General features: G+C 50.0%; 3 protein-coding genes and 1 non-coding gene across 13 annotated transcripts; 1 reads left to right on the top strand and 3 right to left on the bottom strand.

The window, feature by feature from the left end:
• Positions 1-5077: 5077 nt before the first annotated feature.
• Positions 5078-5187, top strand: LOC117200223 (U6 spliceosomal RNA). The gene has a single exon (XR_004481704.1). It is a non-coding gene; the product is annotated as a U6 spliceosomal RNA (small nuclear RNA).
• A 17545-nt stretch (positions 5188-22732) lies between these two features.
• Positions 22733-70209, bottom strand: MYOM3 (myomesin 3). Its single transcript, XM_004266745.3, has 37 exons — positions 70091-70209; positions 67565-67743; positions 67201-67281; positions 66319-66478; positions 65452-65609; positions 61729-61824; positions 60014-60102; positions 58345-58389; positions 57702-57842; positions 56103-56264; positions 55336-55477; positions 54163-54362; positions 53435-53488; positions 52920-53047; positions 49961-50144; positions 47052-47226; positions 44759-44880; positions 44175-44362; positions 43814-43940; positions 42495-42673; positions 39307-39421; positions 38237-38393; positions 37426-37535; positions 35807-35851; positions 34974-35110; positions 33488-33632; positions 33290-33349; positions 32831-32898; positions 31662-31772; positions 29826-29913; positions 29280-29318; positions 28924-29032; positions 27620-27783; positions 27358-27394; positions 27157-27179; positions 25463-25518; positions 22733-24221 (listed from the first exon to the last, which is right to left on the bottom strand). Exons 2-37 carry the CDS (start codon positions 67723-67725, stop codon positions 23961-23963), a joined length of 4317 nt encoding a protein of 1438 aa, XP_004266793.1. The 5' UTR covers positions 67726-67743; positions 70091-70209; the 3' UTR covers positions 22733-23960.
• Positions 70210-76370: 6161 nt separating this feature from the next.
• On the bottom strand, positions 76371-95700 carry IL22RA1 (interleukin 22 receptor subunit alpha 1). Of its 5 annotated transcripts, none has more exons than XM_033422583.2 (8): positions 95563-95700; positions 91332-91464; positions 90263-90441; positions 88386-88561; positions 83297-83435; positions 79295-79416; positions 79082-79201; positions 76371-78354 (listed from the first exon to the last, which is right to left on the bottom strand). In XM_033422583.2, the coding sequence occupies exons 1-8, from the start codon at positions 95603-95605 to the stop codon at positions 77401-77403; spliced, it is 1866 nt and encodes a 621-aa protein (XP_033278474.1). In that variant the 5' UTR covers positions 95606-95700; the 3' UTR covers positions 76371-77400. The 5 variants fall into 5 exon arrangements, with proteins under 5 accessions (XP_033278474.1, XP_049571037.1, XP_049571032.1 ...); XM_049715080.1 differs by having other exon boundaries at positions 91332-94247; positions 95563-95678; XM_049715075.1 differs by having other exon boundaries at positions 91332-94259; positions 95563-95665.
• A 7060-nt stretch (positions 95701-102760) lies between these two features.
• IFNLR1 (interferon lambda receptor 1) lies at positions 102761-126063 on the bottom strand. Of its 6 annotated transcripts, none has more exons than XM_004266692.4 (7): positions 125932-126063; positions 122154-122277; positions 113945-114129; positions 109453-109595; positions 107574-107733; positions 107138-107271; positions 102761-106139 (listed from the first exon to the last, which is right to left on the bottom strand). In XM_004266692.4, the coding sequence occupies exons 1-7, from the start codon at positions 126038-126040 to the stop codon at positions 105393-105395; spliced, it is 1602 nt and encodes a 533-aa protein (XP_004266740.2). In that variant the 5' UTR covers positions 126041-126063; the 3' UTR covers positions 102761-105392. The 6 variants fall into 6 exon arrangements, with proteins under 6 accessions (XP_004266740.2, XP_049571045.1, XP_033278470.1 ...); XM_049715088.1 differs by lacking the exon at positions 122154-122277 and adding an exon at positions 123346-123519 and having other exon boundaries at positions 125932-125948; XM_033422579.2 differs by lacking the exon at positions 125932-126063 and adding an exon at positions 123346-123791.
• Positions 126064-140752: the final 14689 nt, after the last annotated feature.

Raw genomic sequence — 140752 nt, 5'->3', positions numbered from 1 at the left:
TCATGCTTTATTTTTTTGTGCTTTAAAACTGTTCTCACGGTGACAATTCCTTCCAGATGCCCCTGTAACTTTCCATTCCTCATTTTCTCACCACTTTCAAAGTAAATGTTATTTCTACATTGGTTACTTTTGTAATTTTGCCTCTTATTAGTGCTTTCAAGATTCTCATGGGTGTTATGCTTATTGGTTATTATGGGGTTGACAACGTGTGAACAATTACTTGGGCACAAGGATGTCAACACAGTTGAGTCATGGACTGTATTGTTCACCATGGCAGGTCTCAAATGACCTTTCACTATAGTCGGTGCCATCTGTTGGTGGAGGGAAGTGTTGACATTCTTTTTTCTGGAGTTTTTCTTTTTGTGCATCTATAGACATTGAAATTTAAGTGGAAAAGCTTCTTTATACAGATTCTTCTGTGGCTTTAAAAGTAATTCATTATAGGGGGGTGGAGGAGGGATGGATTGGGAGTTTGGGATTAGCAGATGCAAACTATTATATATAGAACAGATAAACAACAAGGTCCTACTGTATAGCATATGGAACTATATTCAATATCCTGTGATACCATAATGGAAAAGAATATGAAAACGAATGTATATATATATGTATAACTGAGTCACTTTGCTGTACAGCAGAAATTAACAACATTGTAAATCAATTCTACTTCAATAAAATAAAATTTCAAAATAATTCATTATATACAATAGTTGTGTTTCCTTGTCAGTGCACCTAGATCTGCTTCATTCTCTTTGCTCTGTGTAGTATTCCACAGTATAGGTACACTATAACTTATTACAAAATTCCCCTGTGGATGGACATTTAGCTTGTTCCTAGATTTTTTTTTTTTACTACAGATAATCTTGTAAAATACATTTCTTTAGGTTTAAATGTACTTTTCTTTGATTTTCATTGAAGCTGAGCATCATTTTATGTGTTTATTGGCCATGTCAATAAGTAGACTTCTACTCCATGATTTTTAAGTTCTACACAATATTACACGATATGGCTTTATCACTACTTACCATAGCCCTTGATGTTGGGCATTGTGTTGTTTCTTTACTAATCAAAATTTTTTTATATCTCCTGAACTGTCCTTCAGTAGGGGTAGGGGTGGGGGACTTGTGTAGCTGACCAGCTGTCTGAAAAATGTCTTGCAATTAATGAACTGGCTTATGTCATCCACTCGGTTAGGTGGTTTCAGATATTTGTATTTTATTGTGGAGACAGAGAAGCATAATTTTTGAACTGTTTGTTCAAACACTGAGCGCCAGCCAAATTCCACACTCTCCTCTACTATTCTAAAGAATACTGATCAAATTATATCAGAACTATTTGTTTCCTTTTTTGATTAATGTATATATTTGGTTAAGTGCCTTTTTGATTAGGACTTGCTTTAATTTGTCCATAGGAAGATTTAAGGCACCACTATTTGTCATATAAGAGGAAACACAGGACAAACTTTTTAGTATGTTAAAGGGTTTTTTAAGGGTACTTGTCTAGTTTGTGGAGCTGACTAGAATAACCTTCAAAGATTTTACAGAAGCTTGAATTTTGTTTATAATTGGCTTGTTCTGATGTGTTTCTCTTGATTGATGAAGCTGCGTCATATTTGATAGATTTGAGCACATACTTCTCTTTGAGCAGTCAGCTGACGATTATAGACTATTTGATTTCTTACCATACTTCCCTAAGGAAAGACGCTTGCCTCCCTCTCTTCCTCTCTTTTTCTTTTATCTATTGAGGGATAACACACAGATTACAAAGTTCATAGCCAGGCTAATCCTAAATGCTTGATGGATTTTCACATAGGTACATATCCACATGACCACCACCCAGATCAAGGTGGAGAATGCTTTCAGCAACCCAGCTAGCTTCCTCAAAACTTCCCAGTCCATACCACCCCGCTACTGGAGGTAACCACAGTTCTGACTTCTATTATCATCAGTTTTGCCTGTTCTTGCACATACGGTATGTGCTCTCGTGTGTGGCTCCTTTTGCACAATATTTTTGTTTTTGAGATTCATCGAAGTTATTGAGTGTGTTATGGAACCAAACTTGAGTCTGCTTGCCCGCGTGTAGTAAAGCTGACCTACTGATACCGGTTGTGGTGAAGGAATATGTACCATTTATTGCAGGGCGCCAAGCAAGGAGTCCAGGCAGCTAATGCTCAAAAGGCCCAAACTCCTTGATGGCTTTCAGGGAAAGGTTTTTAAAGACAGGGTAAGGGAGGGGGATTATGGAGTGCATGACTAGCTTGTGGACATACTTCTGATTGGTTGGTAGTGAGGTAACTGGGAGTCAACACCATCAGCCTTCTGGTTCCAACTGGTCTGGGGTCTCACGGTGACAATTCCTTCCAGATGCACCTGTATGCTTGCAGACAGCATACAGTTAACTTCTTCCATCTGGTGGGGGTTTCAGTATCTGCAAAACAGCTCAACGGATATAGCTCAGAATATTATCTATAGCACTTGAGGAGGAACTAAACGTCCCTGACACTGTTTAACGGCTAAACTATTATTATTTTGTCTTGCTTGACTGTTTCCCTTTGCTTCTGCATTTTCTCACTTCTCTGATTAAATTTATTCTTTGGAATTTGGGGAAGGCCTAGGAGGCTAAAGTTTTTCTACAAACAAGAGGAAGGTGCAGGACATAGGGAGGTCTGTCCCAGGAAGGCCCCATAGGGTCCTGCATGGACAAGTGTACAGAGGGCTGTTTTGTTGTCATTGCTGTTGAGTAGCAGCCCATTATATGCCTCTGCCGCAGTTTATTTACCCATTCATCTGTTGACTAATTTGAATTTTTCCCAGTCATTGGCTATTACAAGTCAAGCTACTAGGAACATTCTGTACATGTCTTTTTGTGCAACCATTTCTCTTGGGTATATACTTAGGATTGGTATTGCTGAATGAGAAGGTAGCCATATATTTAGCTTTAGAAAATTCTGCTAAACAGATTTCCAAAGAGGTTGCACCACCTTATATTCCTACCAGCAAGAGATGAGCATTCCAGTTGCTCCAAGTCCTTGTGAACATTAGTCAGTCTTTTTAATTCAGCCATTCTGATGGGAGTGTTGTGATGTCTCCTCATGGTTTTAATCTGTATTTCAAGGCTACTTGGTTCTGTGGGTCACTCTACCCAGGTTTTTACTTTTTATCTGAAAAGCCCTTATATTTTACATAGTGGAATATGCAAATGTTTAAAATGGTTTCTGAAAGCTCAAAGGTGCAGCATTACTCTTATTATTATTAAATTTTTTTTGGCTGCACCACACGGCTCATGGGAGCTTAGTTCCCTGACCAGGGATTGAACCCAGGCCCTTGGCAGTGAGAGCACAGAATCCTAACCACTGGACCACTAGAGAATTCCCCCTAAAATGGTTTCTTAGATGATTGGACAACTTTCACAAATGTGCTTATTCCCAGCCTTGGCATCAATAGTCTCATAGGCTGAAGAATGCCTCTGTGTGTGTGTGTGTGTGTGTGTGTGTGTGTGTGTGTGTGTGTGTAACTGGTAAGTCTCTGTTTCAGAGAAGAAGCTTTCTCTAGAATGTTCTTGGAATATGGAGTCATGCCAGGTGATTCCACCTCAGATCAGGTATCTTTTCAGTTTTAGGAAAGGGCTTTGTTCCTGAGATTCAGTTTAAAGCATCTGTTTACATAGGATTGGGAAAGGAAATGTGAGAAATAGGAGGAGTTCTGTCTCAAATATAAATCTGGGTAAGAAAGGCCTGAAGGAGTGAATTTTGCTGCCTTGTACAATTACTGGCAGTGCAGTGACTGACTGGAAGACATCTTGGATAGGACCATTGTTAGATTAGTGGTGCATCTCATCACTCTAAGTTATAACTCAAAAATCACCTTCTCAATGAGGCCCACCCTGATTGACCTATTTAAAATGTAACACTCTCCTGATCCTCTTTACCTTGCTCTTTTCTTCCCCCCAAAGCCCTTATCATTTTCTAACCTAAGTTATCTTTTCATTATTGTGCCAGTTACAAGCTATTTTAGCTCCAACTCACCTTCCTGTATTCTTTGCAATGCTGGTGCTGGGACTCTGCAAACTACATTTCTGCTTTGCCAGCTGGTCCCCGTTAGACTCTGCATAGACAATGCCTGAGGGAGATTGCAGGATGGAGGAGGAGGAAGGGACTTGCTCCTCCCAGTTTGCTTCCTGTTCCGGTGAACATCTCTCCAGCTACAGATCTTCACCCCAGCAGTGGCAGTTCCTTCCTGCAGCAGCAGCTGAATCCACTTTGCAGTGTTTTTAACACCTGCAGAAGCAGCTTCACTGTACCCCCTTCAGAGGTACTGGCACCAGCCGAGCAGCACCCTTCTCTGTTCCCCCACTCCTCCCTCCATCCCCACTATAATGGGAGCTTCGTAAGGGCAGGGATTTTGTCTGTTTTCCTCACAGAGCCATTCCAAGCAATTAATACTGCATGTGGGCACTTTGTAAGTGCTCAATAATATTTGTAGGCTGAATGAGTGGGTGGGTGCATGGGTGGATAGTTGCTGGTTTATGACTTCATGTGAATAACTTGTTTGATTGAGTTTTCTATTTAAGTTTTTGTTTAATTCTGAGCCAAGATTATCTGTAAAGTGAGGTTTAAATAAATTAGAATGTCATGTTCTTTTTTGAGATAGATGCAGTCCTCAGAACTTGGGTATTTTGACTTAAGGTTCATCTAGTGAAGTTTTGGGGACAGCCTTGGATTGGGAGATAGAAAAGCAGGTTAAAGCTACTAATGACAGAGACAGCAGAATATTACTTTGGTCAGTGGTCAGCTCAGGAAATCAATGTATTTAACAAAACATGTTTTGAGACAAACTCATTCTAGACCAACCAATAGCCTTGCATTCTGCTTTTTTAGAAACTAGAATTTTACAGTCAGGTCACAATCACCGGTAAAAGCCCCTGAGTTATAGAGACAGGAGTAGAGAAGAATCTCTCCAGCAAGAAGCAAAAGGACCAAGTAAGGTCATAGTGACAACTTGCCCAAACGGAATTAATGCAGTGGTTTTCCATTTGATCAAAGAACAAGTGAGTGATTAAGATCCAAAGGTGTCTTGAAGTGATCACTTCAGCAGCACATAGAGTACTAAAACCGGAATGAAACAGAGAAGATTAGCATGGCCCCTGCACAAGGATGAGATGAAAATTCGTGAAGTGTTCCATATTTTTCAGCTCCCTCACTCAAACACAGCAGAAGACAGCCCTCTAAGACTCAGGAAGTGGGTTCTCACCAGACACCTCATCTGCAGGCATCTTGACCTTGGACTTCCCAGCCTCCAGATCTTTGGGAAATGAATGTTTGTTCTTTAAGCCCAGAACAAAACAAAACAAAAAACCCCCCACAAAAGTACCTTGGAGACACCAGTGACTCAGAAAGTCACTGTTCATTAAAATAACTTTTTTTTTTTTAACTAGAATTTTAGTTCATCAAGCACCATTTAGATAGTGCTAAATTTTTAGTTTGACCTCGGAAAATTCTTTTAAAGATTTTATTGTCCATTTTTACAGAGCTGTAAACATTGTCACAAGCCTCCAGGACAGTTTAGACTGAAAATATATTACTTACCTGCAGCACGGGTCATGGAGTTGCTTCTTTAAGTTTTGGCTTCTTGTGAAGAAAATGGGATCATTGAGTAATTTTGGTCACTTTGTTAATGTGTGTGTCTGAAGCTTTAACTCATAGTGATATTGCATAGAGAGGGGTTTGGTGCACTCATTTTATCAATACTACTAGTGCTGTTATATCTACTAAACGCTTTAAGAAAAGAGTCTGGTTCACTGGGTGTTTGCATGGGGTAGATATCTTCTTAGAGACTGACTTGTGAACCTACACTGAGAAACCCCAATGCTTCCCAGCAGTTTATGAGCTCAGTGGAACAGGGTAAGGTCTTTTCTAGCATGAATCTAAAGAAGTTTTCCTTTGTTGGTCTTGAAAGTGGATCCACCAACCCAGGTGCAAATTGATGGCAGAAACAGGGAAGTGCACGTAGAATTGTTTGTTTTGCGGTGCTGTGAATGATAAGATTTCACAAAACCCATAAGAGCTTGGCGAAACTTACAGCTTTATGAGTGCTTTTGAAGATCTTTTTCGGGCTTGTTTTCTTTCTTTCTCTTTTTTCAATAATAGGGGTAAATCAGGATTATTTTTTATGCATCTTCTCCTGACAAGACAGTAGGAGCTCAGATCAGTTTACCTGTTGGAATTTCTGCAATGTTTATTAGCCAAAGGGGAGCGATTCAGGCTGCTTAATGTTTGTAGTGGCATGTATTTTAGCTAAATTTGTCTTTTATTGATAGAAAAAAAGTTTCAATGCTTCTGAACTCTGGGGATCACTGAGACAATATAAACTGTCTTGAATTGGGAAGAATTTGGAGGTTTTTAAAAACAATCTTTCAAGTGAAATGAGCACCTCTGTTGTTTGACATGGAGAGGGTTGGTCTCCAGCGGGGATTAATATCACAAAGGAGTTTTTTAGCAACAGTGGCAGAAACAATATTTGTGCATAGGAAGGCCATAATTCTTCCAGGAAAAAACCCCACAAAACACTTTATTTAATTATGAAAGAGGACTGATAGAAATCAGCCTTGGGAAACTGAATGAACATCATTTGGAGGTGCAGGAGGGCTTACCTCCTCATTCCCCATCTTTATGGGCTGGCCTCATGGTGGAATAAGTTGGACTAAGTGAACTTCCTTGAATGGGTCATCCAGGAATCTACCTTATGCAGAAACAATATTACCTCTTTGTATATAAAACAAAAGTTAAAAAACTTAAAAAAAAAAAAAACAACTGGTGGGTTTGGCAGACAGGGTAATAAAAAGCCCCAGTCCAGTCTGATGTAAAACCTTCAGACTTTCATCCAATTTAAAGTTTCCCTTTTTCCCAGGCTCAGAAGCCTGCAGAGTGGGGAGGACACATGGTTGCATCTTCTCTTTTTCTCCTTTCCCTCCATCCCCACTCCCTGGGCCCTGTTTTGGGTCCCTCTAGGGCTGGGGCGGGGGAGGGAAAGATTGTTTTTGGTGGCTTCACTACTAATCTGACGTTGGTGCCAGTTTACTACTGAAGTAGTGGAAATCTAAGGATGACTGTCCTGTGAGGTGATTTTGTGGATTTTTTTTGCGATCCTCTCTCTGGGGACCCCCCTGCAGTTCCACAGAGTGGGGGATGCCTCCTCTGGTTGGCCACCCCATCTCAGTTCTGTGTTTGATGCTCTGAAATCTAGCCTTTTATAGGTGATGTCATCTGACCTCTGGCAGATGACATCTGACTCTCTGGGGTGGATTTCTTTGTGGGTGTCTCATTCCTGGCAGTTCCCCTGGGGTCTGCCCATGGAAAGCACGCACCTTTACCTTGCTGTCAGTCAGACTTCTCCCTGGAGATAGATATTTTACTAGTTTCTTTTCTATCCTTCTAAGGATAGTCTGGGTTATTTGTTTGTGGTGTCAGTTAACAATTTATTGTGTCTCAGCATTAAAGCCACTATTCATTGCCCTGCTTTTGATAGTTAAGATGGACTCCTGTAAGTATTTCCCCTTTGCCAGCTGGCACGATAATCAGCCTTGTCTGTAGAGCATGCTTGGGGGAAACTGCAGGAGGAAGGGGGCTTCTCTTCAGGATTTCCGTGTTCTTTTCGTGCTTCTGTGATGCGTAGTGGCTGGCAATGTTCAGTGACCAGTGGTATGTGGGACAAACAGTCGTGCTCATGCTACTGAGTTTTAGAGTCACCCCTGTGGGCAGCTTCCCAGTGAGTTTCAGGGGCACCACGTGGGCATCTTCTAAGTGAGTTCTGTTGGCACCCACTGGGTGGCTTCCCAGCTATTCTTCTGCATTAAGTAGTTCCCTAGTGAGTTTTGTTCTCACCCAAGTGGGCAGTTTTCTGCTTGTCAGCCCTGGCCTATGGCATCTCAGCAAACCTCTTCTCCATCTAGTAGAGCAACATCTTCTCTCATGAGGTCTGAATCTCTTCCAGATTTGTTCTTTCCGTGGGCGCTCTGCCTCAGTCCTATAGGTAAGGCCTGTTCCCTATATCAGCTATTGCTTCATTCTTGGGCATTCTCTTTACACCTTAGTCATTAATTACTCTAAAAGTCCTCTATTATTAGATAACAATACTTTACATTATGCTTTCCCAGTTCAAATTATTGTGTGTTTTCTGTCACCTGACTGGACCTTGACTAATACATTTGTCTTTTTCTTATTGATTTTTGGTAATTCTTTGTATCTGAATCTTAATACTATGTTACGTATTTGTTACATATCTTTCCCCAGACTCTTACTTATATGAAAAGTACACATATGGGGACTTCCTTGGTGGTCCAGGGGGTAACACTCCGGGCTCCCAATGCGGGGTGGGTGTGGGTGTGGGTGTGGGTGGGGCTGGGTTGGATCCCTGGTTGGGGAACTAGATGCTGCATGCATTCAACAACTAAAAGTCCGCATGCCACAACTAAAAGATCCCGCCTGCCGTGACTAAAACCCGGCGCAGCCTAAATAAATAAATTTTAAAAAGTACACATATGTATAATTTAACTAATTATAAAGAGCACACTTATGTATTCTCCCTCCCAAGGTCAAGAAGTAGCACATTGTAAACACCCTGCAAGTCCCAGCCCACCCACCCCCCAACCGCCAATCACAATTCCATCTTCATTTCCCCTCCTCCCACTCCAGATAACTACTATCCTGGCTTTTTTTTTTTTTTTTTTTTTTTTTTTGCGGTACGCGGGCCTCTCACTGTTGTGGCCTCTCCCGTTGCGGAGCACAGGCTCCGGACGCGCAGGCTTAGCGGCCATGGCTCACGGGCCCAGCCACTCCGCGGCATGCGTGATCTTCCCGGACCGGGGCATGAACCCGCGCCCCCTGCATCGGCAGGCGGACTCAACCATTGCGCCACCAGGGAAGCCCTATCCTGGCTTTTCTAATAATACTATCCTTGCTTTACTTTAGACTTTTAGTACATCTCTATGTGTCTGGATGTTAGCATAACTGACACAGTCTTGGGCCCATTTGGTTCCTCCTGTCCTTCCACTGACCCTACCTTGGGCTGTACTATGTAGCAAATCTCTTCTCTGTCGAGGGCTTTGTAGTTAATAGATAATGTTTAATGATTGTTAGGTCCAGGTGGCCTCTATGCTCTTAGTTCCCAAACAATGATGAAGACCTTGGCTGACTTACTCCCAGTGCTCAGCAGACTAGTGACTCATTCATAAATCCTGACCCAGGAGAGCACTCTGCGTTTCCAAGCACGTACCCCCGTTCGCTAGGTTAACTATAAAACTGTCCCAGTGGCCCCTCTGTGCTGTAGAGCGCAGCCGTCAATGCTTCCGATCGTCATCTGCCTGATCCCGCTCTGTGAGCAAGTCAGCCCATAATACACTGACCCACTGAGTGTATGCAGGGCCTGCTTCGTTCTTCAGTCTCAAGATACTCTCAGTTCAGTGGGCACTTTTCATTCTCTTTGTCCTCCAACAGTATGCATCCTCAAACAATGTAATTATGTTTATTTTTAGTTCTATATGAATACAGTCTTAGTGGATGTGTTCTTTTTTTGGCTGCCCCCGCGAGGTTTACAGAATCTTAGTTTCCCAACCAGGGATTGGACCCGCGCCCTCGGCAGTGAAAGTGCCAAGTCCTAACCACTGGACCTCCAGGGAATTCCCTGGATGTGTTCTTTTTTTTTTTGCGGTACACGGGCCTCCCACTGCCGTGGCCTCTCCCGCCGGGAGCACAGCCTCCGGATGCACAGCCCCAGAGGCCATGGCTCACGGGCCCAGCCGCTCCACGGCACTTGGGATCCTCCCGGACCAGGGCACGAACCCGCGTCCCCCGCCTCGGCAGGCGGACTCCCAACCACTGTGCCACCAGGGAAGCCCCGGATGTGTTCTTTTCTAACTTATGTTTGTGAGATTCATCCATGTCATTGTGTATAGTCCTAACTTATTGCTGTATAGCACTTCATTGTGTGAACGTATAACATCTAGTGTATCCATCTTACTGGTGATGGACAACAGAGTTGTTCAAAGTTTTTAGCTATAATGAGCCATGTAGATATGAATATTTTTGAACAAGTCTGCTACACTGGGCTCCTTCAACTGCTGGAGAGCCCCTCCCTGGCTGTGGTCTCTGCCTGCAGCATCCTTCCCCTGGGACATTCTCTACATGGCTGGCCCCTTCTCACATTTCAAGTCGCAGTTCAAATGTCAGCTTCTCAAAGAGACTTGCCTTGATAATGCCCCCTAAAATAGCTCCATCTTCACCCTTAATCTCTATCACCTCACCCCATTTACATGCTGCTATCTGAAATTGTTAGTTTTTTAATTGATTTTTTTATTATGGTAAAAATATGCATAATGTAAAATTTACCATTTTAACCACTTTTAAGTGTAGGATGCAGTGCCATTGTACATTCACAGTGTTGTGTAACCGTCACCACTATCTATTTCCAGAACTTTTCGTCATCCCACACAGAAACTCTACACCCATTAAATAATAACTCCCCCTTCCCTCCTCCTCTCAGCCCTGGGTAACCTCTATCCCACCTTTTCTTTTCTGGCCGCACCATTCGGCATGCAGGATCTTAGTTTCCCTACCAGGGATTGAACCCATGGGCTCTGCAGTGGGAGCGCAGAGTCTTAACTACTGGGCCGCCAGGGAAGTCCATCTATCTCACTTTTTCTTTCTATGAATTTGCCTATTTCTAAGTTCCTCATATAAGTGGAATCATATAACATTTGTCCTTTTGTGTCTGGCTTTCAGGATGCATTTAGGTTGCAGCATGTGTCAGAATTTCATTCTTTTTAAAGGATAAATAACATTCCATTGTACGTAGGTACTACGTTTTGCTTATCCATTAATTGGTTGATGGACACTTCAGAGTTGTTTCTACCATTTGGCTATTGTGAATAGTGCTGCTGTGAAGTGTACAAGTTTCTGTTTGGGTCCTTGTTTTCTCTTGTTTTGGGTATATATCTAGGAGTGGAATTGATATTGGTTTTTTGTTCATTTGTTTATTATCTCCCTTTCATTAGACTACAGACCCCAATGCCTAGAAGTGTCTGATTCACAGTAGGAGCTCAAAACACATTTTTTTGAAATGAACGAACTTCCCAGGTAAACTGAACAGGGCATTATAATAGTAACCTGCGTCATGGTTAAGAGGATTAAATGCCACATGTCCTAGCCCGGGGTGCTAGCATTTGGTCACAGTTCAGTTTACATTAGCTCTAAATGAAGACTTCACTCAGCCCAAGTTCCTGAAGTTGATGACGGCTTCTATTTAACTCTCTGTTGCCAAAAAGATTTTTTTTTTTTTTTTGACATTCTCCAATTTGCCCAGTGCCATGAGGGCACCAAATACCAAGATGCTCAAGGCCCTGCACCTGTTCTCAGGCAATTCACAATCTAACTAAATTCAGAACATAGTCTTAAAAGCAGAAACTAGAGGAACTGCTCAGGAAGTGAATTCACTTGCGTTTTAATGTTAATCAAATTAGTTTCATAATTAACAGTGTGACTTGGGAGGCCTATTCAACATGGGTGAAAACAGACTCAGAACAAAAAGTTGTCCACTGTTTGTATTCTGCAACCTCTGATGATCCCAGTAGGATCCCAAGCCCTGGGCTGGAAGGTGACACCCACCCTTCAGCTTTACACTTTGCCGACGCATATAGGGTGACAAGAAGTTGCTTAAACTTTTGCCAAACTACGCTCTTATTTCACGCTCCTTGGAATTGTAATATGTGACTCTTTGGGGAAATCCTGGGTGGCAGGGGGAGGGGGAATGGAGAGATGAAGGAAAAGGAAGCAGGGACTGTTAATAATAGACTTTAAATAAGTTTCAAACCAACAAGTTATGATTAAGTGCCTACTGTGTGCTTGCTACAGTGCAGTGAGACTGGGGCTGGGGGACAGAGAGGTGATAATTTACTGCTGTTCTATCCTCAAGGAGTTTATGACCAAGATGGGGCAGATAGAACTCCTGGCTGAGAAATTCCCACAAGACAAAGATGTTAGTAAGTGCTGAGAGCTGAGAGATTTGCTGGTACAAACTTAGACTGTCAGGGTGGAAGGGCTCATTGAAATAATCTGATCTAGTCCCTCATTTTAGAGAGGAGAAACTGAGGCTCAGAGAGGGTGAGGGGTTTGCTTAAGACCACACAGCTAGACGATGTCAAAGCTAGGACCTGAACTCAGGTTTCCTGACTTCTCCACCAGTGTTTTTTCTGTTGATCCACAGATGTCTCTGTTAATTGAACAGTCTAGCTTGGCTCTGTCCAATAGATAAAATTCTGTAACGTGAACCATATATAGAATTAAAATATTTCTAATAGTCACACTGAAAAAAACAAAAAGAAACAGGTGAAATTAATTCTAACAACATTGCATTCAACTCCGTATATCTGGAATATTATGACTTCACCATGTAGTCAATATAAAAATTATTAATGAGCTATTTCATATTTTTCTCATTGTACTAAGTCTTAGAAATTGGTGTATATTTTATACTTCAGCACATTTCAATTTGGACCGGCCACATTTCAAGGGTTCACTGGTCACATGTGGTTGGTGGCTGCTGTATTGACCAGGGCCAGCTAGCTCTTTGAATTGAATGATTTATGTGCCAGATTTTCAGGGGAAATCTTGAAGAATGTTAAAAGTGTCATACAGACATCATGGTTTACAGTCAAAAGAATCTTAGAGTTGGCAGCCTGGGCTTTGAATCTTGGTTCAACCATTTGCTAACTGTGTAGTTTCTGGCGAATCAGCTAACCTCCTTGATCTTCCTTTGGTTTACATCTACCAAAGGGCAGTTGTAGAGATCAGTTGAGCAGAATATATAAAAATATTTATGAATTATATGTAAATATATATGGATGTATATATGTACATGTATGTATGTATGAAAATGATTTGCTCGTATAGCATCTGGTACTCAAAGTATTATTTTTATTTCCTGAGAATACAAATGATTTGGAAATATTGTCATGTGCTGAGCACCAGATGGGTGAGACAACTTTATTAAGCATGTTTAGTATCCTGTGAGATTGGTACAAAAGCAAGTGGGAAGCCACTACGGATGTCACAGGATGTTAGAGCTGGGAAAGCCAGCTCATCTGGTCAAAATCAGGAGGAGCAAATCTTGCTGAGCCGCCAGTCCCTTTGCCCATGGGGCCCAACCCCAGCTGACAGCCGCTGGAGAGATCTGAGCTCTTTGGCCAGCAAGCTGCATGCTTTTGTAATCTGCTCTGTTAACATATTCACTTCAATTTCGGATTCAGAATTAAATAGGCAAAGGCTCTGCTGGAAGCTGAATTGCCTCAAAACCCAGCTCCAACCAATCCTTTGAGAAGGGAGAGGCTCACAATCACCCGGGTAGGTAGGCGCACTTGTTTTCATCGCTTGGCAGATGAAAAAACTGAATTCTGGAAAGGTGAAGTGATTGGACCAAGATAAGTGAGCTGAGATTTGAACCCACATAGCCTGCCCCCTGAGGCTGCTTTAGGGACTAGAGATTGTTATTGGAAAAATACCAAGTAAACTAAATGCTGTTAATTGCCTTCCCATCTTTGGCAAGCAATCTGGAATCTACCACTTGAAGTGGTTCTGTTTTTAGTTCTTCTGGTGGTCACCCTACACCTCTAAAGATAGATTTGTGTGGTTACTTCTCAATGCATTGATTTTAGACATTTCTACTGACTTCTCGTTGTGGGTTATACAACCTCCAACCTCTTCCTGTTCTCATTTTTTTTTTTTTAACATCTTTATTGGAGTATAATTGCTTTACAATGTTGTGTTCGTTTCTGCTGTATAACAAAGTTTGGATACGTTATGTGCATTTGAGCTTCATAAACATCTTTTCTTTTCTGTCAACTTTCCACAGTTATCTTTTGATCTCCAAGAAACAGAGTTTACATATTTATCAGTATGTAAATAGAGCCAAGTAACGTGCTAGGATGGCATTTTCTCCTCTGCTCGTTCAATGCCATTCAAGGAAAATGTCCACAGAGTCAATTTCAAATGGATTCTTCTTTAATACACATCACTGATTGTTTAAAATCATGACATATTTTATTTTTGGATTATGTCTTTCCCATACAATTCCTCCCCCTCCCCTGACATTTCTGAGCCTCAAAGTTGGGAGAAGCTAATAAAAATTGCTAATCTTTTTTGAGCAACTGCCACACGCTGGGCACATTACAGAGTGCTTTACACATAATAATTAATTTAATCCTTACAGCTACCCAAAGAGGAAAGTACAAGAGTATCCCCATTTTATGGACGAGGAAATTGAACCACAGAGAGGTTAGGTGGTGGAGTTGGGGTTTAATGCAGACTCTGCCTGGTGCCCATGTCCACATGCTTAACTACTGTACTCTTCTCAAAAGGGACATGAGTCATCTTCACCACATTCCTAATCCATTCTAGCTCCCTACTCACTCTGTGTATTGCTCCCCTGTTCTAATTTAGATCTGTTTCTTTAAATTTTTTTTTTTTTTTTTTTTTTTGTGGTACGCGGGCCTCTCACTGTTGTGGCCTCTCCCACTGCGGAGCACAGGCTCCAGACGCGCAGGCTCAGTGGCCATGGCTCACGGGCCCAGCCGCTCCGCGGCATGTGGAATCTTCCCGGACCGGGGCACGAACCCGCGCCCCCTGCATCAGCAGGTGGACTCTCAACCACTGCGCCACCAGGGAAGCCCTGTTTCTTTACACTTTGACCACGTCTTTCTTGTCCAACTATTAACGTTTATTTTAAATGGGCATGTTTGAAGGGCCATTATTTTGCCTTCCACATCTGTGTAAGAGGTCCATGCAGGTCCTGGAAGTGAGTTGGGACCATTTGGTCAGAGAGTTCTGGGTGCTGGGTATCGCATGCATAGTTTGGAAAGGGGAGATGTCACAGACTGTGTTACCATGTTCCCTTGGTTCCAAAGACTCTTTGGCCCATGGAGAGCCGTGCAGCCAGCACAGGGTCACAGTGCCCCCTAAAACATGGGGCCCAGAGAAGACCCTCTGGCCTGGGTCTAAGGCCAATACTGTTTTCTCCAAGTGGTTTTTGTTTTATTTTATTTATTTATTTTTATGTTTGGCTGTGTTGGGTCTTTGTTGCTGTGCTCGGGCTTTCTCTAGTTGCGGTGATTGGCGGCTACTCTTCGTTGCGGTGCTCGGGCTTTCTCTAGTTGCGGTGATTGGCGGCTACTCTTCGTTGCTGTGCTCGGGCTTTCTCTAGTTGCGGTGATTGGCGGCTACTCTTCGTTGCGGTGCTCGGGCTTCTCAATGCAGTGGCTTCTCTTGTTGTGGCACACGGGCTTAGTTGTTCCATACCATGTGGGATCTTCCTGGACCAGGGATTGAACCCATTCCCCTGCATTGGCAGGCGGATTCTTAACTACTGTGCCACCAGGGAAGTCCCTCCAGGTGGCTTTTAACAGCTTTTCAAAGTAAACTCATCCTCAAAGCTCAGTGATTTGCTACCACTGAGATGATTCAAAAAAATGTAACTTGAGTTCTGACTGTCCGGTTGTGGGCGACCACTTAAGGGTCAAACCTGCCGGACAGCCTCTGGAGTGCCAAGGCAAAGGGTGCCCAACCCTATCCAAAATCTGATCAGAGGCAGATGCCAGAAATCGCTGAGGCATTTCCCAGGAGGAAGGGATGCTCTGAGCAGCACATCCTCTTGGCCATGGGGACTCCTCACCTAGAAGGGGCTACTGAATATATTGAAACCAGGAGAGTAAGTCACAATGAGTACCACTTACAGTATGCCCAAGTAAGCTCCAGCTAGACTGATCCTCCTGCAGACTGCAGCTATTAACCTCTGGACAAAAAATAAAAAGATAAAAAAAAAATTTTGTTTAATAAAAAATAAACTAGGGCTTCCCTGGTGGCGCAGTGGTTGAGAGTCCACCTGCCGATGCAGGGGACACGGGTTTGTGCCCCGGTCCGGGAAGATCCCACATGCCGTGGAGCGGCTGGGCCCGTGAGCCATGGCCGCTGAGCCTGCGTGTCTGGAGCCTGTGCTCCGCAACGGGAGAGGCCACAACAGTGAGAGGCCCACGTACCACAAAAAAAACACAAACAAACAAAAAAACCCTAAAAATCTTACCTGAAGCACTGGAGAATAAACAAAGGCAGACAGATTCCAGAGAAGAGTCAACACCTGGAGGAAGGGAATGGCACAGGATGAGTTTCTCATTTTTTAAAGGCCTTTCATTATGCTGCAGTCAGCACCATTTGAGGTGTTGAGTAGAACACCTGCAGTATTTCTGGCCTGAAAACTCAGAGGACAGAGTTGAGGGCAATCATAGCCACTGGAAAGTGAGGCGGAAATCTTGGAAAGGTGAGAGTCAGAGGGAAGACTTCTTTATAAACTCTGTACAAATCTCTGGCCAACCTCTAAATTACACATACATAGGACAGACTACAAGCAGATCAGCTAAGGATAAAAGAAGTGAACTGACATTTGAGCAGCTTGCCAAAAGACAATGTTTGTATTTTTAGTCCAACCAAGTTAATTACCTGACAAAACGAGCACAAAAATCAGCACTCTGTAGTGGAAATATAACATAATCCAGGGTCTTCATAACATAATATTCAAAACGAAATCCACAGTTATTTGACATACAAAGAAAAGGAAGATGTGATCCTTTTTCAAGAGAAAAGATAGTCAAAAGAGACTGACCCTGAGGTGACTGGTTAATGATTTTAAAGTAGCTATTATAGCTGTGCGTTTTGCTGTAAAGGAAAGTATGCTCATAATGAAAGAAAAGATAGGAAAAGCTTGATAGAGAAATAGAAACTATAAAAAAAGAACCAAATGGAATTTCCCAAACTGTAAAATTCAATATCTGAAATTTAAAAAGACATTGGGTAGGCTTAAGTCTCAAAGGATCATGAAGTGAGGGTGTTAGGTAACATTGATGAGTGAATTACAAAAACAAAACAAACAGGATATTTGAACCAGGAAAACAGAGAATAAGGAGAGGCTAGTTTGGCAGAGACAGAGTGTATATCTGTGGTAGCTTTTAAAACATTCAAAAAATTTTTTTCTCTCTTCTGTTTAAAATATAATGCAAGTTTATAGAGATTTTGAAAATGCAGATGAGAAAATAAACATCAATTATAATCCCACCACTAGAGAATTCACTGTCAATATTTTGATGTTTACCTTCTAGTGTTCTAAAATATATACAATTTTAATTTTCATTAAATAAGCTTACACTTTATATACTGTTTGAAATCTGCCTTTTGATTTTTAAAAAAATTAATTTAATTTAATTTATTTATTTTTGGCTGCCTTGAGTCTTCGTTGCTGCCCACAGGCTTTCTCTAGTTGAGGCGAGCGGGGGCTCTCTTTGTTGCGGTCTTTGGGCTTCTCATTGTGGTGGCTTCTCTTGTTGCAGAGCACGGGCTGTAGGCGGGTGGGCTTCAGTAGCTGTGGCACATGGGCTTCAGTAGTTGTGGCTCATGGGCTCTAGAGTGCAGGCTCAGTAGTTGTAGCACACAGGCTTAGTTGCTCTGCGGCATGTGGGATCTTCCCAGACCACGGCTCGAACCCACATCCCCTGCGTTTGCAGGTGGATTCTTAACCACTGCGCCACCAGGGAAGCCCTGCCTTTTGATTTTTAAAACCTATCCTGAATATCTTTTCATGCCTCTAAATATTTTTTTTGCATCATTTTTGATGATAGCATACCAGTCATGATATGATTGGATCGTAATTGTATATTAAGCATATTAGCCTTATATTTTCCATAGAGATCACAAATATTTTTCTCATTTGGTTTTTGCTTTTTAGCTTTATGGTGAGCCTCTCCTTTCATCAGTTGGCCATGGTTCAATAAAAACCAGTCACCATCTTTCTGGGTGGCCATCTGAGAAATGGTATTTCCCCTGTGGGCAGGGCCCATGTCTGTTTCAGTCATCATTGTATCGCCAGCATCTAGCATAGTGCCTGGAGTGAAATAGCTACTCAATAAATATGTGTTGGATGATTGACTAACTTCTGATTTGTGTCCCTGAGGGGAAGGCCAGGGTACTATCAGTTAGTTCCCTTCCACTCCTGCCATGTAGCTAGTCTGCTTTTGACCTAGTAATTCATGTCCTTTGACTCAGTAATTCCTCTTCTAGAATCTACACAAGAGAATTTTTCAGAGATGCAAGCAAAAATTTATATATGAGGATGTTCATCCCAGTCTCATTGACTAGTGAAAAATTGGAAACTATTTCTGGGAACATGGAAATGATATAAGTTACATGATAGATAAACACTGGAATGCTTTTTGGTGATGTGAGAAAATTTTTATGACATCATATCATAGGAAAAAAACTCAGAATGTAAAATTATATGTAAGACTTCTCAATTCTGTTAAGACTGGTAGGAAATACATCCAAAAAAATGTTAACAAGTGGTGTGTGAATTGGGAATGCTTTTAGCTCACAGGATGGGAAAACCTGACTTATGGTGCCTTAGGCATAGAGGGATTTATTTTTCTCTCATAAGTTGTCTGGGGGTCTGAAGGCCTGGCATCAGCAGCATGGTGATGTTGGGCTGGCATCTCTGCAATCTGCTTTTTATAATCACAAGATGGCTGCCCAGCTTCAGTCACCGTGTCCACATTTGAGGCAGGAAGGAGGAAGGGGGGTTGTCTGGTGCTTGCAGTGTCTGTCCCTTCTATTGAGAACATAAGCCTACCAAAGAGCCCCAGCAGATTTCTGTTTATGTCTCTTTGACCAGAACTGTGTCCTGTGGCTGCCCCCAGCTACAAGGGAGCCCGGGAAAGTGAATATCTCGTTTTCCAGTCTTGAGAGTGGAGGTGGCAATGGGGAAGGGTTGGAAATATCTGTTAGGCTAGTTAATAAACAGTGTCTTCCACTGTATTTATTTCTGGTTGGAGGGCTTATGGATATATTTTTTAAAAATTTTATTGAAGTATAGTTGACTTACAATGTTGTGTTAATTTCTGCTGTACAGAAAAGTGATTCAGTTATACGTGTATACATTATTTTTCACATTCTTTTCCATTATGGTTTATCACAGGATATTGAATATAGTTCCCTGTGCTATACAGCAGGACCTTGTTGTTTATCCATCCTATATATAATGGTTTCTGTCTGCTAATCCCAAACTCCCAATCCTTCCCTCCCCTCCCTGGCAACCACAAGTCTGTTCAGTTTATGAATATTTTTACTTTTCTTCTTGGTTCTCTTCTGTCTCGTCCAATTTTTCTACAGCAGCCATTTATCATTTCTATCATTGGAAGAATACAACAGATGCTACTTTAAAAATCCCTTGTGAGGTTGTGGACTCCTGTCTCTGGAAGTGTCTGTACTGTCATCAGTCAAAAAAGTGCAGAAGGAACTGTTGAATTCTGTGGGAGCTGGATTAGTCCATCTATCTTCCCCAGCAACTGAGACTACGGGGAATGGGTGGGTGGGGAAATCTGTCATTTATTTCGATCCTCTCAGGCACCACGCTAGCTACTCGGCAAGCGTCCCCTCATTTAATTCTCACAGCAGCCCTCCTTTACAGACGAGACACAGCAACTTTAAATTACTTAATTAAGGCACACATCAAGTAAAGCAAAGCTGGATCTCAGATGATAGCACCAAGCTTTAAATCTGTATATTCCTGCCACATAGTAAGCTCAGGAAACTTGTGCTGAATGAATGCAGTTAGCGAATCAATTGGATGTATAACGTTTTTTTTAAACTACAGCCATGACTTGATAATTATTTCTTGTAGAACATCTCTGGTACCATTAATTTTAATTAGTGTGATTGAAAAATAGCAGGCTGTATACATTGCCTGCCAGAGAGGAACTCTGTGCTCACTCGCCTGTAACTAATGTCCTTGACTAATTGCTGGATAAGTAACTCATATGACTCCAGATGAAAAGACTGCCAAGGGTTTGTCTCCCTTGGCAATGGAGTCTTTAAGTATTTTTATCATGGAAAAAATTCCAAACATATACGAAAGTAGAGAGCATGGTACCCATATACCCATCACCAGCTTCAAGAATCATCAATGTTTTGCTTTTTCATTTATTTCTCTTTATTTCATTTATTTCTCTTCCTCTTACTTTTTTTTTTCTTCTTTTTTTAAACTGGAGTATTTTCAAGCAAACCCAAAGTCTCATTTCGCCATGAACATTTCTATAATTGGAATGAAAAGGCTTTTGTGTGGCCCCGCGTTTCTCTTTCTTTAGATCTGCTATAGCACAGGAAGCGGTGATATAAAAGTCAGCCCAGGGGCACAAGGGTTTCTGGGAGGCCCAGGAGAGGAGGGGCGCATTCCTCACGGGCTGTGCAATTTGTTTTGCTCTCAACCCAGGGCACTTCTTGGCTGAAACTCCTCCTGCCTCAGAATTGAAACTTTTCTCAAATGCTGAAAATAAACTATCTGGCTTCCTCTAGCTAGAGACATCTGGGAAGTGATGCTTCTGAAACTATTTTTGGCATGAAAATGTCACCCCGAGCTGCTGGAAGTGATTTGGAAGTTTTGAGGTATTGAAAGCATCTGATGAGAAGTGGCGGAGGCCAAGTGGGTAGAGGTTAATTATTACACAGGCCAGGCGTTTCCCATCAGTGTTCTTATTCCTCATGCTCTTCCTGTTTATGGCTCTCAATTCTTTAGGCCAAGGATGGCACTGGGGTTGGTATGTGAAAGGTGGTAGGACAGGTGTGGGGAGGGGTGGCAGGTATGGTAAAGGGGGAACACACTGGCTGGCTGGCCTTCCTTCAGCCTGCACGCCCTGCCTGGCTCCCTGGAAGTCCAGCGTGCCAGGAGATCCACCGAGGGTTCCTGGAGAATGCCAGGACCATGTGTTCGCTGATGGGTTTCACGAGATAAGAGACAAAGTTTCTGACTTTCTGAGTCCCATGCAGGGTACCAGGGATCAGGCTGGACCAGCTGAGATGCTTCCCAGGATGAGCCAATAAAGAATAACACAAGGAGCAAGTGGGAATTGTAAATATGGAAGAATCCGAGGGGTCCAGAAATGGGGATGCTGGAAGTGGCCCAGGCCAGGGGCAGGAGTGGAGGCCACTGGGAACAGGCTAAGGAGAGGAGAATAAAGTCAAGGCCAGTGAAAGACGTGAAGATGTGGAGTCTGGCTTTGTTGGATGACGGTGTGCCCCCGCTACCTACCCTGGGCTCAGGAAATATAGAATAGATGAAGATGGGAAAGACCCCTGGGGAGGTGGTTGATTCATAACTCTAGCTGGTTTGGCTCACAACACTTCGGACACCAAATGCGTGGGTAATTTTAACACCAACAACCAGTTCTCCAAATATCCAGATACCAACTGGGTGTCCTACAATTCAATTCAATTTTTTTTTTTTTTCTTTTGCAGTACGCGGGCCTCTCACTGTTGTGGCCTCTCCCGTTGCAGAGCACAGGCTCCAGATGCGCAGGCTCAGCGGCCATGGCTCACGGGCCCAGCCGCTTCGCGGCGTGTGGGACCTTCCCGGACCGGGGCATGAACCCGTGTCCCCTGCATCAGCAGGCGGACTCTCAACCACTGCGCCACCAGGGAAGCCCTTCAATTCAATTTTGACACTAACCACCCACAGGTAGAGTCAGGCTCCACAAGGCTGTCACCTGTACTTCTGACCAACCGGCAATAAGTCGAGGGTTCCCATGACTCCCTCCTCAGTCGATAATTTGCTGGAATGGCTCACAAAACTCAGGGAAACATTTTACTTACAGTTTCTGGTTTATTATGAAGGGTACAAATGGACAGTCAGATGAATAGGTCCACAGGGCAAGGAGTCGGGGAGTGTGGAGGGAGATCCTCTCTAAGCGTGCCACGCTCCCAGCACCTTGATGTGTCCACAAACCCAGAAGCCCTGGGAATCCTGTTGCTTAGCAGTTTTTAATGGAGCTTTCAGTACTTAGGCATGATTCTTTAAATCATTGGCCATTGGTGATTAACTCAACCTCTAGTCTCTCTCCCCTCTCCAGAGGGAAGTGGAGGTGGCTGGGGGCAGAAAGTTCCAACCCTCTAGTCCTGCCTTGGCCTTTCTGGTGACCAGCTCCCATCCTGAAGCTATCTAAGGGCCCCCAGTCACCAGCCATCTTATTAGTATACAAAAGACGCTCTTTTCACCCTGGAGATCCGAAGGGTTTTAGGAACTGTGTGTCCCAAACCAAGAGCAAAGACCAGATATAAAATTTTTTAATTTTATCACAATGTCCTTTAGCAAGGTCCTTCCTTCCACCTGAGTGGCACTTGGGGTTTACTTGGGATTAAGTGGGAGGAGCTAAGACAGAGAACAGCGAAAGGTCTCAGGGACCTCCATCCCTACTGCCCCACCCTGGACCTGCCCTGTCCACAGTCTTCCTAGGTAGGAGGTAGTGTCAGCTGAAAGGACCCTCAAAAATGACCTTTTAGACTTCTTGCTTTATAGATGGGAAATTGAGGCCCAGACAAAGAAAAAAAAAAAATGCCCAAGATCACACAGTGAGTGCTTGGCTTCAAGCCTGGGTGTGTTTGCCTCCAAGACTTGCGTAATCCTCCATACTCCTTCCCAGCCAGGGCGCGGCAGGACACCTGGCCCCCTCGCCCCCCTCACTGAACACCTGGCCTGACTGCACCTGTAGCTGCTGGGGGTATAAGTTACCCATCATGCCTTGATGCGCGTGTAGGTGGTAAATGTAGGAGTGATTCATTCTACCTTTAAACTCAGAAATCATTTCAGAAATCAGAGGTGGGTGTTATGTTTTGATGTTGGGAGTACAGATGAGTTTTATTTTCTCCTTCAACATGTTTAAGGTTTTCCAAAATTTTACAACAAACATCTCTAACCTTATAAACCCCACCCCTCGCAATCTGATTTAAAAAAAGAAGGAAACTGGAGGGTGGTGAAATGCCCAGCTCCGTACAGAGGTCCAGTAAGCAAGGCCAACCAGTATCTGTCCCGCCAGGCAGAGGCCCTGAGCTGGAAGTACTGAAGGTCATCCAACTCTCTAGCCTGGCATCCAAGGCCACCCAGGCAGCATCACCCCTACGCCTCACCTTGGCTCTCACCATTCCCTGCTCCTGAAATCTCTTCCCATGACCATCACCAAATCCAATTTATTTTTTCAGGGCCCAACAACCAATTCTGCTAGTTCCATGAAGGTGTTTTAAAGCTCACCTTCCCTAGTTGGGATGAACACCTCTCTCCCTCCTCTGACCACCCGTGGAACTTTACGTGGACCTGTTTTATAATCCTGATCATCTGACTTGTCCTGGAGTCACTTGCACCCAGGTCTGACTCTCCTGGGCTGAGGTGTCCTTGGGGGCGGGGCCTGCATATCATGTATCTCGGTGCTCCCAATGCCATCCGCAGCCTGGCACAGGCTAGACTTCAAATGAATGTTCGTTGAACTTAAGTGAATTGAAAATACAGTATCCAAAAGGGGGTATTGTGATAAATCCGTTTATGGGGGTACATCGACCTCGGCACTACTGTCATTTAGGGTTGAATTCTATGCGGTGAGGAGCTGTTGTGTTTAGCGGCATCCCTGGCTGCTACCTACTAGACGCCAGTTGTGACAACCCAGAATTTGGACACCGCCAAATGTGCCCTGGGGGACGCAACTGCCTCCTGTTGAGTATCACCGGTGTACGGTTTCAAGGGTTTTCATAAACAATCCCTAGGAGTAGGAATCCCCATTTGATAGATGAGAAAGGCAAGGCTCATGGAGAGTTTAGAGTTGAAATAGTTTTGCACATAGGTCTCCCATTCCAAGTCCAGTGCTGAGGCCTGGAGGCCTCCCAGAACCCCAGCAAGGTCTATGCTTCTCCACTTTGGTGTAGCTACTCCCCTCCCATGTCCCGGGTCCCACAATGTCCAATCCCCCCGCCCCGCCTCCGTGGCTTGTGCCAGGCTGTGAGCCACTGGTTGACCCTTGTAGTCCATGCAGACCAGACCTCAGGCTGTGCCTGAATCCGACCGTCACATCTTCAGCACCTTGTCCTCCTCCCCGTGCTTGAACACGCTGATGGTGACCTGGCCCTTCTCGGAGCCATATTTGTTCTTGACGAAGACACCGTAGCGCCCGCTGTCCTCACTGTTGACCCTCTCGATGGTGATGGTGACCTCCGACCCCTTCACCTCCATGTGGTAGCGGTCAAGGAAGGTGACGGGCTGGTCATTCTTCAGCCAAGAGACTTCAGGGATAGGATCTCCTGAGATGACGCAGGTCAGGCACAGGGTCTGTTTGAAAGGACAGGAAGGGAACGCTCAGTCCACACGCTTGGAATAACCCTTGGTGAAGTGTGAAGCTTATAAACCTTCACACTCCCAGGGAGCTCCCAGTATAAGCTGCTCCTTGTGGTAAGTTCATTATGTGTGTTTTATTGTGACCCATCAAGTAATAACAGTAAAGGGAGATGTTTTACTCTAACCGCACATCCTCCATTCTCAACATTTCTACGGGAACACTTAACTATTTAGACTGTTGGGCCGTTATTACTTTAGCAATTACCTGCCCCAGAATGGCCTGGACTTTGCTTTATTGCTTTTTATTGTATATTTCATTATGATTTTACCATGCAAATAAGGCTAGATTGCTTTTTTTTTTTTGCGATACGCGGGCCTCTCACTGTTGTGACCTCTCCCGTTGCGGAGCACAGGCTCTGGATGCACAGGCTCAGCGGCCATGGCTCACGGGCCCAGCCGCTCCGCGGCATGTGGGATCTTCGCGGACCGGGGCACGAACCCGTGTCCCCTGCATTGGCAGGTGGACTCTCAACCACTGCGCCTCCAGGGAAGCCTGGCTAGACTGCTTTAACATAAAGATTTAAGAATTGAGTTTGAAAATTCTCAACAGAGCAATTCTCACTGCAGAGGCACTCTAGTGTAATGGCCGTCTGGAGCTGGGCTGCCAGGCTGTGAATCTCAGCTCGCCTCCTTTAAGCTGTATGACCTTAGGTAAGTCTCTTAACCTTTCTGGGCCTCAGTTTCCTCAGCTATAAAGTATGACTAGTAATAACACACTATTTCATGGGGTTGCCTTGATGGTTAAATAATGGAATAGTGCCTGGCACAAAGTAAGCAACATGAAAACGTTAGCCATCATTTTCTAGAACATTAGACTTGAAAAACTTCAGTCCTCAAAGGGCTTTTTAGGTATCATCTAGTCAAACTCCTGTGGAAACTGAAGTTCACACAGAGAAGTCCGTGACACCCAGGGCCACCTGGAGAGATGGGGTAGAACTGGGGTGAGCACAGGCCTGTCACTGCCCCGCCCCCCCGCCACGGGCCTGACACCAGGCTCAGTGTCTTTCCTTTATACTACATGTGACCAATGAGGTGTGGTCACTCGGCCAGACTCTGGTGCATCCAGCCCCTTCGGCTCTGGAATCCACGGTGCTGCGTTGCTTTGTGCTCTTTGATGGATACAGGAGGGAACCCAGGGTGGGACTGCCGGCTGTGGGCTGGGGAACAGTCAGTACCTTATCTTCCATGATCGTGGCCACATCCGGCAGGCCCCTCACCACTTTGGCACGATCTGGAAGGGAAAAACGAGACCCCCCCAGTGATGAATATTTTCCTGCCAGCTGTTTCCCAGCAGCAGGTTCCACGACGTTGAGGTTTATTTTGAAGCAATGCTTCTTTTTCTTTTTGCATCATTTTGGGTGGACATCCTTAAACTTGTGTTATGTTACTTCCTTGCCTTTATAAACACAAGATAGGGATGTAATGTGTTTCTGTCGTTGACCTGAGGTTATTATCATGGCTGGTGGTACCTGGAGGTGACAGTGAGGTGCCCCTCCCCTGAGGACTGGGAGAGAAGGTGATAAGGTTGCTCTGAGCCTTAAACTGGCAAAATGCACACAACAGGTGGGACGAACCAGCTCAGGGAGTGAATAGGAAGGGAGCTTCCGGGACACTGACTCTGGTCAAGGGAGGGGACCTGGTGGCCATGGCGGCTGGGCAGGAAGAGACTGTGGTTGTAAATCACTAAGCAGAAAGCCAGCATGTCGCAGTGGAGGCTGTGGGAACGGACCCTAGACCACGATCAGGGACGTGCCAAGAGCCTGAAGTGGCTGGTGTCTGTGCAACGGAGGTAGGGGAGGAGGAGCCTGAATCAGGGTTGAAGGGGGAGGGGAAGGATGGCCCCAGAGATGGACACTGTTGTGGGAGGAACGTTCACCAGGCCCATCGTGGCGGGCGAAACAATCCACTTCCCCTGACTCTCAACTCGGCCAGCCCTAGCTAGCACAGGTGGTGAGCTTAGGCCCCTGTGTTAGGGTCCTGGGGGGGTGTCCTGTGCAGAGACTCGGCATTCCAGGATGGGGGGGCAGGTGATTAGGAGGTGTGACGGGCTGAGTCAGGTCTGCAGGCTGCGCTCCGCCCACCGAGGTGGCCGCCCGCTGCGAGGGCTCCTCACTGCTCTTGGACCCCAGATGGCCCCCTCCCAGATGGCTATTATGAACGGCCTGCACTTCCCGCCAAGTGGGGACACTCAGGGACAAGACGCCACATAGGGCTCATGCCCCCTCCTACCAATGGCCCCAAAGGGTCAGTTTCCCTCCTCACTGTCAGGTTGAATGGGGCTGCTCTGCTCTGCTGCCAGGAGGCTGCCCCTCATGGAAGGTCCTACATGAGCTTCCCCTCATGGAAGGTCCTCCACTGACTGGCTGGCTCACTGAGACCAGAAAGCCAGCCTCCGGGAACTGGGTGCTTTAGAACTGGTTGCAGGGACCCGGAGAAGCTCCAGTGCGTGGGCCTGGTGGTCCCCTTGGGCAACTCAGAGGCTGTGTCCTGGATTAGATGAGGCCCTAGGGCCCCACAGCCAGAACCAGCTTCAGCTTTGAAGTCGTCCCCTCCCGGGCCTCGCTTGGAAGACAGGGCCTCGGTCCTGTCTGCCCCTGCCTTTGGAGTCCCACCGACATCGGCCGTGTGCCTACTCGCCACCAGGCCCGCACCAGTCACGTCCACATCCACGGTCTCAGGTATCCTCGGACTCCTCATCCACCTGTCTTCACGCTGCCACCATCCGGGTCTCCCGGCAGCTCTGTGACGGCCCAGAGCCACACAGACCCCATGGGAAACTGGGACTCCAGCTACCTGCCACGAGGCGTGAGCAGCTGGGAAGCCGCCCCAAACTCAGAAGTGGAAACAACAGAAATATGGCTGGACTTACTCTTCTCGATGATGGCCAAGGCTCTGAAAAACGGAAATGAGAAAAAGCCTTGGTGTTTCATTTGTTAAAGGACAGTCCTGCCCGGGTAGGGGGGGAGGGGGTGACAGGGGAAAGGTGGAGCTGTCCGGCCTCCCAGGAAGGGTCCTGTGCTCGTGCACCCCAGGGGCCTTGATCACACTGAGAAACGCTGAGGAAACTTACTTCAGTCTCTGGTGCTCAGCCAGGGCGTCCTCAAAAGCTACAAGAAGGAAAAGGGGAAAAGGTGCGTCAGGGCATCTACCCCCAATCTCCCCCCTTCCTGCAACCCACAGATATAGAGCTCAGCACTGACTGTTCCTTCACTCTGTTCCAGCATTCTCTTGGGGGCAGTGCTAGGATTGGGTGGGGAGATGGGAGCCCCCCCCAAAAGACCACGGGGTTTTCTAAACAGGTTTCACTGAGGACAGACAGGCGGAGCGCTCACCTTGCCCCGAGAGATCAGCTGAGAGCTGCCGGACTTCCTTCCCGGCCGCTATCTCTAGGGTGTATTTGCCCTTGTCTGAGTCTTTGGGGTCCAGGATGTGAAGCCAGATGTCATCCAGGGTGGTACCAGCCCTCACCCGATCACCACTCTCCAGGCGCTTCTCTCTGAACGTGAGGGCGAAGAAATGGTTAACACAGCTCAGTCCGGGACGGGCCGTCCGCCCACCCATCTACAGGCATCCCTGCCCCAAACTCCTCTCCCGGGGTTTTGTTCCCAGATGTGTGAGCTGAAGGTGGTGACCATGCATGAGATATTTGATATATATCTATCCACTCAGCCACTCATCGTTCATTCATTCATCAAACCTTGTGGCCGCGCTGAGTCTATATTTGTGACATGTCCTGCAGGCTGGGACTTTGAGGAAATGGTGCTCCAGGGTCAGTGACCACCTCCCCACACCCCACCAGTGAAAGCCACTTCCTCACTTCATCCTTTTCCTCATCGTAAAACCTCCCAGCATTTCTTCCACAATCACTCTTACGTAATTCTTATAAACTATATAAACTCCTTTCCTTCTTACTTAAATTTCATTCCTAAAGACACCTGGCCCATGTCAGTGTTTTGTCACAGAAGTGACACCACTGGGCTTCGTCATGGGGCTCAGAAACTCTAGAGAAGGAGCTTCACTGTTCTGAAATTCAGCCTGGCCTTGGTCTCACTCACATGACCAATTTGACTAAGTCCGTCTAGCCTTCTCCATAGAATGGGTGCAGTAATGTCTGCTCCACAAGGCTGAGGTTTGCAAGTAAGAAGCACTGGGAAAATTCTGCTCCCAAACTCTCTGGGGTCCCTTAGCTCCTGGCGGAGTCTCTGATACCTGATCCTGCCTTCAAGGCCTGGCCCTCAGTTAGTCGTCAGCCCCCCAGGTCCCTCTGCCTGCACCTCTCCCCTCAGCCTGGCTGCCTGAGTTTGCTAAGGCTGCAGAGACCCACAAGGGCACTTGATCATCTGGTTCCCCATCGTTCCTGCATCCTTCTCTCCCCCAGTTCCCAGATGGTGCTCTAAGACAATGGTCCTTCTCTGCCATGGATATTCTGGGAAAGTGATCTTAGCGCCAGGGTTCCCACCTTTCCTGGGGAGCCTCCCTTCTGTGCCTCTAACAGCTGTTCCCTGTCCCAGACTCCCTCTGTGGACAGCAGGACCGGTGAGAGACCCTGTCTCTGCCAAGCCCTTGGGACTGGGCTCTGAGGCGGGTGCTGGGCCCCCTCCAGCCTGGCTAGGGCTCCAGGGCAAGGCCAACCTACTTGTGGAACCAGGTGGTTTTCATGTAGCTCGCGTTGTAGTACTTGACCCTGCTGAAGAGCCGGATCCCCTCCTCGGTCCCCTGGATTTTCAGTGGGGTCGCAGAGAGGGCTGGGGAGGCATGGGAGCAGGGTGAGTCTTCCCCAAGGCCCTTTGGGCAGCACATCTGGGGGGCAGCCAGCTCGCCCCTGCTTTGGGGTGTGGTGGGGGGAACACAGTGTAGTGAAGAGGCAGGAGCATCTCCCCCAGTCTTTGAGGCTGGAAACTAAACCCACCCCCGGCAGCCAAGGATGGCTAGAGGTCCCCCGGAGGCTCTGTGGCATCACGGCAGCGCTGAGCAAAGCGGGGGCTTGCTTACCACCAATCCTGCCCAGCTCAGTGAAGATGGCATCCAGGGCTGGAGGGAGACAGAGGGAATGGTCAGCTGATGCACCAGGTGGGGCCGTCCTTGGAAAAGGCTGGTGGACCTTATGAGCAGCTCTCAGAACACAGGCTTAGGGGTGGGGAGGGGATCTGGGGCACTGCGTGACTGATGGGGCAGGGGGGCAACACAGATGGAGGACGAATGGGCCGACACGACAGTCTTCCTGCAGGCTGAGACGACCAGCCTGGTGAGGAGCCTGGGGCCCGCTGGGGGTGGGGGCGGGGGGCAGAGCAGAGAACTCAGGCTCCGGGTCTGGAAGCCTGGGCTCGCTGTGGGATAGTGCAGTGAACATGGGCACCAGCGTCACACAGACCAGGCCCTGCCACTGACCAGCTGTGCAGCCATGGGCAGGTCACTTAACTCCCCTGGGCCTCAGTTGCCCCAAGTGAGGATCCCAGACAGTTTCCCCACAGGTCACACTGCATCTCTTGGTTCAGTGTGAGGCCCTCCTGGCCCGTCTCTGATGTCGCCGGCTCCTACCTTCACCTGTGAGGTCCAGGATGGTGTCGTCCTCCCCTCGCTCATCGGAAACCTCTGCTCTGTAAATGCCCTTGTCCTCTTTGGAAAGCTGGAAAGAAGGATGTGAGAAGGCGGTGTCAGCATGAGTTCCAGAAGGAGCGATGGACAGCAAGTCAGGAGGCCTGGGCTCTAGGCCTGCCCCTAACTCTCCTCCCTGGGCCTCAGTTTACCCCCCTGCAATGGGTGATCTCTGAGGCTCCTTCCAGCTCCAGAGCCCTTTGATCCCAAGCCCAGGTCTTGTCTGGGCCTGGAGGTGGGGCGAGAGGGGGAACTGAGGGCAGAAACAGACGCCCCGCATGTGATTCTCAGGCAGCTGCTCTGAGCAGAGCAAAGCGAGCCCTCCTAGCAGAGCTGGGCCGAGCAGGGCGCACCCTCCACCAGCGCTGCCCTGCTTCCCAGGGGCCCTGGATAGAGGGACCTCTCTGCATCTCTCAGAAGGAAGTGTGCTTTCTTTTGCTCAGGACGAGGGGGTCCTTACTGGCACATGCTTGTCAACCCCAAGTGAAGCCCGGGTCAACACTCAGCAAAGCAAGAACTTGGGTCATGCTTTGAAAGCAAGGTCAGAAGTCCGCTGTGCCCTCTCATTACACAGCGTCTCCTCCAGGGGCTGCGGGGGTGGGAGCGTGATATCTGCCTCCCTGTCCCCTCAAAGGGCCCCTCTCACCCCAACCATCTCTACATAGTGTGCTTTGAGGCAGGATTCAAGGCAGAAGCATCTCTTAACTGGGGTATCAAAGGGCTGAAAACCCCAACAGTCTTCTCCCATGTCCCCTGCCCCCTCCCTCAGTGAAGGCTCCGAAGTCCCAGCCAAATTCCGGTGACAGTGATTGGAGAAACTTCCGGCCCCGCTCTCAAGCTTTGTATCTTGGTATTTAAACCCTCTGAGCCTCAGTTTACTCATCTGTAAAATGGTGGCATAATCCTTGCCCTAGCTACGTACTATAGTTGCTGTGAAGATCAAGGGAGATAACTTCGGAAGCCAGAAAGTTCTGCACCAATAGGCTGGATGATTATGACAAGACTCAGCAGCTATAAAGCACCTACTCGATGCCAAGCCCTGTGTGAAGAGTTTGCACTGTGATGACAAAGGCCAACTTGCCATCGTCTTGGCCGGGATTTGGGAGAGGACCCTGAAATCATTATTTCCTTCCTAGTCTGCAAACCTGCATCTGCCGCAGTCCTCCTTGGCACACAGTGGGGCCACAGAAATCAGGGACAAGGCAGAAAGACATGGAATATTTAAGAATAAGTCTTGCATTTCTACCTTAACCAGGTCACACTCCTCCAAGGGCCATGGGGAGGTCGTGGGTGGGAGAAGTGAGCTCCAGGCCCTGTTTTGCTCTGCCCAGACCTGCCTCGCACGGAGACCGTGTTCCTGTCCTGAATCTCAGGCTGCGGGGGCAGGAAGGAATCTCTGAGAGAGCATCCCTCTGACCTGCTCGTGTAACAGGTGAAAACGGAGGTCAGAGAGGGACAGTGACTAGCCCAGGGCCATGCAGTCAGCGGCAGGGCCAGGACTGGAAGCCAACTAAAAGGAAAAGTCAGTATTACTGAGCCTGTTTTTATTTAAAGTTTTGGTATTGTTTTCCCTCATGGTCTTTTTCTGGGGCATGAATTTTGATCCTTAAAAATACTGCGTGAAATACTATTTATCTTGAGTACTGAGCCTTTCAGCGCTTCCTGAGAGTTTGTGCGTGAGGTCAGTGCCTCACTTGCCTCACCCTGGTCCTGACTCCCTGCCCAGTGCTCCTGGCACTGCCTGGAGGCTGTGAGCCCTGAAGTCAGAGCTGCACTTACCTCTTCCAGGCAGAGAAGCCCTGCTCCAGTCTGCGGGTCGTACTGACCATCTGGGAACTCTTTCTTCTGGAAGAACCACTGGAAGCGGGTTTCTTTCTTGGTGTTGGTCACCTGAGGAAGGTGGGGAGTGAGGAGACTCCTTCAGGCTTTCTCTTTTAAGTGAAAACTCAGATCATCAGAACTTTTTTTTTTTTTTACAAACATGACTCCCCCCCCACCCCCAGGCTAAATCTCAGCCAACCCCTTCCTCACACCATATGTCTCCTCTGATGGTTTCTGAACTCAGGACTTGTGCTAATGCTATTTCCTCTGCTTCTTGATCCCTTTCCTACCCTACTTTTTCTTGTAAATGCCTGTGTCACCTCCTCCAGGAAGCCTTCCTTTATGCACCCCAGAGTGTGCCCCATCGTGAGTAATCAATTTCCTGCATGTCTCCATCACAGCAGGAGCTATGCTGCTTTCGCCACGATCTTGCTTTGGACTGTGGGATCTTACAGGCCTAAGGAGACCACTTCTTCACCCTTGTATGCCCAGTGCTTGCAGAGTGTGTTACACAGAGTAGGTACTTAGGTTTGCTGAATGGATAGGCTTCTGGGAGTGCGCCCTCCCCCGGGTATCTAAAAGGCTGCAGGGTGCTGAGAAACAACACCCGCTTTGGAGTCAGGCACATCCGGTTAAAACCTTTGCTCTGGACTCGGCCTGTTACCATGTAGTCTTCAGCTAGTTCCCCACTGGGTTTTTCATCCTACAGTGGGGATTGTAACACCTCTCTCTCAGATGATTGTGAGGCAGATGAAATAAAATAATGCTCTGAAGTGCTGAGAACAGTGTCTGGCAGGGCTACTAACAGACACAGGCACTACCACTCAACGTATAGAGCCCTCACTTGCTCCCAGACCCCTGACCCCCAGAACCCCTCCCAGAGCAGCTGGGAGATCTAACTCAAGGCTGACTCAGCGCACTAATTCACACTAACTCTGCTCCCTGGGTTTTTGTTTTCCAGTTAAATGCAAAATCCCTGGGGCTACTTCCTCTGCTTGGGATCACACCAGCACAGGGTGTGGAGTTGCAGGGAGTGGGGCAAAAGACAGCCACGGGGCTTGGGGACAACCACAGGTCTTGCCCCACGGGGCCTGGGGGCAGGGCTGGAGGCGGGGGCGGGGCTTTGCCTTGCACATCAGCAGCACTTGGCAGTCCTCGGTGACCTTCCACTGCAAAGGCTCCTCGAAATACGGACCTATGAGGGCAAAACAGCACGCCCAGCGGTCAGAGCGCCGGGCTCGGCCCGGGCGCCACCTGGTGGCGAGATAGGGGAAGGCAGCTGGGGAGAGGCACCTAATGACTACTGGCCCCTCGGATTCTGGGATTCCGCCCCCACGAGGGAGGGGACTGGGGTGAGGTATCTGGGAGGCATCTAGGGTGCAAAGTTTAGGGCGCGCAGTCTCGGGGCTGGGCAAGTGCTGTTTCGTTCTGGCACAGGGACAGCACTAGATCAAATGGCAGTGGCCCTTCCTCAGGGGGGTCCAGCAGGGCGGAGGGATCTATTAATCCACTTGCCCAGCGGTTTCCCGGCGCTGTCTGCTGGCCTGCTGGCCGAGGTGTTTGAACTTCGCCCCAGCAGTTCTTACCCTGCTTTCTCTTCCAGTCTCTTCTCTTAGCATCTGCCTCCCTTAGAAGTTTGTCGAACTCTGTGAACACAGAGGGGGGAACGGGTGTGAACCAGAAATAGCGCAGGTCCAGAGAGGGCGTCAGGATGGATAGAGACGCCCAGGCTGAGACCTGAGGCCGGGTGCATGGGGCAGGGCGGGGGTCAGGGCACAGCTGACCGTCATCCACCAGAGCCAGGGTGATCTGGTTCTTGGCTTTTCCGTCTTGGAGCTGAGCAGTATACGACCCTTTGTCGTCCTCAGTCAAGTTTTGGATGATAACTTCCACCAGGCCCTTCTCTCGGACAAAATTGATTTTGCGGTTCTGGGGAGAACAAAACCCGAAAGTCTTTCTGCCCTTTTCCAATCCCAGGGAATTTGTGCTGTGGGGTGCAAATCGGGGTGTGGTTGGACTTGGGGGTAATAAATGCAGAGTTAGAAGTCTTCAGAGACTGGGGAGGGGGCCCAAGGTACCCCTCTCCTGTGTATAGACTGGGCTTTTCTCACACCCGGCCCCTGAGAACACCCTGGGCCCGGCAGACACTGGAAAGAGTCTTGTGTGCTTGTATCAGTTGCAATTAATAATAATCCCCAACCTCCTACTGTGCCATGTTTTTTGGTTATTTTCTACTTCTTTTGCAATTTAATATTAAAAAAATCCCCCATAAAACTGTAAAGGATAATATAAAAAAGCCTGGGAACCTGCTGCCCAGAATTAGCACTTATTTACATTTTGTCACATTCTAACAGCTTTCAAACGTTTTATTTTCCACATTTAGGGTGTATGTGTGATTTGAGAGAAACGTCTAATTTGATTTCTCTATAGCGGCACCTGCTAGTATCAGCGCTGTGTACCAAGAGTCCAGACTTTGTTACCCTGCCTCTACCATGAGCCAAGGTCATGCTTAATCTCTGTGCAGAACTTTCAAATCTATTTTTTTTCCAATTGCTCCTCCTGATTCTGGGGCAACCAACCCCACTGTACCGATGCAGAAACTGAGGCACAGAGAGGTGAAGAGACCTGCCCAAGGGCGCACAACCCACAGGAGATGAATATGAGTCTTCTGACATCTAGCCCTGAGCTCTTCCTCCTCTGTCAGAACCAGCTCCTCTCTTTATAACGCATATTTTTTGATGGTCATCTGGAGATGAAATTCACAAATAAGATCTTCTCATGATTGAATCTCTCATGAGAGATTTTACTCATGTACATCTTCATGAGTACAAGAACAGGAAAACAAATGAAAGAGCATAGGTAATGTGGCTAATAGAATAAAAACTCTCTATTCTGTGTATGTTAACACTGCAAAAGAAATTCTTTGTGTTTATATCTCAGAGTTAGGGTCTAGGCTTGGATAATTATAAGCATGAATGTAGGTTTTTCACCTTACAAATGTTTGACAGGACAGTGAACAATTGTGGGAGGCATGGGAAGTTCTTTGTGGGAGTGTTCCTTGCGTTGGCAAGTGTCTAGCATCCCTACCACCCACCCCACAGGTACTAAAATCCAGGTGTCCTCACCCCCTACCCTATCACTGTGACAGCCAAAGCTGGTGGCCGTTTCTGAAAAGTCTGCTTGGGGGAGGTGCAGCCAGTGGAGACCACTGTCTGTGAGACCACCTCCTGGGCCAGGAACCTCACTTAGGGATTCTGAGCCCCCAATTACCGGTGAGCTGAAGATTTCCTGCTCGTTGAAGATTAGATGCAGCTCAGCGGCTGGAGACAACTTTTCTACTTCCAGCCAAAGCCGCACCTCTCCTTGCTCGAGGATGTCAACGTTCCAGCCGGAGATCAGCTTGATCACTGGGAGGCAGAGGACAGGAAAGGGTGGGCAGGGAACCCTTCTCCCCTCCCCCCTCCCGACAGCCCCACCTTGAGCACACTGTGGGCATTTAATGTGCAAAATGTTTCAGAGTCTGACGCAGACACGACTGGGGATGAGGGGCTGGGGAGGGTTTCCCACATTCAGTCCCCCTAGATTGAATTCATCTCAGGGAATTCATCCTCTTCCCACAGCTTTGAGGTCATGCTTCTCACCCTGGCTGGACACTGGATCCCCAAGGGCTTTCAAAAACACCAGTGTCTGGCTCCAGACCCAGAGGTTCTGATTTGTTTGGGGTGTGGCCTGGGCATTGGGATTTTGAAAAGCTCCGGGGGTGATTCCAATATGCACCCAAATTTGCGACCCCTGCGCCAGGGCCTGCAAAAGCTACTCCTGGCCAATGGAGGGAAGCAGGGGTTTAGATGACCCACAATCCAAGAAGAAAAAACCAGCCACTCTGCCCTCCCTTGCATCCCACGTGCTCTCTGCTGGCCGCTCTGTTCCCTTCATGGACTGAGGACTCCCTGGGTCTCTGACCTTCCAGCCCCAAGACGTCCCCATCCTTTGCCCCCACCCCCACCCCGGCTAGTTTCTGGCTCTTGGCTGACTCAGCCCTACTCAGAACACCCCGGTGGGCCTGGCGGGACTGCCCAAGGCTGCTGGCTTGGACCACTTACCTGGGTTTCTAATCTCATGGCTCAGCTTCTTCAGCCTGTTCAGCTCTGGGACAGAGAGGAGCAAGGAAGAAACCAAAGAGAATGACATACCCGGGCCAGTGGGTCCCGTGGAAGCCGTCCTAGCGTCCACACTGGGTGAAAGTCCCGAGAGACTCGGCTTGGGGTCACTTGGCTACTGAGGGGTTGATGATGACCACTGTGGGCCTTGGCTCTGGGGCACTGAGGGGGCTGTGGGGGCTGCCGCAGGCCACCCTGATGTTGCTTATTCTCCTGTCCTTCAAGACCTGATCAAGTGCCACCTCCCCAGAGAAGCACCTACTGTGTGCCAGGCTCTGCGTGATCTCAGCCGTCCTCACACCATGCTGTGGGGTGAGCATTACTCTCTGTCTCCTGAGGCCCCTTGTTAACCCACTGAGCCATACTGTCCCAGCATCTGAGGGTCTGTTCTCCCCACTGAGCCATACTGTCGTAGTATCTGAGGGTCTGTTCTCCCCCACTGAGCCATACTGTCCTAGTATCTGAGGGTCTGCTCTCTCCACTGAGCATTTCAGTCTGCATGTGTCTAGGGCAGGTCAGCAGAGTGCTGTCTCACTGCTAACTGCTTCTTTGTGTTAGGTTTGTCTGTTCTGCTAAGCTGAGCTCTGGACCTGCATGGTATCTGGCACACAGTATGTGCTCAATAAATATGTGTTGCATGAATGAATTGGCAGGGGCAGGGCTCATATCTCATTTCCTCTCATAAGCTCTAGAGTCCTTACCATGATGAGTCTGGACACATGGCAAGCATCCAGTCCAAAAAAAAAGCAAACCCCATTACTTTTGTGGATGGCTTTAGTTTGCATGGAATCATCTAAGTATATCTGCATAACAACATTGTTTCACGTAGGACAGCAGGGATTATAATCCCCCTTTACAGATGAGGAAACTGAGGCCCAGAGAGGTGTCATGACTTATCCAAGGTCAAGCAGCTAGGAAATTGTGGAACCGGAATTGCACTCTGGACCTGCCTGGCTTCTGCTTCTTAACAAAATCAAATGGCCTCCAGTGCAATCATCAGGGAGGACAATGGGCTGTCCCAGTTGCTATGGAGACAGCAGAGGGTGAGTCTCATAGATGACCGCTGAGGCCCGGCATCCTCTCTCTGGTTTACCACAGTCCCCACTGCTCCCTTTTGCCATCCTCATTCCTCATCCAAATGGCATTCCTCATCCAAATGGCAGACCGACTGCCATTTGCAGTTTATCATTCTACTTATGCTGTTGTTTTTCTTAGGCTATGGAAGGAAGTGAAATAATTCACTGGTACCTTTGCTTTTTATCAAAAGTAGATAAAGTAAAGAGAGAGACAAGAAGAGCGTGAACTCCATCAGGCAGGGATTTCTGCCTGTTGAGTTCACTGATGTAATTCAGTGCCTAGGACAGTCTCTGGCATTTGGTCGGTGCTCAGCAGATACTTATTCACTGGCTGACTGACTGAATGGGTGGGTGAGGGCCTACTTCCCTGGAAATCTCTGCTTTACTCATCTTTATTGCTTCTTGCTGGCCTCTGGGGTATTTGTGCTTGGGACCCCATGTCTGGGTCGTCTCTCTGGGGAGGTGGCAGTGGAACAGGGGCATCACCTTCCTCCGTCAGCGTGTGGCTTGCTGAGATATCTTCGTCAGCATCGGTGACCACCACCGAGTAGGTGCCCAAATCCTCGAGGCCAGGTTCTTTCAGGATGATCTTGGACCTGCAGAGACAGGAGGGCAGAGGCTCTGAGAGGGGCCGTGTGCCCTGGAGGCCTGGGAGCTGGGGAGTCTCGGTCGGCTTTGCAAGCCCTGCACCCCAGCCCAGACCCCGGCCAAGCCAGTAAGCAGGGGTGGCAGCCTCCTTACACCTCTTTGGGGTCCCCCGCCCAGGGCACGTCTGGCCTGCCACCTTCAGTGGTCCTCACTAGCCAGGCTCTCTGGAGCGGTCTTCGTGCTGGCCACATCCCCCAGGCCTGCCTCTCTCCACAGGGCTCAAGCCATCAGCTTTGTCTCCTGCTGGACAGGGCCAAGGCCAGAGCTGCTGGGGGTGGAGGAGGGAGACCTGGGGGCCCTTGACATCCTAACCCCTCTTTTACTGATGAGGAAGCTGAACCCAGAGAACTTGCAAGAGCGAGTCGCTGGCACTCAGGCTAGAAACCAAGTCCTGAGCGTCTCCTCGGAGGCACACACTTTCCTTCCAGAAAAGGGTCTGCAAATGAACGGCACCGTTTCAGCCTCTCCAGGCACTCTCCCTCACTTCTCCCCGGGTGGCAGTCAGCATCCCTCAGGAGAGACCAAGCAGTCCTCTCAAGCTCGTTATCTGGGGGTCCTGCCGGATGGTCTCACCCACGAGCTTCTGCCCGACTCATCCGACAACGTCTGGGACCTGTGGACGAGTCGTGCTGCCCCTCCCTTCACTTACTTGTTAACTTCCTCCTCGACCTTGACCCTCTGTGGGTCCGGCGGGCCCTTGTAGTCCTTGGACCACTGAAACTCCGAGGAGTCGGGGGCCTCGGGGGCTTCGAAAGCCATGTAGATAAAGCCCTCATCGTCCACACCAACCTCGATCTCCCGAGCGTCTGAGGGCAGGATCCAATGGAGGGCAACAGACATTGAGAAACAATAAACCGGGTCAGCGCCCTCCCCTGCTTAACCCCTCCAGTGGCTGCCCATTGCTCTTGAATAAAATAAGAAACCCCAGACTCCTTGCTGTGGTCTCCAAGGCCTCATATAATCAGGCTCCTTCTCAGCTCAAACGTCACCTCCTCAGACCACTGAGGCTAGCGTAAAGCCCACCCCGCCCTATCACCCTGTTGCACCTCCTTTATAGCACTTATCACTGACTTTTTCATCATTTACTTGTTTACTGTCCATTCGTCCTGCCCCTCCCCCCACCAGCGCAGGGACCTTGTTTTCTCATCACTGCCATGTCCCCAGTGCAGTGTGGGTGTCACCAAATACTTGCTGAATGAATGAATAATTAAAAGAATGGAAAAGAACACACTTTATAGTGAGGAGAGCTGAGTGATTCCATCGGATACTAGCTGCGTGACCTGGTCATTTAACTTCTCTGAGCTGCAATGAAATCAGTTCTAAAGTGGGGACAGTGACGGCTCCCTCAGGGGCTTATTGGGAGAGCCAGACAGTGTAAGGACCCAGCGCAGCATCTGGCGTATGTGGTAGGAGCGGACCTCGGGAGCCGTGACTGCAAGGCAGGCAAAGCCACACGGCATATCTGAAATAAAGTTGGCTGTTCTTTTAGATATCCACGGAGAGTTGTATGAGTTTAAGAATGTGGCATGTAAAGGATGGAAGACCCATCACATGGAAGGAAACCATATGTTCAAATCTTGGGATCCCACAGAAATAAACGAGAGTGTGGACGGGAGAGAAACAGGCAGGAAGGAATGAGGGGCAGGAAGGTGTGGCGGGGTGAGGGCCCAGCAGGTTCTGTCCTCCTGCTGCAGACAAGCGCCCTCCCCCTGCCCCTACCTGGCTTGTCCTCCAGGAGTATGGGGTCGGTGGGCATGGATGGCTGCCCTGGGCCCGCTGAATTCACAGCCTGTACATGGAACACGTAGGTCTTCCCCGGCTGTAAGTCAGAAACCTGGGGGAAGGGAGGGGGCAAGAGTGAGCACCGAGGATGGCAAAGACCCACCCTTCCTGCAGCCCTGGCCACGGGCTGCAGGGGACCCCCAGGAGGGCCAGGCTGCCCTGGGGGTGGGGGGCAGGCTAGGGGCACATTGCTCTCCTGAGTTCCAGCTTCAGCTGAGCCTCTCCCCTGAGATTACCTCCCACGCTTGTGATGCCTGGAACTCCACCTGCTCGGAACTTAACGCATCATCAGCCTCTCAACAAGAAAACCCTTTCTCTTCCTGCGCCCCCTGCCTCTCCTCCATCTGTCTCCCTAGAAAGAAGCTTGGTGATCATCGTCTTTGACATCTTTTTCTTGAGCCCTACACATCCAATCACCGAAGTTCCCATTTTATTTCCCTAACGTTTCTTGAACGTGGCCTGTCTGTGTCCCAGCTGCGCCTTTGACTGCAGCTTTATTTCTTCTCTCCTGGATTAGTCCAACAGTTTCCTAAATGGCGCCTCTGCCTCTAGACCCTTCTTCCCGGTCTATCTTTCCCTCTGCCAATGTTTCCAAGATGGCAGTCTGAGTACACGTAACTCTTTCAGTGGCCTTCAGGGTAAAGTTCAGATTTCGAGGCTTGGTACCTAAAGCCTTCCTCATCCGTCCATCCTCAGCCTTCTGTCCTCTTCTCCGCGCCCCCTTCACTCCCTGACTCCTCAGGGTCCCCCACGCATCACGTCGCTTCACGCCTCCCTGCCTTTGCCCTTGCTGAGCTCTCTGCCTGGAACACCCTCCCCTGCTCTTGGTCTAACAACAACAGCTCAACCTTGACCACTCAGCTTGGCCAGATGGGACGAGGCCAGGAGAGGCCTCTTACCTTCCTCCTTGGAGCTCCCAGAATCCCTCGGACCCTCCTTGATTGTACGGCACACAGTATTGTAATTGCCTGTTCCCTAAGGACTGTGACTGTAGCTTTTTACATCTACAATCTAGTTCCAGATCTGGCACTAAGTAGGTGTCCAGAAGTGTTGAGTGAATGACTGAGTGAGTGAATGCCGGCCAACCACCCACATGCAGAAACGGTGCCAAGTCACTGAGGCTCCCCAGCCCTGGGCCAGCCTGCCTGGGGAGCAGAGGGACCATCCATCTTGTGTGGCTCTCTCAGGCCAGCTGTCCAGCACTGGCCGACTCTACTGTAGGGAGCCGAGCCCCGTGGTGGTGGAAACTGCACGTCTCAGAGCATTCCATGGGCTGAAGCTTGCCCTTCTTCATTTGGTCTTTTTTAAAATAAATAAATTTATTTATTTATTTATTTATGCTGTGTTGGGTTTTCGTTTCTGTGCGAGGGCTCTCTCTAGTTGCAGCGAGCAGGGGCCACTCTTCATCGCCGTGCACGGGCCTCTCACTGTCGTGGCCTCTCTTGTTGCGGAGCACAGGCTCCAGACGCGCAGGCTCAGTAGTTGTGGCTCACGGGCCTAGTTGCTCCGCGGCATGTGGGATCCTCCCAGACCAGGGCTCGAGCCCGTGTCCCCTGCATTGGCAGGCGGACTCTCAACCACTGCGCCACCAGGAAAGCCCTTCTTCATTTGGTCTTAGATAGCCTTAATGTTATTGTTTCAAAAGGAAATATTTTTATTTTTTTCTGATTATGAAAGAAATTCATTGTGTTGGAGGAAATAGTAAAGCAACAGAAAAGAATATAAAATGAAGGGGTAAGGCTCTCCTGGCAGCCCCATTCCCAGAGATGACCAGAATTGACAATTTTGTAAAAATCCATTTAGACTTGCAAATGCACGTAAACCATGCAGAAACGTGACATGTGCCGTATTCTGCTTGTTAGTATCTTCTTTCCATGTTGTTTTGGGCCTCTCAAGCCTGCTTTCTTTCCTCTTGGTGCTAACAGAGTGCTAACGTGTGGTCTTGAAACCCACACACCCTCCTGCCTGCTGGTGAAAGATGCCTCAGGAAAATGAGGTGGAGAAAATACTCCCTCTCTCCCTAGAGCTGCAGAAGATAAAACCTAATACACATCACAGAACTTTCCTTACAAACTTTCCTTAAACAAAGAAGGCCTGTGAGACATGCTGGCTTCAGAGATGGATGCTGTGAATTCTGTGGTCCTGATGGATTGTCTGTTAGTAATTTGCGTCTGCTAAGAATGCTTCAATGGACACCTTTGTTTTCTGACACAACAAATATGTGTGAGTTGCCTTTGTTATGCCAGGAGAGCACTGTTTGCGCTTTCCCTTCTACACGAGTGCAAGTGAAAACAACCACCACAGGTGAATAAAACTGATGATTCTGCTAGATTTCTTATTTATCCAAAGAGTTTAGAGTTTCCTTCTCATTTAAATGAAGAAACGCATATATGCCTCTATGTTCATTAATATACAGCATGATATACATGTTCTAAATGTTATCTAACATATAAATATCCTGCTCTGTGTTGTGCTTTTTTTTTCTTAGCCACATATGGTGGATATGTTTTTATGTCACAACGTACACGTAGCTCTACCTCATTCTTTTTTTTTAATTTTTAAATTTATAATTTTTTTAGCTCTACCTCATTATTTATATTATTGCCACTCCTTCAGCTACTGTAGCCTTTACACTCACTGACACTGAGTCCACATTAAGGATACACTGTGATTTATTTAAGCAAACCCCCTACTGATGGACATTTAAGTTGTTTCCAAATTTTGCCTTTATAAACAATGCTACAACAAGCATCACTGTCCTTAGGTCTTTGCACACTTGACTAATTATTTCTCTACAGTTCAATCCTAGAAGCAGAATTCCTAGCTCAAGGGATGTGCATATCCAAATGCTAATATACATTGCTGATTATAAGTGAGGTTTTAGGGAGGAGTCTGCACAGCATGGAGCAGGTTAAGACCAACCACCGGCCAGACCTACTACCAACTCGCTGCGTGACCCTGGCTAAGCCACTCCCCCTCTCTGGTCCTCTGCTGCCATTAAGTGAGGGCAGTGATCTCTGAGGGTCGTTCCAGCTTTGGTGTTCTGTAGTCCTGCCATATCCTGTGGCAGGGAAGGCTTAGGGCGGGCCCATCCTTCATCAGAGGATGAAGGGGCAGGGACTCACCCTCAGGTGGGTGCCAGAGATGGGGTCTGGAGTGACCGGCTTCCATTGCTCAGAGCCTTCCTCCTGGACACTCAAGCAGTAGCCTGTGACCGGTCCGGCCCCTTGGTACAGTGGGGGCTCCCACGTCAGCATCAGGGATGTGGCCCGCACTTCAAACGCCCGCACGCCATACGGGGGTCCTGTGGGAAGACAGGGTAAGAGAAGGAGATGGATATCCAAATGGCCAGCCAGCCAGTCGGGCAGTGGGCGGGTGGCGAGTCAGTAAGCTTGTCAATCTTTCAGTCCCAGCCAGGCCTGGAAGTGCCTGCTCTGGACATGGTGGGGACCTGGCTGGCCTTGGCTTCATGGCAAAGCTTGGTCTGTGTCTGAACTAGAGTTAACTCTTCAAACTGTGCTCAGTATCACTTCCTCTGGGAAACATCCTTGACCCTCCCCATCCCTGTCCCAGACAGCATTATTTAATCTTTCTAATCTCTTTGCCATTTCAGTGTTTAATGTAGAAGCTCAGGGTGTGGACTCCAGAGTCAGATCACTGGGGTTCATGTCCCAGCGAACACCCTTTTTCAGGCTATGGGGACTCTGGGCAAGTTACTTAGCCTCTATGTTCCTGTCTCCTCATCGGTAAAATGGGGCTAATACTAGTTCTTATAAAATAGTGCTGTCGTGAGCATTAATGACATAACTTATGCAAAGTGTCAGTACATAGGAAGTCCCCAACAAATAGCAGTTGTCTATAACTGTCGTTGTCTAAAGCATCACACGTAGTGATTATCTGCCATTCAGGTAAAGGTTTTGTACAGAAAACAGAACTGAGCTGAACAGAATGATGGAAGGTTGTCATCCTTCCTTCCTAAGGGGGACATGAAGGGCTAGTGTGTGAGAAGGCTGATGGCGCTGCGGGAGTGGTGCAGAGGGGGACAAACCTGCCCTGTTTGTCCAGGATTGGGACACAGCTGGTAATACTGGGATGGTAATACTGTGGTGGTAATACTGGGAAAGTCCTGGGCAAACTGGGACGAGTTGGTCACCTAGCAGTGTGCCTTTGGGGTTTGAGATTGGTCTGTGTTGAGAATCGGAGCTCAGATGGGGTGTTGAGCTAGAGGATAGCTTGGATGGGGGTACAGGGCCAGTCAATGGCCAAGGTCAGGGCTCTTGACTTGGCAGAGTTAAGACTGTGTCAGAGGCTACAGGGGGCAGGGGTCTGGGACCAACAGAGCAAGCTGGAATGCACAGCGAGCCCGGCGGTAGCGGTCATCTTGCTTGTTAGTTTGGGGGAGGGGAGGGCAGGGGCTGGGCTTCGGCACCTCCCAGCCGCTCACCTGGCTGAGGCATCGTCCACTTTTTGCACTCAAACAGGCTGCTGGGTGCCGACAGCTCTCCAACACCAGCCCAGTTTACTGCCCGGGCACGGAACTCATAGAAGTGGCCTTCATGAAGGTCACTGACCTTGAAGAGCAAAAGCACAGACCGTGAAGGCTGGGGCTGGGGAGGCAGGGGACGAGGTTCACAGCAGGAGGTCTATAGGAGCTTCACGTAAGACTGGTCTGCACTTGACAATCAGCTGGATTGTCGAGGCACCAAACCTGAGGCCTCTCTCAGCCTCAGGACCTCCAACCCTGACCCCCATTCTCCACCCACACAAATCAGGACACCAGGCCGGTGGCCGCATTCCAGCCTCACCTTGCACATCTGGGTAGGGATGGGCTGCTGGTTGACCGAGTGCCAGTCCAGTTGCTCTGAGTCGTGTTGGTCCAGGAAGTAGCCCAGGATCTTGCCCCCTCCACGCCGCTTAGGGGGTTTCCACCCAATGACCATATAATTTTCCCCACAGTTCAGGAGGGCGAAGTCATATGGAGCAGATGGTGTAGCTACGGGGAGGCAAGGGGGTGAGGGCCACTGCTCCCGAGGGGCGGCCGGACTGGGCGGTGGGGCCCGAGGGAGGCAGCGAGCCTCCCCCAGTGGGTGCCCACCCTGCTCTGGGGCATGGACTTAGCCAGTAGCGTCCACTGGTAATGCTGACTCAGCTGCGTGCAGGGCACCTGGGCCTCCGAGCTGGTCAGACTTCACCCCATGGCCTCAGGCCGTTGCTACTTCCTCCCCAAAGGAAGGGTGGTCGGGGTCAGCACCAGATCCCCTGAGAAGGCTTCTGTCCCATGGCCTCTGGAGTTGGACCCTCCAAGAGGTGGTGGATAAGCCCCCTGCTCTCTGCTCAGCCCAGGTCTGTCCCCAGAGGTGTGCAGGCTGCACCTGCCCCGTGGACTTACCCAGAGCCTGCTTGACCTTGACGGGTTCGGTGGCGGCTGAGCTCTCCCCAACTCCAGCCTCGCTGACTGACCTGATACAAAACTCATATTCCTTCCCTGTCCTCAGCCCGGGAACTGTAAACCTGGGAGAGAAATGTACAGCCTTCAGGAAAGGCCCAACCAGCAGCAGGGAGACATTCCTGAACTCTCTAGAACAACCTTGTGGGGATAAGTGGCCACCAGCGTGGTAGGAGTTGAGGTCTCAGTTCTTGCCTAAAGACCTTGCCCCTGCCCCCAGAGTGATGCCTGCCCCATGGAGGATGAGGTCCTTAAGGTTTTAAAGGATGTAGCTTCCAGAGCCCATCATTAAGGTGCGAATACGCTGGGAAAGTTACCAGTTGAAGGCCCAGGTAGCCAACCCCTAAACTGAGCAACCGGTACATCTCTAGGACTTTGGGCCTCGTCCTGGAAACACAACAAATGGCTCTTCTGATCTGTACGGTTGCTGTGACTACAGCACAGAGTCCTTTTAAAGACCTCTGAGTTACCAGTCAGAGACGTACAAGGACACTCTGGCTTACAGAAAATGTCCTCCCAGCCTGTCTCTTCTTTTTTTTTTTTTTTTTTTTTTGTGGTAGGCGGGCCTCTCACTGCTGTGGCCTCTCCTGTTGCGGAGCACAGGCTCCGGACGCGCAGGCTCAGCGGCCGTGGCTCATGGGCCCAGCCGCTCCGCAGCATGTGGGATCTTCCCGGACCGGGGCACGAACCCGTGTCCCCTGCATCGGCAGTCGGACTCTCAACCACTGTGCCACCAGGGAAGCCCCTGTCTCTTCTTGATAAGATCCAAACTGTGAACCTCTTTTTTCCCTTTTCACTTATCAACATTTTCCTGTAGCAAATCTTGTTCTACAAGGAGCTTCCCTCGGCCAGTTGACCCCGAGGAGTTGAATGTTGGAATGTCAGAGGGGACTTTATGGATCAAACCATTCAGTTTCTTCATTTTACAAGTAGGGAAGGGCTTCCCCAGAAGGAATGGGGTGAGCCAAGAGCACACAGCCAGTTAGGAGCAACCTGGACCGAGCCCGGTCTCCCGAATCCCAGCGCAGCGCCTGCCTGTTCAGTATTCATTCATTCAGGTCTTTTTTGAGCATCTCTTGTGAGCCAGGTTCTGAGGAGCTCATGGAACAGTGGTGGAACAGACCCTACCTCCCAGCTGAGCTCCCTTCACACCATCACCCCAGGCAGCACTGCTGGGCAGCAGTGTTTAGCCTCTTTCCAGCCCTGACACATGTAACCGATGACATGCACGCGTGTGACGAGGTCTCTGGATGTACCAGAGGGTCACGCCACGCCCCACGTGTGGCACGTTCTTCCGACATGCCACTTTCATCACATGACTCTCCCTCAGCCCCTGTCCTCCCCTTCAGGGACGGACATCTGAATGCAAGTCAGGGGAGTGATGTCATCCTAGGGATAACCTGGACTCCGAGCTCATTTGTCCAAAACCCAATTAATTATTCTCCAACTGGAGAACTTTAGCAGTGACAAAGCATGAGTGACCGTGAGGCACCGTGTGCCAGAGGGGCACCAGGTCCTGTCCCCTTTTCTGGGTGAGATAATCTTGGGGCTCGCAGCCCAGGGTGAGGGGAGCCCACAGGTGTGCTCAGGGCCCAGCCGGTCGTCTGATGGAAAGGGAAGGGGGGGGGTGTCACCACCTGAGCCCCTGCCCCCACAGAGCCTCAAAACGGAGAGAAGTCATGAGTCCAGAAGCCTCGAGGGTTCTGCCTGCGAGGACCGGGGCCACCGAGTGAGGAGGGAGACTCTGAGGGGAGTGGGAGTGGCATAGGCAAGAGCACAGGAGTCTGGGCCGAGGTTCAGAGAGGGCGAGTCTCTGTGCAGGGGTGCCCGGCGAGTGAGGGGTGGGTGTGGAGCCTGAACCCCAGCCACCCAGGCTGCACTCTCTGCCTCTCTGTCTCTAAGCTCCTGGAAATACAAGGCCTTGGCAGTCACCACTACCTGCAAACAGCACGCTCCTAGTGAGTGTTGCCGCAAAAGAGGCCGTCTGGGCCAAGTGCACTTACTAGCTAGGTGAGCTTTGGCAAACTCCGTAACTGCTCTGTGCCTCGGTTTCTTCATCTGTACAATGATAATAGAAGTAATAGTCCTAAGTTCAGAGGATTGCAGCATAACTAATGACCTAATATATGAAAAGAACTTAGAACGGTGCCCAATGCCCAACCGCACCGAGAACGGCAGAGGCTTCATTATTACTACGGCCCTGCCCTAGGGCAGGAAGGGGTGGGGGCAAACTCACCTGCTGCCCTGGATGGGTTTGTTGTTAACTGTTTTCCACTCAGATGATCCTGCCTCCCGGGAGTAGATGTAATAACCCAGGAGCTCTGGGCTGTCTTTCACAGGATCCCAGGTCAGGGAGACAGAGGTCTGCGTGTCTCGGAAAGCTTGAACTTGAGTTGGAGGAGGGAGAGTGGCTAAAAATCAGAAGTGTGGACTGAGAGAAGATGCTGAGTTACACGGCTGGGGAGGGGGAGGTGTGTGGGAGAGGCGGGGAGGTGCGCACATGGCAATCAAGGGGGGCACGTGTGTTGCAGACATGCCCTGGGGCTTTGGGCAGCTCTTCCCTAGTCCCAGAGGTGTCCTCCAGACTCTTGTGTTCTGAAAGTCTTCTCTCATCTTACCTCCAAACATCTCCGCTTCCTCACTAAAATCCCCATTCATTAACCCTACTATCGCTCTCTCTCTCTTAAAAGTCACCAGATCTGACAATTTTCCTCAGCCTTATCTTTGATCTCTAGGAAACTTCATTTTATTTCCCTTGAAACTTTAACTTTCATGGCTCCCTGAGACTATGCTCCTTGAGGTAGGGTTTGCCATGATGTGTTAAATGGACAGATCTGGATGGATGGATGGATGAATGGATGGATGGACAGATGGATGGTTGAATGGATCAATAGACTAATGGATGGACAGGTGGATGAATAGATGGATAGACGGATGGATGGATGGATGTCAGATACAGGACCTTCCTAGTTCTCCTTTTCCTTCTCAAACTCCTTACACATCCTTTTGTGGCTCCCCCTCTTTCTTGTTGTTGTTTTTTTTTTTTTTTTTTTTTTTTTTGCGGTACGCGGGACTCTCACTGCTGTGGCCTCTCCTGTTGCGGAGCACAGGCTCCGGACGCGCAGGCTCAGCGGCCGTGGCTCATGGGCCCAGCCGCTCCGCAGCATGTGGGATCTTCCCGGACCGGGGCACGAACCCGTGTGCCCTGCATCGGCAGGCGGACCCTCAACCACTGCGCCACCAGGGAAGCCCTCCCCCTCTTTCTTTTGTCACCACATGTGGGACTCCTCCAAGTGTCTGCTCCTTGACTTGCTCCATTTTTCTCCTCTTTTCTCATCTCAAGTGTCCACCTATTCCCATGTCTTCAGCCCTCACCTCTCTGCAGGCGACTCCCCAGGCTTTACCTCCAGGCCTGCTCTCTCTCCTGAATTCTAGAGCCTCATCTTCCATTTTTCCCTGGACGCCTCTCCTTGTGTTCTGGTGGTGCCTCAAAGTCAACAGGCAGAGGCTGAACTCAGCATCAATCCAACATAAATCCTGTAACTACTGAGTGCCTGCTCTGAGCCAGGCTCTGCATCTGGCCCAGGGGAAGTACTGAGAAACAGACTTGGGGTCCTGGGCTCAGGAAGGTCCTGTCAGCAACTTCAGCCTCTCAGGTTGAAGACAGGGTGACAGTGGATGAAGGCTGGGTGGTGGGAGAGGGTAGAAGGAGGGCACTCAGGGGCCCCATGTGTCCAAGAGACCTGATTCTACCTGTAGGCAAGAACTTGAGCTGAGGACATCCATGTAGGGAGTAGTACTCACGCACCAACATCATGATTTCAAGACCTGAGGATATGTTTGTGGTATAATGTTAATTGTAAGAGGTAGAATGCAAAGCTCTACATGTGGTTTGATTGGACTTTCAGAAAGATGCATTGGCGTGCATGCGTCAGAGACCAGAGGCCCAAGCGCCTAGATGTTCACAGTGGTTACCCTTGGTCAGCGGGATCCTCCCTCCCTCCCTCCCTCCCTTCCTCTCTCTCTCTCTCTCTCCCTCTCTCTCTCTCTCTCGCTTCTTTTGTATTTTCCCATTTTTGTACAATAACTTCACTTTCATAATACAAGTAAATGTCTTTTCTTTTTTCCTCTCCTCCCCTCCTCTCTCTTCTTTTCTTCTCCTTTCCTTTTCTGAACTGTACCAGAACCTTGCCCTAAGGCTGCCTTGTGGTCCAGAGACTGCCCACATCCAATCACAAACCAGTCACTGGCCAGGCCCCTGAGTCAAGACTAAATGTTAACCAGACCAGAATTAAAGAAAAACTCCATTTGCCCACCAACCTATTTATACTTACTATGAATATATATCTATATCTATATATTTTTTTCTACATTATTGAAACAGTACGAATCTAGGACTTTGGAATCTTCCCAAACAGGCCTTGCAGCGTATCAGGCTCTTTTCAGATGGGCAGCGCTACAGCTGGTTCCTTAAAGGACTAGCTGGTGATGGCAGGGAACCTTCTGATCTTATCAGAATCCAGAGGCCTGAGAGGAGAGAGGGAACCCCGGGAAGTCAGGACCAGGATGGAGCTGCCGCTGGGAGACTCGGGAAGGAGCCACAGGTGGGGGCGATAACCAGGCCTTCAGAACAGCGGGTTTGGCAGGTGAGGACACCGAGGTGCGCAGCTCAGAAATGACCTGCCCAGGCCCACGCCGTGCTGCAGATGAGAGGGGTCCCACCTGGTGAGGCGGATTGGGGTGGGACCAGGGAGAGGGCCGGAGGCCTGCCCTGGGGCTCACTCCTGGCTGCACAAGGTGGGTTCAGGCCCTGGTTGGAGACGTTTAGAACTGAGGGACCACTTGGTCACACTCAGATTCTGTGCTGGACCTGGCTGGATTCTGCAACCTGTGAATTGTTGATCTAGAAAAAAATGTCTATACTTTCAAGAGCCTCTTGCCCAGAGAAATGTATCAATAATTCTTGATGGTCTAAAGTTTTACAGGCCTGTGATCATGTTGCTTTTCAGCTTCGTGATAGGTAGAAGTGGTCAAGGACAGAGAAATGGGCACGGCTGCGTCCCTGCAGCCATGGGGTCCCGAGCCCCGGATGCTGACAGCCTGGTCTGGCCTGGCCTGGCCCCACCTCCTGCATCACACAGGTACCTGGCTTCCCCCTCAAGGCGATGGGCTCGCTGGGCTCCGAGGGATCGCTCATGCCGTACTGGTTTATCGCTCGCACTCTGAAGACGTACGACTTCCCTTTCTCCAGATCCAAAAGGGCGAATCTCGGGGATTTCACAGGCGTTTCTGAGTTGATGGCCTCCCAGGTGCCGCTACCTATGACCGACTGTGACAAGGGAGAGAAACTTGCCTTTGGTTAAGTGGTTGCCTTCCCACATGTGCTCTCACTAACTTCTATCCTTGGCCCAGGCTGCCCCTCAACACCTGAACTCTGGATCCACCTGCCTCCATGACGTCTCTACCTGGATGCCCATCGAGCATCTCACATTCAACAGAACTGACCCTGGAACTTGCTCCCCTGCCAATGCAGCCCACATCGAGTTAGTGGCACCCGTCCTTTCAGCTGCTCAGGCCAGAACCCTGGGAGCCATCCTGGACTCTTTCTCTCATTTCTCATCCCCCGAAGATGCTCTGTCAACAAACCCAGTTGGCTCTACCTTCGAAATTTATCCAGAGTCCAACCATGGCTTTTCACCCTCATGCTCCCCTCCACAGCCTTGATCCAAGCCACCATCGTCTCTCACCTGAGTTACCTCAATAGCCTCCTAACTGGTCTGCCTGTTTCTACCTTTAACTACCTTCAGTCTTTTCTCCAAATGACAGGCAGAGGCATCCTTTTACAACACAAGTCAGATCACATCCGTGTCTGCCCAGAACCCTCCCAAGCCCTGCATCTCCCTCAGAGTGAAATTCTCCATGGCTTGACTCCTGCCACCTGTCTGGCCACATTCCATGCCCCCCTTTGCCCACTCACCAGGCTCTGTGTCCCCCTGCTGTTCCTTGATGGTGCCAGGCCCAATCCCTGCCTCTGGGCCTTTGCACTTGCTGGTCCCTTTTCTTGGAATGTTCTTCCCCCAGAAATCTCTGGTTTGCCCCTCACTTCCTTTGGGTCTTTACTCAAAACTCACCTTCTCAGGGTGGCCTCCCCAGCACCGCCCCCCATATGAAAGGTCAGCAGCCCCTCCCTCAACACTTCAAATCCCCTCCATGCTGTCTGTCTTTCTCCTAAGCTCCTACCATTAGCAAATGTGCCAAATACTTTTCGGATTCATCTTCTTTGTCATCCATCCCCCACCCCCTACTCCAATCTCAGCTCTGGAGGCAGGAGTTTGTCTGTTTTATCCACCACTGAGAACAGTACTGACGCATGCGAGGTGCTCAGTCTATGTTTGTGGGATGAATACATGAGTAAATGGATGAATTCTCACAATAACTCTGCAAAGTAAGGGTTAATTTCCCCACCAATGAGGAAATTCAGGTTCAGGAAGTTTTGGTAACTTGGCCAAAAGTCACGCATCTAATAGCTGGCATATTTGGTATTTAAGCTCAGCTGTGGGTACCCCCAAACCTGCTCATTCTACACAGCATCAGGGGCCCCAAAGGCAGCCATAAATCCTGTGTCTCTGGGTAGATAGAGGGTGAAGAGCCGAGGGTGATGCAGGTTAAAAGGCACCCAGAGGCCACTTCTGCCGAGTCTGGGTGTGAGAGTTAAAACCTAGAAGCCCTGGGGGGACCCACTGACCCTGCCCTCTCTGTGCTTTTCCCTCCCAAGGCCCACCTGGCTGTCAGTAGCCTAGAACCCAGGTAGGCTAAGAAATCGCTACAGAAACCAAGGAACACGGCTGAGCACCCACTGCGTGCCAAGTTCTGTTCTAAGTCTTGACGTGCTTTAGTTAATTTGATTCTCACATCAACCCTATAAGATGTACAATTATTATGTCTATTTCATGGAAGAAGAAACTGAGGCACAGAGAGGTTAAATTTCTTGCCCAAGGTCACACAGCTAGTAAGTAGCAGAGACAAGATTAGAGCCCAGGCAGTCTGACTCCAAGGTCTTAACCATTATATGCTATAGCCTCACAAAAGAAATCCTCCATTATCCATAGCTTTCCCACGTCAGAGAAATAGGATCACCTGTGAATGTGCAGAGAGGCCCATCTGGACAACGAGAGCCACAGACTCTTCCCTGGAACCTTTTTATTCCTTGATTCACTAAACCTGTACCGTCCACCTGCCATGTGCCAGGCACCGTGCTGGACCCAGCGAGTAATGAGAAGGTAAACCTGGTGTCTTCCTTTAGGGGGATCAGAGGCAAGAGCATCTCCTTGGGAAGGGTTTACAGTCCCAGGGTTGTGGGCCCTGGCTATGTGCTGCTTTTATTTCACCCTCACAGGGTAGGGTGTCCATTCTATGCTGGACGGAACTGAGGCTCAGAGAACTTAGCAAAGGAGCTCACACAGCAGAAGTCAGGAATGAAATGGATCTTAACACCATGCTGTTTTTTACTCTGCCACAGTGCCTCCCCTCCACTGTGAAATCCATTTCACATGAGCTGCCCCCCTCCCCAGTCTCCTGCCCCTACTCTGCCCCCAGGGAGAACCGCCTCCTGGTGCTACCCACCTCCACCCCCCATGCCCTGTATGTGCTGTCTGCCAGTGACCCTGGCAGGTGGGCACCATCCTGGCTTCCCTCCCAGCCTGGCCCTGGCCGAGGTTGGGTGTTCGACCCGATGTGTGACCAGGTGCCGGACAGACTTGGGGTGCGGGTGTACGCAGGACATGGCGGACCTACTGTTGCCATTGTCTGTGTCTCTTAATTTTGTGTATTTCCGTGAACAGTTTCCGGAACTGCCATCAGTACCTGACCTCTCAGGGCTGGAGGTAACCTCGAAAGGTCATTTAATCCACCCGCCTGCCTCTGTGCAGGGCTATGCTCAAGCCTTCCAGGCAGGAAATTCTCTTCTCTTCAGGCCTCCCAGGGGACACTGTCAGGGTCTCCCAGCGCCTCCCTGAACACCCCCCCCCCCCGCCCCACGTCCTGGTAACACAGCGCGTCTGTTTCTCAGGCCGGCCTGGGGTTGGGGCCCTTGGGGTCTCCGTACCTTCTCCAGGAAGTACGTCAGTGGGGTTTTGCCCCGGGGTCTTGGCTTCTCCCAGCCCAGAACCACATAGGCCTCGTGGATCTCGCTGGCGTGGACATTGGTCGGGGGCGAGGGGATGGTCACGAAGTCTGGAATCAGAGCCATCGGGGGGGGGGGAGATGTGTGGGCTGTCAGAGACCCCAGATCTCAGCCCCTCACTTCATTGAGGAGGGAACTGGGGCCCAGAGAGGGGCAGGAACTTGCTCCAGTCACCCAGCAAGGCCGGGCAGGGCCAGGGCCAGAACCCAGGTCTCCCCACGTCCTGCCGGGACTTTCCCCGACGTCTACTTCCTCCGCGAGGGGCGCAGTCGCCCACCAGAGAGCCTGGCCCCTCAGCCTGGATCCTGCCCGCGCTCGCCTCCCCGCACCCTGCACACGACAGCTTCTGCCTCTGGGTTCAGTTTGTGGCCCAGAGTTTCCAGAACCGCAAAGGGGGCTGGAGTCTTGAGACAAAGTGTCAGGAGGTTCACACGTACCTTCAGAATCATCTGTGCTGACCGTGATCGTTTTTCCTGTATCAAAGGGGATCTCTAGTGGGGAGAAGGGAACATGTTAGGGGAGAGCTAAGGGCTGCAGGGTGTGTGTGGTGGGCGGGCTCAGCAGGCCACAGGGAAGGGCCTGCCCCACTCTGGGTGCTGATTCCTCCCCCGCTCCTGGTCCTGGCCTTCCGGCCCCTCACTGTGTGTCCTCAAGCAGGTCCATCTGGGCCCCAGCGATCTCAGGGGTCCAAAGTGCAGCACTGCTGCTCTTGGACCCCAAAGATGCTCTGTCCTCTCGGGACAGAGAGAAGTGATGGGTCAGATCCCTAGGGCACAGCAAACCCAAATCAGGCTGACTCCTCAGAGCTGAGAGGGCTGTGTTCCCCCCGCCGTCCAGGCTGGGGGCTTCTGAGGCAGGACGGTTTTCCTCCTTCAGATTAAGGGCATCCGAAGAGGGTGCTGTGGTTTTACCCCAGATTAGCATCTTGTGTGGACAGGTTTGTGTTTCTTCCATCAGACGCGCTGTACCTTCCCCCTCCAGCTAGGGGTTGCTAAGGACAGCACTGTCTCCTCCATCAGATTAGGGGTTCCTGAGGGCTGGGCTGTGTCTCCCCTCCTGGATCAGGGCTTGGCATGGGGGCTGTGCGCCTGTCTCCTGCGTGAGGCAGTCCTGAGTATGCCCTGACTGATGCTCTGGAATGTCCCCGCAGGGCCTCTGTGCCCACCTGTCTTCCTCTGGGCTTCCTCAGGGTCGCCCATGGCAACCGGTTCTGAAGCCTTGGAGGGGATGCTGCTGCCCGCTCTGCTGATGGCTCTCGCCCGGAACCGATAGCTCCGGCCTTCGACGAGGCCCTGGATTGGGCACCGACAGGTCCCGCCGGGGGCCTGGTGGCAGGGCACCCATTGTTCGGACTCGCCCTGGCACCTGTGGGAGAGAGGCCTCGGCTGCAGCCCCTGCCCGTGACTCACATCTTCCCAGGGTGAGCCTCTTCCAGGGCCCTTCCCCCGCCCTGGGCTGCCGGCCCAGCTCATCTCTCTCCATTTAGAAGCCCGGCTCCAACCTCGGGCCCCAGGAGGCCTTCTCACCATCCTCCACCAAGCGCGATGCTAATCAAAATAGCTAGTGCCTCCCACGAGCTTTCCTGCGTGTCTGGAGCCATCTGTGTCCCTCCGCACCTGCTATCGCGTTTAATCCTGACGGTCCTCACGGTTAGGTGTGATTACCTTCACTCTACCAACGGGATCCGCGTTTAGAGAGTGAGACAACTTGCCCAAGGTCACATGGCTTGTGAGTGGGCGAGTTAGCCTTTCCCCAGAGGGCTGTCCACTCCCTGTCGGAGTGCCTTCCAGAGTGACCCTCGGAGTCTGGGCTCTCTGTGCCCCCCTGGGTGCCACTGTCCTCAGTACTGGCTGGATGGGGCCATGTACCTCAGTTTCCTCATCTGTAGAATGGGGCACTAAAGAGTCCCCCTGCCCCCTTAGATAGGGATTGTTGGAAGGATTCGAGTGGCTGGTTTAGCTTACCTCCAGCTAGGGCCCCGGAGCCGGCGGCAGGTGAGGGAGGGGGGGTGTTCTAGGCCTCCCCTTTCCTGGTGTGCCCCCTCCCTCCCGCATCAGTGCTACTCTGTCTCCGGCACTCAGGGAGGACAGCATCCACACGTGCTCAGGTTTCAAGCACTGATGTTTGCCCCTCCCAGTGGCAGCTCCTGCTGTAAAGGGTCTAGAGGGCAGCGGCTGACTCCAGGGGCGGACACCCTTCTATTGCCCCTAAATAACACATTTACCTCCTGCCCTATTCCAAGGACAGGCATGGGGGTCCCTCTTTCCCGTGGCCCCCACGTTTATCCTCACAGAGCCATCTACCCCCATGGGCTCTGCCACTGAAGAGACCGACTCACAGCTCAATGGAGTAGCTGGTGATGGGGTTGCCACGTGTGTCGCTGGGCGGGGTCCACGTCAGGATGAGGCAGTCCCTGTTCACGTTCAGGCATCGAACATTCAGGGGGGATCCTGGAGCCCCGGGCTTCTCGGCTGCAGCATCTGAAGCCCGGGGTGGGCGGGGGTGGGAAGAGAGTGGGGGGAGGCTCTTCCCGTCAATGTCCACTTGGCGACAGACCCCCTCCCATTCTCACCCCTCATCCTCTTCTCATTCACCACCCCCCAGGGGCTCAGTTGGATCTCGAGGAGAACGACCTGAATAACAGCCTCTTCCTTTCAAACAACAGCATCTGGGGGTAGGGGTAGGAGTACCGTTTATTAGGGGCCCATTCTACGCCACACACCTGCACAATTGGCATAATTAATCTCTGAGTCCCGGCGCAACCCCCCATCTTGCAGGTGGGAAAACTGAGTGTCATAGAGGAGAAGTGAATTTCCCCAAATCACCCAGCTAGTGAAGTGGCAAAGCCAGGAGACAGAAATCAACCAGGGCTAGAATGGTCCCAGCCCACGATCAGCCCTCCCTCTCCAGCTGGCTCCGCGTCTCAGACTCTCAGGCTGTGTCCCTTTGGAGGGTCATGGGATGCACAGGGATTCTTAGAGAGACTCTACCCCAGCACCCCCAATATATAGCATGGAAACCGAGGCCTCAAGGAGCAGGGATTCGCCCAAATGTCCCACAGCAAATCAGTCAAGGCAGAGCCCCGGTCCCCCACCGCCCCCTCACCTCTCACAAACACATAGGCGCTCTGCTCCCGGAGCCCAAAGGGCGAGGGCACCTGGACCGTGTAGAGACCCTCGTCCTCCTTGTAGGCGCAGGACACCTTCAGGGACGCCTGGTGGTCTGCGTACAGGATCTGCCGGCGGCTGGAGGACTTCAGCAGCCTCCCTGCAGAGGGAGGGGTCCAGGGTGAGCCCGTGGGGGATCTGGGCCTCACCTGGGAACCCACAGATGCTCTGGGGGTCTAGGCAGAGGGGAGTTTGGCCTGGCTAGAGCCTGAGGCTCTGCTGGGCAGTTGGGGAGGGGGTGGTGACCTCCAGGACTCTGCCAACGTGGTCTCTGAACTCTCCTCTGCAGAAGGCTTGAGGCGGGCAGGGGGTGGCAGGGCCGGGCCCAGGGAAGGGGCTGGGGCTTCAGTGAGGTAATGAGGGTTCAGGGAAATGGTCAGCGGCTGGGTGAGCGGCTCGGTAAGGAGTCGGAGGTCCTGTGAAGAAGTGGGACCAAGAGAGATGGGGCCTGTGTGAGGGTCAGGGGCTCATTGGGACGCTGGGGGCTGGAGAAAGGAGGCGGGGCTCGGTGGGCAGGGGGTGTGAGCTTAATGGAGGGAGGGGTGCCAGTGAGGTGGGTGGGGACTGGGCAGGCGGGACCTTAGTGAGGGGAGGGGGAAGGGGCTCTGGGGCTCTAGGCCTCGCCCTGCGGTCCTGCTGTTGCACCACCCTGCTCTTTGTGCCACGCGAAGGCCCCTCCCTCCTGCCAGCGCCTCTGTTCCGGAAGACCTGCAGGTTTGGGAAAGCTCTTTGCCTGTTGTCGCAGCTGTTTCTCAGGGCTCGCGGCTTTCCCTCCACTCCTCCACTCCAGCCCCCAGCAGGGGCAGCTTCCCCAGGCTCAAGCTCTGGGGTGTCAGGGGGCTGTGCTCCTGGCCCTTTGGCTGCAGGTCTGGTCACGAATGGGGCAGGAAGCCCAGCTGTTCCTCTCCTCCCTGGCTGACCGGCCTTCCCCAGCCCTGGCCCATGACCCCCCGTGAACCTTCCAGCTCACGAGTAGCAGTTATGTACCTGCACCTACAACCCTGACTCTGAAAAGCCCGAGGCAATTGTCACAACCTGCCCTGACCCTCCTCAGGCTGACCTGCTCCTGGCCTTAGCCTCTGTTCTTCTTGTTGCTTCAAATGTCATCACCTACCCCTAGGGTGCTGATGTCGAGTCCATAGATGTAAAGGGCTGGGCTGGTGCCTGGCCAACCACAGGCTCTCAATGGGCAGTGTGCAATTGTGTTCTGGCTTCCTGCTTCCTCCCGGATGGACAGCCCCTTGAGCTTACGCATGTCTGTTCCTAACCCTGCCCCGGCACCCAGCACAGGGCCTGGCACCACAGGTGCTCGGTGACACTTTGCAGGGTGACTTGATCTGAACCCACCTGGCTGTGCTCTGCTTCCCTCTACCTCATCAGCACCCATCGCCCAGCTTGTACCAGTTAGGGGGCGGGTATAGCTGAGTTCCTCTCTCCACCGGGGGTCCCAGGGGTGGGAATGGAGCCAGGGCTCTAGTCCCTCTCTGGCTTCCACCTCTGCCTCTGCAGGTAAGGGGCCAGGACTAGGGGTCCTCACCATCCCGGAACCACTGGATGTTCTGCTCGGCGTCTAATACATCTTCAGAAAATAGGCAGGACAGGGAGAAGGGTTCCTTCTCACGGGTGAAGACTGGTTTCAGCACCGATGTGAATTCCACGTTGGAGCCAAACATCAGTCCTGGGTGGGAACAGAAATTTAGGGCAGAAGTCTTCTAAGGCTGCCAGCTCAGCCTGGGGCTTAGATGCGAGTGAGGACCCTTCTGGGGTGTCCCCGCTCCTCTGGGTCAGGATTCACAGTTTTGCAGGTGGTGTTAACAAAGAGAAGAGGGGGCCTGATCCTGGGGGCCGGGGGTGGGGGAGAGATTTCTCTGGGTGGGACAAGATGAGCTGAAACGGCAAATACTGGTTTGTCTTTTTGGATTTGCCTTTTTCTCATTCAGTCTTGGCCACTGAGAGTGCAGCAGCTGGAGGCAGCTCTGGGGTGCCTAGGGACCCCAGAAACCAGTCTACAGGTATGAACAGTTTATAGGCAAACCACACGTGGACATCCCTTTGTGGGCAGTGGATATCCCTTTGTGGGCAGTGGATGGCGATATTCTAAAGGGGACTGTTGGGGGCCCTGACGAGGAGCCCCAGACACCCTCCTCCCTGAGGGCCCATCCCTCCCCAAGCCTCCTTACTTTTAAAGATCTCTGAATCGAAGCCAGCATCCTTCCCCAGGTAAGCTGAAAACCCAGAGCAAATGGAGTTGGAGAAGGCTCAGAGCCCACGTTCCTACTGGATTTTGGAGGCATGGCCTTTGGTCATGGGTTTGAATCCTGATCTGGCAGTGGCTCCCCCTTCAGCTTGGGGAAAGTTCCCTAGCCTTTCTGTGCCTCAGTTCCTTATTCACTCCTCCCTGATGGTGGTGGCGGGGGGGTTCTGAATACATGAGTTCACATGAACAAAGCCCTCAGCAGGAACCTGGCATACAGTCAGTGCTCAATAAATGGTGGTTTCCTTCCTTTACCCAAATCCACCGCCAGAATCACAGTCCTACAGGTGGAGCCTGGTCAGACTGGGATTTCTGGTGGGTCCAGGGCAGCACTAAGAGAGCCTCCTGGAGGCTTCAGGGTGAAGTCCAAGGTGGTGTGGACACGGACCACCAGGGGATAGTGAGAACATTTTTATTCACATAGCGGGTACCACGTGCCGCTTATTAACTCGTTTAATCCACAGCAGCCTTGTCTGTTGTTGTCATTATTATCCTCTCATACAAATGAGGAAACTGAGGCATAATCACCTAGCGAGCACCCCAGCAGCCTGAAGCCAGGACATGACACTGGTCCCTGGGATGGCCTTGATGGAGGAGGGATGGGGATATGTGGATGAAATGATGGGAAGGACGGGTGAACAGAGGAAGGCAGGGCCCAAGGGCCCGATGCCTGACCTTGCAATCGACTCTGGGCACTGCCTATAGGGACGGCTCAGATTCCACCCAGAGAGCCTGGCCTGGCAGCGGGGACAGCTGCCTACCAAAAGCGATTTGGGGAACAAGGCAGAGGGGTGGAGAGGCTGTGAAGGACAGTTTAAGAAGGTTCGATGAGAGGCTGGGGACTGTCTGCTGCTCAGTGTGTGTGTGTGTGTGTGTGTGTGTGTGTGCAGCTTCTCTCAGGGCCCTGAGGGCAAAGCCTTGGGCTCAAAGGTGTGGCCTTCTGGGCTGGGCTCGGCCCTGATCCAGCCAAGTTTTACCTAAACCATCTCATTTAATCCACAGGAGTATCTGAGGGAGGCGGTAGGATGCCCCCTTTGCAGGTGGGGAGGTCAGGTAAGTGAGACGGCACCCAGGCTCACACGGCCGGTCAGCGCCAGAGGCAGCAGGTGGACGGGGGCCTGAAGGAGTCCTGAGTGTCTCCTCTGCCTCCTGCTGTGATTAACCTACAGGAGGGACCTGAGCCCACTGGGGAATATGCACCAGAAGCCAAAAGGGGCAGTGGGGGTCAGGAGGGGACTTGGTAGGCATCGACCTTTGCCCCTGAGGACCGCTGGTAGCCAGGCCGCCCTCCCAGAGGCCCTGAGCTGGATCTGGACCCAAGCCCAGCTCGATGGGATGAGCATGCTCTTTGGGGACAGGCAGGTGGGGTCCCCTTGAACAGGGATATAGGTTGTACAGTCTGAGGGCGGAGGATCTCACTTGCTCTGAAGGCCCTGGGGAGCGGGAATCCCGGTGGCTGCCCTGGTCACCTGATCCCAGACCAAATACCCCTGGGCTGAGGGTCCCTCCCCGAGTCTGGCGCAGACTCATGTCCTCATCTGCTCATCTGGGGTTTGCTGTGGGCTTTCTGGCCTGTTGGTGATGGCAGGACTCACTGCGGACAAGGACTTTGGCGAAGGAGGAGGCCTGGCCGTAGGCGTTCTTGACCATCACTGTGTAGGTGCCTGCGTCCTCAATGGTGCATCTGAAAAGCAGGGAGGGAGATGTTCCCCCTGAGACGGCTGGGCTCCACGGGAAACTCAAGTCCCCGTGCAGGTGGGGTGTGGGGGGAAGGGGGGGGTTAACAGGAAGGCCTGGGGGAGGACTTCAGGCTCTAGGTCAGGGCCTGCCTCTGAGAAGCTGGGGGCCTTTGGGCTGCCACTGTCTCTCTCCAGGCCTCCAGGTCCTCCTTTGAAAATCTCGGGATGTAACAGCAGCCTAAACCACCTCAGGTGAAAATACTTTGAAAATATGATTGTTATCAGAACACTTAAGCTAAGTGACTTGTCCAGAGTCCCAGAGCAACTGGAATTCAACCGAGCTTCGAGGGGACGAGCCCTCCCCCAGGCACGGCCTCTGGCCCTATCAACACCTCCAGAGCAGAACCCTGGAGCTGGAGCTGCCCCAGGTACACTGCCAGTCTGTGCCACAACCGGGCCGGATGCCCAGGGGTTCTCAACCGCAGGCCTGGTTTTCACCACCAGCCAGGCCAGCCTTGTCTTGTTCCCAGTGGAGGCTTGGGCCAGCTCCACCCCAGGGCACCACGGTGGCAAAGAGGGTAGATGGTAGGACACAAGTCACACATCCAACCCCATCAGCAAGCAGAGAGGCCCCTCGGTGCCCCCTCCCCTCCCCTGGCTGCTCGGGGCAGGAATCCCTCTCGTTTCAAGGGCCGGTTCCATGTGTCCCTCCAGGCTGCCCAGCCCTGCATGCTCTCCCCGACTGTGCAGCCCACGGGGCGCCTCCCTTTGTAGCCTTGGATGGTCAGGTATTTATGTCCATGTAGCCTCACTTTGCTTTTCGAGGGTCCTGTTCATATTTGTGTCTCTGAAGCCCGAGTTGCTTGAGGTGGAGGGTTTGGTGTATTGGAAAGAACCCAGATGGAGAGAACTGACTCAAACCCAGGCCCTGCCCTGTACAGGCTGCGCAAGACACTTAATCTTTCAGAGCCTCCGTTTTCTCACCTGTAACACGGACAGAACAACGCTTCCCTGCATTGTGCAGAATGGTGGTGGGCATTATGTGTAAAGCAGCGAGCGCAGGGCTTAGCACCCGGAGGAATTCAACCCCTGGCAGCTCGTACGCATAACGCACACTTCGGGGCAGACTGCGCTCAAATGCTCCCTCCATACATCCTGCCTCTTCTTTTAAAACCATGCTTAAGACTCACCACCTCCTAAAAGGCCTGCCTAACTCTCTCCTTCCAGCTGCTCCCCCTTGCACGTGTGTGTGTGTGTGTGTGTGTGTGTATACGTGTGTTTTCTCTCCTCCAGCAAGGAGCTCTCCCTGCATGCCTAGCTCAGCATTCATTCAGTCCTTGCTGCTAGCCTCTGAGTCCAAATTTTTCACCGTGTATCCCAAGGCTTTAGAATCACATGGGGGTGTTTTTTAAATACAAATGCCTGGGCCGCACTTCAGAACTATTTAATCTGACTCTCTGAGGGCAAAAGGAGGGTACATCCCACAAATCAGTATTTTAACAAGCACCCCAGGTACTTCTGAAGATGAGGCTGACTTGGTTCATAGCTCCGAGGAAGGGTTTGGATTCATTGCTCTGGCTGTGGTAGTGCTAGGACTGGGGGCCGTGCGTCTCTAGGGCTCATGGTCCTACCTCCTAATCTCCAGTGTCAGCAGTCCATAGTTATTGGTGATTCGGTACTTTCCGGCAGGGAAGAGGCGGAGATCAATTCGCATGTCATTTTTGTACCTGTAGAGACACAGTGGTGTGTGGAAGGCAGTGTGATTCTGTGTGGGAAGGATCCCGAGCCTCTCAGACCTGGATTCCAACCTCGGCTTTGTGCTGCTTACCTGTGTGACCCAGGGCAGCACTTTCACTGCTCTGAACCTCAGTTTTCCTCATCTGTGAAATGGGAATAATAATTGCACTGACTTTGTAGGGTTGTTGTGATGATTAAATGGGATAAGATATGTAAAGCTTGAAGACTGTACATATCACTGGTCCCCAACCTTTTTGGCACCAGGGACCGGTTTCGTGGAAGACAATTTTTCCACAGACCGGGAGGGGTGGGGAGGGGGATGGTTCAGGGGTTGGGAATCCCTGCTGTAGATGCTCAAGGGTTCATTCTCTTCTGGAGGGCGAGAAGAGGGAGCTGTCATTAGGGGTATCTACCCCTCCCCCTACCAGTGGTATCCCCCAAAGACCAGGCCCCAGCTTTTCCTTCCTCTCTGAAGGGGGTACCAAGGAAAGTTCCCCATCCCTACCTTCTTGTCAACCCCAAGGACAGCAGTTCTTGATCTCAGTTCTTGTTAAAATCACTAGAGGAAGCTTTAACAATCTCCATGCTCAGAGTCTGAACATAAGCCTTTGAGAATTTGCACCAGAAACTGCTCATTGGTCTCCAGTAGCCATTCTCCCTCTTATTCTAAAGTAAATATGACATGTTTCTTAGCCTCTCTTTCTGCTAGGTGTGGCCATGTGACTAAACTAAGTCTTGTCAGCAGAAGGTAAGTACAAGCTTCTGATGACATCCTTTGCCCCTTTTCCCATCATCTTTCCCTCCATTCTGCGGCAAGAATATGGCCATGAGGGCTGCATCTCGAACCAGGAAGGCCTGTGCCCTGAAGCAGTGTGAGGGAACAGGCCTGCGTCCCTGAGGAATCTGTGGTGGAGTTGCCACAGCAGCCCTGCCCTGTCTACATCAGACATTTACATGAAAGAAAAAAAAGATCTATCTTATTTAAGCCTTAAAAAAATCTCCATGCCCAGTCTCAAGCCCAGATCAATGAAATCAGAGTTTCTGGGTATGGGAACTAGGTATCAGTAATTTTTAAAATTTCCCAGGTGATTCCCGAGCATGGCCCCGCAGATCGCCCTGCCCCGCTCTACCCTGGATACTTCCTTTTGTTTTCTGTGAACTCTGGGATCTGGTTTTATCTGCCACAGGCACTGAACAATGAGGTGGCCTTGTGTCTGTCCACAGCCCACTGGGGTATGTTCTGGAGGCCTGAGGAGTCGGGGCTGGCGAGTGAATGTCTGTGAAAATTAGCTTGCTGTGTGACCTTGGGCAAATCAGTCCCCCTCTCTGGGCCTCTGTGTCCATGAGAACTTTGCATGAAAAATCAGCCCCAGTGGTGGTTGAGTTCAAAGAGGAGGCCTTGGCCAAGAGAGGGCACCCCAACCTCAGTACATCACCTTCCTTGGACAGCACCCCCCACCCCCCCGCCCCTGTTTGTCTCCATGGCAACCAAACAGTGCTGTGCCCACGCCCCACTACACAGCCCCCAGGCTGTGACCTCTTCTGAAAGGAACCCAACTAAGTCTCCTGTGGGGAGGATGGTGCCTAATCTGCATGCCCAATCTCTCCACATCTCCCAGGCCTGGGGGCCAAGGTCAGCCCCCCCACCCGCCAGCTGTCAGGAACATTCCAGACAACTCAGCCTGGCCAGCTTTCTGCCTTTCCCAGAAAAAGCAGCAGATGCAGCTCTGGGCACAACCTGGGCAGCCAGAGACCTGAGGTCTCATTTTGGCCCCCTCTGGGCTTCAGTCTCCTGCCTGTGCGGCAGGCCCTTGAAGGATGAGGCTGAATGGCAGCCAATCATAAAACAGCATTAAGTGAGACAGCTAAGGCGAGGCACCCAGCCCAGAGCCTGGCTCAGAGAGGCCCACATAAAAGAGTGAGATTTTTATTATTTTTCTAGGTTTATTTTCCCCCTACGTATTCTGGTGTGTTTCCCTCCCCCCCTTATTTTTTTAATTTTTAAGTTTTTGGCCATGCGGCTTGTGGGATCTTAGTTCCCCCACCAGGGATCGAACCTATGCCCCTGGCAGTGAAAGCGCCGAGTCCTAACCACTGGCCAGCCAGGAATTCCCCATATTTTGGTGTGAGATTTTACTTTTGAAGGCGGCTTGGCCTGGGAGAGTGATTCTGACATTAATGAACTGTGGCCAGGGCCCACTTCTGCAGTATAAACATAGCCAGCCTGGGCCTTGCCTAACTCGCCTGAAGTTGCCCCTGCATTCAGGAAGTGCTCAATAATTGGTGAATGAATGGACTCGACTGACAAGCCTGGGCAGCCAGTATCTTCCTGCTGACCGGGGGGCTGGGTCTCTACCAGGGCCCGGGCAGAGCTCTGGAGGCCAATCCCAGGATGAAGTGTGGCCCTGCCGGAGGTGACTGATGATGGGAAACCAGATCCCAAAGCCAGGAGCCCCGGGGGCCACCTGAGTCCCTCTGGCTGGAGGTGGGCCTGGCCTTGGCCTCTGCCACTTACAAAGAATGCTCAGCTCCTTGTTGTGGCAACCTTGCTGGCAAGGGTGGAAACAAGACTCCCTCCCAAGAGGCTCCCATGGCATGGCTTAGATGTGGGCCTCAGTGCCAGGGCAGGGCAGGGCTTAGCTGCCAGGCCAGGCCAGCTGAGCAGCTGACCCCCACTTAGCCCAGGCTGGCTGTTGGGAGCAGTCCTCCTACCGGACTGCCTTGGTTCCCAAGGAATGTGAATGAATGCCACCTGGCAATGACCAGCCCCAAGGCCACCTCCCTCAGAACACCTTTCTTGATTGCTCTTGGCCTAAGCTCTTTTTCTTTCTCTGACTTCTGAGGCATTATATATGCTTTAAGGAAAAAAAAAAAAAGAAAAGCCAACTGGAATGATCACTTTCCTACTCTCCACCCCCACCTCCACCAGGCCCATTCAGGAGGCTCCTGCCTCTGCCCGCCTCCGCCGGCAAGGCTTCGACTCTGTGGTTCTGTCACGGGTTCACTCCCAGGAACGGCACCTCCTGCTTTCCCAGCACCTTTCAAGTTCTGAGGGCTTCCACGTTGTCGTGGCATTAAATCCTCGCCACGTGCAAGCCGGACAGGAGGTCTTCAACCCATTTTACAGAACAGGAAACGGAGGCAGGACCAGAGAGGTTAAGAGCCATAGTTGAGACCACACACCAAATTGGCAGAGAGAGAGCGAGGCCTGAGCTCCTTCTCACTACAGGGCCCCCACCCTCCCTGCCTCCCCCCAGCTTCCTGCAGCCCCAGGGATGTCCAGCTCAGAGCAGCTGCCTTCACATGCCACCAGAATCATATTTTTACAAGCGCTGGCTCCCCAGGCAGCCCAGACTTCTAGCCCCAGGCTGGCTGGGAGGCAGCTAAGAATAACCCCTCTTAAGCCTCCCCAGCAGCTGCTGCTCTGTTTGGGGAGGGCAGAGCTCAGGGTCTGTGGGTCTGCAGCTTTTCTAAGGCGGCAGGAACTTCTAGGGGAGGGGCCGGGTCCCTGGAAGGGAGGTGTTGGGTGTAAGGAACTCACACTCAGGGAACCCCCAGAGGCCCAGAGCATGGGGGCGGGGCAAGGACCCCTTCTCTCCTGCCCCCCGGGGGCTTACCAGGTGACCTGGGGTGGAGGCGAGGCCTGGACGGTGCAGGTCAGTAGGACTGTGGTGTGCTCCCAGACGGCGTGGGAGCGCAGCGGGATCCAGAACCAGGGCCCGCGTCCGGAACACAGATCCCTCAGCTCCTTGGCCTCCCGGACCTTCTTCTCTGTCTGGAGGTGGGAGGGGGCCTGTGACTTCTATGAGCCGGGGCACCACCTCTCCCCAGTCTTTGCTGTTACCTTTCCCCCGACACCCAGGCTCTGGAGTTGGGCCCACGTGGGCTAGAGCCGTGCACCACCCCAACCAGCGGCTGAGAGGCAGCGTGCCACAGAGGGCAGGGCGTGGGGTCAAGGCCAAACGCTGCTACTTACTAGCTGTGAGACCATAGGCCAGTCCTCCATTTCCTTATCTGTAAAATGGGGATGATAATAATATTCCCCCACCCTCCTGTGGGGTTGCAGTGAGGATTAAATGAGTTAGTATGTGAAAAACATAGGCACTGATAACACCCATGTAAGTATTACAGCTATTGTTGTCCTGCCCAGGGAGGGGGAATGGAAGTGGCTTCAGATCCCTGACATTTGTTAGGAGTAGCATTCCCTGAGGGTCTTCTGCGTTCCAGGCACTGGGAAAGTGACTTTACCAGCTTGATCTCATTTACTTCCCACCTCGACACCAAGCATTGGTACCACATACACCCATTTTACAAATGAGAAAACCGAGGCTCAGTTAGAATTATTGCTTGACCAAGGTCACGCAGCTAGAGGGTAGGGGCACTGGGATGTCCAGCTCTTCTTGAGAAGGCGGTAGGTTGAGTTGGATGGCGTGTGATGGGTCTCAGTTCTCAGGGCCCTGGAGGCCCCAGCCCATCCCTCTCACCCGCCATCTCAGCGCCTTCCGGTCTCGCCTCTGGCGCAGCAGCCACTGGGTCCGTAGGAAGGCGATCTCCGTCCTCTCCCACTCATTGCCGAAGCCCACCCGTTTCTGCCCTCTCTCCTCCAGCTGCACGGTGCTGGTCTGGCGCCTCAGCTGGGCTTCCCTGCGGTGACGGAGGCCATCAGCGGTGGAGACCCTTGGGGTGGTGATGTGGGGACGCCCTGGCCCTGCCTTCCCCACGCCCAGCACTGCCGGCCACACTTAAAGCTTCTTGAGGACAAGGGCAACTTTTAATCCTCTCTTGCCTCCAGAATGCCCTGCGTGGGTCCGGCTTTTAGCAGGTGCGTAATAAGTATGATTGATCCAGTTCACGAGGCTCTTTCACAAGCCATCGTTCCTCTTGTTTTCACTGCAAGCAGGTGGACAGGTCTTAGTCTCCCCATTCTACAGGGTAGGGACCTGAGGCTGGGTAACCTGCTCTAGGCCGGCCAGGACCAGGACCCAGGCCTCCTGATGCTCTCAGGCTCAGAGGCCTTCCCATCTCGGGCCTCGTGTCCAAAACGTGGGCTGCTTTCCTTGTTCCTCCTCTCCCCATCCCCGCCTCCTTCCCCGCCACGGAAGCCGGGTGGTGAAGTACAGACCCCCACCAGCCTCTCCCCCGGGGACGCTCCCTCACTACTGCCTGAGGGCTCATCCAGAGGGTGGTGCGGCGGGCCTTGTGGTCAGTCAGCCCCGGGCTTAAACCTCTGACTAGCCGCTTACTCTAGATGTGTAACTTCGGGCAGGTTCTTTAAGCTGAGTGTGGGAGCCCAGTGGGGAGGCAGAGGACTGGACAGGACGACCTCTTCCCGGCCCAGGGCTCTCTGGCAAGGTCACCTGACTTACCACGACGTCTCTGAGGAGGCCGTCAGAGCCAGGGCTGCTGCGAGGGCGTAGTCTGCCGCGCTGAACCGATACTCTTCCTCGCTGCCCCCGGGAAAAGAGAGGTCATGGCTCCTGCAGGTTTGGCTGGGGGTCTGGCTGGGGGATCCATCCTCCTACCTCTGGGTACTAGCAGGCACCCTCGTTCCTCACACCGGGCTCTCAGAAAGCAGGGCTGTGCCTGTCTCCTCAAACTCAAGTACACAGAGGTCAGGGCTACGCCTCCCCCTGCAGACCGGGGCCTCCAGAGAGCAGAGCTGCGCCTCCCCGGCGGACCGAGGGCCCTGGGGGAAGCGCAGGGGCTGGGCTGGGTCCCCGAGGCTCCCACCTGCTGCGGAAGGTGCGTTTCCGCGTGGAGGAGCCCATCCGCAGGCTGTGCTGCTGCTCAGATTTCTGCTCTTCCTCGTGGCGGTGCTCCAGCCTGTGCATTGCCACGGCCTGGGGTGCCCGGGGCTCCCCCGTACCTCCCGGGCTCTGAGGCAGAGTCATGGCTGCAAGAGCGACGACCTGCCGAGCCAAGGTACACGGTCACTCCACCAGGCGTCCACCCGCCCCTTCCCCGTGGGGTCCGCCAGCATCTCTGGAGGTTTGCCGGTAGGGGTTCTCTCTCCCGTGGGCAGACAGGGGAGCTCAGGCCCGATGTGGGGGGACCCGCCCAGGTGACAGAGGCAGGCTTTGCACTCTCAGCCTGGCTTGTCCACCACTCCATGTGCTGCCCCAGTGGCTCCCGGCTTCCAGCGGCACCTGCCCCCATCCCCCCCCCCCCCCATGACCTGGGCAAGGCCCTCCCTTCTCCGGGTCTCAGCTTCCCAGACGGTGAGGGATTGAGCACTCTGATGTCCAGGACGTGGAGAGGCAGGCGAGGGGAGTGGGGGACCCCCAGCTAGCTAGCTCTGGGTTCTTTGCACTAAATTCCTTCCCAGATCTGGGGTGCGGTGTCACCAGCAGGCCTCTGAGGGCCCTCTGGCGCTGAAGCTCTAGGATGCCTGGTGGACGCCCTGGAATGGCTTCCAGTCCTTCTCCGGGTGGGAATTCGGGGCCAGGCCTCTGACCTGGGAGGCCCTGAGGTAGACCCTGGCCGTGAAGGCGGAGGAAGAAGGGGGGCCCACCCCCTCAGCCCTCTCCTGTCTGCTTCCATGAGGCCCGGCTCTGCCCTGTCCGTGCCTCTCCCTCGGGGCCTGCTGGCTATGGCGGAGTGTGTGTGCGGGACTGTGTTCTGACCTGGGTGTGAACTTGCCCGTGGGGGACCATTTCTCTAAGTCCATGATGTGGTAGGTGGGCCCGCTGACCTCATCAGCGATCCTTGGCCTAAAAGGGCCTGTTCTGAGGTGTCAGGGGGCTCAGGCTGCCAAGGGTCAATTTTATTGGGATTTGATCCTTCCGGTTCCTAAAAGTTTGCTCACTTTGGGCATCCACAAAGGACACCCAAGGCAGACTGGGTTGCTGCAGGGTGTTCGCCGAGACCAAGGGCTGCCCGTGAGGCTTCTGGCCTCCTACAGTGACCTCGGCTGGACACAACGGCACAGTCACCCCTTGGGCTTCCCATCCGCTTCCTCCTGAGGAGGAGGGTCTGCCTGCACCCAGAGAGTGACTGGCCTGCCCTTTCTGTTCCTTCCTCCTCACAGCCAAGGAGAGAGCCGCTGGGTACCACCCGCAGAGGGAGGCCCCCGGCTTTCCTGGGACACATGGCCCCGGCCCTAGCAGCTGAGGGTTAACGTTCCCTGGCATCAGCTGCTGGCTCTCTTCCCCGGATGCTCTGTTCCTGATTGGCGCAGCCGGGCGGGCCTGGCGCTCATCCCTGACCTCCAGGGCCGCCTGCAACCAGACCCCTGGCTTTAGTGGATGAGCCATCGATTCTTTTTAAAGCGATGACTGAGGCTAAGGATTAGGCAGCAAGGAGGAGATCGCAGCTTCCCAGTCCTGCCCCCAGAGTGCCGTGTGCCTGCTGCGGAGGGCTCAGCAGGGTGTGGTTGGCCAGAAAGGGAGATCGTCCCCCGTGCCGACCGGGAGGGTGCAAAGCCTCGGGCCAGGGCTCCTGCTGTGTGACTTTCCCCACCCACTCCACTTTCCTCCCAAGCCTCGGTCTGTCTGCCGCCCACCCCCAGCCCTGCCCCGCCCGGTCCCCTGACAGCATCCCTCAGTGAGAAGGGGCAAGGAGGCCTCTCCTATTCCTCAGGAGTGGAAGAGACGTGCACCAAGCCACAGTGACTCAGAGCCCTGATGGCAGAAAGCTGGGTGCTGTGGGCGGGAGCGGAGACACAGCCTGCCCAGCCTGGGATGTGCTCTTAATGCTCCCACCAGCTTCCGAGGCTGGAGTGCTGGCCTCGGTTTCGTACCAGTGAGCCCAGGCTGGATGAACGCCCTCCCCGCCTTGCCGTGCGGGCCCTCCGGGCTTGCGCTCATCCCCTGCCTGCCGGGCCGGCCAAGCAGGGCTCCGCCAGGACTGCTCTAGGTTTGCTGGACCTACCGGTCCACCCCGGTCCCTGCTGATGCCTGCTTCCTACAGGAAAGCCTCCACTTCTCAGGGCGTCCCCAAGTGATGTGTGTGCACGCGTGTGTGTGTTTTGTAGCTTTCACATCACAGAAGGCTCAGCTCAGAAGATCCAGGGCCACACAGAACAGTGTGATGGGGCAGAGATTTTTTCTAGAATCCCCTCTCATTTCCACTTGGGGTGATACCTAAGCACATGTATACTTTTGCTTTCCAAATCTCCCAGGATCCTTTCCCAACACACACACACACACACACACACACACACACACACACACACGCACTCCACTTGCCAATGGAAAGCTGAGGGTCTCATTATCTGGAGGTCTCCCTCCCCACCCCTGATCCCTGGAGGTGACTCACAGAAGCAGCCGTGCGCGCTTAGTGTCTCTGGGGAGAAGATTCCAGAGGATGAGAGGGTCCTTGATTTCTTCTTGCCCTGGACTCAGCGGGGACCGGGAGAAGAATGTGATCTTGGAGCCTGCACGGGCCTTAAATATAGCAGCGCTGAAGCAGTGTGATGATAATGGATGAGAACTATGGGGGGGGGGGTGCCGACAGAGGGAGGGGCCGTTCCCTGGGTCCAGCATTGCCAAGACGGCAGCAACAGGTGGAGCTGTCCCCACCCCCACCCCCACCCAAAGACAGCTCCTCCCCTCGGCTCCATCCCCACTGCAGTGGAAAGGAGCTCATAGCTCAGGCCTGGTTGTATGGAAAACAGATCAGGGGAGGTTTTCTCAGCTGCTGGGAGCTCTGATCTGAATTCTACCTCCCCCCGCCCTGCCCGCCACCGTGACAGGTACTTTGGGGAAGACCCTCAGCTTCTCTCATCTGATTCCCCTTCTGAAAATAGAGATAGTGAGGCTGGGCCCCCAGACTTTGTGAAGACATGGAGGGGATGTGACCTAAAAATGAGTCTTCAGTGCTCATAAGTTATCACTGGCGAAAATGGAAGTGGGTTTCTTCTCATCTCTCTACACAGCCCCCTCCAGCAGCTACTGACCAGCCCCACCCGGCCACAGTGGGGTATGTGCGAGGGTGTGTGCAGGGGTGTGGCACAGGCAGGACAGGAGGGGAAGCCTTTTCCTCCTTCACTGTCCAAAGTTCTCAGGCGTCCCGAGTGGCCACTGTGGGAACTTTCTTCCCCACCTTTGCCCGCCCTGCTCCCATCTCAATTTTTTCCCCTCATGTTCATTCAAACCTAGGCCTGGTGGGCACTGGGGATGCAGAAGGGAAAAGATAAGATGCCTGACGTTAGGAAATAAGCCCTAATCTAGACGCGGACACAGGCAGTTACAACAGGACGTGATGAGGAAGATACACCTGAGCCCGGTCTCGGGGGATGAGCAGGTTTGGGGGAGGCTGTGCGCCCCAGTGCAGAGACACAGCTTCCCTCCTGGCCTCCTCCTGGGACCTCAGGGGGGCCCAGCAGCACTGTGCCTGTCATTCTTCCTAGTGCCTTGGGGACCCCTCAGGAGAGGGTGTTGGGGAGAGAATACACAAGTGAGCTCTTCAGACAAAATCTCAGTCTCCTAAAACGGAACCCTCACGCACTACTGGTAAGAATGCAAATTGGTGCAGCCACTATGGAAAACTGTATGGAGGTTCCTTGAAAAATTCAATAGAACTACCATATGATCCAGCAATTCCACTCCTGGGAATATATTTAAAAAATGAAAACATTAATTCGAAAAGATACATGCACCCCAGTGTTCATGGCAGCATTATTTACAATTGCCAAGATATGGGAGCAACCTAAGTGTCCATCAACAGATGACAGGATAAAGAAGGTGTGGTGTATGTATACAATGGAATACTACTGAGCCATAACAAAGAATGAAACTTTGCCATTTGCAGCAACATGGATGGACTTGGAGGGCATTATGCTAAGTGAAATAAGTAGACAGAGAAAGACAAATACTGTATGATGTCACTTATATGCGGAATCTAAAAAATACAACAAACTAGTGAATATAACAAAAAAGAAACAGACTCACACATATAGAGAACAAACTAGTGGTTGCCAGTGGGGAGAGAGAAAGGGGGAGGGGGAAGATAAAGGTAGGGGATTAAGAGGTAAAAACTACTGTGTATAAAATAAATAAGCTACAAAGGTATATTGTATAACACAGGGAATAGGCAATATTTTATAATAACTATAAATGGACTATAACCTCTAAAGTTGTGAATCACTATATTGTACACCTGAAACTTATGTAATATTATACATCAAATATACTTCAATAAAAAATATTAAAATAGGGCCTCCCTGGTGGCGCAGTGGTTGAGAGTCCGCCTGCCGTTGCAGGGGACACGGGTTCGTGCCCCGGTCCGGGAAGATCCCACATGCCGCGGAGCGGCTGGGCCCGTGAGCCATGGCCGCTGAGCCTGCGCGTCTGGAGCCTGTGCTCCGCAACGGGAGAGGCCACAACAGTGAGAGGCCCGCGTACCGCAAAAAAAAAAAAAATAATAATAATAATAATTAAAAAAAAAATTCTCAGTCTCCTGCCCTATTTGAAACCCCCTTCCTATGCATCTCCCTTCCTTCCTGGATGCAGCATTAAGAGCATCTTTGGGTGGAGACCATTCGATGGCTCTCTCCCATTTTTTTTTTTTAATTTATAAATTTATTTATTTTTGGCTGCATTGGGTCTTCGTTGTTGCGCGCGGGCTTTTCTCTAGTTGCGGCGAGCGGAGTGCTACTCTTCGTTGTGGTACGCAGGCTTCTCATTGCAGTGGATTCTCTTGTTGCGGAGCATGGGCTCTAGGCACGCGGGCTGCAGTAGTTGTGGCACACGGGCTCAATAGTTGTGGCTCACAGACTCTAGAGCGCAGGCTCAGTAGTTGTGGCGCACGGGCTTAGTTGTTCCGTGGCATGTGGGATCTTCCTGGACCAGGGTTTGAACCCGTGTCCCCTGCATTGGCAGGCGGATTCGTAACCACTGCGCCACCAGGGAAGCCCTCTCTCCCATTTTATACTGACCCAACATAGGAAGGGATTTCCAAGACCCACATTTATACATTCATTGTGAGGAGTGAGTGTGAATCTGTTTTACAGCCAAGAGGTGTGGGCTTCCAATCCAGCACGAGACAGACATTTAAACTGGTTCTATAACCCCTTCCCCCCAAAGCAGCCTGATGGAGGTGCCCCCGCCTACTAGCTCTATGACCTTGGGCAAGCCATTTTGGTTTTATCACCTGTGCAGTGGGCTCAACGATGCCTGCTTTGCAGTCTGATTGCAGAGATTCAAATAGGGAATGTGGAGCCTGTGGTGCAATGTCTGGCACCCAGCAACATTTGCTAAGTGAGAGCTCCACCAATAACTGCACGACTCTAGGCGTGCTGAGAGCTTTCTCTACCCCTCCTTCTGGGTGTGGGATTTCCATGTGCTCCATGTACCCTAACCCAATGATGGCCTCCCTCCTCCTGATGTGCCTTAATGTGAGCACAGCTAGCCCTCAGGCCATGAGGCTGAGCAGAGGTCAGACTTGGAGGTATAGGAACCTTGGTTTAAATCCCAACCTCAGGACTTCCCTGGTGGTCCAGTGGTTAAGAATCTGCGCACCCAATGCAGGGGGCCTGGGTTCGATCCCTGGTCAGAGAACTAGATCCCGCATGTCACAACTAAGAGCCTGAATGCTGCAATGAAGATCCCGCGTGCTGCAACTAAGACCTGGCGCAGCTAGATAAATAAATATTAAAAAAAAAAAAATCCCCACCTCTGGCACCTGTACTAATGGGGGGATCTTGGCCTCCTTTCTGGGCCGTTTCTTTATCTGCAAATTGTATGCAAGCTCTAAGACAACAGGGAACTTGCCTGCCTGTCTTGTTCACTGTATCCCTAGCCCCAGGAACAGTGCCTGGCATACAACTGGGTCCTTGATATATGCTTTTTCCCTTTCTTTCTTTCTTTCTTTTTTTTTGGTCACGCCATGTGGGATCTTAGTGCCCCGACCAGGGATGGAACCCGTGTGTGCCCCCTGCAGTGGAAGTGCGGAGTCCTAACCACTGGGCCGCCAGGGAATTCCCCGTGTATGCTTGTCAAAAATGAATGAATGATGAATACCTATCTTGCAGAATGTTTATGATATTCAAATGAGGTTAAAATGCGTGAAATGCCTGGTATAGTATTTAACTCATGGCTAGTACTTCTTAAATATTTCATTCTTTCTCCCCTCCTTTTCCCTTTCGTTGCCCTCCCTGGACTTATGAATATTACGGACAATCATTTGAACCCTATTCCACCTGCCAACCACCCTGAACCTCCACACCATTGTCTGACAGCAACCAAACTGTTTTTGGCTGATGGCCCCACCTGGTGGTCAAGTGGAGAACTGTCTGATCCAATGCGTTCTCCCACTACCTCCTTTCTCCCTGCTTTAGTCTCCCTTCCCTCCCTCTGCTGTTCTCACACTTCAGTTAATTCCAGTTACTGTTCTTCTCATACTAGCAGGTCAAAACGCATATTCCTTATGCCCCTTCCTCCTTAGAGTGGGAAGGGAAAATCAGCTGAGGGCCTGAGGGTGTGGGGATGGGGTCTCAGAGCTGTGTCCCTCTGTCCAGGCTGACACTCAGACTGCGGATGGGCACAGAGGGATCCAGCCTTGCCCTCCAGGACTCTGGAGGACCCCTCGTCCCCGCTAGCCCTATTCTCTGGGTGGAAATTCAGGCAACCCCTGTGTGTTCTTGGGGCTGGGGGTTTGGGAGGCCAGGGATCTGTAGCCATCCCAGGTTGAAATACCACCCCTTGTTGCAGCTCCCCAGCTCCCATACAGGGGAGGAGATGGGGGTGGCTCTAGGGGGATGATTTGAGGCCACAGGATAGGAAAACTATTGGTATAAGAGCATGGTTCCCTCCACTTGCCTAAGAGGAATCATCAAAGGAGTTTACTGAGAATCTGGATTCCCCAGTCGCTATGGGTTCAGCAGGTCTGGGCTAGGGCTGAGGAAGCTGTATTTTTAGTAAGCTCCTCAGGGGATTCTCATGGTGAGGCAAGTTTAGGAAACCATCTTGGGCAAGAAGCCCCTCTGAGCCACATTTTCCTCCTCTGTAAAATATCTGTAATTCGGCCTATTAGGGCAGGTGAATGGAAGAACGAGGCAGCGAGGACAGGAACTTCCCAGCAGCGGGGTCGAGTTCCTCCTCCTCTGACTTCTCCTCGTGCAGCCACTGCTGGACTACTATTCGTTTGCTCCTGGGCTGGGTTCTGCCTGCCTTGGAGGCAGGTGGTACCTTGCAGACTCACCTTTCTCTGGACTGTGTGGGGCAAGGCTGTGGAGAGTCCTGGTGGTGGAGTCAAAGCCTAGGACACTCAGGAATGCCAGCGTCCCCACCCAGCTCCGGGGCCTTGGACACTCTGTCCCCTAGCTGGTAGCCTGAGCTGCCTGCCTGGGAGGCCAGAGACCTGAGGGTGTGTGCAGCCTGGTGGGGACAGGGCCAGCCTGAGGAGGGTCACAGGACCCAGAGAGTCATGGACTGTAGGAACGACTGTCGCCCCAAGGAGCTTAGAGAGCTTTGTGGCTTGTGAGTTGGAAGAGGTGTTTATGACTTTTAGTAAAAAGTCCTCTGACACCCTGGCCCTCTCACCTGGTGAGAACAGTCCAACTGTTAAGCTGTTTTCCACGACTAAACAAGGTGAGACAATCAACCTTTGGCCAAGTTCACCCTGAGTGACAGGAAGCAGGCTTGTTTGTAGTTTGGGGGAAGGGAGCAGTCATTAGGGCCAACGTAGAAGCTGCCGGGAGGAGAAAGGGCTGGGGGTGTTGGAGAGGGCGGTCCCTCCCTCTGCTATGGAGATATTGGGTCTAAACCAGTGACCCTGAAGAGATGTTAAATATTAATTACAAACAGATAAGGACAGTGCTCCCAGGTGCTGTGTCGCAGGGAGGGGAGGGGTGAAGAGGAGGGGGCACGTACTGGGTACAGAGGAGGGAGGGCATTGCACGCTCCGGAAAGGGTCTCACCGGGGCAACTGGACTTTGATGCTATTTCTCAGAAATGTTCAGACAGGGCTTTGGGACAGGATGGGGTTGGGGGCGCTTGCCCCTCGGGGACCCCATGGGGGCCTCCCCTCCTGGTGCCCCAGGAGTCTCATCCTACAAGAATCCAGACTGGTGTGGAAGGTTCCTTCTCTTGATGAACAAAAATCGCTAGGTTTGAGCTCCAGCTGTGTCACGGCCTCAGTGGGGGCTGTGGGGGGGAGCCCCTTCTCCTCTCTGGGCCTCGGTTTCCTCATCCTAGGGGTCACGTGGGATGCAATGATACAAAGGATGTGACGGCGTGCTGAAAGCTCGGACAAGGACCCTGTGCCAGGGCAGGAGGACAGGGTAGCCCTGTGCTGCCTGTGGTGGGGTGTCGGGGAGGAAGGTCCTCTGAGAATGCTGCTGCCACTCCCAAAACGGCTTCCACCTATGAACTCAAGGAGAAGGTTCCATGTGTCCCTGGACCCTGTTTCCTGCAATCCCTTCCCTCGCCCCCTCCTAGACAGTCCAGCTCCTTCAGCTTGGCCTGGAGCAATCCTGAGGAAATCAGGATAATTTAAGCCCATGAGAAAATGCCTGATTCAAAATCAAGCTGAATTGGGGGAGGGGGTCACTCCTGTACTGTCCTATTTTTTAAAAATCACAACAAGAAATACTACGTTTTATTGGGCACTGCCCATGAGCCAGGCGCTATGAAACACTTTGCCGGCATTATTTAATTTCATCCTCACCACAACCCTGTGAGGTCAGTGTTATTATCCCCATGACACGGATGAGGAAACTGAGATTTTGAGTGATTCATTTGCTTGAAGTCACATGGCTTTTAAGTACTAAGTCCGGAATTTGAACCCAGGTGGGCTGAATCCAAGGCTGAGTTTCCAAAGTTGTGAAGTAGGTACAGTTTGTAGTTGTGTCTCCTTCAGTTGCCCCACGGCCCCATGTTCCTTTCAAACCCCGCTGCCAGGATAGGGTCTGAAACTCCTGCCGACAGAAAAGGCTTCTGTGTTCTCCCTCCCTGGTGGACCTGCATTTCACTTGGGATAAAGCCTCTAGCAGAGGAATGAAACGGAAATGGTGCAATTCCAGGCAGCAGCCCTGGTTGGGGATGAGTCGCAGGCCGCACCCCTCCCTGGAATCTTGCCATCAGGCTGCCTCTGGACTTGGCAGAAGTGCAGGTTGTTCTGGTTCTGCCCAGTCTGCTATGAGGTGTCCTTTTTCAGGCTCCTTTTCTCACCTTTGGGGAACCACAGAGGAGGCAGAGGCCTCACGCTGCTGAACTAGATTATGAAAGTGGCCAGGAATGAAGAGAGGTAGGCTCATGGAGAACTTTGCGTCCAGCGTATTAGGATCCTGGGCCCTGGATCTCCGGGAGGTTCCCCATGTTAGCTCCTGCACTCTGACTGCCCATCCTGCCCTGCAGAACTTGGCGAGCACATGCTCATTTGCACTCGCTTGTTTGTATATGAGGCGCTTCTGTAACTTCTCTGGCTGGAGCCCTTCTCATGCCTTTTTCTCCAAAGGGAGCTCAGCCACGGCAGGGGTCCGGCATCCTCCTTCTGCTGGTTCCTCAAGGGCATTCACCCGGGGCTGGGCTGCAGAGTGCGCAGCGCCGCTGGGTGCGGGAGTGACGGCCAAGGATGCGAGGTGAGGGTGGGGACAGGAAGAAGCCCCAGGCTCACCCTGTTCCCGCTCAGGTCTCCCACTGCACCGTCAGGGCCAGGCCTCTGAACAGAGAGTCCAGCTCCATGGGCGACTCCAGGTCTGGGGCCCGAGGGCCTGGGCTCTGGGCCTCAGTCTCGGTTGTTGGACCCTCATCACTGGGACACACGAGGGACTCCAGCAAGCCCCAGGGACTCGGACCCTTGTCTGTGGGGGAACATGGGCGGGAAGCAGTCTGCAAAGGGAGGGACACGGGGTGACCCTCGATCTGGACAGAGGAGAGGAGGGGCAGCTGGCCCTTTACATAGCTTCGTGTCCTTGGCTCTCCTCTGCGTACGACATCAGAGTCAGGTTCTCTGTCCGTGTGAACCCCCAGATGCTGGTGGAAGGATTTTACTTCTTGGGGGTCCTCCATAGTTAAGGAGGTCACCTGCTGCAGAGAAAGGCCACCTGGGCTGCAGCTTCCAGCTGGTGCCTCTTTCTGGAGCTGACCTCTAGTTCCGAGGTGTTTGGGACCAGAGAGTGTCATAGGTGGGGGGTCTCTGCCAGAGCCTTCCCCGCATATCCCGTAGGAAGGAGGCCAGCTGTCCGGAGTGGCCTGAGGGGTGTAGGAAGGAGGCTGGGCCTCCGAGATGGCCTGGGGAGTGTAGGAGGGGGGTTTAGTTTGGGGGGTTACCTGAGGTGCATAGGACAGGGGCCCGCCCTCAGGGGCAGCCTGGGGGGCATAGGGCAGTGGGGGGAGTGTCTGGAGAGGTGGCCCGCCAGAGGGCCGGAGGATGGAGAGGTCCGGCTGCCCAAGGTAGGCGACCTCAGACAGGCTGTGTCGCGGTGGGGCTCCTGGAGGCTCGATGGGCCCGGAGACCTTGACTTGGGAATACTGGACAGGCTGCGCCAGGCCGCTCGGGCCACTGAGGTCAAAGACGGGGCTGAGGATGTGCTCCTGGATGAACTGCAGAGGCTGGAAGGTCAGTACGTGCTGGACATCCTGTGCAGGGAGAACAGTGTGCCTGTTAGGGTGTGTTCAAGCTCCCTGAGGGTGCCGTGCGTGCCGCGGTCCTCCGCAGGGCTGGGGGTGGAGGGGAAGGGGTAGACCACCTGGGGGCTTTTCCACGATGTGTGAGCCCTGTATCCCTTCCCAGGGATTCCTCTAAGTGCTGGAGCCTCTGTGAAGGGACGGGGCTCCCGGCCTGTTAGCTGAGGGCCGCTTCCAGAGGCTGGTTGTCTAGGGAGAGCGGGTAGGCTGTGGTTTCTCTAGGAGGCAGGCACTCTGGAAGCAGCTGGCTCGGGTTTGGGGTGCCCTTGGGGAATGCTCTCCAGGTGCTGGCTCAACTGCTCCTGAGCTCTGGGTCCCTAAGGGCCTCACGCGGGGAGAAAGGTGGGGAAGAATGGGGGACAGGGGAGGCCCGGAGAGTTCTACAGGAAATGGCTCATCTGGTCTTTGACTTGGAGGGGCGGATGGGTGTGAGCCGTCTCTGCGAGCCCCAGACTATGCAGGCTCTGCAGCGGGCATGGCTGCTTTAACGAAGATGCAGCTCTGGTGGCCAGACTTGGGCTGCCGATGTGACGTGTATGGTTTGCAGGGGTTTAGTTTAAAAAAATTAAACTAAGATTTGAAACATGGGAGATTTCACATTACAATCTGAAATTCTGACTTCGCTGGAGACAATGTGAAGATGTGGCAACAGTGGGCCTGCGATCCCAGGTGGCAGTACCTGGGCTGCCGGTTCAGACAGGGTGTGCGCCCCCTTGAAGCCAGGTGGGTTTTCTATTCCATGCCTTGTCTTCCTTCTCCCTAGATCTCTTCCGCACACCGGGGGAGTTGCCAGCCACATCTTTAGGTTGGAGGGAGAAATGAGGGAGAGCCGGGGTCCCGGGGCCCGTGCCCTCCCCTCGGCCTCTCCATCCTCCCCGGGGCCCCTGCTCACCAGGGAGTTGGGAGGCGGAGGCGGCTTGGTGATGTATCTGTAGCTCAGGTAGCAGAGCCCTGCGACCAGGAAGCCCATGGAGAACAGGAAGGCGCCGGAAAAGGAGTAGGTCCACGTCTGATCTAGGTGAGTAAGAGGTCAGAACAGGAAGGGTGAGGCTGCCATTGTGGGTACCGCCAACTTGGGCCTTTTCCTCCCCTGCCTCTCGGGCCAGGCTTGGGAAGGCCTCTCCTACCCCCAGTACTTACAGGGCCCGGCGCAAATGGAGGGCCACACACCATACGTCTAAATATTCGCAATTTCATCATGTTTTTACATTGTTAAATAAAATACGTTCTGTGCTCCCACCTTGACAGATATACTTTTCATAACAACCCGGAAGGCTTGACTTTTGATTCTTGGACGCCTCGGGGTGCTGTGCGGAAAGGTGGAGGTGCAGGGGGAAGCTCCCACAGGCCCAGCCTGGCTCCCGCCCACACCGCTAGGGGCCTCACGCCCAAGGATATGGGCTCATGGCCAAGCTCATCCACGCCGCCTACAAATACCCACCCGCTGGCCACCCTTTGGGCCTAGGGCCTAAACATCAACAGAGTGTCTGCCCTCTGGAAAAAAGACCCAAGGAGGAGATCTGCCGAGACTGGACACAGGCTCTGGCCATCTGTATAGGGAATTTCGGAGCTCACAGGTTCCATGGGGATATGCCCATGTGGACCTAAGGACTCTTCATCTTGCGGGGAGGGCCATGGCCAGAGCGGGGCTGGAGCGGGGCCCTCTAAGGTGCGGGGCTCAGAAAAGGGTCCCTCTTGCCTGGGTCTAAGGACAGTCCTGCCTTCCTGGTGGGGGCAGGGGAAAGAGGCAAAGGGAGGGGAGATGTGACAATGGGAGGGGTCTGTCCTCCCCACCTGTCTACCAAGATCTGAGCTGGGAAGACCTCACTCAGGAGGGAGCCTGGGGAGGCACCACCTTTTTGAAAACGGAAGGAGAGGATGGCTAAGGGCTCTATGCTGAGCCTCTTCCCTATGGCCCTGCATCTTTGGGATGGGTGTGTGCAGCCAGGTCTTGGCATGACACACTTCCTGTCACCAATTCAAGTGGGACTGGCGAGTGGCTTGGTAAGGAAGAGGTAGCTGGAGTTTTTGTTAAAACTGGAGATTTGTATTACCTGGGGGTCTTGACTCTCCAAGTCACCCTCCTTCTGTTCCTGGCCCCTGTGTGGCTTCAGCTTGGGGAGTTGATCATCAGTTGCCAGTGACCTTGGCAATGACTGCGAACCCTGGGAATTGCTGGAGCCTTTACTTCTAGCCCACTCCTCGCTCCTCCCCCAGCCCCTGTGGCTTGGGCCTCTCTCGTCAGCTTCCCACTTCAGCTTCCCACTTCCCCTGTCACATGTACTTCCACCAGGGAGAAGACAGGACCCAAATGTCTCTACATGACATGCCTAATGTAACTGGAAAACTGTTGCTCCCTGCACCAGGACAGGACAGGGACTTGGAACATTTCTGCCATTTCACTCACAGGGAAGTAGGAAGAAATAATGGAAGCAACACTGGAATGTGGGGCGTTAGAGGTCTGGCTCAGCCACTGATGAGACCCTCATCTTCTGCACGACCCTCTCTGGCCTCCATTTATTAATAACAGTAGCCAGCGATGATTGAACTCTTTCTACATGCCATGCACTGTGTGGGGTGCTCTACCAATGTTATCCCACCGAACAGATGGCCATGGATGCTTGCTCCTTACAGATAATGAAGCTGAGTCTCAGAGAGGTTAAATGACTTGAACAAGGTCACACAGCTACTCAGTGGAGAAGCCAGAATTGACATGTATAATTCCAAAGCTCATTCTCACAGCCACTACACAATGATGACTCCGTTTCCTCTCTGTAAAATTAAGATATGGGGTGGGCCAACACATAGAGCCCTTTCCAGCATCAAGATGCTGGGATGGGGCTTCCCTGGTGGCGCAGTGGTTGGGAGTCCGCCTGCCGATGCAGGGGACATGGGTTCGTGCCCCGGTCCGGGAGGATCCCACATGCCGCGGAGCGGCTGGGTCCGTGAGCCATGGCCGCTGAGCCTGTGCGTCCGGAGCCTGTGCTCCACGACGGGAGAGGCCGCAGCAGTGAGAGGCCCGCGTACCGCAGAAAAAAAAAAAAAAAAAAAAAAAAAGATGCTGGGATGATGGTCCAACACATTCTGAGAAGTAGATAAAGGAGGGCTTCTGGGCTCTGGGGATAAGACAGACCCCTGGATACATGGTCAAGGGCAGGACGTTTCATTATGATATGGAAGTAAGAGGAATAAATGTGCAGTAGAGGGGATAGGCTCTAAACAAAATTGCAAAGTGGTGATTAAAGCCCAGGCTTCAGGATCAGATGAACTTAACTAGGTTCACTGACCAGCTGTGTGGTCACCGGCAAGTTGCTTAACCTGTCTGAGCCAGAGCTCCTCCTCTGTAAAAGGCGGATAATGCTATACAACTTGCGGGATTGTTATAAGGGTTCAATTGGGATAATATACGGAAAGAATTTAACACAGTGTTTGGCAATAGAGTAGGTACTTAATAAATGGTAGGAATTGTTATTAATATACTTGATTATAAAGGATAAGGTGCTTTCTATATGTCACCAAGAAATAGCCACCATGAAGTATGATTCATTTAAAAGCAGCTACAGTCTTAGAGAAAAATGATATATCATGAGCTAGATCACGTAAGGACAAACGAACAGAAGGATATGGGTGGAGTGGCCCACATGTTGTCAATAAGCAGGAGGGCAGGGGCGGGTCAGGAATGAATGACAGTTATCTAGAAGGTCCAGGGGAGAGTCACAAATCATATACACGCTCCCAACTCAGTGCCTGTGAAGTTGGTTTCCTTTTTCTAGTTCTCTCATTGCCAAGTTCTATTCTGGTCTTCATGTGGCCCTTTCCCTGGGAAGGGCATGCCCCGTGCAAGACGTCAGTGCTGGCTGTTCTTCCGCCAGGCATATCTTCCCATGAAAACAAATGCACTGGGACTCAGGTGGAGAACTCAGTCTCTTGTGGGCTTTTGGGGAAACCGATGAGCTGAGTTTCTGATCAAAGCTGAGAACCAGAACCTACCCTATGATGTTTCTACCAAGCTGCAGTTATACCCTCGGGCCCAGCCTCTAGCAGCTGCCTCGCTTCTATTCATCAGAACAGAAATCACCTACTGACATCATTAATCTAAACAAGATGACTAAAGTAGAGACTGTTTTCCAAATCCATCCAGTCCAATGCGATCGCTTTTTTCATCCTCTAAACTTGGAGCATTACATTTCTATCTCTATGAAAATAAGCAGTAATAAAAACATCATGATGCTTACAATGAGAGTCGAGTTTCAATATGCTAGAGTCGAGTGGGATGGGACACCATCCCGCTGAGCCAATGACTCAAAACTCTTTATATGGTAGTGCAGTGGTGAGAACGTGTTCTCTGGAATTAGGCCTAGTTCCATTCCTCACCACCTGTGCAATCTTGGGCAAGTTACTTAACCACTCTGAACCTCAGTTTCCTCAATGGAACAAAGATGCTTCACAGAAGCACGAGAACTGTGTTTCGTAGTGTCTGGTCCCTGGTTGGCACTGCAGAAATGCTATTATAATCACTGTTATTTTTATTTGACTTTAGAAGGTCCTGAGGGATCTTTGTTATCTTCTCTGCTCTCCCATCTGCAGATTATTTCCTGGGATCTCTCACTTGAGTTAACATCAAGGTGAATTTGCTTTGCCAGGATACACATGCAGCTTGCCAGAGAGAGGAAATTCAGACATAGGCTGGAGGGTGTAGATTAAACATTTGCTACGACAACCCAACAGCTAACTCGTTTACGAATAAACAAAGATTGACTTTAATAATACACTAGTAATCCTTCTGTGGTTTTCTAGAGCACTGTCAAGCCTCACCTTGGTTACAGGGGGGAAAGCACAGAGTCAAGGTTTGAATTCAGGAGTCCCAGTTCCCTCTGGCTTCAGCTGAACTTACCTGGCAGCGTCTTCGCTCGGTACATGTAGGGGATGCTCTTCTTGGACCAGGTTGGAACTAAACTCACGATGGTCCCAAGGAACTCCGTGTCAGGGGTCAGGCCAAAGAACTCAAATTCTCTCTGCTTGCCTCCAAGGTGCTGAATTTGACAGAGAACACAGAACAACATCTCTTACACACCAACCTCTATGTGGAGCCTGCTTACGCCTCTGCCTGGGTTACTGCACTTAGTAAAATGGCACCACCAGCTGCCCAAACCATAAACGGGTAGGTCAGCCTGCAGTGCTCCATTTCCATTCCCCTACCTTCTGCTTTCTCCCTAAATCCAATCAGATGCAAGCTTCACGCACTTTCCCTTGGACAGTGTCTGGCACACAGCATGCACTCTCTAAATACTAGCTGCTGTTATTATCACCACCATCATCAACACCCCACCATTCTTCCTTCTTCCAGTTCTCCTCTTTCCCCCCCTTTTTAAAAATAAAATATCAAAAACGCTTTGAATATCCATCCCTCTCTTGTCTCCTCATTGCTTCTGCCTTAACTGGGCCTCAATATCTTTGGCCTGGACTCTTGCAGTGGCCTCCTTACTGGTCACCAGTCTCTGGTTTTGTCCCTGTCTACTTCCAAATTTATCCTGGCGCCACAGTGATCTTTCTAAACAATTAACATAATTACAAAGCTCCTCTGTTGAAAATCCTTTGATGGCCCGGGTCATATTACAGGTCTTTGCTCCCTTTGTACACTCTTCCCTCCCTAGAGCCCGCTTGGTCCTTTAGGTTCTGGTGATGTTGAATGCCCGTCGCTCCTGCAAACACTCTGCTTCTGAAGTAAGCCCTTGCTCCTTTGCATCTGCCCATCCTTCCGCTAGAGCTTCTTCTCAGTTCTTGCCCTCTTGTATGTCTCGAACCTCTCTGACCTTGAACTCTTCCCTCGGCTGCCTCATTCCATCATTCTTGTTCTCCTCCTACCTCTCCGGTTGTTCTTTTACTGGTTTCAGCCCCTCGGTGTTGTTCTGCAAGTTTCACTCTTCACCCGTTCTTTCTTCTCTTTCCACATATTTTCTCACTTAGTGATCTTTTCTGGACCCGTGGCTCTGGTGATCACCAACGTGCGGATAACCCCAAACTGACCTCAGTAAGAGCTATGGAGTTCCTGGCACACACCGCCAGCGTCCTGCTGGACAGCAGTCCGTGGGCATCTCTAACTTGACATGTCCAAACATCCTGATCTCCTCTCTCTGGGTCCTGCCCCATCTCCAACCCCAAACCCACACCTGTGTTTGATTCCCTAATTCTGTTCATAATGTCTCTCTTGTTCTAATGTCCAAGGCTCAAACCTTAAAACCATTCTTGACAAATCCCCCTCAAATCCTTTGTATCTGATTACCCTGAAATAATCCATAAACTTTTCTTTAAAGGACCAGGAGCTATGTTCTTGGGAGTTTAAAAGCTAAGAATTTTCTTTTTGGTCCTTTGCGTTTCAGCTATGCCTTCTCTTTTCCGGGCACGTGGCAGCCAAGGTTTAGGGTTATTTGTTGTTTTTTCTTTTGAAGGGGGTGAAAGTGGGTGAAGAAGTGCATGAATGGATTTAACAGCTTATTGTTTTGTGGAACTCATATGGTTGAAATTAACCCCAGTAGAGTTGTCAAGGCCCCAAGAGTCCTCCTTCCCCGGGTGTTCACTGCCGCCCCCCTGGTTCAGGCCCTTCTCGTTTCCAGCCTAGTACCATTGCAATAGCCCCCCTGACTTCCCACCCTGATCACTCTTTCATTTTTACATTTGATCTCTCCTCTTCCTGCTCCCAGTAATTTATAGCTTCTATTGGACCAACCTTCCATAAAATAACAGCTATAAACTCTGGCCAAAATAAAAACTACCTATAGGCATTGGAAAGTAAGTAAAAGCAGGCAGATACCAGAGAAAGGAGGAAGGGAATGGCACTGAATGAGTTTCTCTCTCTTTTTTAATGTCCTGTAGCCTGGAGGCAGGCCCCCATTTATACCATGTGGAGTGGGTGAAACCTAGATTAAAAACCCTGTAATCTTACTGGTTTGAGTAACCAGAAGACAGAGTTCAGGGCAATCACAAAAGTTGGAAAGTGAGGGAGAAATCACAGATAGGAGAGGTTCATAGAGAGAGAGCCTGAATTCTGTGTATAAACTTTGCCCAAATCCCTGGCTGGTGCCTAAAGTACGCATGAGCAGGGTAGACTCCAAGCAGCCCAGCTAAAGTTTCCACTGAACTTTACTGAACTGAGATTTTGGAGTTTGAAGTTCAACCAAATTCACTGCCTACTAAGACAAAGAAACAAACAAAAATCAATACTCTTTGGAGGAATATGACAGAATCCAGAGTCCTTTCAACATATCATTCACAATGTCCAGGATGCGTTCCAAAATTTTTAGACATGTAGAGAAAGAGAAAATGTAATCCATATTCAGGAGAAAAGACAGTTAATGGTGACCTATCCCAAGATGACCAAAATGTTTGAATTATCAGACAGTGTTAAAGTGGCTAGTATAACTATGCTCAGGAAGTGAAGGAAAACGTGCTCATAATGACAGAATGACTAGGAATTTTCAGTAGCGTAAACTATAAATACTAGAGACTATAAAAACTAGAAACTATAAAAATTAGAGAATTTAGAACTGAAAAATACAATATCTAAAGTAAAAATTCCCACGGAATGGTTTTAACAATAGATTGGAGATGACAGAAGAGTCAGAGAACCTGAAAATAGAATAGAGAGAATTAAATAGTGGTGACGGTTGGACAACTTCTTCAATATACTAAAAACCACTGAATCCTACACTTTACAGGGGTGAAGTTTGTGGTATGTGAATTATATCTCAAATTTTAAAAAGGGAAAGACTGTCAGAATGCTGTCTACAAGAGATACACTTTAAATATAAAGGCACAGGTAGGTTGAAAATAGATGGATGTAAAAAGATATACAATGAAAATTATAAATATGAGAAGGCTAGAGTAACTATATTAACAGCAGATAAGGTAGAGTTCAATAGAAAAAAGTATTAGTAGTGATAAAAAGGGACATTTCCTAATGATAAAAGGGTCAATTCACCAGGAGGCGATAACAATCATAAATGTGTATGTGTCTGATAATAAACCTTCAGATATGCACAGAATTAAAAGGGAAAACAGACAAATCCACAATCAGAGCTGGAGATTGTAATACTCTCGGCAATTAAGAGAATAACAGACCTCCCCCAAATCAGGAAAGACACAGAAGATATGAATACTACTATTAGCCGCCTTTATCTCATTGATATTTATAGAGCACTCCACCAAACACCCGCAAAATACATATTCTTTTCAAGTGCACGTGGAACATTCACCAAGATAGCCCATATGCTGGGCCATAAAACAAGTCTCCATAAAGGACTGAAATCATACGGAATATGTTCTCTGATCACAAACTGAATTAAGTGATAAATCAATAACAATAAAATATTCAAATATTCAAATAATTCAAATATTCAAATATTTGCCAAAAATTAGTTGTGATAAAGACTCTCCCTGCTCTGTAATCTCTAATCGCTCCCTGACTACTGAAATAAATAAAGATTCCCCCATCCGCCCTCCCGACCTCTATGGCATGGTCCCAGCCTGTCTTCTTAGGGTTAGCATTGTTCCTCTCCATCAGTGTTTCTCAAACTTCAGAGTGAGTAAGAAGCACTGGGTTGCTCACTAAAATTCAGATCCCAGGGGTGCAACGCTAGAATTTGATGAAGCGGATTATAAGGGGGCCCAAGAACCTGCATTTTATGGGTTTTTTGTTTGTTTGTTTTTTGGCCGTGAGGCATGTGGGATCTTAGCTCCCCAACCAGGAATCGAACTCGCACTTCTGCATTGGAAGGCGAAGTCTTAACCACTGGACTGCCAGGGAAGTCCCCAAGAACCTGCATTTTAAACAAAGGCTGCAGGAGATTCTGATGCCATTGGTTTGGGACCATGTTTTGAGAAACTATTCTACATGTCCCTACACTTCAGCCCAAATGGGCAGTTTTGTGCTTTCCAACAATATCCTAAGCGTTCCTGCTTCTCTCTCTGATCACTGTGGGACAGTGTAGGCCAGTGGAGCAGGGAGGGGAGGAATGTGGGCTTGGAACAAAGCTGGATTTGAATCTTGACTATGCTATTATTTGCTGAACAATCTTGAGGAAGTGACTTAGCCTCTCTGAACCTCTGTTTTCTCATTCAGAAAATGGAGATAAGAGCAACTACCTCATAGGTTTTGTGACGAAGATTAAATGACACAATAAGCATATATTACCTGGCACACCTCAGAAATTGATATCAGCACCAGAAAGTTTTCTGTTCTAGAGGTCTTTCCAGATCTCTCTGAGCTGACATCTCCTCTCTCCCCTCCCAGCCTCCATTCTGTCCCACACAACTCTCTTATTTCCCTCTACCTATAGCTGTATGAATTTGAATTCTTGTTTTAACTCTCTCCCCACCCATTAGATTATAAGCTCCTTGAGTGCAGGAATAGTCATTCAATGTAATTATGAATTAGTGGCACACACTGCCGGGGGAAACACTACATATTTTATCTTTTGAATACAAAAAGAAATGTGTAACATTTGACAATTTATGCCTTTGCCTTCCACCTTTCAGTAGTCCCGATCTTAAGACACTGTCTGTATCCAGTTCCCACGGTAAGTGGAGAACCAGCAGAAAGAACTGCAGCAGTAGAAATTGATTCCAGCATTTTCCAAGGTGGACACCTGAGGATGTTAATAGAAGTTGTTCCCCTGGATGTTAGAAGGCATTAGGCAAGAAAAAAATACATGTAATGCAAAATAAAAGGAGTTTCTCTGATCAAATACATGCGAGAGAAGTTGCATTAAGCAAATTGAAACTGGAGTCTTGACTTTGCAGTACTTGTCAGAGGCTTTAGCATGCTATTGTGTGTGTGCATCTACAAGAGGTAGGCTGTAGACGTGTTTTGGGAAACGCTGATTTATAGAACACATCTCCTTTCTACTTGAAGCAATGCAGAGAGGGAAATGGGTTTCTGAGGCAGGGAAGGACCAAGGTGGCACATATATTTACCCTTCATTTACCATTTGGTAGGTGTGGTTGATGTGCAGATCTAAGTGATAGAACAGGTCCTGGAAGATATCCTCCAGGGTTAGCCAGTGGCCATTCCCTGTGTGGATGGGCGTGTAGGTGGGATGGACAATCAACTGGATGGATCTCACCTTGGGGATACAAGTCACATCAGGTGGTTTGATGATAGCTGGAAAAAGGGAGAGAGAAAAAAGAAATGAAAAGTTAGAATCAGCCAGGAGTGTCTGAGAGGCTGCCTTAGACCTTGGGAAATGACTGCTTTCCACCCCCTCCCACCCCAACCCCAGCCATGCTTCTGAAAGCATCAGCTAAATGAACAGGTGAGAAGAGAAGCAACTGGTGTTTGGGTGTAAGGCTGGCAAAGGGGTGACCAAGGGTGAGTGGGAAGAGCCCAGGGAGAGGGGCCCTGGACCCCTAGGCTGATCATACCCTTGTCCCAGCCTCCACACATCCCTACCTGAGTCTTCCAGGAGCACCTGCCCCCTAGTCTACTGGCAATGACAGCTTTGGGGACTGATGGTTCAACTACATATCCAAACAATGTTTGCAGTGCCCAATATTACTGATTCAGCCTCAAAGGGCCTAAACTTCAACCTCTCTCAAGATGGAATTTCCAAATAACCAAACGACCTTGACTGGTTTATAGACCCCTTTGGGAATTTGAATGCTATGGTTTGAATGCTATGGTTCTTTTCTCCCCCAAAGTGTACATATACAAAAATCTTGCACTCAGTTTCAGGGTTTCATGAACCTCACTCCCCCGAAGCTAATTTATAGAAAGTCCCCAAGAGTCCATTGACCTCCAGGATTAAAAAGATCTGAGCTAGAAGGATGTTCGTTTCAGTGTTGTTTATAAAACTGAGTTAAGGGTCCTCCAAAAAGGAATTAGGGAAGTCAATTAGAGTACCTCCATAGAATGGATCATGTTTGCAGCCGTGAAATATCGTGTTGTGGAGAAATATTTAATGACATGGGCAAATGTTCACGATACCATCATATAAAAAACAACTAACCAACCAACCAGATCACAAAAGAGTAGATACAGTTGCTGGTAGCTGCGGTTATGTTTAAGTGTTCAGATTAGTTGGGCCTACTTTTATTTTTCTTTGTGTATTTCTATATTTTCCAAATTTTCTACAATAAGTATGCATTAACTGAACAAGCCAAGAAACAATATAAAATAACTTGTTTAACTTTATTTTTTATTTTCTTAAGAAACCCTGCGGCTTTTAAATCAGTTAGTGAACATCACCTACTTAACATGTGTGAGGAGTTTGGCAACTCATCCATCCATCCACTCAATCCTTCACCAACTACGTATTGAGCATCTCCCACGTGCCAGGTGCTATGCTATGGGCTGGGAACACAGGGGGTTCCGCTGCCACACATGCCCTCATGGAGCTCCCTTTCAGTAAGGGAGGCAGATGATGTAAATGCCAGCAAACCCAGTAACTGCAGACTGTGATCTGAGCTCTGAAGCCAGCGAACAGTTCATGGCGATGGAGAATAGCAGACGATGACCTAGTGAAACGGGGTTGTTGAGGCTGGCGGTGGGGATGCTCACGTAGGAGGTGATGTTGAAGCCGAGACCAAGACCAAGGATCGGAAAAGAGTCAAGGCAGGAGTAGGAGGACCGAGTTAGCGGGGCCTTGGTTGCACTCAAGTGGCAAGATTAAGGTGGTCTGAACTAGGGAGGTGGGGATGGAGATGGAGAAAGATGAAAGACCACACTGGGGATGCTGTCCAGTTGAGGGCGCCTTCCCTAAAAAGCCACATCCCTAACTGGCCCTGGGAGGCAGAGCCCTTCTGGGCCCTAAGAGGCCATCCTTTTCCCGTCCCGCACCCGTTGCAATGAGGGGCTGGCACTCACTGTGCTGCAGTGAGCTGAACCGGTCGGTCATCTTAGTGGCGGACTGGCCTCCCGCGTCGATGGCGGTGACCCGGGCGTAGTAGAAATCCGTAAGGTTGCCTGTCTCCATGGTAAGGTTGCAGGATTTCCGGGTGATCCGCTGGCAGCCCTCCTTTGCCTGCCACTCTGTCTCTCCATAACTGTGGACAAGGGAAGGGCCAGAGCACACCTTTCGTGAACAGGCTTGGAACCAAGCCTGTCATTTATTAATAATGATAACGATATTGAATATTTACTTAGCACGTGTACCCAGGCCCTTTATGCGGGTGATCCTCACTACGGTGCTGTGAGGTTCATGCATTATTCTCCCTCCTTTTCAAGTAGGGGAGCTGGGGGTTAAGGAAGTAAAATTTGCCCAGGCGTTTGAGGCATGCATGCAGGGAACCAGGATGTGAACCCAGCCAGCCTGAGTTCACCTTCTGCGCACCGTTAGCCCCATCGACAGATGAGGGACCTGGGCCTCGGAGGGGGCAAGTGCCTTGCCACAGGATGAAGTGGCAGGACCAGGAATGGAACCCAGGTTTGCAGACTCCTGAGCCCATGTACCCTCCTCTCCTGCCTGGGAGAGGAGATGAGCGGGAACGGGGCGGGGTGGGGGCCCGGGAGGGGGTGGGCACGACTTTTCGTTGACCCAGTCTAACCCAGTATAAAGCAATGATTGGGAGCTTGTTGTTTGCCAGGCACACGTGCTGATGAATGTCTCATGGAACCCACCTAACAACCCTATGAGGAAGGTACTATTGCTAACTTTACTTCATGGATGAGGAAATGGAGGCTCGGTGAGGTTACCCAACCGCCCGGAGTTATAGGGAGAGAGCTGGCGTCTGTCCTCAGAGCCCGTACTTGTAACCATTATCCTAACCTCCCCCTGCAGAAGAAACATAAAGGAGCAAAGCTATGTCTGGGGGAGGGTCGCTGTGTGACACCAGTCCGGGCGGGGGGCGTGGGGACATAGGAAGAAGGAAGGGTTTTCTTGGAGGGGTTGGTTCCAGAGCAGAGTCAAAAGGGTTTGTGTTGGAGGGACGCCTACGTCTTATACTGCACACTGTAGACGGTGTCTGGGGCACTCTCCGGCCTGCTGTCCCACGTCAGGATGTTTTCAAAGTTGCTGGACTGGAATTTCACGTGCTGAAGAAGATCTGAGGTGTCCTCAGCGAAGTGAGCTGCAGAAAGTGAGAGAAGGGTGAGCAGAAGGGCACAAAGACCCTGCCCCAGCCCTGTAGTAAGCTGCCCGCCCTGAGGGGCAAGCCAGCACTCACTCAGCGGAGAATGTGCTAACTGACCAGCCCCGCTCCCCTTCACTTCTTTTTTCCTTGGTACTGAGCTATGATTCTCATTCCATGAGATGCACCACTTTAGAGCATACAATTCTGTGGTTTCCTAATATATTCACAAAATTGTGCAACTGTTGCGGCTAATCTAGTCCCAGGATGTGTTCATCGCCCACAAAGGAACCTTGTATCCGTGAGCAGTACTCCCACCCCTCCCCTCCTCCCAGCCTCAGCAGCCAATAATCTGCTTCGTCGGTGGATTTGCCTGCGTGGACATTCCTGTAAAGAGGCCTCCAGTATGCAGCCTCGTGTGTCTGGCTTCTTTCACTGAACATCATGTTTTCAAGGCCCATCCATATTACAGCATGAATTGGGCACTTATTTCCTTCTATGGCTGAACCATGTTCCACCGCGTGGATAGACCACATTCTGTTCATCTTCTCATCAGTCGATGGACATTTGGGTTGTTTCCACTTTTTGGCTATTTTGAATAATGCTGCTGTGAACGTTTGTGCACAAGTCTTTAAGTGGACACATGTTTTCAGTCCTCTTGGGTATACAGCTAGGAGTGGGATTTCTGGGTCGTACGGTGATCGTATGCTGAACTTTTTGAAGACCTGCCAAACTGTTTTCCAAAGCGGCAGCTGCACCATCTCCTATTCCCACCAGCAAAGTTTAAGTGGTGCAATGATTCCATAGCCTTGCCAACACATGCTGTTGTGTTCATTCATTTCTCAACACCATCTGAAGTTAGCGTCCTCACCAATGGAATTTTTTTTTTTTTTTTTGCGATACGCGGGCCTCTCGCTGCTGTGGTCTCTCCCGTTGCGGGGCACAGGCTCCGGACGCACAGGCTCAGCGACCATGGCTCACAGGCCCAGCCGCTCCGCGGCATGTGGGATCTTCCCGGACCGGGGCACGAACCCGTGTCCCCTGCATCGGCAGGCGGACTCCCAACCACTGCGCCACCAGGGAAGCCCATCCAATGGAATATTTTGGAGGTATTCAACTAAATGTTGACTGTCGAAGAAGTAACTTGCCCAGAGTCAGTAATTTCGGACAACGGTGGAGAAGATGTCTGTGAATTCCTGCCTCTCTGCTGCTTGAACCAATCCCTGCCCACCCTCCACATTCCTTCTGAGGAGGGCAAAGGCACCTTCCCCTGCCACACGGATTTCGTAGGAGGTGGATTCTGACTGAGGCTACATATGGGCAGCATGACCTTGGGGAAGCTGTTTAAGCAGCTAGAACTTCAATTTCTTCAGCTCTAAAATGGGAATAATTGGACTTACCTAAAGATAAACAATAATGACCACAGCAGCAGCTGACATGTCTGAAATGCACGTAAAGTGCCGGGCACCGGGCTAAGTCTCCTTATCAAATCCTCCTGACAACCTGATGAGGCAGGTACTATCATTATGCCCACTTAATGGATGAGAAAAACTGAGGCTCAGAGAGGCGGCCTGCAATGCCCATCACAGCGTTAGGCTGCTTGTGGGGTGGATACAGTGGGGCAAGGAAGGGGCAGCAAAGGCCAGCGCCCCAAGAAGAGGAGCCGGGAGGGGGCATTGCCCCCAAAGCAATCTTCACTGTAAATGAGAGCCCTTGATTTACCAATCTCTTCTCTCAGCCCTCCTAGCTCGGTCTGCGGAAAGGAAGAGAGCGCACGAAAATGGCGGCCAGAGTCGGCAGCTGGCTCTGCGCGTGCTCAGAGGTTGACGGGGGTGGGAAATAAACAGGTGCAGATCCGGTTGAGTCAAGGCCTTGAGGTCTGAGGGTACACGTGTCTTTGGTATGATGTGTGTGTACCTCCCTTCCCCCACTCCCCCGTGACCGTGTGCACCAGCAGGTCCAGAGTGTGAGGGAGTGGAGGGTTATTCACCCCTCCACCCCAAGTCTACACACAGTATTTCTGTAAGGGAGGCATTTGTGGGGAAGGGGAAGTATATTAGGACAGTCCAACCCTGCTGTGCATCCACATGTTAAACCTAAGGCCACATTCCTCTTTCAATCTGGGTTGACCAGGCCCAGCAGCTGCAGAACTCTTTGTGTTCCAGGCTTCCTGGAGCCCCCAGAACGGGGCCTAGGGCACCAGGGGGTTCCTTCTGCCTCTAGCCAACGTGATGGATGTGTGCCGAGACTCGAGTTGTGGCTGGTACCTTGTTTGGACCCGAGTCCGGGCAGAATTGGGGTCTGTTCTGGAGGGAGGGGCATGGTTCAGGGCTGGGTCTTAAGTTGAGGGAGGGAGTGCACTTGAAGTCCGAGCTCAATGGTGGCTTTTGTCGAGGTGGTGAGGTCAAGGGCAGGCAAGAGAGAGGGTGGGATTTGAGAGAAGGCCAGGGTGTGTCTGGGGGTGGGCTTGGCTAGGGTCTGCAGTGGGAGGGTTGCTGGTTAGGGTCCGTGTCCTGGGGGCGCATGTGGGTTTGCAGGAGGTGAGTGGCTGAGGTTGGGACATGCTTGGGTGGTGAAGGGCCCAGGTTGGGTGGAAGTGGGCGCCACGTTTCAGGAGGGAACTCAAGTTGGCTTCCTGAAGTTGTGTGGGTGGACCTTGGCTGGCCCCTCTCTTTGAGGAGGCGTTGAGGGCTAACAAGATCTTCTGTCTCCTCTCGCCCACTCATTCCTTTTCCTCCTCAAATCCGTCACCGGTTCCTCAGCCCACGTCGGTTCTGCACTTCCTGGGTGAAAGTCTACATTGTGAAATCGTGGGGAGATATGTATTGTCTAGAAACTGACAGCCTGGGAGATGTGATCAAAGGAAGTTTTCTCATTTGCTTGAAAAAAACAAGTCTATGTCAACTAGGTGGGAAGCTAAGGACAAACAAACAAACAAAATCAGTTCAAACATGTTCTGGAATCAGCCTAAGAATGCCGGGGGTGAAGGCACCTGGGGCTCTAGAGTGACCTTACTGACTCCTAACAACCTCCTAAGGGCTGCTTCCCCTGTGTCCCCCATCGTAAAGGGCCAAGAGCCTCTAAGTCTTCCAACCGGAATGGGTGAGGGTCTGGAAGGACATGTCTGAGGTCTCTTGGGAGGTGCATCAAGTCTCCCTAGATCACAATGAGTCCAGTATGCTGTGAATGTTCCGTTTGATGCCAGGGGGAGGACGGACTGGAGAGCCCGGGTGGCAGCTGGAAGCGCTGTGGACCTGGTCAGCACCTGCAGGGCACAGCTGTGGCCCTTTATGGCCTCCATCCTGCACTTAAGGTAGAAGGGGCCTTGCAGAGGCCATCCCTCTCCATTCTTCAGTCAGGACTATGCGTTCACTTCCTCAGAAATTTCCCTGAATTTTTTAAACATCTCAGGGAGCAGAGAGACAATCTAGGATCTCATGCATTGGTCTGGAAGTTCTCCATAATGATACGTCAAAACAATCCACTTTATTGGATTTGAAAACTGTGCCCTTTCGTCCTGTTTTCATAAGAGCTCTGGTCTTTTAAGACCTATTAACGCAGCAGACCTGGGCCCTCTGGGAGAAAATGCTCTTTCAGGTCTGGCACGAGGGGCTGGAAGAGGCCCCCCTCAGGGACGTGGAAGGAGGCAATGGCTGGACTCAAGCTTTGTCCTTCCTGACGCCCCCTCACCTCCCATGTGAGGCCAGTGCCAGCCAGAAGCAGAGGAACAGAGGTACAGTTTCTACCAGAAAGATTTGAGGGATCCAGGGATGTCTAACTCCCTTAAGCTAATTCTCCATCCACTGGAGTCGGGGGGGGGGTGATCCACACCCCCAGTTCAGACACGTGGCTGTATCCCCAGAGTCCTGAGGGTCAGCTGAGTCTCTGAAGAACCCAGGGTCTGAGGGACCCTCTCACCCTTCCCAGTAACCTGAGCTGGCATCTACTTCTCCAGGGAAACTCGGCACCCAGGTCAGCCCAGCAGAGAAGAAATTGAAACTGGTCGTGCTGGGGCTGGATGCAGTCCTGGGGGAGACGACTCTGATCATTGGCTCCTGGATGGGGGTCAGGTCTGACCACAGGGTGACCGGCACTCACCGACTAGGGATCCCGCCGCCAGGATGACCAGCAGCATCCTCATCGGACCCGGCACACAGCCCTCTTTTGGTCTCCACTCTGGACTGAGCACAGAGGGAGGGCTGGGAAGCTTTGGCGCCCTGGCAGCTGGCTCCACCCAGGCATGAGGGCGGGGAAAGGAGGGGGAGGTGGGACCTGAGCCACGCGGAGCTGGGTACAAAGGTACCTGGCCCATTGCTTCGGAATTCCAGGTTCTGGGCGGGATCCAAGGGAGTTGCCTTCTTAGTTGCAGAAAACAGCAACAGTGACAGACTGGCTTGTTTATCTGGTCTGGTGGCTGATTCATCCCAAGATTCTTCAGTCCTTATTAGAGAACTGAGAGGCAGAAAATGTAAAAATAATCCACGACATACAGCCTTATCAGAGAGCAGCTTGGCACTGGGTATCAGAAGCCTGCAACTTACAAATACCTTTTGCCTCACTGATTCCATCCTCAGGAATTCACCCTGAGGAAAACAACTGGAGCAGATGAAGGAGCAGAAAATATGTTCCGGAATGTTCCTGGTGGCAGAGGAAAAGCTAGACTCCTCGGCTTCGTTCTGGCAGGAGGAGATATAGGGTGTCTGCTGCCCCTGCTTATGCCGCGTATTAAAGCAGGTCCGCCATGCTGGATGCTTGAGGGTCAAGAGGGATGGCACTCCTCCTAGAGAGGCTGCTGGGGGTGAGAAGTCCAGGCACTCCTACACTGAACCTTTGGGGTCTGGGAACTGCAAAACGTGAGGAAAAAATGGAACAGAGATTTCAGTGACTCTTACTACTGTGCTAGAGATGGGGGCAACATTCAGGAATGGGCCTTCGGTTTGTGACAATGAAGGCTCAGGCTGCTCGCCCAAGCTTTTCCACCATGTGGAGGTGTGTCTACAGGGATAACATGAAATCCACTGGGATGGGTGTTTAGGAAATGATTTTCCTCTTCTTGCTGGGCCTCAGGAGAAGATTGAAGGGGCCTGGACTCTGGTTAGGGTAGACATGATCAGAGATCTCTGCCTCTGGGGAGAGTCTGGCCGACCCCAGCCACACAACAGCAGGCTGAGTCCTATAGCAGGACAGCCAGACCCTAAGGGAGGTTCTAGAGGGCTTGGCTTTAGGGTGTAGTAGGCCGTGATATCCAGGGATCTGTATTTAAGTTTTTCTTTTCCGTGTTGTAATTGTTTTCTGTCATCTCTGAGTCTTTGGCAAAGTTAGACAGCAGGGCCACATTTGAGCTGTGCTTTGGGGGGATTAAGGTACGATATTGTGCCAGTCCTTTCCTATTAATTGCAGGAAACTACATTTCCCAGGCTCCTTTGTCAATGGTTTCCTGTTAGGTCCAGCCAATGGGAGGCACCGGAGGACGGCCGGGGAGCTGGAGGAGGGAAGTCAGGGTATTTCTCCCCTTCTTCCTCAGCTCTGAGTGGCATCCCCTACAATGGCTGTGTCTCCTCGGGAGCTGCAGCTGCCACCACTTCTCCGTCAGGTGGCCTGGGCTCTGATAACAACATCTCCTCCTATTTTCCCCTTTAGCTCAGAGGACAGAGCAGCTTCCTGCTGTGGTGACTTTCTGGGCTGCTTCCCATCCAGGATTGGATTCTCAGCTCTTCCATCACCTGGGTAACCAGTTCCCCTTTGTGAAAGTCTCTTGGTTTGAAAGACTCAGTGGGTTTCTGTGTTCCTGAATGGACTATGATGGATGGGGGGCCTTTGATGACTTTTGGGACAAAGGGGTGTGGGGAGATCATGGCCAGAGAAAGAGGTTACAAAATGCCAAGAAGGGCCCGTCGGGAGAGGTGCAGTCGCTGGAGCAAGCTGGGCTGGCTGGCCGAGAGGACAAGCTGCAAGCCAGCTTGTCTGGGTCTGTGGAACATGAGGGCTTCCTTGGGGACTCTCAGAAGCACCTGGAGGAAGGAACCTATGAAAGAACTAGGCCCCCCATAGTCATGAGGAACTATGATTGTGGGACTACTAATGACAAGGAAGACACCTGGATTATTTTTATTTATTTATTTATTTAGGCTGCATTGGGTCTTCGTTGCTGCGCGCGGGGTTTCTCTAGTTGTGGCGAGTGGGGGCTACTCTTTGTTGCAGTGAGCGGGCTTCTCGTTGCGGTGGCTTCTCTTGTTTTGGAGCGCGGGCTCTAGGCGCGCGGGCTTCAGTAGTTGTGGCACGCAGGCTCGGTAGTTGTGGCACACGGGCTTAGTTGCTCCGCAGCATGTGGGATCTTCCCGGACCAGGGCTTGAACCTGTGTCCCCTGCATCGGCAGACGGATTCTTAACCACTGCGCCACCAGGGAAGCCCCTGACACCTGGATTATTAAAGAACTTGGGAACATCCAGACATCATTTCTAATAGTAAAAAGAATAAAAGTAGAAGAGAACAGCATCCGTGTCTGACAGTAGGGGTTTGGCTAAATGCATAATGGTAAGTCCATCCAATGCAAGGCGAATGCAGCCTTCAAAATAACCCTGGAGAAAACTGTTCTGTGGCCTGGTAAAGAGTCACCATAGTTTGTTAAATGAAAAGAAGCATGGGGAATTCCCTGGCGGTCCAGCAGTGGTTAGGACCCCGCGCTTTCACTGCTAAGGGAACTGGTCGGGGAACTAAGAAGCATGGAACAAACTATGTACAGTACAGGCTCATTAAAACACATACACACGTAGAGAAAAAAGTCTGAAGGATATATGTGAAAATATTCATGGAATTATCTCTGGGTGGTAGTAGAATTAAAGGTATTTTTATTTTCCTTCCTTTGCTCATCTGCATTTTCTAAAGCTCTTACAGGAAATGTATTATTTTATACTAAGGAATAGTAAGGTGACTACACAAGACAAGTAGACTGAAGGAGTGCTTTATCTGGGCTGGACCCGTCTCTGGGGATGCCATTTCTTCTCCCTCAGCCAGAGTCCCTCTTCTTCAAAACCAGCTGGGATAATTTCTCCCCCTGCAAGATGCTCGTGACAACTCCAGCCCACCACAGATTCACTCAAAAAAATCCTTCTAGAAGATGTGGTATATATATACAATGGAATATTACTCAGCTATAAAAATGAATGAGGGCTTCCCTGGTGGCGCAATGGTTGAGAGTCCGCCTGCCGATGCAGGGGACACAGGTTCGTGCCCCGGTCTGGGAAGATCCCACATGCCGCAGAGCGGCTGGTCCCGTGAGCCATGGCCACTGAGCCTGCGCGTCCGGAACCTGTGCTCCGCAACGGGAGAGGCCACAACAGTGAGAGGCCCGCATACCGCAAAAAAAAGAAAAAAAAAAAAAAAAAATGAATGAAATAATGCCATTTGCAGCAACATGGATGGATCTAGACATCATCATACTAAGTGAAGTAAGTCAGACAGACAAAGACAAATATATGATATCACTTATATGTGGAATCTAAAAAAATAATGTTATTTACAAAACAGACTCACAGACGTAGAAAACAAACTTATGGTTACAAAAGGGGAAAGGTTGGGGTAGGGATAAATTAGGAGGTTGGGACTGGCATATACACCCTACTATATATAAAATAGATGATCAACAGGGACCTACTGTATAGCATAGGGAATGCTATTCAATACTCCGTAGTGACCTGTATGGGAGGGGAATCTGAAAAAGGATAGATATATGTATGTGTATAGCTAAATCACTTTGCTGTACACCTGAAAATAACACAGCATTGTAAACTAACTATATCCCAATATAAAAGAAATATTTTAAAAATCCTTCTAGAGCTCTGGTCTGCTGTGCACTTGGCATCGTCCAATATTTTTCTTCAGTTATGCTCACATTTATGACTGAAAAGAAGAGACTTGGGTGGGGGCGATGTGAGGCACCAGCACCATCTGCAAGTATCGGAGGGGCTGCCGCATGGAGAAGGGTCGAGCCCATTTTTGTGGAGCTACCCCTAAACAGGAAAACCAGGGTGGGTAGTAAGAGGACATATTAAGGAGGCAAATTTCTTTTCTTTTTTTCAAAGATTCTTTGATGTGGACCATTTTTAAAGTCTTTATTGAATTTGTTACAATACCGGTTCTGTTTTATGATTTGGTTTTTTGGCTGCGAGGCATGTGGGAACCTAACTCCCCGACCAAGGTTCAAACCTGCACCCCCTGCGTTGGAAGGTGACGTCTTAACCACTTGACTGCCAGGGAAGTCCCGCAAATTTCTTTTGATTTAAGGAAATAGCTCTCCCTACGAAGGTGTGGCTGCCTTTAGGATGGGCTGCTCTTGGTTGTGGGGGGTATTCAGTGAGAAACTGTGCCAGTGGTAGATGTTCCCTAGATAACCTCATTTATGGTCATAAATGTCTCCTTAGAAATTTGAGTTGGTGGTAGTTTCTGAGGCCAAATTCCAAGGATGGGGGAAGTAAGGGCATTGCATCCTGCAGTTTAGGCTTTGAGGCTGGATTAGAGCTATTTAGAGGAGGCATATCCCATGAAAGGGCCTGGAGCTCAAAGATGGGATTTGGAGTGGGGGATTCTGAGCCCCTGTTGGAATCTGGCTTCCACGACATCCATTTAGTGTCCAGAGAAGCCAAGGCTTGGAGTGGGGTGGGATGTGTCTAGCAGCACCCAAGAATGGATGGGACTCACTCTGGAGGGATCAGCTCCTGGAGAGGGGCCTCCCACCCCTTGCTGATGGTTTTTCCCACCAGGAGAGTGTACTCTGAGGCATTCTTGCCTTGGGATCCCCACCTTCTTCTCCTAACCCACTTAAAGAGGCAGTAAGGGGAAAAACAGACTGTTGATAATTTATAAATTGCGGTCACACGCCTGCATCCTATATCATCATAAGCCAAGGGGTGGGGTACCCTGGGCTGGAATAGGTCCTGGCGCCAACCAGTATCTCTTGAGTAATTGATTCATGGAACTGACTCACTCATTTAGATAAAGTATAACTTCTGGTGTTTTTTTTAACCCCCTCAAACTCCCATCGCTTTAGCCTAATTTTGTGCACACAGGAATGAGTCTCCCACTTCTGCCCCCTCCCTCACCATTTCACTCACTGAACAGCACTGATACCCCTTGGAGCAGACGCTGGGTTGAGGGAGGACAGTCATCCACATGTGACAGGATCTGGGATCTGGGATAGAATCTAATGCAAGATCTCTGGCTGCTTTATATGTAAGTCAGCCACAGCCAGCCCCTTACTGACTCCAATTCATATACCAGTTCACTCATTCATTCCTTCGTTCACTTATTTAATATCAAGTGTCCACCCTGTGCCAGATGCTGGTACCGGGAAGAAAACAGTCCCTTCCCTAAAGGAGTTCTCAGGATGTAGCATCCATTACCCCAGCGCTGCCCATTCTCAGCGGCCCTGAGCACCGTGCTTGTAAGAACCTGTGCAATTGGCAGCCCTGCCATCCCACCACTGTCCAGAAGGTGGCAGCAAACAGGCAAAGAGGAGCTCAAAAGGTGAGGCGGGCAGGACGGAGGCCCTTGGGGATCACCTGGAGAGGAAGTTCTGCCCTGGTTTCTGGAAAAGACCTACTGCACACCCATTCAAGGGGGCAGATGCCCCAACCAGACTACAAGCTGCAATATGCATGAAATGTGAATTGGCAAGGATATTTGGTTATGAGTAATAGAAGGCTCTGAAAGTGGGCCTAAAACTAGGATGCAGGGGGCTTCCCTGCTGGCGCAGTGGTTGAGAGTCCGCCTGCCGATGCAGGGGACAGGGGTTAGTGTCCCGGTCTGGGAAGATCCCACATGCCGCGGAGCGGCTGGGCCCGTGAGCCATGGCCACTGAGCCTGCGTCCGGAACCTGTGCTCCGCAACGGGAGAGGCCACAACAGTGAGAGGCCCGCGTACCGCCAAAAAAAAAACCAACAAAAACAACAAAAAAAAATACAAAAAACTAGGATGCAGGGAAGCCGAGGACAGGGCTGCAGCTGGGCCTCAGGAATGGACTGGATCCAGTCCATTTCTCATCCTGGAGGCTCATGTGGAGGTCCCATTCTCGTCTTTGTACCCTGAGCTTTCCTGTTCTTTGGAGTGGGAAATAGTGTCAGAGCCGGTTGGAACTTACTTGTTCCAGGCCAAGCCAGCCAAGAAGACATCTGAATGCCAGGGAAAGGGACTTGTTGGATTAGTTCATCTTGGGTCTAGAGCCTGCCCTGGCATTAGTAAATGATGACAGTCCGCAAGCACAGTTCTGGGCAGTGTGAAAATGAACAGAAACCTCATTTAAGACGGAGTTGGGAGGACTGAAGGGAGAACTCTCAAGCTCTCGCTGTCAATTGCAGACTCAACCGAAAGAGACATACCTTTGCATCTCCAGCAGGAGGAGGGTTACTGTTTTACTACCCATCAGGAGGAGGAATTTCTCTTTGCCTGGCAACAGCCTAGCCAATAAGAGACTGTAGTAACTCAGCCAATGAAAAGCAGTACACTTCAAACTCCCAGTTTCCTCCAATAGACTCTGTGTTTATAATGGCCGCTCCCAACTAACCTCTTTTCCCCTATAAAGGAACATTCCTCTCCTTGTTCTCTGGACTTGCCTGTGGTTCACCATAGATTGCGTGTCCCAAATTGCAATTCTTTGCTGTTCCTGAATAAACCCGTTTTGCTGGTAAAATAACAGGCTGTTTTATTTTTTTTACGTCTTCATCTGTTACCTTGTGGGAGAATTGGTGGGACCTGGGAGACCCTCCCCAGTAGAGATCTACTGGAATGAGTTTGGGTTGCAAGGCTGCCACATAGGATTTTCTGTATCCTTCCATGGACCATTGTTGCAATAGGGTGAGCTGCCAGGTGGTAGGTACACCTCTGGCTTCGTTGTAGCACCCTTCTCATGTACTCAGCTTGATGGATTCCAACTGCAAGTACCTGCAGCTCCCTGGGAGGGAGTGGCTCTCTACACAGGACTGATGGGAGTTGGATAAGCCTCCCAGCTCCTGTCCCTGGCAGGGGAACAAATCTGGAGGGTCCAACACTGAACTCCCAAAGCTCCCTAGGAGGACTGAACCCTAGTTGCCCAGAGCCATGACCTGTTTGATTATGCATCTGGACTGGCTGCCTCCCCTCCCTCTCTTCCCACTCCCCTATTGATGCTTTCTGGAATCGCCACACTGCTTTATACTCCCCAATCCTCGCCTCTGGGTCTGCTGCTGGGCACCCAACCCAAGACCCTGTAGTCTTAACGGCGAGAAGAGTGGTGAGGAAACTTTGAGAAATGAGAGCACACGCTTTTCCATTCAATTTTGCCCTTTTCTCTAAAAATAGAGCTCTTTATTTAAAACAGTTTAGGGTAGGCCCCAACAAACATTAGGAAATTATCTAAATATGACATAAACATAAAATAAAATTAGAAATAACTACAAATATCTTAGAACAATATATAATCTCCTCACTACCCTAAAGAATGGGAATGTTGCTTTCACCCAGGCATCACCCGCTCTGCCCCTGACATCTTTCATGCGTGGCCCTGGAGTTTCCACTATGCAGTTCCTGCCTGCTGGGGACATGAAAGGGCTTTGTAAACAGTTCAGTGCTGAGCACACCTGACAAATGATAATATTGAATAGCATGCTCTTTCCTAAAGCTGCCCAGTTTTTTGTTTATGACTTAATGACCATAAAGGAGCTGGAGTTTAGAATTAATAGAAAGCTCAGCGTCTGTCAGAAATTAAACTTTAAAAAAATGCTTAAAAAACACACAAGGTTTCAGGACAGAGAGAAAGCGGTTCCTTCACACAAGCCTAAGACAATAGTGAGGATAGCTTTTAGTTATTTGGAATTTACTTCCACGAAGCAGCTCGGCTGGTTCCAGAAAGGACACTGGGCTTGGTCTGGGTATTCTCCTAGGAACTGGCCGTGAGCCACAGCCTTCCCCAGCTCCATGGTTCCAGTTTGTTCTTCCTCTTCTGTGCTCAATCATGGACGTAGACAAGCCTCATTGCAGGGAAACCCCTGCAGAAATGCATGTATGTGTGTGAGTCCCAGCAGTGGTGAAGGCCTCCTGCCAGCCTCGTGCCCCTTGGAAACCCTTGCCGAGACCTCAGTACTGTTTCCATGGCCAAGGGGACGGGGCTTGGCCCAGCTGGCCAGAGACCGACAGTCTCACCCTCAGAGACGTACACAGTAAGTCAACATTTTAGCTTCCTCGTTTGAAACAAAAGACAGGTGTTCAATTTAAAAAGGGGTTTGCTAACGTTTTCTTTAGCAGTTGAAACTCCTAAGCACAATCTTACGTAGAGGGCCACCGGAGAAAATCAGGGCCCAGGGAGGCTGCTCTGGTTGCGCTGCGGGGATCCTACAGCCCACGGCTCCCCCTGCGATTGAGACGCCTCCTGTGAAGCCCAAGGCCTTTTGGGAACACAGTTTGAGAACCCCTGGACCAGATGCCTTCGAGAAGCTTTTCCAGATCTTCCATTAATGTTCCACCCTTGCGTTGCCTTCAAAACACAGCCCCGTGGATAAAATGCTTATGAAGATGCTTTTTACACAAATGGAGGAACTTAAGTCCTGGCAGGTGAAATGGCAGAGCCAAAGATGTTCGGATTCCTGTGGTCCCTGCAGGGCCACAAAACTGACAAAACCTTGGTCTAACGGGTGAAGACTCAGCTCTGCTCGTCCATATACTGGTGGGTGTAGGTTAATAAAGCGGTCGTTTGAGAACATCCATCACTACCCTCAGGTAAGGACAGTCACCTGTTTCCAGAAGACAGTGGTTTCTCAAAACTGGAAGAGGAAATGGGATGTCTTTACAACCACAATGGTCACCTAAAGGGTCTGAAGTGCTAAGTTGGGGATCACGGGCCCAGGGGTCCAACTCCTTGCTGGGTTGCTACCCCACCACCAATTAATCAGACCCCCTAGAAGGTGGGCCATTTGGTATTTTCTTTGCTGGGAAAAGGGAGAGGGACCTTTGGCTGGGCTCCAGCTTCTGAGAACTGTTTCCTGACCAGGAGGCAGGGGTCAGCGAGGGCAGGAGGCAGGAGAAAGACTAAAGGTGGGAACTCCAGTCACTCTGAGTTTAGGGTCACAGGTGGGAGATGCCCAGCGGTCCCCTCAGAGCCTGGGTGGATGGAGAATCCTACCAGCCACCACGGGGTGAGTGCCAGTGGTGTGGCAGGCATCACACGCCTCTGTCGGAACCCTCACCGTGCCCCAGGTGGTAGCTGTAGAAAGGAGACTCGGGTACAGAGAAGGAAGGTATCTCCCCTAAGGCCACACAACTGGGAAATGGCAGAGCTGGGATTTGGACCCAGGCCTCTTTGATAATGGAAACAGTGCAATGCCTGACCCAGAGACCGGGATTTGAAGGACACGCCTTTCCTCTTCCTCTCCAACACCCTCAGCCAACTGGATTTTTCTTCACTGGGGCCCACCCTAGGGGACTCATAAATCAGGATGTCGAGCCTCGGGGAGGAGGGAGCCCAGCGGGTTTTGGAGAGAGGCGTTGAGTCCTGCTACACGTGGTGTGCCTCCAGATTTCTTCGCTCCCCAAATCCAGATGGGCCCTTGTGCTGTCAGCCTTCAACGTCCCCTGTGACCTGACCTCGCCTGTTTCATGTTGTGCAGGGATGACTTTTCCAACTGGCCTGTCACCCCAGGGACAGTGGTGTGGTCTGACACCCAACCAACCTCTGACCTCCGCCCATCCCTGTCTCCACCCCTCTTGGCTCTCGGCCCAAAGCTCGCAGGTCATAGGACGGGGTGGCTTCTGACTGCTCAACCTGGCGGACACCTCTAGCCGGGTTCCCCGAGGTGCCGTAAGAACCCGCTGCTGCCCCAGCGATGATGCTCTCAGGATTTCAAGTCTTGGTGGCATGCTGGGTCCCCAGAAAGCTCAGTAGCACCACACTGGGAGGGACGGCTCACCTGGCCAAGTAGTGCCCCAGCGTCCTACCCCTGACCTCGACCCTCTGGAGGCTCTTAGCCCCGCAGCTGCCGTCACTGCTGTCCTCACTTTCTGATTCCCCCCCACCCTCTTCTTCTTCCTTGGGGCTGCTGTCCCAGCAGAAGGTCAGTGTCTGAAGAGAAACTGGGGGCTCCCTGGGAACCAGAATCAGCCCTGGGGACGGCAAGCCCCAGCTGACCCAGGAGGACGGGTTGTCTTCTGGGGGTTCTTCCAGGGAACTCGAGTCCTCGGAGAATTCGGGTGGCGGGAGAGGCTTCTGGAACTCCTTCCCACCCGGTCCTCGGCCTGGCCTCTTCTTGGCCAAGTAGCCAGATGATCCAGCCTCGTCCCAGGTGGAGGAGCCCGCAGTGCTGGCCCAGCTTCTGTCTGAAGAATCGCAAGCAGAGGAGCCTTCGACCCGGACCAGAGGAGTCCAAGGCCCTCCTGCCTCCGCCTGCCCCGGGCTCTGGTGTTCCTGCCCCAGGAAGGGGGGTGGTTCGGTGTAGGGCTGGAAGCTGACACCATCGTCCGAGCTCTCCTCGTCGGCCTCCTCCTCCTCAGCACTGTCCTCTGATCCTGCCTGGACGGTGGCTGGGGCCCTGACTCTAGGGGTCAGCCTGACCCTTCTGGTCCGTTCCTTTTGGGGACAGAGGATCAAGACATGCAGGCACTCTGGGCCACTGGGTTGAAAGGTTGCCTCGGGATGTCTGTGTCCAGAGAGGTCCTGATCAGGGGAAGGGGGAGAAGAACAGAAGATTCAGCCTTTCTGGAAGAGTGACCGTTCTAATTTGGGTTCCCCTGGAAATAGACTCTGAGACAAGGATTCAAATGTAAGTAGTTTCTTTGGGAAGTGATCCCAGGAAGTGTCAGCAAGGCCTAGCAACCGATAGCGGGGTGTTATCAGGCAAGTTACCCCGAGGGCAGCTGGAACTTAGCCCTGCCGGGGACACAGGCCTCAGAGCACCATCGGGTGAGGCATGGAGGGGTGGTGGCGGTGTGAATTCTCTGCCACATGCAGCTGGTGATGTGCACGGGCAGAGCGGACACCAGAGGCCAGAGAAAGCCTCCAGGTTTCAGGTGCCAGCTGCAGGGGGTCGAGCTGGTAACTTACCACATAATGGGAAGGCAGAGGGATAGGGCAAGGTGCAGACCCATCTAACACAGAGGTTGTCCTTCAGTTAGTGGGAATTCCGTGCAGGTCCCATATCCAGGAACGTTGAAACAGTCCCGTGTGGCAGGGACTCTCAGAATCCCTCCTCAAAGCCCCCACCGGACCCAAGTGCCCACTGAGCCTCATCTCCCACAGCCTCACTTTCCGGGCCTTCATCTGAACAAGTCTGACCTCTCCAGGCTTCCCCTGTCCCAGCTGGCCCCAGGTTCTAAGCAAGCGAGCTGGCAGTCCGGTGGGGAAATTCCAGCGTCTGCCTGGGCAAGACTGACCCTCGGTTAGATTGTGAATGAAGTGCTGGGACTCTTTTAAGATGTCCCCTTTAGGTGCCACCCTCCCGCCTCCCCTCTGGGCATCTCTCCTGAAGCATATTTGCTATTTTAGTTTGGTGCCAAAGGAATGAATTACTAATGGTGAAAATTTAGACAGGAAGATAGATGTTTCGCAGTCTGGGCCATCTTGATATTCTAGCTGAACTATCTCTAAGTCTAGCTCCACTTCCTTGCTCTTCGACAACCCTCCCTCTCTGTCGCACACCCCCAGATTTGCCATACCAGGGCCTGTGGCATCTTTGCCTGATGAAACCAGGGGTTCCCCCTGAAGCTCTTCCAGATCACAGGCCCCGTGGCAACGACCAACAGCAGTGGCAGCAGAAGGGGTAGCAGTACCAGGAGTGCCCAGTTGGATCCTAGGAAGAAAAACATAATAACAACTAGAGAAGCAGGGGCTCCTGTCTATCAACGGCATCTGTGCCGTGGGCTTCACGTACATTATCCTATTTAATCCTCATCAGAGTAAACCCGTCCTACAGGGTGTGGAAAGCAGTGTTCAGAGAGGTTATGTAAGCTGCCCAAAGATACAGTGAGTGGGGTGGAGCTGGGATTTTAATCGAGGTGAGTCTGTCTCTAGACTTGTGCTCTTAACCACCATATTATGAAGATCCTAACGCCCAGCGGAAAAGTTCCCACTTCCGTACCACTTTGCACACACCTGGGGCCTCCAGGAAGAAGCAGGTGGGCTCAGAGAACTTGCTGTATTTAGGGGAGCCAAAGGTGTATATAGTTCTGGCGCTGAGGCAGTGGTGTCCGCTGGTGTCTGGTTGGAGAGAAATCTGGACTGGCTGGCCATGGGGAGTGGCTGGAAAACTGGCCTGTTTGGAGAGAGAAGCAGAGGCGGGTGGACCTGCTGGGGGGCGCTGGCTCCATGCAGCCAGAACAGGGTGGGGTTGGCAGGACACAGCGGTGACTCCTACACCTTTTCTTGCATTAAGGCTTAAGCATTCAGGGAGCACGTCCCCACACTCTCTGGTTTCTCTTCCATGGAGTTTCGAGGTAGAGATGGTCTGGGTTCAAAAGCAGCCCTGCCACTCAGGGTCACTCCCATGCACACCCCACCAGGGCCCACAGGCCCTCACTTTCAGGGACAGATGCCTCAGGCTTCCTGCCCTCAGGGCGTGTCAATCAATTAGGGCGGGGGCGGTGGTCACTCAGCCATTACAGACACAGAAAACTCTAGGGCTGCCTGTCTAACACAGTAGCCACTGGCCACAGGTGGCGCTTGAGCCCTTGAAGTGTGGCTGGTACCAACCGAGATGTGCTCTAAGTGTAAAATACACACTGGCTTTCATGAAAAAAGAACATAAAACATCTCAGTAATTTTTATATTAACTACAGGTTGAGAAGATAACATTCTATTGGATGAAATAAAACCTACTATGAAAATAAATTCACTTGTTTCTTTTTACTTAATTTAATGTGGAACACCTAAATGACACGATGTGGCTTGCATTATGTTTCTACTGGACAGTGCTGGTTGAGAATATCTGTGAGGTTCTTGAAGGTGAGGACCACATCGGATGAAGATCTATCAACGTGTCTCTGGGATCCAGAGTGTGCAGGAGGTTAGGAGTGGGAGCGTTGGTTCGGTAAAAGACAGAATGGACAAGAACGGGGGTCCGTAGACTACAGCCCCATCTTTTTTTTTTTTGTGGTACGCGGGCCTCTCACAGCCGCGGCCTCTCCCGTTGCGGAGCTCAGGCTCCGGACGCGCAGGCTCAGCGGCCACGGCTCACGGGCTCAGCCGCTCCTCGGCATGTGGGATCTTCCCGGACCGGGGCACGAACCCGTGTCCCCTGCATCGGCAGGCGGACTCCCAACCACTGCGCCACCAGGGAAGCCCCCATCTTTTGTTTTAAATAGAGTTTTCCTGGAACACAGCTATGCCTGTTCATGTACCTATTTACTTATGGCTCCTTTTGTGTTACAGATGGAGTTGAATAGAGGTGACAGACGATAAGGCCTGCAAAGCCAAAAGTATTTACTATCTGGCCAATTACAGAAAAAGTTTGCCAACCCCTGCCATGAATAAATATATACAGACATATGCACACGCATACACAGAAACAAGTCTGAAATTGGATATATACCACATAGTTATTTGCGATCATCTCTGTGTACTGTTGGTTTTCTTCCTAGAATTTATCTGTATTTTCTAGGTTTTTTTTCTAATGAAACTGGTGGCTTAACAAGTAGGCTAGGTAGGTTCTTGGAGCCTGTCATACTTCAGTCAGATTTAAAAAAAAAAAAAAGGTTTCATAATTTTAAAAAAAATTAGGTAGAAAACTGCTGTTTATTACCTGTAATGTGCAGGGGAAGGATGTCCTGAACTTGGCCTCTTAGGGGGAGGGGGGCAGAGGTGGGCCACAGCCACTCACACTGTGCAGAGTCAAGGGGTGACTGCCAGGAGTGAGGGGTATGCAGGGAAGGCTTCCTGGAGGAGGCTTTCAGGGCTTGGAGGGTGAAGAGCACTGGGGTTTGGTGGGAGAATGAGGAAGGGGACCCAGCCTGGGGGCATGAAAGGGGTTTCTCACCTCATTCCCGGTCCCCTCTTTCCAGAAATACACCTCATAGCTCAGATCTGGTTGGGGCATGCAGTGGGGCAGCTGGTACGTGGCATTGACACTCAGGATCTCGTCTGTCCGGGTGAATACCAGGACAGGTGGGGCTGGCTCCACTGGCAGAAACAGAACAGGACCCATCAGGACCTTCTGGGGGTCACAGGGCATCCATCCCCCAGCCTCCAGGCAGGCCTGTTCCTCACCCAGCCCAGAAACAGTTAACCTCCCTTTACTCATGTCATCCCTTCCACTTGGGTGCCCTTCACATGTCACTGGTCTGTCAGCATCCTGTGCATTTGTATTAGTTTTTGCTGCTGCCGTAACATGTGACCATGAACTTAGTGGCTTAAATCAACACAGATTTATTATCTCTCAGTTCTGTAGGTCAGAGTCTGGGTGGGCTTGATGGGGTCCTCAACTCTGGGTGGAAATCAAGATGTCAGCTGGCCTGGCTCTTATCTGGAATTTTGGGGGAGAATTCACTTCCATGCTCATTCATGCTGTCAGCAGAATTCAGTTCCTTGTGGTTGTGAGGCTGAGGTTTATTTCTATGCTGTTGTTAGCTGGGACCCTCTCTCAGCTCCTGAGGGCACCTGCATTTTTTTTTTTTTTTTTTTTTTTTAAATTTTGGCCGCGCTGCACAGCATGTGGGATCTTAGTTCCCTGACCAGGGATTGAACCCGAACCCCCTGCAGTTGAAGCACAGAGTCTTTATTGGACTGCCAGGGAAGTCCTGCCACCTGCATTTCTAATCACGTTGCCCCTTCATCTTCAAAGCAGAAACACCATGTTGAATCCTTCTCACACCTCAACTCTCTCTGATTTTCCCTTCTTCTACACCTCTTCTGCCTCCAGCTGGAGAAAGTTCTCTGCTTTTAAGGGTTCATGGGATTAGATTGAGCCCATTTGGATAATCCAAGATAATCTCACTACTTTAACACCCATAAACTTAATTAAAATCCCTTTTGCCATTTAATAGTAACATCTAACATATTCAGAAGTTCAGGGATTAGAGCATGAATATCTTTGGGGGAGTCATTCTGTCTATCATGGTCCTCCCTCTGACTCCTTGAAAATCATGTCCCTCTCCAATGCAACATACATTCTCCCCATCCCAAGGTACCCCAGGGTCTCATCCCATTACAGCATCAACTCAAGTTCTAAAATCTCATCATCTAAAGTATCTAAATCAGGTTCAGGTGAGACTTTGGGTACAATCCATTCAGTACAACTCCTGGGACACAATTCCTGTCCATTTGTGGACCAGTGAAAATAAAGTACAAGTTATCTGCTCCCGATATAAGGTGGTGGGATAGGCACTGGATAATAGTTATAGACATTTTGGTTCAAACAGGGAGAAATAGGAGGTAAAAAGGAGTCACTGGGCTGAAGCTGTTTTGAAATCCAGCTACACAAACTGTACTAGGTTTTAAGGCTTGGGAACTACTTCTCCTTGGCTTTCAGCACTGCTCTCTGGGCTCTTGGTTCCACCCTCTGAATCATCCTTCGTTTTCATGAAAGGTAGCAGGTATTTGCAGCTAAGTAGTTTTACCAGTCTGCTTCCTTCCAGTAGAAATTGGGGGACCAGTAGCCTTCTTTCTTTTCTTGTCCTCTCTGTCCCTCTCCGTTCAAGCTGGCAGTGTTTCTGCTGATATAAAATTCTCAAGAATTTTATGGGTCTCCTGTGGATGTCATGGGGACCCGCTCCATTAGACAGAAGTCAGTTCCACAAATCTTTTTGAGATAAGCCCTTCTCTATTTTTGGCTTTAGCGGAGCTGGCTGAGGGATAACACTTCAGCTTTCTAGAGGCCCTTTGATTTGACTGAGGGGAACTGAACTGTGTGTCAGACCCTTAAATCTCTTCAAAGAGCCTTTTTCTGGACTAAACACTTTGACCTTTCTGAGGTTTTAGGAGATGATCGCACAGCCGCACACTTGGCTGTTTCTCTACGTCACACTCTTGGAAGCAATTTCTTTAGTATCTTTTGCCATCTGTACAGGTTAAGAATTTCCCAAATCTTCAAGTCCTGGTTCCTTTTCGTTTATGCTCTTTCCTCAATTTCTCTCTCTCCTCCTTGCATTTTGCTATGATTACCAGGAATAAACCAGGCAAACCTTCAACACAACATTTATCAAATCTCCTTGATAAATGTCCAGATTCATCATTTACAAGTTCTGCTTTCCACATACCGACAGGACACAATTTTGCTAATCTTTTTGCCAGTATATAAGAGGCATTCCCCCTTCCTGAATTTTTCAATAACATATTCCTCACTTCCTTCTGTGAGGCAGTGCTTTTAGTATCCATACTTCTACTAACAGTCTGTTCGTGATGATTTAAGAACTCTTGAAGGAGATTTAGATTTTCTCTATGATGCTCCTCGCTTGCTTCTGAGCTCTCACTGGCAGAGTCTTTAATGTCCATTTCTAATGACAGTCTGTTCAAGGGCATCTAGGTTTGACTGATGGTTTGAAGATGGTGGGGGCAGTGAGTTGAAATAAAGTGGCAAGAGAAAATTAATACACCATTGTTCAAGATCCAGCTGAAATGCCACTTCTTCCATGCAGCCCTCCCTGAGTACCAGCCAGCAGGAGCTCTGGCCACACTGGTCATCCCTGTCCTGTGTTTGTGCTCAGGGAAAATGTGTGGCTTCCACAAGGTGCCACTACTTATGTGTTCAGGAAATATCCACAGGACACTGATATGTATTAAGCCCTGGGCAGGGAGCTGAGGGGAGTGGGGAGATGAGGCCTCCATAAATCTTGACCTCAAGGAGTTGGAAGAATTTAGGGGGAAATGAAATACATAAACTACCAAAACTCAAGAGAGAGAGTGACCAGGGTCACCACAGCTGAGGGCAGAAATAGGAAGGAAGGGTCACTCAAGCTTGAGGTGTGCTGCAGGAGAATCAGAATATTATTCAGGGAGGAGGAGGCAAAAAAAAAAAGTAGCCTCCTTTCTGCATCTTTCCCTCTGTTGTTCTAATTCTTATTCCTATTCATCCAGCCTCTGCAGTGGTTCATCCATCATTCTTCTAGCCAGACAGCCTTTCTGCCTGCCTTCCCATCTTTCTTTTCCTTTCTATCCATCCATCCATCCTTCCCAACTATGCTTCTTTTCCTTCCCATCCACGCGTCCTTCTCAACCATCCTTCCTTCTTCCTAAGCATCCTGTCTTCCTTTCTTTCCAATTGACATTTCTTCCTTCCTATCCACCCTGTCTTCCTGTTCATTTATACTTTCTTCCTTCCTTGTATCTAGCCAATCAGTCTACTTTTCTACTCCTCCATCCTTCCTATCCATCCATTCTTTTCTTTCCATACATCTTTCCTTCCTGTTTTTCCTTTCTCCTTTGCCTCTCCTTCCCTTTTACCCTTCCTTCCCTTCCCAGGCAGCCAGCCTTCCTTCTGTACTCACTACCCACTGATCCATCTGTCTGCCTTTCGTTCCTATCCTCCACTTCTCCATCCATACTGGCTCCTTCATGGTAAGCATTTACTCATCCATCTAGCCTCCTCCTTCCCACTCATCCATCACTTCTTCCCCATCCTCTCCACACTTCTTTTCTTCTTACCCATCCATCCTTTTCCTCCTTTCGTCCATCCAACCAGCCAGCTTCCTCCCATCCAAATCATCTCTTCTTCCTTCTCTGCCATTTTCTCCTGCCATCCTTCATTAAATCCCTTCCTCATCCCCCTTCAAGCCCTATTTTGTCCTCAAACATTTTGAGAAGCCTGGGTGATAAGTTACAGATCTCAGCTCCATGAGGCTATTGTCTGAGTATTTATCCTCCCCTCCTTACTCCTGACCTGATGAGCACCTTGTCCCAGATCAGAAAGAGCCATTTCACATCCCGTGTCCATCACTTACTAGCTGGCAAGTTCCTTAACTTCTGTGAGTCTTGCTTTATTTATTTTTAAAAAATGGGGTGATGAAAATGAACCCCACAGGTCTGTTATAAGGATTAGAAATAAAATACATTGGGGGAAGAAAAGCACTCTCCTCACTCAATGTTTAACACTGGTGATTTATGAAGGCTGTAAGCATGGGGAATGTTTTCCTCTCTATTTTCATCTCCTTCCCCCCCCCCCCAAATTTCTACCGTGTACAGAAATTACTATTGCAACCAGAATTTTTAAAAATTGTTTCTTAAAGAGAGAGATTGAACCTTAAAAAAGTAGGAATAAATATATAAAGTGCCTTGTGTAGTTCATGACCAAGGTTGTGCTCAAAAGAAGATCATGAACCTCATTAGGAGGAGGTACAAACTGAACTGCTGGGGCTGGTGAACTCCCCTAACTCCCTGCCACGAAGTCAGGCTACTTGGACATGGGCCAGGGCCCGTGGCAGGTGGCCCCAGAGAGCTGCCCACTGCTTTGGGGAAGTGGGAGACAGATGGCCAGGAGAGCAGTGCCTCTGAGCCAGGCTCCTGAGCAGACGGCCTCCCACAGGTCCTTCACTTACCTTCAAAAAAGTAATCCATGGACTTGGACTCCACCCAGGGTGACCTGGCTCTGGGAGAAACCGCTCGCACACGCCCCTTGAACTTATTGCACAGGTCTTGTTTCTCCAGGCACGTCAGAGAACACTGTAGCTCTTTGGTTCCTGCACACATTTTTACTCTCCGCCACCGTTTGGGGGTTGCAGAGCTGAGGGAGGAGACAGGAGGGTGTGGGTCATGGATTCAGCCTCTTGGGGGTGAGAAAACTTAGAGAACATGCGATCACTCGTCCCTCCATCCCACCTGATCATCCATCCATCCATCTGTCCAGCCAGCCAGCCATCGGCTGAGACAGAATGAGAACAGTCCAGTCAAGAGCTTGGGCTCTGGAATGATAGACAAGGGGGGGAACCCTGGCTCTGCCCCTCACTAGCTCTGGGACCTTAACGCAGGTCACTGTCCCTAAGCCTCAGTGTCCCCATCTGTCATGGCTCCCCCACAGGGTCGTCGTGCTAGTAACCATTTTCCCCGCGTTTATTCATTCAGGCATTTATGGACCCCCTGCCGTGTACCAGGCCCGGTGCCAGGCGCTATGCGGATGTCAGAGGGGAACACACAGGTCCATGACTACGACCTCCTGAGAACACTGAGGTCCAAAGGAGGGACCTGCGTGCTGGGCATTATTCTTGGGCAATCGGCAACTCATGACAGATAGGTCCTGCCCTCGGGAACTTACACTCTGGAGGGAAGGGATGAGAGACCATCACATCAACAAGATAAATCCAGGAGCTGGTAAATGCAGTGGTCATAGGGTAGTGCGGGGGTGACTGCTCTCTGAAGGCGGCTCAGGAAAGGCCAGGAAGACAGTGCTGAAGCTGAGGCCGGGATGCTGAGAAGGGAGCCAAGAGAAGGCCTGGGGGAAGGAAACGCAAAAGCAAAAGCCTTGCAATGGGAAGGGACTTGATCTGTCCAGACAAAAACAAGGCCAGGACAGCCAAAGCCCAGTGGACAAGGCCGGGAGAGGGCGGACAGACTGGACGTGAGGGTGGAGGGGCGTGGGCAGAGCAGGCAGGGTCTTGCCATCTTGGCAAGGGGCTTGGATTTTATTCCAAGTGTCAGAGGAAGCTATCAGAAGGTTCTGAAGAGAGGAACTGAGGTCATCTAATTTATGTTTTTAAAATATCACTCTGATAAACTAGCTAGGAGGCTGCAGCAGTGGTCCAAGAGAGAATGATGGGTGAGATGGCAAGAAAAGGTTGGGTGTAGGATGCATTTTGGAGGTAAAGCTGATGAGACTTGCTCATGGATTGGATGTGGAATATGAGGGAAAGGAGAATTGAGGACTCTTCCTGGGTTTGGAGACTGAGCAACAGGTGACCAGAAAAGGCTGAGATACAGGTAGGCAAAGAGAACAGATCTGGGGGAAGAATTCCCCTGTTTTGTTTTTTGGTGAAGTTATACTAGGTAAACATCAACGAAAAAAGGAACTGGTGTAGGCATATTAATATGAGACAAAGTAGAAACTTCAAAGTCCAAAGCGTTAGTAAAGGTGAAAAGAACCACTACACAGTAGTGAATGATTCCACTTACCAGGAAGATATACAAATTCTAACTTATATGTGCCTATTAAATAGCTTCAAACTATATTCAGCAAAAATAGATAAAACTACAGGAAGAAAAAGAAAATCCACAATTACGATGGGAAATTTTTAATATATCTCACTCAGTAATCAACAGTTGAATAAAGAAAAATTATTAGTACATATGTTAAAAAAATGAACAACATAATTATCAAAGTTCGTCTAATGAACATATACAGAACAAACAAGAAACTGGTTGAGCCACATACGAACCCTAAACAAAATATTATCAAAAATATTAACAAAAATAAAGCAACTCTCAAATTTCAAAGAATAGGTATCGCTCAAACTATTTCCTCTGACTGAAAATAATCCAGTTAAAAATCATTAACAAAAAGAGAACTAAAGGAAGTTTGAATATTTTAAAATGTTTTAAAATGACTCATGGATCAAATATTTGCAAATGATGCAACCAACAAGGGATTAATTTCCAAAATATACAAACAGCTTATACAACTCAATCAAAAAGACAAACGACACAATCAAAAATGGGCAGAAGACCAAAATAGACATTTCTCCAAAGAAGACATACAGATGGTCAACAGGCACATGAAAAGACGCTCAACATCTCTAATTATCGAGAGATGCAAATCAAAACTACAACAAGGTATCATCTCACACCAGTCAGAATGGCCATCATCAAAAAGTCTACAAATAATAAATGCTGGAGAGGGTGTGGAGAAGCGGGGACCCTCCTATACTGTTGGTAGGAATGTAAATTGGTGCAGTCACTATGGAGAACAGTATGGAGGTTCCCTAAAAAACTAAAAATAGAGTTCCATATGATCCAGTAAGCCCACTCCTGGGCATATATCTGAAAAAGCCCAAAACTCTAATTTGAAAAGATACATGCACCCCAGTGTTCATAGCAGCACTACTGACAATAGCCAAGACATGGAAGCAACCTAATGTCCATCAACGGATGAATGGTATGTATGTATGTATGTGTGTGTACACATATATACGGGAATACTACTCAGCCATAAAAAAGAATGAAATAATGCCATCTGCAGCAACATGGATGGACCTAGAGATTATCATACTAAGTGAATTAAGTCAGACAAAGACAAATATCATATGATATCATTTATATGTGGAATCTTAAAAAAATGATACAAACTTATTTACAAAACAGAAATAGACTCACAGGCACAGAAAATAAATTTATGGTTACCAAAGGGGAAAGGGGACCGGGGAGGGATAAATTAGGAGTCTGGGATTAATATATACACACTACCATATATAAAATAGATAAACAGTAAGGTCCTACTGTATAGCATAGAGAACTATATTCAATATCTTGTAATAACCTATAATGGAAAAGAATCTGAAAAGGAATATATATATATATATATATATATATATATATATATATAAACCTGAACCACTGTGCTGTACACTTGAAACTAACACATCATTGTAAATCAACTATACTTCAAACAAAAAGACAGGAGACTCAAAAATCACATATTGGAAAATAAAATAAAATGACTCATGGATCAAAGAAAGAATTATGATGGAAGTTAGTAAATCTCTAAAACTGAATGATCAAAAATATAACACAAATAAAAATTTATGAGATGTAGTTAAGCATATAGCTTTAAATATTTATAACAGAAAATAAGGAAGGATAGAAATTAATAAGCTAAGCAATCAACTGAATGAGTCAGAAAACGCATGCTAAAAACATATCTGTGAACAGATTGAAACTGTAAACTACTACTTCAAAATGGATTATAAAAGACATTTTAAAATGATATAAGACATGGAAGAACACAAAACAGAATCAGAGAAACTCAGAAAGGAGATAACAGAACACAGGAGTCAGACAAGAAACAATAACAACCACATTTCATAAACGAAGAATAAATTAGAAGAACAATAAGAGCAAATTAATACAGCAGATAATGCCTTAAAAGAAACAGAAAGTGAAAAGAGAGAAAGTTTCAAAAAATAAAAGAGAACTGGGGGCTTCCCTGGTGGCGCAGTGGTTGAGAGTCCCCCTGCTGATGCAGGGGACACAGGTTTGTGCCCCGGTCCGGGAAGATCCCACATGCCGTGGAGCGGCTAGGCCCGTGAGCCATGGCCGCTGAGCCTGTGCGTCCGGAGCCTGTGCTCTGCAACAGGAGAGGCCACAACAGTGAGAGGCCCGCGTACCGCAAATAAATAAATAAATAAAAATAAAAGAGAACTGAAATGTAAATGCTAAAGTTTGAAAACTTCTAGAAGAAAGCACAGAAGAGGATCTTCGTGACCTTGAGTCAAGCAAACATTTCTTAGGACACCGGGAGAAAAGAAACCTGATGTGTTAGTCTGCCAGGGCTGCGGTGACAAAATGCCAGGCTTGGGGGCTTAAACCACAGAAATGTCTCTCTCACAGTTCTGGAGGCTGGAAGTCCAAGATCAAGGTGTCTGCAGGTTTGCTCTCTCCTGAGACCTCTCTCAGGAGATGGTTACCTTCTCTCTGTGTCCTCACCTGGCCTTTTCTCTGTGTGTGAGCAGCCCTGCTGTCCCTTCCTCTTCTCATAAAGGCACTAGTTCTATTGGATTAGGGCCTCACCCTTAGGACCACATTTAATCTTAATTACCTCTTTAAAGGCCCCATCTCCAAATACAGTCACATGGGTGTTAGGGCTTTAACATATGAGTGACTAAGGGGGGGGAACACAATTCAGTCCATAACAGGGAATTATGAATTAAGCTGCTATGAAAGTTTGTATACAAGTCTTTGTTTGGACATATGTTTTCATGTCTCATGGATAAAGATCTAGGAGTAGAATCTGGGAAACTCAGTTACTGAATGTGTAACTTTACAAGAAACTGTCAAGCTGTTTTCCAAAGTGATTGTACCACTGTATTTCCCATCAACAATATACAGTCAGTGTCCACAGGGGATTGGTTCTAGGCCCCCCGGGAGATACAGAAACCTGTGGATGTTAAGGTCCCTTATATAAAATGGTCTCGTATGTGCATATAATGTATGCACATCCTCCCATGTACTTTAAATCATCTCTAGATTACTTATGATACTTAATACAATGTAAATGATATGTAAATAGTTGTAAATACAATGCAAATGCTATGTAAATAGCTGCTAGTGTATGGCAAATTCAAGTTTAGCTTTTGGCACTTTATGGATTTATTTTTCTTTCTGGATTTTTTTTTTTTTTTTTTTTTGCGGTACGCGGGCCTCTCACTGTTGTGGCCTCTTCCGTTGCAGAGCACAGGCTCCGGACGCGCAGGCCCAGCGGCCATGGCTCACGGGCCCAGCTGCTCTGCGGCACGTGGGATCTTCCTGGACCGGGGCACGGACCCGTGTCCCCTGCATCGGCAGGTGGACTCTCAACCACTGCGCCACCAGGGAAGCCCCTGGATTTTTTTAAAAAATATTTTTGATCCATGGTTGGTTGAATCTGTGGCTGCAAAACCCCAGAATATGGAGGGCCATCTCCATGAGAGTTACTCCACATGTTTGTCTATGCTTAGTATCATCAGACCTTTTAACTTCAACCATTCTAGTGAGTGTGAAGTAGTATTTCCTTGTAGCTTTAATTTGTACTTCTCTAATGACTAATGATGTTGAACATCTTTTCATGTGCTTATTGGCCATTTATATATCTTCTTTTGTGAAGTGACTATTCAAATATTTGGGGGTGATTTGTCTTCTTATTTTTGAGATGTAGGAGTTCTTTATTTTGGATATAAGTTCTTTGTCAGTGTTTATACTATGAATATATTTTTCTCAGTGGCTGGCTTTTTCATTTTGTTTGGGCTTTTTTTTTTTCTTTTAAAGAACAAAATTTTAAATTTGGTGAAATCCAGCTTATCAGCATTATTGACTAAATTGTGCACACACATCCCCCACCCAATTCATATGTTGAAGCCCTAACACCCATGTGACTGTATTTGGAGATGGGCCCTTTAAAGAGGTAATTAAGATTAAATGTGGTCCTAAGGGTGAGGCCCTTATCCAATAGGACTAGTGCCTTTATGAGAAGAGGAAGGGACACCAGGGCTGTTCTCCCACAGAGAAAAGGCCAGGTGAGGACACAGAAGGTGACCATCTCCTGAGAGAGGCCTCAGGAGAGAGCAAACCTGCTGACACCTTGATCTTGGACTTCCAGCCTTCAGAACTGTGAGAGAAAAACTTCTCTTGTTTAAGCCCCCAGTCTGTGATATTTTGTTATGGCAGCCCTAGTAAATGAACACAGATTTTGGTACCATAAGTGAGGTGCCAATGTAACCAATATCTAAAATTGTGTTAGTAGCTTTGCAGCTGGGTAACAGAGGCTGAAAGAGTTTTGAGGTTCATGTGAGAAAAAGCCTAAATTGCCTTGAAAAGACTGTTCGTCAGAATATAGATGTTAAAGGTGATTCTGGGGTCATCCCAGTTGGAAAGGAGGAATGTCTTACTGGCAACTGGAAGAAAATTGATCCTTGTTATAAAGTGGCAAAGAACTTGACTGAATTACGTCCTAGTGTTTTATGGAAAATCAGAAGTGGAAAGTGATGAACTTGGATACTTAGCTGAGGAGATTTCTAAGCAAAGTGTTGAAGATGGGACCTGGTTACTCCTTACTGCTTATAGTAAAATGAGAGAGGAGAGAGAGAGAGATAGAAGGAATTGTTAAGCAAAAAGGAACCAGAAATTGAAGATTTGGAAAATTCTCAGCCTATGCATATTGCAAAAAATGAGAAAGCGTGTTCTGGAGAGAACACCAAGGTGGTGGCTGGAAAATCATTTGATAAGGAGATCGTGGGTGCAACTCACGGATTTAATCAGCCACCTCAGTAGAAGCCAGGGATAGGGATGGGATTATTACGTGTATCACCCTAATTCTGTTCACTGAAAAGATCTCAGAGCAATAGTTCAGTAGTGATCAGACGGCTACACAGACTGTGTTCTTTAAAACCATTTCTTACCAAATGGAGACGTGGCTGATTTCAGGTTTTAGGTCAGGAATTGTGCAAGTGAGTCTGGAACATCTTTTCGCAACAGATAGCAATAAAGATATCATGAATTACTAGGGTCAAATTCAAAGGACTCAGGAGCCAACCTGAAGAGACATTCATGGACTAAAGATGAGACCATTCAAGCTTCAATGAGTAGAATAAATTGCAATGAATTGAAACCATCACATATGTTTAACTACTTGAGTTCGTAATGATAATAAAAAAACAAGGCAATCACCTTTGGGACATGATAGGGAACCAGTTCATTATCTTGAAAACTGGTAAATTAAAGGAAAACAATTCAAGCATTTATTCCGTCTTGCCTACATGAATAGTGCCACTGAATAGCAAACACTACATGAGAGGAAGCATCTCTTTGTAAAATTAATTCCAGCTAATAAATGAAAAAATACCATTAGAATATCATGGTTTTGGAATCCTCGCAGGTGTTTCAAAAGCGTAAAAGGAAAGGAAAATATCATATAGGTCCAGAGGTTAGGCTTTCAATTCTTTCATCAATTTATCCCACCTCCGCTATGCCCAGGTGTGTGGCTTTGAGCAAAATACACTCTCAGTGCTTCAGTTACCTCCACTGTAGAGCAGAGTCACTGAATCCTTCCTCGTAGGGCGGTGTGAGATTAAATACATTTGATGTATGGACACAGTGCAGACACAGAGCAAACACACAGGCCATGTTAGGTATTGGTATTTTCTGCCTCCTGATACAGTTCTATACCATTCTTTCTTTTTAAAGCTCTCTCACAGTCTGTCCTTTCCCAAGCCAGGCCCCCATCACTCACATCTGGATGCTACAGATGGAGGGACTGTAATAGAACAGGAAGAGCACAAGCTTTGGGGTCAGACAGACTTGGGTTTTTCTTCTGGTTCCATCACTGGCTTCCTTGGGCAGGTCACAGCACCTGAGTTGTTTCCTCGCCTCTAGAACAGGGGAAATGCAGGGTCTGCCTGGTGATGCTGGGAGGAAGAAGGGAAATGCTCATGCAAGGCTCCTAGCACTCAGCCTGGCACAGAGTGGGTCCTGAGTACGTGGCAGTTTCTTCTCCTTTCTGCTTCCTCCTTCTCACCAATTCTAGATTAATCCTCCTGAGTATCTGCTTTCATTAGCTCACTCTCTTACTAAAGAACTTCAGATGATTTCCATCTATGTGCAAAGATGGCAAATCAGCTTTCATTTGCAAACTCCTCTGCATCAGCAGTGGCTGCCTGGGCTGCCAAGTTGAGAAGGACTCCAAGACTCCGTGCAGGCTCTGTGGGGAAAAGGGTAATCATCTAGCGATGCCTAACACGGCTCTGCAAGAGATACACCTGCCTCCCTTATCTGCTGGAATGCCAAGCACCTCATCCAGGCCCTCAAGAATTCCCTCACTGGGTCCTCACAGCTCCATCCAAGCTCTGCTCTGACTTTTCTCAAAGACCTGCCCCCACCCCCGGCAGGTCTTTCACCTGGGCGCTGTTCTCCATTAAGCATCATCCCCACCTCCAGAGCTTTATCAAACGCCCTCTCCCAATACCTGCTGCAGGCCGTCACCCGTGGACACAGAGAACCAAGCCCGTCCAGCCCCTGCCCACCTCCTCGGTCTCCCCCTATCATCCCACCAGCCCGGAGGCGCCCCTCCACCTTTGATAGGCCACAAAATAGGTCATGTTCTGGGGGTTGCCAGGTCCTGGGAGCCACGTCAGGTACACATTGAAGTCCCAGGAGAGCAGCGTCACGTTCTGGGGAGGGGCCAGAAGGGGCCTCCCTGTGGTGGAGAAAGAGGCCATGAAGTCTGGAGCCATTCAGAGCAGTGCGGGCGGGCAGTCGGGTGCTCACCGAGTTTAAGAACCAGGAGTTATCTGGGGTGGCTTAAGTATAGGGGATGTGATGTAGGCTGGGAACCTGGGGTGTGGGATTCCAGTCACAGCCATGCCACCGACTGGCTGTACTGCAGCCCCTTCCCCTCCTTAGACCTCAGCAGCCCATCTGTGACATGATGGGAAGCCCACCCTGGCACCTGAGGGTTCCGGCAAAACAGCGCAGCACAGGACCATCTAATAGATTCCTGGACTCCAGGAGGGAACGGTCCTGAGGGTCTCAAGGAGCAGAGGCTCTGTCTTGTTCTCAGCCATGTCCCCAGAGCCTGCCTGCAATGGTCCCTGGCACATAGTAGGTACACAATAAAAATCTGTTGAGTGAATGAATGAATACTGTGATGACTTGTATTATTCCTAAGGTCTCCTAACTGGTCTCTCTGCTTCCAACCTTGTGCCCACAATCCATTCTCCATATAGCAGCAAGGGTTAAAATGAAAGTCACATCACGTCACTCTTTTGCTTTAAACCTCCAGTGGCTTCTGTTTCATTCAAGGTAAAATCCAAAGTCTTTACAATCACCCTCAAGACCCTACCCTATCCAACCCATGACTCCCCTTGCTGGCTCCTCTCCAGCCATTCTGGCCCTTTCCTGTTCCTAGAGCATGCCGGCACACTCCCACCTCTAGGCCTTTTCACGAGCTGTTCCCTCCGCCTAGACTGTTCTCCCCACGGCTGTCCATCTGGCTCACTCCTCTGCTTCCTTCCCATCTTTACTCAGATGTCATTGTCTCAGTGATTCTTTCCCTGACCACCTCTCACTGGCCCCTACTTCCCTCCTTGGCACCTCCTCCCTGCTAACCCTCATCTTCTGAAATATGCATCTGATTACACAGCTGCCCAGTTTCTGCCCTTCCCTTGTCCTCAGAATAAAGTCTATGCTCCTTATCAGGATACGTGAAGCCCTGCCCAGCTTGGCCTGGCTGGGCCATCTCGTTGACCTCTTCCTGACAGCTCACCTACATACGTCACCAGGCTGCAGCCAGTCTTCTTTCTCGCCCTTCTCAAACCACCTCATTCTTCTGTGTGTCTTTGAACCCAGGTGTCTTTGACACCGTGGTATTCACCATCGAATCTTTGAAAGACTTGATTCAAACGTCACTTCCTGACATCTTTCAGAAGTGGTGGTAATGCTGCAGATGATAATAATAGCAGCTAATGTGTACTGTGCCCTAACTACGTGCCAGGCACCACGCAAAGCACGTTACCTGCACTTCCTCCTTCAATCCGCCCCACATCCCTAGGAGGTAGGTACTAATTAGGATCATCACATTACAGATGAGGAAACTGAGGCCCCCTCAGCTAATAAGTTGTAGAAACAGAATTCAAATCCAGGCCTAGCCACCCCCAAAGTCTGAGTTTTTTGGGTTTTTTTTAACATCTTTATTGGAGTATAATTGCTTTACAATGGTGTTAGTTTCTGCTTTATAACAAAGTGAATCAGCTATACCTATACCCATATCCCCATATCTCCTCCCTCTTGCGTCTCCCTCCCATCCCCTAGGCGGACACAAAGCGCCGAGCTCATCTCCCTGTGCTATGCGGCTGCTTCCCACTAGCTATCTATTTTACGTTTGGTAGTGTATATATTCCACGCCACTCTCTCACTTTGTCCCAGCTTACCCTTCCCCCTCCCTGTGCCCTCAAGTCCATTCTCTACGTCTGCAAAGTCTGAGTTCTTGATCACACTTCCTCCCCTGGGTTCTCGTGGGGCCTGTTCAGCCTTATTCTTCCAACATCTATGGATCATTATTGGTCAAAGACCTCTATTGATCACTGCGTGCCAGAGGGTTCCGAGAGGACTACAGCTCCACTCCTCCCCTTTAGGAGCTCATGGTCCCATGGAGAAGGCAGTGCCTTGAAGTGTCACATGGGTCATGATGGAAATCCATACAGGTTATAGAACGGCCTCAGGGAGGGAGGGCCCTTTCTGCTGGTGGCACTCAGCTCGGCTCCACACCCCTGGCCTTTCAGACCACCCCACCCCGTGTCCTCTAGCTGGAACTGCGTCACCAGGATGCCGATGCTGACATTGCCCCAGCTTCTGGACTTCCTAGCAGGTGGCTGGCATGAGGCCAAAATCTGTCTACAATCGTCTTATTTGAGGACAGGCCTCAATTCTGAGCTTGGCCACAGTGGAGAAATAGCAGCTAGAGTAGTTACCTCCTGATGAGCCTTCGAAGGGTGCCGGGCGTCGGTGTGAAACTTTATACACAAAACCTCATTCAATCCTCAGGACAAACCACCCTGTGGGGTAGGTGTCCTTCCCTTCCACGGAAGGCACTAGGCTCGGATACAGATGGTGAGTAATTTGCCTGAGACTACACAGCCAGTATGTGTGCGAGCCAGGATTAGAACCTGGATCCCGCTGCGCTTCACCCTAAACCTTCACACCATAGTTTGTGTTGTGTACACTAAATATTCCTCGGGTGTAAGGATAGCTAGGTCTAGACAGCAAAACTATTGAGTTTGAGGGTGAAAAAGGGGTACAGAGGAACCCCTCCTCTCCTCCCTGCATAGGTCCACTGTCCCTCATCAGCTGCAGTAACACTGCTGCAGAGGCTCCAGGGGCTGGGGCATCCCTGAGCTGACCTGGGTGGGTGGACCGCCCTGTGCCAGCTGCCCATCCCATGGCCAAAGTTGGCCATGCTCACTTCAGCTTGTCTTCTCTGTTCTGTGTGTCTCACCAATGCCTTCCTTCTTGGGTAATTCCCCTTAATTGCTCTGAGCCTCAGTTTCCCCCTCTGGAACGGGAGGAAGTAATACCTATCTTCTAGGACAGTTGGGTTGTGATGCTAAACTAGAATAATGTGGTGCCCAAGAAGTTGCTCAAACAAATGCTGGCACTTAACCTTAGTATTAGATGATGTCCAAGGGCCCTTCTAGCTCTTAAATTATTAGTCTAAGACTAGGGACATATCCTGGGGGCATTTTGGTGTCCTTCTCCCTGGATTGGTTGGGGTTTGGTGGTTGGTTCCTATCCCAAGGTATTTTGTATCCTGTCACCTTATTTACCAGTGAGAGCTCAGAAAAAAAGGTGGCTTGTTAGAATGACAGCACAGCACGGGCTAAGCTGGCACTCCTTCCCCTCAGGCCTGGGTGGAACTTCTGACACCCCCAGTCGGGAGGAAGGGGAGGGGACCCCTGGCGACGGCAGGGCGCTTCTGCTTAATTTCCCCTACTAGTCAGGGTCTGTGATATTAATGCAGCGGATAGGGCTTTTAGGAAACCTTAAAAACCACTTTATAAACAAATGCAGCTGACTTTTGAACGGCCACTGTCTTTTTTCCTGTTCGTCTGAGGCTGAACTGGCATTAGGAAGCTGGATCAGTTCCTTCCCGGAAAGGAATTTCAAAGACCCGGGTCTGTTTAGTCCTCGGAAAAAGAAAACTGGTGCTGGGTGGGCTCTGCTAATTCGCACGGGTTGCGGCGCACAGACTGATGCCCAAGGCACTCCCTCCCCGGAGCTCTGGGTCGGAAGGTGGGTGCGGACCGGATGGGGCACCCCGCGGCCCCACGCCCACCCCGCGGCCCCGTGCCCTTACCTGAAGTTGACTGCAGCAGGCACAGGAGCAACGAGGCCCACCGCGGGGCCCCGGTCATGCCGGTCTTCCTGTGGCCCAGGGTAGGACCAGGTCCCTCCTCCAGGCCCATCCAAGGCAGGTGACGCGACTGGCAGCCAATGGGAGGCCGGGCCGCGGGCCCGCCCCTTCGGGGCCAGGACTGGGAAGCTCCCGGGGCTTCCCTTGCGGCTGCCGGGCTCAAACCCTCCGGTAGCTCCCAGGGCCTCTACTTCATTTTGTTCTGCCCGATCCCGGGGGTGGGAGGTGAGGGGGTATCAGTAAATCCGTGTGTGGAGGGAGGGGAGAAGAGGGAAACTGTTTATTATTAATAATCACAGTTAGGAATTCCAATACGAGACTTTTAACAGGACAGTCGAGTTCAGGGCCAGTTTAAGAACGTGGTCTCAGGCACCATTGGCTGTATCCGAGAACGTTCTAAGTTCCAGGTTCTAGGCCAAGCACTTTCCCGTATTATCTACTTTAACCGCCGCGAGAATCTGGTGGGTCTGTCGTGTTATTCTCTACATCCTTCACGCAGGGAGTGACAGCCTCCAGAGCTTCACGGGCTTGCTCCCGGGAAAGCTGGTCCCTCTGGTGCCAAAGCCTGTGGTGTGTTTGTTACCAGTCACCTGAACAGTAATCGCTTTCAAATAGTGGAACCAGCTGCCCCACAGGATAGTCTACAGCCATTAAAAACGATGTTGCCAAGGCATATGTAGTGATTCAGGGATGTTTATAATACACTCAGCAACAGAAAACAAGTACCGAAATATGGGCCCATTAAAGAAATGTGTGCCTATAGGTATGGGTCGTTTTGGAAGGATATACATCAATATGTCAGTGGTTGTTATCTCTTGGTGATGAGGGTATTTTTAAAAGGGTTTCTTCTTTTTGTTCATGTTTAATTTCAAATTTAAGTAAGTAATCCTAAACTAAATTAGTCAAGTTAGTTTCTAATTAATATGTCTTGCTTTTCCAATAAGAAAAGTCACTTTATTCTATAAATCATCATAGCTCTTCTTTATTAAATATGTTATTTTCTGTTCTTCCACAACTCTCAAAGGAGGTATTGCTTCCTCGTTTCAGATGAGGAAACTGCCATTCTGAGACCCCAGAGAGCTCATGCAGGTGCTGGATTCCAGATTCAGACCCAGGCCTGTCTGACTCCATGGCCACACTGCCTCCGGGTAAATGCTCTGTTCATTCTCTGGGTCTCAGTGACGGGCCTGGTGACCGTTGGTCAGTTGTGACCCAGCCCGGCTATTAATATCTTTTTTAACAGGTGAAACTCTGAGAGGTAACATTGCTTGCCCAAGGTCACCCAGCTAGTTAGTGACAGGGCTGGGATTTGGTCCTCAGTCTGGCTGTCCTCAAAGCCTGTGGGTATAAAACTTCTGCTACTCAGCCTTCTGATGGTTAAGGGCAGACAAAAATAAAATGTCCCAGTCTTGATCCCTTCCTGATTTGCAAAGATCATAGCATTAAACTCTCACCAGTGCTGCAGTGCCAGCTTCCTCTTTGGTGGAAGCAGTGGTGCTGGTAAATGTTTAATGCCTGGGTCTTGTGGGGCAGGGGGAGGCCCTGCTTGGTAGCGTTTGCCAGTTTCTGTGGTATAGATATCTCCACCAAGGTCAATTTCAATTTGAGGCCCTAAACACAAAGTTGGGAAGAAGTGCACACAATGGGCTCTCCTGAGTCTGCAGGAGCCTGCTTCAACACAGCACAGAGTGGAAGAACCAGACCTGAGCTCTTCCATGTTTAGAACAAACCACATCCCAAGCCCTGAGTGGCACATGGGGCTCGTATTGAAGTCTCTGGTCCATAGCGTGAGACTCATAATCTCTTACGTGGCAGTCAAAGGTTTTTACAACGGGGCCTCCACCTACCTTTTGAACCTCCCTCCAGTTCTCTGTGCTGCACCCACACAGAGAGTCCTCCTGGCGTCTCTCTCTGTCTCACTCTCGCTCTCTCTCTCTCACTCTCACTCTCTCTCTGTCTCACTCTCGTTCTTTCTCTCTCTCTCTCTCATCTTTCAAACACGGTTTCCGGGATTCCCTTCCCAGGCTTATCTTTCCCCTAGTCTTCTAGACTTTTAGCCAACTCCTATTCTTGCTTCCTGTCTCAGCTCATGAGTCACTTTCTCAGGGAACCTTCCTTAACCCCTGACACTGATTTGTTCCCAATCCCTATATATGTCTCCTTTGGCAGTACTTAATCACCATTTCATAGAAATCATTTTTCTGCCTTTAATATCTCTCCTCCTGGATATATCCTCAAGGCCTGGCACATAGTAGGTATTCAACGACGAGTGAGTAATAGACTTTTAATGTCTGGGGCTTAGTCAACACATTTCCAGATGCCCAAGACAACTCAGCCCCACTCCTGGCTCTTAGCTGGCACAAGGTAATCACTCTGTAAATATTTACTAAGCTGAACTTGGCATATGACTGATAATTGAAAGACATCAGTATCTCTTCTGAGAGTATGACTTCACAGTCATACCTCCCTCCATAGATGGGATTTTACAATCACACCTCTTCCATTGACCCCGAGAAAAATGTGTAAAACATTACTGTATGATGAATTACAGCTTCCCTCTTTCCTTCCTGGGCCAGCAAAGGGTCCAGGAATGTTGGATCAGTGGACATTGGAAAAGGTAGGTGAGGAGGAAAAAGCTAAGAGCCGACTGAGGCTTAGGTGTTTGGAGAAGAAGGAAGCAAGCTTAGTAGACAGCTACCATGACTATGAGATGAAGAGAGAGATGGAGAAAATGGAGTTTAAAACTTTTTGTTCTGTGTTAGGACTGGAATATGTTTTGGCATTTTTTTTTTAAGAGACTAAAGATTTTAAATGGGTTGAAACTACTGTTGTTTTGACTGCTGTTTTCCTTGCTCTTGTTTTAACACAATGCTGTCGGGGGTTGGGGGGAGGCAGGCCTCAAAACGAGAACAGGAAAGCCCATTTTTATATGGTAGTATTACTGAAGCCTTTATCCGTGGTAGGGACAAAAACCCCAAAATGGCTTAAGCCAAAAAGGAATTCTGCAGGCTCACCAGATTGGGAAATTCAAGAATGGATGTGGCTTTGGGATGGCTCTCGCAGAAAAAGATTCTGATTGGCTTGGCTTGGGTCACATGCCATTCCCTGAACCAATCAATGCGGTCAGGGAGGATAGACTAGTCTAACTGGCTAGTCTAGGTATTGTGCCCTGGGGTGCGAGGGATGAATGGAATACCCTGACTTACAGCACCTCCAACCATGTGGAGTGGAAGATGGGCAACTCCCCAAAGAATGGATGCAGAGGAGACAAACAGGCCATAGCCACTACAGAGGGTTACATATGAGGAGACCTCAGAGATCACCCACACCAACTTCCTGCCCTGGAAAGACAGGCATCCAGATGCTGCTCGGAATCCTCCAGTGATGGACCCTCACTACCTTTCGGGGCTGTCAGTTCTGTTTCTGAACAGTTCCAGTTGGGAAATTCTCCCTTAAGTTCATCTAGCTCCTTGTAATTTTCGCCAGTCATCTGACTCTTCCTTTTGAGGCCTCCCAGAATAAAACAAAGCCTTCCTTTCCACGTCAACATTTCAAATGTTAAGGTCTCTGGAACATTCTTATTGGATGGTGCAGGGCTGGCAGCCAGTTTCCTTGGGGTAAAAGCAGCAGCCTGGAAATCTGGAGGCCTGAGCTCCAGCCCTCATTCTACCTTTCATGCAGAATAGTGGCCACCCTGGGAGCAGGTGTATGCTGTTCCCATTTTACAGATGATTATACCCAAAATTCATATTTGAAATCCTAACCCCCAAAGTGGTGGAATTTTGAAATGGTGCCTTTGGGAGGTAATAAGGTCATGAAGGTGGAGCCCTCATGAATGGGATTAGCACCCTAAGAAGAAGAGATACAAGAGAGATCATTTTTCTCTCGGCCATATGGGGATATGAGGAGAAGACTTCTGCCATCTGCAAACCACGAAAAGCGCTCTCAGCAGGAATAGAATTGGCTGACACTTGATCTTGGATTTCCCAGCCTCCAGAGCTGTGAGAAATAAATGTTGTTTAAGCCATCCAATCTATGGTATTTTGTTATAGCAGCCTGAAGTGACTAAGACAGATACTGAAGTAAAGGGAGCCTAAAGGACATGCCCAAGGTCACACAATTGGAAATGGGGAAGCTGGAATTTGCAGCCAGGACCACATGATTCCAAAGCTTCCAGTCTTTATCACTCTATGGCCTTAAGCAAGTTACATCCTTTCTCTGGGTCTCAGTTTTCTCATCTGTAATTTGGGAACTTCAGTGTGCATTAGAATCACCTGGAGGGTTTGTTAAACCACAGATTGCTGGGGCTCATCCCTAGAGTCCCTGATTCAGTGTTTCTGAGGTGGGGCCTGAGGATTTGCATTTTAACAAGTTCCCAGGTGCTGCCAGTCTGGGTTCCACACTTTGAGAACCACCATAGTAATTGATTCCAGCTCTAACATACAAGTTGCAGGGTGGGAGAATTTTTACTTTTCCACTTAGCTTGGCTTAGTCCTTTATTAAATGGGGTGTGTGTGTGTGTGTGTGTGTGTGTGTGTGTGTGTATGAGAGAGAGAGGGAGAGAGAGAGAGAGAGAAACAGAGAGCGCAGGCAGCAGGAACTTTGCTCCACAGTAAAGTTAATTGAAGGGAAATTCAAGAAGTAGGTAAATAAATGGGGACAATGTGGAGTAGATGCCCAGTCAGATTTGAAGGGAATCAAAAGGAACAGGCTGAGAATCCTATAGGTTTTCTAATTATAATAATTCCACTTATTGAGCACCTGCTATGTGCTACTGCTTTCATTACTTTATCTCAGCTAACTCTTGCAGCCAGTCTATAAGGTAAGTATCAATACTGATGCTTTGCTAATGGGAAACTGAGGGTCAGAAAGGTTAAGAAACTGAGCTAACGGGAATATAATAAGGTACAGCTGCTGTAGAACACATTCTGGTGGTTCCTCAAAAGGTTACATATATAGTTATGATATGACTCAGCAATTCCACTCTTAGGTACATACCCAAGAGAACTGAAAACATGTCCACTCAAAACCTGTACATGAATGTTCAAAACAGCATTCTTCATAATAGCCCCAAAACTGGAAGCAGCCCAACTTTCCATCAACTGATGAAAGGATGAACAAAATGTGGTATATTCATACAACGGAATGCTACCCAGTAATAAAAGGAAGTATGTATTGATACATACTACAACATGGGTGAACTTTGAAAACATTATGCTAAGTGAAAGAAGCCTGACACAAAAGGCCACATGTTGTATTCCACATGTATATCCCGTTTTTTTAAAATGTGGACCATTTTTAAAGTCTTTATTGAATTTGTTACAATATTGCTTCCATTTTATGTTTTTTTTGTTTTTTTGGCCACAAGGCATGTGGGATCTTAGCTCCCCAACCAGGGATTGAACCCACACCCCCTGCATTGGAAGACTAAGTCTTTAACCACTGGACCTCCAGGGAAGTCCCTGTGTATCCCATTTATATGAAATGTCCAGAATAGGCAAATCTTTAGAGACATTAAGTATATTAGTGGTTGCCAGGGGCTGGGGGGAGGCAGGAGAATGGGGGAGTGGCTGCTAGTGGCTATGGGTGTTTTTTCTTCAGGTGATTAAAATGTTCTGGAATTGGTGGTGATGGTTGCAATGACTTTCTGAATATATTAAACATTGTACACTTTAAAAGGGTGAATTTTATAGTAGGTGGATTATATCTCAAATAAAGAGGGGGTAAGCGTTCCTAAGGGTACACAGGTAGAGGGAGGTGGGGCTGGCATTTGAACCCAGGAGCTCATGGCAGCCTGGAAAGAGGCCGTGGTTACCCATCTTGGCTCAACCCTTAATCTTTGTCTAGGCCCCTCCTCCTTCCCTTCTGGCCTCAACCTCTCCTGCTTCGGGCTGAGGGGCGCTGGAACATTCTGGCCCTGAGGTGAGAGGACTCCAAGTCTGGCGCTGCCCCATTCGATGGGCCCGGGCGGGGGCGCAGAGGGAGTGGGGGAGAAGGGGCAGGATCGCTTTCATCTGAGAACACCCTGTCCCTTTCCTGTAAGAACAGCTAGGCTCATTCCAAACCTGCCTTTATCGCTCCTTACAGGCCTGGGAAAGCCCCCAGGCACTCAACAGCGGTTCCCAGGTGTGCAGGCCGGCGGGCGTGCAGGGACCGAGGCTGCGCATGCAGAGACCCGGCAGCCCGCCCCTCCTTCTGGGAAAGTGGAGGCGGCCAGGCGGGCACCTGAGGCCCCAAATCCACACATCTCCGCGCCGGAACCTCGGCTCCCACCCGCTTCTTCCATCCGCCCCCCTTGCCGACCTACTGTGTGCTATATCCTCCTGGGGTCTCCTTCCTCCCTTTTATTCTTTCTTTCTCTCGTATCTGTTTATTTTTAATAATGAATTTTTAATTACACACGCAATAGATGAATACGTTTTCCTTTTAACACATAACCCTCTGTCCTTTCTCCTCCGCTCCCCACCCGCCATACACACCCAAGGTAACTGCTATGATCAGTTTGGGGGTGATTTTTCCTGAACCCATAGAAAATATATGTGTGTCTTTGTGCGTCGTTTTTATATACATTGTTTTCTATAAATTGTCCTACTCTATCATTTTGCAACCTGCTTCTGGCATTTTTCACTCAACAAAACTTCGTAGAGAACTTTCCACATTGGTACATAGAAACCTTTTTTTTTCTTCATTGCTCAAAGTATTTCACAGTCTGGATATGCCATATTTTATTTAACTGATCTCCAATTGATGGATATTTAGAACGTTTTTACTTTTTCACGATGACAAACAGCCTCTACGTTCACCTTTGTACACCATGCATGCTTGGGCAGATGTTCCCTGGGGTAGATAACAGAGATGTAGATCTACTGGGTCACAGGGTGTGTACATGTCATAATTTAACAGATATTGCAAATTGCTCTTCACAGGACTGAACCAATCTATTTCCTATCTGTAGTATACATGAGATTCTCCTCTCCCCAACATTCTTCTCAACCTTTGATCTCGTCAAACTTAAATTTTTTTTGCCAATAGTGTTTTCTTACTGTTGTGCTAATTTGCATTTGTACGGGAGTTTTCTGAAAGTTCCGGCTTGCTGGTGTGGGGAAAGAACCCAGGAATTGGAATTAGGTGGCCTGAACACTAAACCCACTCTGTCAACGTCTGCTGTGTGACCATGAGCATACAAGTTACCTCTCTGATCCAGGGCATGTTCGTATACACGATCTCTCTGCAACCTGTATTTCTCTTGCTGCCTGAGAATCTTGGTTAGAATCTTTCTTTTGGGTTCCCTGTTTCTTTGTTTCTGGGACCTAAGGTTTCTGGGTCCCCAAGGAACCCCTTCCTCCCTCTCTGCTCGCTGCCAGGACTCTGAAATGCATGGATAAGGCATGGTGTCCAGAAGTTCCCATTAGAATACACATATGTGCCCACCAGTGGACAAATCTTCAACTTGCCCATTCTTCACTGAATTCCGACCAGCTTGCAGCAGGCAACAGGGGCAGGACACCAGGCAGAAAGGGCTTTATTATTATTTTTTCTTTTGTAAAATTTTACTGTAGAAAAGTAAAATGCGCTAGGTGTAGAAAATTATAAAGAAAATTTTAAAAACACAATCTCATTCCCTAAAGAGACTCACTGCTGTCATTTCTGTGTCTATCTTTGATTTATGTGTACATAGATAGGTATTTTTATACACATTTTGGTACTAGTTTTTCACTTAGCATTATATAATGAGCATGTCATTTAAAACCTGTTTTTAAATCTTATTTTTTTAATTTTTTTTTTTTTACGACTGCTTTCAGAAAAGTTGTACCAATTTGGACTCCCATGAGAAGGTGTGGACGGGTAAGCTTTGAAAGGAGCAGCATGGCCCTCACCCACTTGGACACACACTCTGGTCTCTAAGGAACAGAAGGCTATCTGGGAGGGAACTCCTCTGAGAGGGCAGTCAGAAGAGCCCCAGGTAGGACATCCACCCTTCAAGGGCACTGGATCCCCCAAAAGCTTTCTTAGAAAATCAACTGCGTTTCACAAGCGTGAGCACCAGGGGGAACCACACACTAAAAGAAAGTGACCCTGACTGTGAGAAGTTGTGTTGGACGGAGAGCTTTCTGGAAGCACTCCAAGGTAGAGAGAAGGCCATTTCTCCCAACTTCCTTGACATTCTCCTTACTGGACCTCCTGCACCCTCTGGGGAGGGTTACCCTCAGATGTGCCCATAGGAAGCTCTGGGAGTTGGAGCGGCACGTCTGGGAGCGCCAAGGCAGTGTACAGGATAGTGGTAGGAGCCTGGTCTGCAGCTTCCCCATTGTGTGTCTTTGGGTCAATTACATCACTGTTCTCAGTTTTTCTCATCTGTCGAGTGGGGGTGATAATTCCCTGTCCTTTTTTACTGTGTGTGTGTGTAACTTATGTAAAAGTAGTTTGAAAACCAGGAAGGCCTATGGATTTCATCTGCAGTGTAGACTAGAGTGTAGAGGGTAAGGGTGGGTGTGTGTAGCAAGACTGGTTAGGTGGCTGCTATGCCAGTCCAGGACAGATGATGGTGCTGGGAGCTGTGGAGGTGATGAGCAGCAGTTGGATTCTGGATATATTTCAAAGGTAGAACCAATGAGATTTGTTGAAAGATTGGTTATGGGGTGTGAAAAGGAGAGAGGGTCAAGGGTGATACCAGAGCTTCTGGCTTGAGCAAACAGAGACCAGTGATGCCTGGTGCTTAGATGGGGAAGGTGGTGGGAGGATGGCTCGGAGGTGTACATCAAGTTCTCATATTTGGACATGATAAGTTTGAGATGCCTTTTAGGTCACTGAGTAAATGAGCGAAGATAGAGGTCAGAAGTTTGAGCCCTGGGACTTCCCTGGTGGTCCAGTGGTTAAGAATCCGCTTTCCAATGGAGGGGATGCAGGTTAGATCCCTGGCTGGGGAACTAAGATCCCACATGCCTCAGGGCAGCTAAGCCCGTGTGCCGCAACTACTGAGCACGTGGGCTGCAATTACTGAGCACGCAGGCCACAGTTAGAGAGCCCGAGTGCTGCAGCTACAGAGCCCATGCACTCTGGAGCCCGTGTGCCACAACTAGAGAGCCCATGCACTGCAACTAGAAAGAAACCTGCACGCCACAACAAGGAGCCCACGTGCCACAGCAGAGGATCCGCATATCACAATGAAGATCCCGCGTACTGCAGCTAAGACCCAATGCAGTCAAAAATTAAATAAATAAATAAGATTGAGCCCTAACCCCTTTCTTGGGAGTACTGAAAAAAATCACTCTACATGGTAGGTTAGACTATATCAGAGATGAAAACATACTTGACATACACTCTGCCACATCCCTTGCAGCATCCCTGGCGGACATCATTGATTCATCATGACACTCAGAATCCTTCTCAACCCAGGGTTTTACCAGCCAAGTGGAGGTGATACAAAGGGAAAATCTCTCTATCACCCTTGGACTTGACAGGCATGCCAAGAATGTAGATAATAAAACCATAGGTTTTTGAGTCAGAGAGACCTGGGCTAGAAAGCTAATCTTGCTACAAACTAACTTGAGACCTCAGAAAGAGTAATTTATCCTTTCTGCCTCAGTTTCCTCATTCGAAAAATGGGGTGAATTATAATTCCTATCTCATAGGTTTGTTGTGAAGGTTAAATGATATAATATAAGAGGTGTACTTAGCACAGCACCTGGGACACAATCAGCAATCCAGAAAAGCAGCAGCAGCAGTAATAGTTACTGGCCTGTATTATTCCAGCTCGAACATTCTAGAACATATCCCCCTTCCTTGCTATTTCTTACCTCCAGGACAGAGATGTTGTAATGCTGGGGCTTTCCAGCAGGAGGCACTGTTGACATTTACATCTCTATTGCCCGCAGAGATTCAGGAAGTGGGGAGAAATTTCCTCTGGAAGAGTGTCCTCCAAGGACTGTCCTGGCAGCCACTTAGACCCCTTTTTCCTGGTACAATAAACTGAGCTCTTTGTTCCTCCCAAACAACAGTGTCTCGGCATTCTTCACTGAGTCTGGTCCTATTTTCTCAGATACGGTTCCTGGCCTCCTCCTGCTTACGAATTCAAGCCAAACCATTGAACCTGGCATCCCAGGCCCCAGCCAGCCTCTCCTCACTGTCTGGCCTCCCAGCTGCTGCTGATTTCCCCAAAGTGACCAGGCATGTGCCGGCGGCCTTCCTTTTGCATGTTGTGTCCATTTGGAATGTGTCCCATGTCCTCTCTCTTCCCCTCAGCTCTGTAGAAACCCTTTTCCCAATTCTTCCTCTTCCAAGCAGGAAAGAGATGGAGGTGGGTTCCACTAACCCCACTGAGCGGACAGGACGGAAGCCAGACACATGTTCCATGAACCGCCCAGGCTTGGGTCATGGGCGAGCTCAAGGAGAAACCAGAAGCCAGGTCTCCCCAGCCTCAGGCTTGAGTGAGTCACTTGCCACCCAGACCTCATTCATCTTCAGACTCAGGCTCTCATTTGGCCTGTGATGAGCACCTGTGACTTGCCAGGCCATGTGCCCGGAGCTGGGCTAGCCTGAGATGGAAGCAGACCCTGTGCCAGGCCTCAAGGGGCACGGCCCTGTGGGGGGCGAGACAGCACTGCAGTGGGCCATGACAGTGCAGAGCAAATGTGCTATAACGGAAGGACGGGCCACCAGGGTGCTGGGAAGGGGGTAATTTCTGGATACGTGTGGTAACCCTCCACACTAGAGCCTCACCAAAGCACATGCCTGTTTTAAAGGGTCCATTTTGGGTCCAACTTTCTCCACACTCAATGGACAAAATGGACTCTTCCTCAAACTCCATATCCCTTTCTTGGCCAAATATCACCTCCTCCCTGCTGCCTTTAGCACCCCCAACACATGCACAGGCGCACACACACACACACACACACACACACACACACACACACACACTGCCGCTTAGAGTAGGATGACCTCGTGGGAAGGCCCTGGAAGAGGGCCAGTCAGCTGGGAAGCAGCCTCTGAACCCACACTGCTTTTTCCCACCCCTCCTGCTTCACTGCCCACTACCCCCATCCATGGGTCCCCTCCATGGTTTCGCATCCAAGTCCTGGAAAGTATCTGTCCCCAACCTTTATCCTTCTCCACTGGCAACCCCAGTTTGTACACAGGAGATGCCAGGACTTATGGCCTGCTGAACTACTGCATGCCTCTGCCACCTGCCCTCCCTCCCTCCATTATGAAAGCTGCAATCTTTGGCCATGTGCTTGTTACACAGAATGCCACCAATAAGTCATCAGCTGTCATGACAAACAAACGAGAAAAAGAAAACAATGAACAAATGAGAAAAAGAAAATGGGAAGCGGGCCGCTTCTCAGGGCTCTGGTGCCCCAAACCACAATGACACACCTGGTGGTTTTCGGTGGAAGGCAGCATGTCACATGAGTCAGCTGAGTTGGGTAGTAGTTATTCTATAGGTTAATAAAAATAATTTCTTTACTTCTTTTTAAAAATTAAATTAATTAATTAATTAATTTATTTATTTATTTTTGGCTGTGTTGGGTCTTCATTGCCGTGCGCGGGTTTTCTCTAGTTGCAGCGAGCAGTGGCTACTCTTCATTGCCGTGTGCAGGCTTCTCATTGCGGTGGCTTCTCTTGTTGTGGAGCATAGGCTGTAGGCATGCGGGCTTCAGTAGTTGTGGCTCGTGGGCTCTAGAGCACAGGCTCAGTAGTTGTGGCACATGGGTTCAGTTGTTCCATGGCATGTGGGATCTTCCCGGACCAGGGATCAAACCTGTGTCGCCTGCACTGGCAGGCGGATTCTTTACCACTGTGGCACCAGGGAAGCCCCTCTTTATTTCTTCACAAAAAGATACACATTAGCTGTTAGAAAAATTAGGAACTAGACATTTTAGATACAACAAACTAAAAGCAAAGACGTATGGGTCACCCCACCATGTAGAAATGATCAATTCCTGGGAATTACACACAGATCACACACGTTTCTTTTTTTCTTTTTCTTTTACACAATGAACTCTTACTGTAGACATTGTTTTAGAACCTGCCTTTAAAAAAAATTGAGCAATATATTGTGAGTGAAAATAGCTAACACTTGCTGAGACTGACTCTGTGTCAGGCGCTGTGGAAGCACTTTGCATGTGGAGTTGCATTTAGTCCACCTTGTGGGGTTGATCATTTACTGCCCTATGTTACAGATCAGAAAATCAGAGTTAAGTGCTCTTTCGAGCCTAAGAGGCAGTTAAAAGACCAGCCTCACAGTTAAGAGTCCTAGCCTGGGAGGCGGGAGGTGAGATTCCAGCTCATCTCCCTGGTTCAGGGCCTCAGTCTTCTCATCTGAGAAATGGGAGTGCAGGGCTGGAATGACCTTCTCCAGTGGAGGGGGGCTGAAGACCCTTCCCCACTTTCAGAGGCCACCTCCTCCGAGGCCTCACTTTATCATCTGCCTGAAGCTGATGGCAATCACTAATATTCACTGAGCCACCTGCCAGGCCATTCTAAGGACTTTGTTTAATTCTCCCAACAGTCCTTTTTAAAAAAGGTCTGGGTTATTTTTATCCCCCCTTTACAGGTGAGGAAACTGAGGCACGGAGAGCTAGACTGCCTTGCCCAATGTCATTTCATGAGTAAGGGGCAGTGTCAAGATTCAAACCCAGATCCATCCAGTCCCAGACCTGTGTTCTTAATGATTCCCAGTAGCTTTCCAATGTTTCCTCACCCACAGAAAAACAGACATTTCACATCCTAACTCAGTAAACACACGTGATATCAAAATTTAACTGGAGTACAGATTTCATGAGCTAAAAACATATCTGTACCACGTGAGATGCTCTCAATATTGTTTTACTCTTTTTTTTTTTTTTTTTTTTTTTTTGCGGTATGCAGGCCTCTAGCCATTGTGGCCTCTCCCGTTGCGGAGCACAGGCTCCGGACGCGCAGGGTCAGCGGCCATGGCTCAGGGGCCCAGCCGCTCCGCGGCATGTGGGATCCTCCTGGACCGGGGCACGAACCCATGTCCCCTGCATCGGCAGGCGGACTTTCAACCACTGCGCCCCCAGGGAAGCCCTCAATATTGTTTTTTCTAGTCCACAAAGAAAAAAAAATCCTGGCTACAGCAGCTACATTGGGCTCAAAATGGGTCGTGACCTGTAGTTTGAAAATCATTGCTTGTGCTGTCCCTTCTCTGCCCTGGGGAAGGCCTTTTTAATGGGTTCAAGGTCTTTCTCATTTGATCCTAGGAAGTAGCCAGCACAGGCACTGTGACCCTATTTCAGAGAGGACGGAACTGAGCGCCAGAGAGGGGTAGGGCAGTTCCTGCCGGGGGTACCCAGAGAGCTCTGGGATTCCCATCTAGAGACAGGTCGAGGCAGATTTGGGCCAGCTGACACAGCAACTTTATTGAGCACCTGCTGTTTGCAGGGTGTCACATACCTTACAGCACAAGGTTTAGGTCAGTTAAACTTCTCAGCAAGCCAGGTGTGGGGGGAGGTTAGGAATACCTTGTTACCGTTGAGGCAACTGAGGCTCAGCGAAGTTGAGTGACTTGGCTAAGGCCACACAGCCCGTTAGAAGCCAGGCCTGGTTAGGGTCCCTACTTTGTTCCCGGAACCAAGCTCAGGACCTGAAACCTAACAGACACTCAGAGAACGTGTCCCTCTGGCTGGCCCCATAGCCCTCTCCCTCTGCCAGGGCTCTGTGATTTCTGCCTTGTCCCCCTTTCTGGGAAGCACGGCCCTGGGCAGGGCTGGCTCCAGGGTAGTTCGGGGCTTGCTGGGGTTCCACCTGGGCAAGGGTCCCTGGGGTGCGTACTCTCTGCTGAGTTTCAGTTCCAGGTCCCTACACGCGCTCCTGGCCCTGCCCTGTCAGCTGAGAGGGAGGGATTCAGACCACTCCCCTGGGCTTGGGGTGGAGGAGCCCTGCCAGCGCCTGTGCTCACTGGGCCTCTCCCACCAGCCGCTCCCTGCTCACCTCTCACTCCCAGGCCCAGCTCTGGGGCCTCTGGTGAAGCCCAAGCCCTCTCTGGTCCTGCCTCCAGCCTGGGTCGGGGTCCCACTCCCAGGGCTCCCTCCTCGGCCTGCACTTTCCCTTGGGGGAGAGACTATGGTGAGAGGGTTGAGCCCGGGGTTGATCCCCAGGGCTGAGGTCATGCTTCCCTGGTGGAGAAGAGCAGACACGGAACCTTGCACTCTCCGTCCTTTTCGGGCTGTGCATTGTCCCTGCCCCAGAGGAGGGAAGGAGGGGACCCTGGAGTCCTAAAGCTAAGCCTCCCTTCCCAGAGCAGGAAGGGGTCTCCCTTCCCAGAGCAGGAAGGGGACCCACCCCCTAGCAGGAAGCCCAGAGCTGACTCAGGAGGCGGTTCTAGACCTGGGAGGGGAGGAAGCCAGGGCAGAGCGCCAACAGCTGGGCTTTGACATGGCTCTGCATGGTGTGGAAGGTGCCAAGTGTTCAAGGGGAGTGCCATTTTCACCTCCACCCTTCTCCCTGCCCATCTGGGCCTCACCCCTCCTAAAAAAGAGCTGGTTCAACACTCCCTTCCTCCAGGAAGCCTTCCCGGGTTGACCCCACCTCACACTGCCTGACATCACTTTGCATCTTCCACGAGGGAAGGAGGTGAGACTAAGACGAGCATGGTGTAAACTCGCTGTCCATCTGGGAGCTTACACGTCTCAGAAGGCTTGGTCCGCCTTCCATGTCATGCACAAATGATGGGTTCCTCTTTGAAAATGACCCTCAGGACCAGTTTGCAGATGAAACATACACACACACCCACACACACAGAGAC

This window comes from Orcinus orca, chromosome 1 (assembly GCF_937001465.1).
Source record: "Orcinus orca chromosome 1, mOrcOrc1.1, whole genome shotgun sequence".
In the NCBI taxonomy this organism is placed as follows: domain Eukaryota; kingdom Metazoa; phylum Chordata; class Mammalia; order Artiodactyla; family Delphinidae; genus Orcinus; species Orcinus orca.
This window is presented reverse-complemented; position numbering and strand designations above follow the sequence as displayed.

What these genes read in the sequence shown, in the direction of transcription:
- MYOM3 (XM_004266745.3), bottom strand. Translation starts at nt 67,725, where the DNA reads ATGACTCTGCCTCAGAGCCCGGGAGGTACGGGGGAGCCCCGGGCACCC. An exon ending in TCTCTGGCACCCACCTGAGG is followed by an intron (nt 39,422 to 42,494) that starts GTGAGTCCCTGC and finishes CCCTTCCCCCAG; the next exon opens with GTTTCTGACTTACAGCCGGG. An exon ending in CCTGGCTCTGGTGGATGACG is followed by an intron (nt 33,350 to 33,487) that starts GTCAGCTGTGCC and finishes CTGTGTTCACAG; the next exon opens with AGTTCGACAAACTTCTAAGG.
- IL22RA1 (XM_033422583.2), bottom strand. Translation starts at nt 95,605, where the DNA reads ATGAGGATGCTGCTGGTCATCCTGGCGGCGGGATCCCTAGTCG. An exon ending in GTTCAGCTCACTGCAGCACA is followed by an intron (nt 88,562 to 90,262) that starts GTGAGTGCCAGC and finishes CCCTTTTTCCAG; the next exon opens with CTATCATCAAACCACCTGAT. An exon ending in TCAACCACACCTACCAAATG is followed by an intron (nt 83,436 to 88,385) that starts GTAAATGAAGGG and finishes TGTCAAATTCAG; the next exon opens with CACCTTGGAGGCAAGCAGAG.
- IFNLR1 (XM_004266692.4), bottom strand. Translation starts at nt 126,040, where the DNA reads ATGGGCCTGGAGGAGGGACCTGGTCCTACCCTGGGCCACAGGAAGACC. An exon ending in CCTGCTGCAGTCAACTTCAG is followed by an intron (nt 122,278 to 125,931) that starts GTAAGGGCACGG and finishes TCTCCACCACAG; the next exon opens with GGAGGCCCCTTCTGGCCCCT. An exon ending in TATTTTGTGGCCTATCAAAG is followed by an intron (nt 114,130 to 122,153) that starts GTGGAGGGGCGC and finishes CTCCTCCCTCAG; the next exon opens with CTCTGCAACCCCCAAACGGT.